This window comes from Mustela nigripes, chromosome 12, assembly GCF_022355385.1.
Source record: "Mustela nigripes isolate SB6536 chromosome 12, MUSNIG.SB6536, whole genome shotgun sequence".
In the NCBI taxonomy this organism is placed as follows: domain Eukaryota; kingdom Metazoa; phylum Chordata; class Mammalia; order Carnivora; family Mustelidae; genus Mustela; species Mustela nigripes.
The window spans coordinates 41,512,699-41,650,433 of NC_081568.1; the positions used below are offsets into that span (position 1 = coordinate 41,512,699).

The 137,735-nt window shown below is 54.4% G+C and overlaps 3 protein-coding genes across 7 annotated transcripts; 1 reads left to right on the forward strand and 2 right to left on the reverse strand.

The window, feature by feature from the left end:
• Positions 1 to 5,510: 5,510 nt before the first annotated feature.
• Positions 5,511 to 23,465, forward strand: SLC6A7 (solute carrier family 6 member 7). 4 transcript variants are annotated; one of them, XM_059417156.1, is made up of 14 exons: positions 5,511 to 5,683; positions 10,803 to 10,986; positions 12,538 to 12,669; positions 12,856 to 13,090; positions 13,600 to 13,738; positions 14,473 to 14,607; positions 15,694 to 15,797; positions 15,935 to 16,059; positions 16,460 to 16,572; positions 16,809 to 16,940; positions 17,429 to 17,528; positions 17,716 to 17,816; positions 18,351 to 18,518; positions 21,659 to 21,767. In XM_059417156.1, the coding sequence occupies exons 1-14, from the start codon at positions 5,651 to 5,653 to the stop codon at positions 21,674 to 21,676; spliced, it is 1,719 nt and encodes a 572-aa protein (XP_059273139.1). In that variant the 5' UTR covers positions 5,511 to 5,650; the 3' UTR covers positions 21,677 to 21,767. The 4 variants fall into 4 exon arrangements, with proteins under 4 accessions (XP_059273139.1, XP_059273135.1, XP_059273136.1 ...); XM_059417152.1 differs by lacking the exon at positions 21,659 to 21,767 and adding an exon at positions 21,780 to 23,465 and having other exon boundaries at positions 5,512 to 5,683; XM_059417153.1 differs by lacking the exon at positions 21,659 to 21,767 and adding an exon at positions 21,780 to 23,465 and having other exon boundaries at positions 5,512 to 5,683; positions 15,974 to 16,059.
• Positions 23,466 to 32,530: 9,065 nt separating this feature from the next.
• On the reverse strand, positions 32,531 to 90,455 carry CAMK2A (calcium/calmodulin dependent protein kinase II alpha). 2 transcript variants are annotated; one of them, XM_059417157.1, is made up of 19 exons: positions 90,227 to 90,455; positions 75,563 to 75,657; positions 68,729 to 68,788; positions 63,536 to 63,590; positions 62,634 to 62,699; positions 62,458 to 62,530; positions 59,287 to 59,389; positions 57,947 to 58,030; positions 57,722 to 57,816; positions 56,580 to 56,702; positions 56,120 to 56,203; positions 54,693 to 54,735; positions 52,222 to 52,262; positions 47,629 to 47,661; positions 46,599 to 46,647; positions 40,239 to 40,314; positions 37,551 to 37,645; positions 33,736 to 33,964; positions 32,531 to 33,455 (listed from the first exon to the last, which is right to left on the reverse strand). In XM_059417157.1, exons 1-19 carry the CDS (start codon positions 90,286 to 90,288, stop codon positions 33,452 to 33,454), a joined length of 1,470 nt encoding a protein of 489 aa, XP_059273140.1. In that variant the 5' UTR covers positions 90,289 to 90,455; the 3' UTR covers positions 32,531 to 33,451. The 2 variants fall into 2 exon arrangements, with proteins under 2 accessions (XP_059273140.1, XP_059273141.1); XM_059417158.1 differs by lacking the exon at positions 47,629 to 47,661.
• A 6,463-nt stretch (positions 90,456 to 96,918) lies between these two features.
• ARSI (arylsulfatase family member I) lies at positions 96,919 to 103,864 on the reverse strand. Its single transcript, XM_059416526.1, has 2 exons — positions 103,018 to 103,864; positions 96,919 to 99,200 (listed from the first exon to the last, which is right to left on the reverse strand). The coding sequence occupies exons 1-2, from the start codon at positions 103,335 to 103,337 to the stop codon at positions 97,793 to 97,795; spliced, it is 1,728 nt and encodes a 575-aa protein (XP_059272509.1). The 5' UTR covers positions 103,338 to 103,864; the 3' UTR covers positions 96,919 to 97,792.
• Positions 103,865 to 137,735: the final 33,871 nt, after the last annotated feature.

Here is a 137,735-nt window from a genome sequence, read left to right on the forward strand (position 1 = left end):
CCTCTGGGTTGCAAAGTCATATGCCCCCACTAGCATTCTCTGTGGGGTCTCTAGACTGGGACAGGCGAGGGGCCGGGGGGAGGGGTCCACCTGCCTAGTTCCTATACCCCTCAGCTGTCCCTTAGGCCCCAGGCCCCAGGCCCCAGGGAGTCCCCGGGGGACTTTTTCTGGACCAAACAGAGCTCACAACTGGGCAAGTTTTGTACATAGAGTGGAACCTCTTGGATGCAGCTTCAAGAATAAATTTTTTCTCTTTTCAAAAAAAAGGTATAAAAATTATTATACCCAGCCTTAAAAAAAAATGCTAAAGAAGTATAAACCATCCTCACCCTCCCCTAATAATTGCATAATCCCCTCCAGTCTCTGTATTTCTCTAGCAAGGTCACCTTTAAAATGTGTTTGAAAGATCCAAACAGGACATTGTTAGAGTAAGTCTATGAGACTACGTAAGATTGTAAGTCCATTTTGTAAGCAGATTCATCAGACGCAATATATCAATTTTTGAATTTTTCAAGCACTTTCAGCTCACATTTTTCTCTCTACAACTGATATTCACTGGGTACCCCTATGGGCCAGGCTTGGCCAAGCATAGGGAATGCACAGTCCTTGCCTCACAGCAGTTCCCAGTCGGAGCTCTGCTCTGGGCATCAAAGGAACAGAGCCTCCAGGGAGCCCAGAGTGGGTTCCCATCTTAGGGCAGAAGGTCTGGAAGGCTTCCCGGAAGAGGTGATATTTGGATTGAGGCCTAAAGATCTAGTAGGTGCTGTCAGGGCAAGAAAAGAGGAATGGTAAAAAAAAGAATATGAACAATAGGAACTTAAAGTATGATGTTTTAAAACTCCTGAGAAAAGCTCTTGTTCTCAAATCCCGTCCAGAGGTAGGCAGAAGTCTGCCACCTGGGGCCTTTTCTCCCTAGAAGGCTCTGGTGCCAGTGACCTGCCCCTCTGTTTACTGTTCTGGGATGTGGCCCAGCCATAAAAAAGTGTGCATAGCCTGCCTGCCCTTTGCTCCTGGGACCCATGACAACAACGCACGAGGTGGATCCAGCCCCACACTAGACCCTGAAAAGCAGCAGGCACGTCCCTCTCTCCTCCTGCTGGTGGCCTGGAGGAGAAGATGGTGGACGTCTAAGGCATGGGAGCAAGGTGGTGCCTGGAAAAGGACTATGGTTCCAAGATCAGAGGAAGAGGGTTGGTGTGACGGTGGTTGACAGTGAGTGGATATACTTTTCTGATCTTCAGAAATATTTGCTGTGTGACCCCGGCTTAACTTCTTCCCCTCTCTGGTCCTCATTTCCCCATCTGTAAAACTAAGGAGTTTGTTTACCAAAAGGAAATATGACTCAGGTCCAGTAAGTTTGAAAAGTCCTGAAGATTCGACCCTTCTGGGGGAGGCCCAGCGGCAGGTTAACACATCAAAGGCTCTGACAAGCCCTACAGCAAAGAAACCCCTTGAATTTTCTTTAATCTGACATTCTCTATGCTTTGCTACCCAGGCACCCCCTACTAGTGCCTGCTAGCACCCCACTGCACTCCACACACTCCACACTCTGGAGTGTGGGGATGCTGTGGCCTGGGGGGACTCGACTGGCAGCAGGCTCCAGTGTCAGATGGCCTGGCCTCCGGTTTACTGCCTCCCAGCTCAGACTTCAGGCAAGTCACTAAGCTTCTCTGAGCCTTGGCCTCCTCATTCATCAAATGGAAATAAAGTCCTTGAGCCTATCTCAGAATTGTGCCTAGGATAGATGCTTTGTTTTAGCCACCCGCTCACGGCCAGTCACATCCCTGGTGTGTGATGCTGGCAGGCCTGCCCAATGTTCAACACCCCCACCTCCCGCCCCCCAGTGCTGAGGGCAGATGGCAGCCTGGGAGGTCTGAGGCAGGACAAGCCTGTCCCTAGCCACAGAAAAACCTCTGTCTGGCTGGAGGTCGGTGGCCAGGCCTGGCAGGCTGGGTCAGCTGTGGCTGCTGCCCACGTGGGAGGTCGGGGGGCCGGGTGGGGCCCACAAGTTGGTTGGTGATCACCTGTCAATGGGTGTCGGAGCTCCAGGAAGATGGAAATTTGATTTCAAATGACTTCTAAGCAGTGTCCTGGCTGCCTTGTGAAGAGTGATTTCCCTATCACTCAAGAGAGTTCCACCAGAGCTTGGGGTGTCATGGCTCAGGAAAGGGACCCTCCGTGTCCCGTCAGACCCTGCAGCCCACTGGAATGCCTGAGAGGTATTCCAGCCTTCCTGCCAGAAACAGCTGCTGTGGCCTCTATCGTGAGTACGGCAATTTAATGCCATCCTCTCCCAGGTGGTGAGCCCTGAGCTGGTGCTGGAGACCGGGGGTCTGGACAAACCTCAGAGATAGCTTGGCCTGGTCATGGCCTCTAGCAAATCAGAAGCAGGCACGATATTTTGCATGCAACTTCCCCTATGGCCCCCTAATCCTGTGCCGAGAGCCATGGTCTGTGGAGGGGCCAGTCCCACTGACTGCCAAGGGATCGCAGTGAGCAGAGCAGAGAGGGCTGCAGCTTAGCTCGAGGGGAGGACTCAGCCCAGCATGAGGAACAGAGGTGGTCTCCTGCCGCCCAGGATATGTGTGTGCATGCGTGTGTAATGTGTTATGATGGGGAGGGGTGAGGCAGGAGGACTGCGGAGCTCCAAGGAAGCTGCCCCAGCTCTGGGTGCACGGGGTACGCAGGCCTCAGCCAGGGCGGCCTTGGAGGGCAATCCCATCTCAGAGCTGCTGCTCCGGAGCCACTTTCTCTGAATCATCCCAGATGGACCAGCAGTCTGATTCCTCATCTCTCGCAGTCGCCGCTCGGTGGTGTAACAAAACACATGCTCGGCAGCGATAAAGTCTGAACATTTTAGCAAATTAAAAATGTTTATTTATATGCATTTAAAAATATCTCCCTATATAATAAAAGGAAGCACATTTTCATCTAACACTTTCCTTAAATCAGCACACATCTCCATTCTGGTTTGATGTGAGACCAGGAGAAACAGAGAGAGAGGTGGGAAGCTGGGGAAGGGAGATAGATTATTTACTGGTTAGGATTCCTAAGTAGTTATACTGCCCAGGAGTACCCAAAGTTGCTCTGGGATAAGGCAGAAGGAATGGCATCAAATGTGCTTGGTACCTGAACTCGTGGCCAGTTGTGTGATCATAAGACTGGGGCTTCAGTGGGCAGGTGGGCTTATGTGGACAATAGCTTCTAGAAGATATTGCAGTTTTGTTTATTTGTTTGCAGAAGACTAGACTTTTCCAACAAGGGCTGTGGTAGAACCTGAGTGGGGTCAGATTCCTAGATGTCAGAAATAACCCCACCTCTGCTTCATGCAGTGATTGTGCAAGGTTTTTTTTTTCTTGCCTTTTCTGGGCCTCAGTTTCCTCATTTGAAAAGTGTGAGCCTGGACCCATTTGCACTCACAGCCCCAGTGACTGCCACTGACGTTCAGGTTCAGTGGTCACCCCATGATGTGTTTGCTTCAAGAAAGTTAAAGGAAAGATTCAGTCCTAGTCCCTCCCAGGACCCCAAGACTGGCTCCCCCAAAGGCTGAATCTGGGGAAAGCAGGTGCAACTGGGAAGGCGCCATAAAGAGGCCAGGCTCCCAGGGTTCTTGAGCAAATGCCTCCCCTCTATTCCCTCTTCCTGGGGTTCTCTGGACCTTCCCATGTGTCTAATGATGAGGTTGTTCAGCAAAGCTGCAGCCTGTCCTGTGACAGAAGTAGTGACAGGTCCTGGGGGAGAGGCAGGAGGTCCTGTCTGGGCCTTCTTGGATTCAGGAGCCATGGGCTTTTGCTCTCTCCCAAGCCCAGAGATGCTGCGTTCCATGTGACCTTGGGTATACAACTTCCCTCCTCTGGGATGGTTTCCTAAGGTGCAGAATGGGGGTGCAGAAACCGTCTTCCCAGGCTGTTGGAAAGAATTATAAATCCGATATTGGATGTAAGCCATCATCCAATGAACACAGTAGGGTTTCCTGAATGCTCCTTCCCTTCACATTCATGCCCAAAGGGCTCCTTCGTCCTGCTTCTGGAGAGCCCCTGGCCTGTCCTTTGAGGCCGGGCTTAAAGCAAGGAGCAGCTGGGTGGGGCCTTGGAAGGAGAGGTGGCTCCAGGACCCAGCCCGGCCCTTTTTCCAAGCCTGTGCTTCAATTTAAGCCCTTCTTGGCTCCTTCCAGGCTCCAGGGGTATGAGAGGCAGCAGGCCCTTATCCTCAACTCTCCCCAAAGGCTTCCCCGTGTGGGTTAATGGCAGGGCAACGCTATGATTTAGTGTCTGAACTGTGACACTTGTGGGTGAAAGGTGCATGATTTATAATAAATATGCTGGGTCCACTAGCATGTACCAGACCAAGGGGTATGAACACCCCAGCTAATAATTTCCCCTCCTAGTCACAGGCTCACACAGACAGACCGTCACAACATTCAGAGAGGTCGGTCAGACATGGCATCGCTGATGTAAATTCATTTTAGAGATGTAAAATTATAATATTCCTGAGATCTTACCGCTGGCAGAGAGGAACCCAGGTGCTCATGATTTAAGTCACAAGCCATCACAACACACAGTGACACGTGCCCTGTCTATTCTTGCCCAAACCTCCTTGCCTCTCTTTCATCCCAGCAAAAGGATAAATGTTGCACACCACCCAAAAGTTCCATGAGGCCTGACTGTCACTGGTGTCACTCACTAGCTCTATGACCTTGAGCGAGGAACTTAACCTCTCTGACTTCAGTTTCCTCATCTGTAAAGTAGGGATGACGCGGTCTCTCTCTCTGGGTCGCTGTGTTGAGACAATAAGACCTAGCCTGGGATCTGGCATAATAAATATTGGGCACTTGGACGACTGACTACATACGGGATTCATGGCCGCCGTTCCTCTGAGGCAGGAGTGGGCAACTCATATTGTCAGCTGAGCCCTACTACGTGCCAAGCCCTGTACTATGTGTTTTCTATGCACAATCTCTCCGGATTCCTCACATCACCGTAAGGGACACAAGATTCTTATCCCCATTTTCCAGATGAAAAGGCAGCTTTCATCTGGAAAAGCGCGGCGAGCTTGAGTCACGTGGGCAAGGTCACACAGCAAAGAAGAGGCGGCACTGGATCGCTGGAACCCAGGACCCGTCCCTTGGTGTCCAGGCACGTGGCCTGCCTCTCATCGCCCAACTAGGGAAAGGGAGGCCCAGAGAGGGCAGGTTACCTGCCCAAGGTCACGCAGGAGACGGTGGCCGAGGCCTCCAGACCTCTGAGGGTTTCCGTCGCAGACCCCCCTCCTCCCGCGATCGGGGCCCCTCCAATCCGCAGCTCTGCGTGCGGGGGCGCGCGCATTCCCCCGGCTGTCCGTCCGTCAGCCAGACTGTCTGGGTGTCTCCGCGGGCACAGCCGTGCACCCCTCCCCAGGCCCGGGCACTGCGCAGGGAGAAGCAGAGCGTTGGCAGCGCCCGGCCCGCGCCCCACGCCCCACGCCCGCAGCCGACAGACGGCAGCGCCTGCGCCCGCGCCCGCGCCCCCCCCCCCCCCGCCCCAGCCGGTGCGCGGGAGCCGCCGGGGCAAAGTCGCGGCGGCCGGCCGGCGGCGCGATCTCGGGCTCCCTCGCTCGCTCTCTGCTCTCAGGGGAAGCCAAGCCGGGAAGCCCCGGCAACCCGCCCTCCAAGATGAAGAAGCTCCAGGGAGCTCACCAGCGCAAGGTAGGGCCGGAAGACCCGGGCGCACACGGGGGCGGGGGCACACCTGAGGGAGGGGTGCAGGGGCCCGCCCCCATTCAGGACGGGGGAGGGTAAGAGAGAGCACCTGGACCGACTCAGGGCTCTGGGGGAGGCCGGGCTGAGCTAGGTGGCAGGGAGGGGCGGGGTCACGGCCTGCAGAGGTGGAGTGGAGGGTGGCGACATGGCCTTCCCCATCTGGGGGTCGGGGTGTTGTGTGATGGGGCTGAGGTTCATTGGGCCAGGTCCTTCGAACAGGTGTCTGCAACCCCAGGAGGCATGAGGTAGGGGTGGCTGGGGCCAGGCGCCTGCCCCTTCCCAGTCCCCCACCCATTTCCCCCAGGGCCTGATTGGGTTTGGGGGTGTTAGAATAACTGAGCGCCAGCCTTGAGGGGGACTAATTTCGGGGGTGGGGGCGGGGAGCCGCTCTGGCCCTCAGCCGCGCGCTCTACACTGAAGCAACCTCCGAGAACCAGCAGGGGGAAAACGCTCTTTCCTGCCCGAGCTTTTGCCCTGCGGGGGCCGCCACCTGCTCCCTCGAACCAGCTTTAGCTTCCCTGCTAAGACCCCGGGCAGCAGGGCTGACTGGAGGCAAAGGCTGGAGGCAAAGGCGGGGAGGAAGGAAACGGGAGACCCAGGGGATATGGGGGTGGGGTGGAAGCTGGCTGGAGAGAGGGGGCCAAATTTGTGTTTCTGGAGCCCCTCCCCACCCTTCCTGTGGGGTTAGACCTCCCAGCCTGTGGAGGAGTGGGGAGGGAGAGTATTGGGTGAAGTTTTCTGGCTTTTGACTCCTAGCCAAGGAGTCAGAACTCCTGGGCACTATTTCTGCAGATACCACTTACCCTGTGACTTTGGGCAAGTCCATTCTCCTTATAAACTGGACTGTCATTTGCCAATCCAGCTCCAGTATCAAGGCACCAAAGCAAGCCCCACTGTCCCTGAATGGGGTTTGGGGGATGTAGTGACCCCACAGGGGCTGGCAGATGTAGATGGGAGAGAGAGCTCACCGGCTGCTGTTATTGACCATCCCCTGCCCCATTCAAGCCTTCTGCCCCTGTGCAGCTGGGCGTGGAGCGGCTAAGTGGGTCTTTTTATTCACTGCCACGAATGACTTCTTGGGGCCATTTGTGGCTCTCTTGGGTCTTTGGGTCCTGCTTGCCATTCATTTCCATTCTCTTACTCTCTCCTCTTTCCACTCTCCCCACAAGAGCTTCTGCTCCTCATTGCCATGGTGCCACAGGGTGTGTAAACAGCCATATTCCGTAAAGCCTTATCTCATGTAAGCCTCCAAAAATTCTAGGGGCTGCGTCTTGTTATCCCCATTTTATAGACAAGGGGAAACAGACATGGGGGATGCAGTTTGCTGCTTTCCTAAAGATGGACCGAGTGACCCAGGGGCCCACAGGGCAGGGGTGGGGCCACCTGGCTTCAGTGTCCTTTCCCTTGGTCTCAAGGTGAAGGGGACAGGGAGGGAGGAAATGCCAGGTATCAGCAAAGGAGCCATGTTGTTCAGAGATGAGCACTGGGCTGAAAGTCAGGGGTGTGGATTCTGGTCTTGCTCTGCCCTTGTTATTTGACCTTGGGCTCATCCCTTCCCCTCCTTGAAACTTAGTTTCCTCTTCTGCACAGCAGTAAAGTTGGACTCCAGATTTCTATTGTTTTTCTCATCCTGAAGAAGGTATGAGAGCCTTGGTTCAGGGCAGGCTAACCTCTCCCAGCACCTGCCACTGCTGGTGACCTACATCTGTTGGTCCCTAAAAGAGGGGATGCAGGTCTGGCAAACTCAGGATTATGTTTCTGCGTGACTCGGGATAGGCGGTGGGGGAATCGGGGGTGGGATCTTCACACCCAGGCGTAAGTGTGAAGCGACTCATTAAGCTTCTTTCCAACCCTGCCCCATTGACTAGGGTGCTTGTCTCCCAGCCAGTCGCATCCTGTCCGTGCTGTCCTTCTGGGATTCATCCCATGGTTGGGGGCTCCAGGTGGTCTTGGGATTGGCTCATCTTTGGAGGACCCAATCCCCTGTGCCTGGAGCAGGATCAGGCTTCCCTCTGATTGGGGGAGGAGGGGGACAGGAGAGCTGGCAGCATCCTGCTCTTGGAACTCTTGTCACCATGGAAACAGAGAGCCTGGACTGCTCTGTGAGCAGAGAAAGGGCAGCAGCTTCTCAGGAGGGATCAGAGGAACCTCATTACTGGGCCCTCCTGCCAGCTGGCCTGAACAGGGCTGGGGGCTCACAGGGCGACCAGCCTGCCACACTACCCCATTTCAGGGGTCAGTGTCAACAGGCTGGTCCTCCATTCCTCCCGGAGCTCACCTGGCAGGGAGTGATTCTAGGGGGCCAGTGCTCACCCCGCTGGGAAGGAGCCTCATAGAAAGTGGCATCAGAGGCTGGGGGTGGGTTTCAGATAGGTCTGGGGGCTGCCGCTACTCTCAGCCCAGGATGTCTGAGATCACGGCAAGCCCAATGACCGCAAGCCCACGTTCATTATCACCAGCATCGCCATCACCCACAATAATGCCAGACTGTCCTTGTTACCACTGCCCCTCTGGCCAATAGCCAGCCTAGGGCAGGATCGTTGCCATGGTCGCCACTGTGACTGAGAGCCAACCCAAGACTATTCCTCCTTTCTGCACCCACAAACTCACTGCCCCGACCCTATCATTGTCCTGAGACACCTCCAGTCCTATGACACCTGCACCCTGCTTTCACTACCTTTATCCCGGCAATGCTCATAGGACAAATTCCCCGCAAAGCCTCCTGCTACCACCCAATCTGTGTATAGACACCTACCTGACTCGTGTCAGGAAGGGCAGTTTTAGGAGAAAAAAATATCTGATCAGTAGACAATCACCAAGTCCCTGTGCTAGGATCTGATCTGGTCTTCATCCACTGCCAAATGTCTTTAGGGGAGTCTCTGGTAAAGCTTTCCTCACAACCATTACAGCCAGAAGATGAACAGATAGACGTACATTTCTCTGAGTAAATCTCAGCATACTAGCTTCTTAAAACCCTTTTCTTAAATAGAATTGCAGAATACTGTCTATTCTAGGCAGTCATCGTGGGTATTGATGCATTAAAGGATCTGACAAGTCCTGCAGCAAAGAAAACTATTTTGCTTTGTGTTAACTTGGAGTTCCCCAAACTTCTTTGACTCCAGATTCCTTTTCTTGGGGCACCTGGGTGGCTCAGTGTGTTAAAGCCTCTGCCTTCGGCTCAGGTCATGATCCCAGGGTCATGGGATCAAGCCCCGTATCAGGCTTTCTGCTCATCAGGGAGCCTGCTTCCTCCTCTCTCTCTCTGCCTGCCTCTCCGCCTACTTGAGACCTCTGTCTGTCAAATAAATAAATAAAATCTTAAAAAAAAAATAGAATCCGTTTCTTTCTTTCTTTTTTTTTTTTTTTTTAAGATTTAATTTACTTACTTAACACACAGAGAGAGAGATCCCAAGTAGGCAGAGAGGCAGGCAGAGAGAGAGGGGGAAGCAGGCTCCCCGCTGAGCAGAGAGCCTGATGTGGGACTCAATCCCAGGACCCTGGGATCATGACCTGAGCTGAAGGCAGAGGCTTTAACTCACTGAGCCACCCAGGTGCCCCAAGAATCCGTTTCTTACACTGAGCACCTATGAACATCATAAGGGATGTATTTTTGGACACCCTGATTTATTCAGTCCCCTCAGTGTAGAGATGGGGAACTGAGGCTCAGAAAACTCTTTTCTCTAGTCACACCGTGAAGGGGCACAGTCCTGGGAAGAGAATTGTAGTCTCTTGACACTTAGTCCAGAGGTATCACTGTTTTCTCATAACCATTCCCCTGCAGAAGCAGGGGGTCCTTTCTCCTCTCTCAGAACCATGACGTTATTAGACAGCTGGCCTTCTTTGCTTCTCCATCCTTCTCTGTTATGGGTATGAATTTCGGAGGCAAGTGGGAAGGGCGTGGCTGTCCTTTCCTTTTGACCCATTCTAGGAGACACTTTGGGGGAATCGCTCTCTGAATTTTAGGTGGTTATCCTGGTATCTTTGGGATTCCTTGCAGACCCTCAGCTTGGGCAGCTCCTGGATGTACCAACGCATCCCCTCAGCCAGCATTTCAAGCAGTTGGAGGAGGCCCTCACTTTTCCAGCCCCAGTCTGGAGGGAGAAGGCCCAGTGGACTTCCCCAGCCTCCCTGAATGGCAGACAGGGATCTTAGGCACAGCTGGCTTCCCTTCCCCTCTGTGCCTGCATCTCTCCCGCAGTGACAAGAAGATTATGACTTTTGTGAGATAGATCCGAACTCAGTAGCCTCTTCCTGCTCATGAACTATATGATTCACAGTCCTCTGTAGGCCTCCTTGAGCCACCAGAGCATAAATCAAATTCCTCCCTCAGGAGAGGCCGTGTTCCCTCCAAGTCCTCTTCTTTCTGTGCTGAGAGCCCCCACTCCTTCCCCTGTCCTCCTGTTATCGCTTCTCCTGAAACCCTCCTGTCTGGCCACCTGCCCTGTAAACATGCTCCGAGCTATCTGCGTGTTTCTCAAAATACAGTGCCTGGAATGGAGTAGCCAAAAGGCCATCACTGGAGGCTGAAGATGCAGGCTTCAAGGCTGGGAAGCTCTGGGCATGAGACCTAGTTCTCCACCCCTCCAACTTGTAAAACCTCGTGTGTGTCATGACTCCTCTCTGAGCCTCAGTGGGCCTCATGATTGAAACAGCACTTAGACAAGTTCTTGGCTCATAGGGTTGTTTTGAGAATGAAGTCAGGTAAAACATTTAATGCACTGAGCATGTAGTAAGAGCTCAAGACAGGGTAAATGTTATGAAGACCATTGTCATCATCATCATCAAATCAAGGACCATCCCTTGATTTGACCTCTGTGTTCACCGAACTAAGATGAAGGTGGTTTTCTTAGCGCCCGAGCCACCTTGCAGGCCTCCTAAGTTTGTAGTGACCAGCCACCCCAAGAAGCTCCTGCAAATATTAGCCCAGGTAAGAGCAGTGGATTTTCTCAACCCATAGAGTATCTCTCATCAGCCCTGTTTGATTTCATCTTCTTATTTTGGGGGTGGAGTGGGCTGTGTCACAGTTCCAACCTGGCCTCACCTCTTTGGTCTCTTTTACCGGTAGCCCATCACCCCAGACCTGCTGATGACCCCCAGTGACCAGGGCGATGTAGACCTGGACGTGGATTTCGCCGCAGACCGGGGCAACTGGACCGGCAAGCTGGACTTCCTGTTGTCCTGCATTGGCTACTGCGTGGGCCTGGGCAATGTCTGGCGTTTCCCCTACCGCGCCTACACCAACGGAGGAGGTAGGGGCCAGGGGGCCTGCTGGAGGGACATCTAGGCTCGTAGGCCAAGGCTTGGGGAGGAGTGAGGTTTTAGCGGCCTTGGCTAGCATCTCCTATGTGGCCTTGAGCAGAATTCACTGAAAGCAGTGAACTGGGGCTGGGAGAAGACAGCTCTCTCTGCCTTGTCTTTTTTCATCACCCAAATATCTCCCCCGAGCCTGGGCATTTCCGGGGCTCTGAGTGATGGGCAGAGAAGTTGCCTCTGCTTCAGGAAGGCAGACTGTACCTGTTTGGCAGCAATCACGTGCTCTCACAGTTGTCCCCACCCCCTCCTCCCCTACCCCCTCTGGGACCTCACCCCAGCAGAACTTCCTGCTTGTGAATCTTCCGTCTGTCCTCCTCTCCTGGTTCCTTCTGTTCAGACTACAAATGCGAAGCCTGTCCCATCTTAAACAAATCCTCTATTGACCCTGCTTCACCATCAAGTCACTGTTCTGGGTCTCGTTAATGAGAGCTGGGGTGAGCACTCACCATCTGCCAGCCCAGGCATTTAACCCTGATGACAACCCTCCTGGGCGGGCATGGTTGTCCTGATGTGACAACCGGGGCTTGGAGAGGCCAGGTTCCTTGTCCAAGGTCACCTGGTGGCCGACCCAACATTCCACCTCCAGGACTACCTTCTCCAGAGCCCGTGTGCTCCTGCCCACCCTTGAAGCCTCCTCCTGTCTCAGCCAGACTCGTGGAAGAGGCACCTATTGGTGGAGTGGCAGAAATCCAAACAGGAGGGGATGGGCGAGGACAAGATGAATTGCCGTGACCGGGAAGTGTGGGACTGGAGCCCGTCTCTGACACTCTAGGAACTCCTTAATGGCCACAGTTCTGTGGGCTCTCCCTTTCCCTGGCTCCTAAATCTGTTTTTCTCCAGCACACCTCCAGGTGCTGACCCCTTTTCTCCTGGGACAATGACTTCATTCCCAGAGCTCTTCTCTCTGGGAGGGGCTATAGAGGGCCACAGGGAAGGTCTCTAACTGGCCTGCCTTGGGACCCAAGCCCCTGAAGGGGTGAGTTTGGGGGGGCAGCTGGCGTGATTGACGGCCCTTCTGAAGCCCTACAGTGGTAGGCAGTCTTCTAAAGGAGCTGGCTGTCAACAGAGGAAGCAAATGGGGAAGGATATTGGGTACTTGGGACCAATGGTGGCAGCTGGAAGCACCCCAGGTGGCCTGGCAGAGAGGACTTGGGGAAGTAGACTGAGACCAAATCCCAAGGACATTCATTTCCTACTGAGGCGTTTGCACCTTCTCTGGCAGGGAGTTCACTCATATATCCCTTCATTCCCTTTGTGTTTGCCCTGAGCCCAGCCCTGCTCAGGGCACCGGGGCTGCAGAGGTGAGTAAATCCCCACCAGCCCCCGAAGCCCTCAGTGATCTGGTGTGAAAAGTCATCCCCATCCGCAGGAGAGGCACTCCCTGGGGTCGCAGGTGTTTGCCATCAGGGAGGGGCGGGGCTTGAGGAGAGGGATCCACGCACCCACCCGCCGGAGACCCTCCCTGACCGCCCTCCCCCTCCGCTTAGGTGCCTTCCTCGTGCCCTACTTCCTCATGCTGGCCATCTGTGGCATCCCTCTCTTCTTCCTTGAGCTCTCTCTGGGCCAGTTCTCCAGCCTGGGACCCCTGGCCGTCTGGAAAATCAGCCCCCTCTTCAAAGGTGAGCCCTCCTAGTCCCCGCAGGGGCCGGGGCCCCGAGGAGGCAGGGAGGCTGACCCCCTCCCATGCCCCCAGCCTCTAGGCAGAGACAGAAGTGAAGCCCAGAGAGGGGCTGGCTGCCGGAGGCCACATGGCCTGGCCTCAGGAAGGCTTCACCTGAGGGCCGCCCCCTGTCCCTCACGTCCAGGTGCCGGTGCGGCCATGCTGCTCATCGTAGGCCTGGTGGCCATCTACTACAACATGATCATCGCCTACGTGCTCTTCTACCTCTTCGCCTCCCTCACCAGCAACCTGCCCTGGGAGCACTGTGGCAACTGGTGGAACACGGACCTCTGCCTCGAGCACAGAGGCTCCAAGGACGGCAACGGGGCCCTGCCCCTCAACCTCACGAGCACCGTCAGCCCCAGCGAGGAGTACTGGAGGTCAGGCCACTGCGGGCCTGCAGCTGGTTGGGAGGGCCCGAGCTGCCGGGGGCAGTGGGGGCAGTGTGGGAGGCGGGGAATGGGTGGCGGGAGGGGCCCCAAGCTGCTGGGGGTGATGGGTGGAGGGGCAAGAATGGGCCAGCATCCCCAGGGGGCTCAGCGTGCACCTGGAAGGCCGAGTCCAGGTGCTGGTGTTAGGTGGGTCCTGGGTTCTAATCCCAGCTCTTTGCTGACCAGCCCTTTGACTTTATACAACGTCCTTGGCTTCTGGGGCTTCGTCTATGAAGTGGGTGTGATCACGGCATTCGGAGGGTTGTTGTGAGGATTAAAGGAAGGAAAGTAGAGAATGTGCCACCAGCCTGTTGGGTAACCCTGCTCAGTAGAGCCTGGCTAATTGTAATCGTGATGGTGATGACACTGGTAAGAGTGACCTTGCTGGACACAGCTTTCCTGCATACCCGTGGAGTATGGCAGGGTGACCTGAGGACCTTCAAATCTTCTCCCCACAGCCGCTACGTCCTCCACATCCAAGGCAGCCAGGGCATTGGAAGTCCTGGGGAGATCCGCTGGAACCTCTGCCTCTGTCTGCTGCTGGCCTGGGTCATCGTGTTCCTCTGTATCCTCAAGGGGGTCAAGTCTTCGGGCAAGGTGAGGAAGTCCTAGAGGCCCGAGGGGCTGGGAGGTGGGAGGTCTTCCTGGGAGGCGGCAGGGCACGGACTGAGTCGGAGAGGATGAACAGACATCAGTAGGGCAGAGGTTGAGGGTAGGGGTGGGGAGTAGGCATCCAAGGCACTGCCTGAAGAAAGATGTGGAGGTAAGGATGGACAGTGGCCAGGCTGGTTCACCAGGCTGGAAACTTTCCAAGGACAGGACCTACCAGTGACTCAGGTTTGTATCCTAACCAAGTGCTTGGCACTTTGAAGAGGCTCCTCATGGTGAATGTTTGGAAGGTGGGTCTGTGAGTCAGGATGGGGAGGGGGCTTTAGGAATGTGCCATGGCAGATAACCACACAGGGAGGGAGGGGTTGCATGGGCAGGGAGCAGGGGTGGGGAACGGAAGGGGGAGACTCTCATCAGCCCCAGGCAAGACCTCCAGGCAAAGGCCCAGGGTGGCCTGGAGAGGGGTGCAGCAGGGCTGGAGGGGGTGGGTGGGCTGGGGACACCTTGGGAAGCAGCGACAGAACTTTAATGAGGGATCCATGTGTGGAGCGAGGGAGGGAGACGGGAAGGGAAAGAGAAGCATTATGGATAATGGCTGTTCTCAGCTCAGCCTCCCCAAATATTGGGGAGGCAAGTGAGGTAAGATGGAGATTTCTAGAAGAGGAGCAAGGTGGAAGGAAGTTCACCCCTGCTTTCCATCCCCATTTACCATGTCGTCTCAGGTGGTGTATTTCACGGCCACGTTCCCCTACCTCATTCTGCTCATGCTGCTGGTCCGAGGAGTCACCCTCCCAGGGGCCTGGAAGGGCATCCAGTTCTATCTCACCCCCCAGTTCCACCACCTGCTGTCTTCCAAGGTGAGGTGCTCGGGGCTGGGGTGCTGAGGGAGGGGTCAGGCCTGAGCCAGGGAGTAGAAGGAGGAGGGCTCCCTGGGGAAAAGAAGGGCAATGGTTAGGAATCCTCCCTGTGGAGGGTCCCCCAGTACCAGACCCTGTGCTTGGTGCTGCACTCAACAGTGTATGTCCTTTTCATTTCTCATTCTTCACTGTCCTACAAAGTAGACATTATTCTGGGGGCCCCAGGTGGCTCAGCTAGAGGAGGTAAGGCTCTTGATCTCAAGGTCATGAGTTTGAACCCCATGTGGGGTGTAGAGATTACTAATATATATATATATATATATATATATTTTTTTTTTTTTTTTAAAGGTAGACATTTTTCTCCCATTTTATAGATGAAGAAACTGAGGCCCGAAAGAGTGATAAGCTTAAGGTCACACAGCTAAGGGGAAGCAGAGTTGGAATTCCAACCCACAGCTCTCTGATTCCAAACCCCAAAGAGGTCATTGGTAATGACAGAAACAGTGGTGCTGACAGTTGACATTTCTTACTTATTAATTGCCGACTGCTTGACCCTGCCCTGGGACTTCACACATATGCAGTCATTAACCCTTACCACAACCCTGTAAGGGAGCTAGTGTTCCTATTCCTGCATTACAGAGGTGGGACCCGAGGCTCAGAGAGGTGATGTGGCTTGCATACAGGCCCAAAATAGGGGAGCTGGAATCAAATCCCGGTCCCTCCAACTCCAGGGAGGAAGTAAAGGGGTTCCATGGGCTTGTTGTCAATATGGATCTACTGGAAATTTACACAAGACACTGCTTCCTTCAGAATTGGACCAAGCATAGCCATCACCTAGATCCTGGATGGGGAAACTGAGGCCCAGAGAGGGAAAGGGACTTACCCGAGTCCCGCCGTGTAAGTGCTGGAACGGGGTTTGCTCCCGGCCCACATCACCTGGAGCCAGGCTCTCCACCACGCCGTCCCTGGACTTGTGGACTAGCTCCCGCCCCACCTCCTCCCTCCTCTTTCCGTGGCCCTCTGGACAGGGCCGTGATGTGCCAGCCCCTTCTCTCTGCTGTCCATCTGCATCCTTCCCTGCTACAGGTATGGATCGAAGCTGCTCTTCAGATCTTCTACTCCCTGGGTGTGGGCTTCGGGGGTCTCCTCACCTTCGCCTCCTATAACACGTTTCACCAGAACATCTACAGGTCAGTGCAGCCTCCCAGACCCCGGGGCTGGGGTGAGGAGGAGAGTGGCCAGTCAGGGCAGGCCCTGTTGTGGGGGCAGGGCCAGCTCACTCTGTTCTGCTCCTGTGTACCTGTACTTCCCCCCGCCCCCCCGGCAGAGACACCTTCATCGTCACTCTGGGCAATGCCATCACCAGCATCCTAGCTGGCTTCGCCATCTTCTCTGTGCTGGGCTACATGTCTCAGGAGCTGGGTGTGCCTGTGGACCAAGTAGCCAAAGCAGGTGGGCAGACAGGCCAGCCTCGGGGTGGGCGGCAGGGGGTGGACAATGATGTGAATCAGTGTCTTGTGCTGGAGGACGAGTCCACGTCTGTGTGTTAGCGGGATTGTTTGTGTGGATGATGGTATACGGAAGTGTATTCAAATGAGGTTTTATATTGTCTTATGTTTCTTCCTGCACTCCTTATCAGTTCATTTATCTTGTCAAGCTGTGTTCATTGAGCACCGACGGCATCCTGGCCGGGGTTTAGGGGTTCAGTGTTGGAAGTATACAGTAGGGTACTTGTCTGGATCTGACTAAATGAGTGTGCCCACGGGGGTGGAAGCGACCATGTGTGTTTGAGTGTGCCTGTGAGGGCCTGCCTTGTGCCCCAGTCTGCTGACTCTTTGTGCGCCTGGCCCAGGCCCTGGCCTGGCCTTTGTCGTCTACCCACAGGCCATGACCATGCTGCCTCTGTCGCCCTTCTGGTCCTTCCTTTTCTTCTTTATGCTCCTGACTCTGGGCTTGGATAGTCAGGTGAGCCTGGTCTGTGCCAGCGGGCACCTTGTGGGGGGTGTGTTCATTTGTGTGTGTGTGTCCATCCACGTGGGATGTGCATCTGTGTATCTGTGTATGTAGCTGTGTGTGTGATGTAGCTCTGTGTGTCTGTGTGACGTGTGTATCTCTGTGTGAGTATGAGTGTCCATGCACATGTGTACAGGTGTGTGGTGGGGGGCCGAATTCTGACCTCCCCCCCTCCTGTCCTCCCCCAGTTTGCCTTCCTGGAGACCATTGTGACAGCTGTGACAGATGAGTTCCCCTACTACCTGCGGCCCAAGAAGGCTGTGTTCTCGGGGCTCATCTGCGTGGCCATGTACCTGATGGGGCTGGTCCTCACCACCGATGTGAGTGCTGCTGTGAGGAGGGAGGGCAGCCCACGGGTGGGGTGGTGCGGGTATGGGCGGAGGGGTGGTGCAAGGCCAGGCAGCTGGGGTGGGGGCAGGTGACTCTGCTCCGGGGCTCCGTGCTGCTGCTTTGGGAGGCCACCCAGGTCCACTCCCCAAGGGCAGCGTGGCCTATGGCCCGGGGTCCTGGCTTCAAAGTACAGAGAAGCCCCAGCTTCCAGCCTGGGTCCTACACTTGCTGGATGACCTCAGGACAAGAGGCTTCACCTTCTCCAGCCTGCGTTCCCACCAATAAAATGGGCTCTACAACTAGGGTTGTTGTGAAGCTCCAGTAAGAGGGCATGTGGGAAGGGCTCAGCGTAGGCAGTGGTCACATGGCCACCGTCTTGCCATCACCACTGGCCCGGCTGCTCCCCGCCTTGAAAAGGGGCTGCACCAGGGAGCAAGACTGGGCTGAGGGAAGCCCAGAGCTGTGACTTGTGTTCTAGGGAGGCATGTACTGGCTGGTGCTTCTGGATGACTACAGCGCCAGCTTCGGGCTCATGGTGGTGGTGATCACCACATGCCTGGCCGTCACTCGGGTGTATGGTGAGAGGCGATGAGGGAGAGGGGGTTGAAGCTCCCCACGGTGGGAGGCTGGGGGTCTGCTCTGGAGCCCCCCCTATACTGGGTCCCAGGTCCCAAGGGCCAGGGTCTCCCATGGGGGCAGCGGGGGTGGAGGAGGAGGGGCTGCTGGTGCTGGTGGGGCCATCCTCCTCCCCCCTCCCCCGCACAGGCATCCAGAGGTTCTGCCGGGACATCCACATGATGCTGGGCTTCAAGCCGGGCCTCTACTTCAGGGCCTGCTGGCTGTTCCTGTCCCCGGCCACGCTCCTGGTAACCGGGGGAGGGGGGGGGGAGGGCTGGGGCCCAGATTTGAGAGGAGGGGCCCCCTCTGGACATTGAGTCCAGCAGGGCTGTCCTGGCCCAGAGTGGACCTCTGTCAGGGCTGACAGGTAGTGGGCACCAGGATGTGGGTCTCCTCCCCTCCGCCTCAATGCCCCCAGCTTTTGGAGCGGTGCTGGGTCTAGCTTCCCATGCAGCTAGCCAAATGAGTGCGGCTTTCCCAGGCCTCAGGGCCTTTCCTCAGGGCCCTTTCGGCTAGGGCGTTAGACTGGTTTGTTGGTGAGTTGGAGGCCAGGCCCAGGCTGTCTTAGAAACTGGATGCTTCCAAGCTGGGCTGTCTCAGGCCTCACAAAGGCCCGGAGGAGGGACCGTCTCAGGTTCTATACAGCTTAGGATGGGGTTCTCTTCAACACCGGGTGGCTCTGGGCTGGGCTGTCCCGGGCCTTCAGGTAGCTCAGATCTGGGCTGCCCTAAGCCCCGGGGCCTGCCCAAAGCCCACCGTGATGCCGGGGCCCCTGCCTGCAGGCCCTGTTGGTGTACAGCATCGTCAAGTACCAACCCTCAGAGTACGGCAGCTACCGGTTCCCAGCCTGGGCGGAGCTGCTGGGCATCCTGATGGGTCTGCTGTCCTGCCTCATGATCCCAGCGGGCATGCTGGTGGCTGTGCTTCGGGAGGAGGGATCGCTCTGGGAGGTAAGTCTGGGCCGCCTTGTCTGCCCCAGGCCCACCTGCTAGGACAGGAAACATCTGCCACAGCACCTTACTGAGGGCCTCACAGGCCTTTCCAGACAGTAGCCTGAGCTCTGAATCCTCTCAGACCTGCTGGGGGTGAGGTAGGCTCAGGTGGCTTAGGGTCCGGCCCCGTGGTCCCTGGTACCACATGGGGTCTCTGATGGGGGGACGTCCCACTGCCCACATGTCATAGGGAGAGGACAAGTGTCCCACTGCAAGTTGGTCAGGGGTCCAGACTGGAACTCTGGTCACCAGCCCAGAGCTTCCTCTGACTCAGGGTCAGAAGGCAGGACTGAGGGACACTAGAGGGTGGGCGGCAAGCCCATGGGTGACCTGGGAATGGGCTGATGGTGGGAACCCTGCCCATGCCAGGCTTTGTGAAGAGATTCAGGAAGTACAGAGAATGCAAGCTGTTTGGGCATGGGGGTCTGCAGGTCTCAGAAGGGGGGAGTGGGTGTGCAGTGATGCCGTGTGACCATGGCAATGTTCTACCCCTCTCTGAGCCTCCCCGCACTCTGTCCTTCTAAGGCTATGGAATGTGGAGCCCCTTTGGTGGGAAGAGGCTGTCACAGTGAGCAGAGCTGAGTGAGCCTGCTAGGGCCTGGAGAGAGCCTTGGGACCCCCATACATACCTCACATATCCCATCAAGTGTATGGTAGAACCAGCTGGTATTGGTTCATGAGAGCTAGTTGTTATATATTCAGGGACGTTGTGAGCTGGTTGTTAACTCATCGATAACTTGACATCGACTTTGGTGGGAATATTTATACCACTGGAACTGGCTACTTATCAAGCCTCCTGCACCCCTCCAACCATTGCTCCCACTTCGCAGACTGTGCCACTGTGTCCTCAGCTGTCCCTCACCCCATTTTCATATCTGCACCTGGAAGGAGGCTCTGACCCCGTTCCCAGCACGAGTGGGTCGTGGCCACAGCGCCCAGACCACAGGGGCAGTCCTGGACCCAGGCCCTGCTCTGGATCCAGCTGCTGGTGGACAGGGAGCAAACTCCCAGCCTTCTTTCAGCGTCGGGGGGCCTCACCTGTGCTGCCAAGGGCAATGTGTCTCCTTGCTTGAGAGCTGAGGTATCTGCAAAGGAAAGGAAGAGAAGGGTGTCGCTCAGGATAGAGGGCTCCAGTCCCCTGGAAATTCATGGTTCCCAAGCCTTGCTACTCTTCCCTCTTGCCTTATCGCCACAGCCACCAACAGCCAGGCCGAGGGCCATGTTGTTGGGTGGGGAGCACTGCAAGAGGAGTCCTTGCCCGGCTCTGGAGGGCTTCCAGCACTGTCACATTAGGAGGAATTCGGGCTCTGCTTTTTGCCAGCTGTGTGACCCTAAGTGAGTTAACGCCCCTCTCTGAACCTTGCTTTTCTCTGTCCTTCAAGTGAGGACAAAGATTCCTCCCCTAAGGGTTGCTCTGAGAAGAAAAGAAGCTTATCCATGTTGTCAGAACTGTGAAGGGCAGGAAAAGCAGAGTATTTTAAAAAGTTTAGGATGGAGTCAGACTGCCCAGGTTCAAATAGCATCACCACTTGTCTCCCGTGTGACCTTGGCCAAGTTGGCTCACCTCGCTGAACTTTGCTTCCAGATAATATCTGTGGGGGTGGAGGGTGAAAGTCCTAATGGCCCTCTCCTGGGGAAACTGAGGACTGAAGAAGCCCACACAACTTAGAGCTGGAGCACGGGGAATGTTTTGTTCCACTTCGGGGATCCTCATGGGAGTGATTCTGCTCTCAGAGGCCATTTGGTAGTGTCTGGAGGCATTTTGCTTGTCATAAAAGGATCGTGTGCACAGGGGATGGTACTGGCTTCCAGTGGGAAGAGAGCAGGGATTCTGTCAAACTCTCCTCAGTGTGCAGAGAGCTCTTACACGGGGTCTCTTCAGCCAAAGTGTTCCGAGTACTCAGGTCGAAAAGCATCAGTCTAGGTTCTAGTGTTCAGCTGGGAACAAATCTAAGTGCTTGTTCTCAAGGAGCTTGAATTTTAATGTGGGAGATAGACAATAAACAAATACATAAAGGTAGTAGTAAGTGCTACATTTAAAAAATAATTAAAAAAAAAACTGAAACAAAAGCAAAGTTTAGGACTAGAGAATGAAGGGAAAATATTTTGGCTAGGGTGGCCAGGAAGACCTTGGTGAGGGGGTGACAGACATCTGACTGAAACCCACAAGGTGATCAATAGATATCTAAGGGGAGAGCATTCCAAGCAGAAGGACAATCAGTGCAAAGGTCCTGGGGCAGGAGGGGATGGCATGTCTGAAGGCAGCAAGGAGGTTGGCAAGACTGGATCAGAGTGGGGGTGGGTGGAGGGAGAGTAGCAGGAGGTGAGGTCAGGGAGGTAGATGGGCAGGTAGGCTGTGGTGGGCAAGTTGGGTCTTATTCCAAGTGCAAAGATAAGCCATAGGCAGGTTTCTGGGCAGGAGGTACGGTGCTCTACAACAGTTCAGTAAGTGTCCCCAGGCTTTGAGTGTGGGGCCAAGCTGAGCCCTGGGCTAAGGGCTCTGCACACATTATCCTCCTTGAATCTACACTCAGTAGGCTCCACTTAATGTTGGTCGCCTATCCTCCTTCAAGGGTCTGGGCCTCTTCTCCGTGCAGGCTAGGCAGAGGACTTTGGGAATGTGGTTTGGGAGGGGAGGAACTCTAGAATGTCCAGACTTAGTCATTATCTTAGTCACCTCTCTCCTTCCATGGAAACTGGGGCTGCAGAGGGAAAGGTCAGACAATCAGAGTCAGGACAAAGCAAGTGGGAAACACTTGGAAGGTCAGTGACACACCCTGCCTCAGTGCTCCTGGCTCCTGGCTCTTCCCCAAAGCTCCCGGCTGTTTAGGACTCAGCATTTAGGGGAAGGGGCCCAGAGTGGGCTCCTGAATTGGCTGGCATGTAATTGTAGCCTGTCCCCAGCGCCCCTGCTAAATGCTCCATCTTGGTGCCTGCTGACGGGGTTCAGAGTGGCAGGAATGGCAGGATCCCCAAGTGACAGAGAAGGAAACCAAGTACCGAAAGCTTAAATCCCATGTCCCCACCCAGCTTGTGAGTAGCCAAGTGGGACTTACTCCCCTGGGGAAGTGCCACTGCCCTTCACCCCCGCCCCCCAGGATTGTCTCCAGGGCTGACACCAGGGACATGGTGAGGTCTTTGCCCGGTGCCCAGCTGCAGGAAGCACTCCACGAGCACCGGCCGCCCACCGTTTTCACCGCTGTCCTTGCTCTACCACAGCGGCTCCAGCAGGCCAGCCGACCGGCCATGGACTGGGGCCCGTCGCTGGAGGAGAACCGGACTGGCATGTACGTGGCCACGCTAGCGGGGAGCCAGTCACCAAAGCCACTGATGGTGCACATGCGCAAATACGGGGGCATCACCAGTTTTGAGAACACGGCCATCGAGGTGGACCGCGAGATCGCCGAAGAGGAGGAGTCTATGATGTGAGACAGGAGGCTGGCGGCCTGGAGGACCTGCCCAGCTGCGGAGGAGTAGCCCTGCCCTGTGGGGTCCTGAGAGGCCTGAGGCCCTGGGCAGTCGCCACAGTGATGCCGGTCCCCAAGGCTAGTCCTTTCTCGTGGCCTCTGCCTCTCCTCTGTCTCCTTTCTCCCCACACGCACACAGACCCACTCTAAGCTCAGTCCTCGTTGTGCAGTTGGATAAACTGAGGCCAGGGAGGTGGGACCTGACCAAGGTCACGTGGTGGAGGGCGCTGGACCCCAGACCTCCTGGCCAACCAGTTCCCTTTCTTATGTGGCAGCTGGCATCATTCTCTCCTCTGTTCAGGGCCCAGACTCCTCTCTTTTCTAGAGGAGCCTGCCCCCCACATACTGCAAACAGCCAGAATCTTGAGCTGGGCCAGGACACTCAGGGTGTGGCAAGGGCCACAAGGCCCCAGGCCTCGAGGGTTAGCAAGTGAAGGGGGACAAAAACCCCTAGGTCAGGTCTCCTGAAAGAGGCGGGGTCTGAGGGCCCTGGAGGATGGGCAAGTTGGGAGGGAGAGAGGAAGAGGAGGGCAGGGTGTGGAGGCCCCCATGGATCCCCTGTGTCCCCCATAGAGCCCAGGGCCGGGCCCGCGGTGTTACCAGGCTATAGCAGGGGCCCGCGGGAAGGACAGAGAGCCAGGGGAGCATGGGACAAGGGGCGGGCCGGGGTTTGCATGATCTGGTTGTGCTTTAGATAGACTAGCTTTCAGGATCGGTGGACAGGGTGGATTAGAGGGGACAGGGTGGAGGTAGGAGGCCTGTGGAGGGCAGCAAGGGGGGCTGGTGGCCTCAGTGGGGGGGGGGGGGGGGGGAAAGGAGGAGGTCCCCACATTTTCCACCTCCCAGAAAAACTAATGTATTTTATTTTGACCCCACGCTTCTGAGAAGGGCCCACAGCTTCCCTCACTGGACTTTATGCCCTCCCATGTCGGGAGCCGTGGGCATTGTTAGGACAGAGCAAACAGGTGGAGAGATGGGCGTGAGGGCCCCTAGCGGGACCTGAGGCCCCTCTGTTCCCTTCTCCCTGTTCTGGTGGCCCTCACTGTCTCCTCCAGCTCCAGGCACTGCTGGGAAACTGACCTTGGCTGTGGGCCACCGAGGCAACCAAGAGACTTGGAGGTGGTCCGCTCACGTGGCTGTCTGTCCTGATGCAGCCCCCTCTGGGCCCAGGCATGAGGGTGGAGGCAGGGAGCCAAGGGCAGCCACCAGCTCAGGCCTGTGGCCAGAGGCCTCAGCGTCTTCAGTCCCAAGCACAAGGGGGGGCTGCCCTGGGATCCCTCCTTCCCTGAGAGACGAGGGTGGAGTGTGAAAGTGTGCCCCAGCGTGACAGGCCACCCTCATGCAGCTGGGCCGGGCTGCGTGCTCTCTTTCTCTCCTGCTGTCCCCTCAACCCACCCATGTCCTATTGGTTTATTGTTAATAAACACCAGTGAGGTCATCCTTCTTACCCCTTCTCCTTACTGCTGAGAACCAGGGGGTGGACAGCGCAGGGGTGTCCAGCTTCCGTTGGACGGACGAGGAAACTGAGGCTCAACTGTTCGCTTTCCTGGCTCTCCCAGCTTCTGACACTTCCTGTCCCGTTTCTCTGTGGCAGTGGGGTTGAGGAAGGGTGGCGAAGACAAGGAAGCCAATTCACCCCCCTTATATGTATGGGCAAACTGAGGCCCAGCGGAGGCAGGCACACCTGGGCAGCTGGCCCTCCCCTCCCCGGCTGCTCTCCGGCCTTACCAGCAGGTGTAGCTGAGGCTGGAAGTCCGGGGGTTGGGAGAAGCCCTGAGTTTCCCAGGCTGGAAGAATTTCCTGGTGCTAACCACCCCCTCCTGGCAGGACCTGGCCACTTTAAAAGAGCCTCAGGGCCTTTCAAATGCGAGGCCCAGGTGTTTGTGAAGGCTTTGATGGGGGGTTGGAGAGGAAGGGCTGCTGCATCTTTTAGATATTAATAAATTTCCCCTAACAAAAGGCCAGGCCCCCTCCTGCCCCTCTTTGTTTGGGGCTCTAGATGGAGGAAGAGCATGGGATTGCTAATTTGCTGTAGGCTCAGGAATGGCCTTCACAATTCAAGGTGCCTCTTCCCACACCCTGGGGGCAGGCTCCTCCAGCCTTGTTCACAGAGCCCCTGGCGCCAGCTCCGTGGTCCCAAAGGGGAGTGTGGGGTGGGGGAGAACCCTCTCCAGGCCCTCCCCGCTCCTTCTAGGACAGGTCCCAGGCCCCAGCCATCGTCCTGTGCAGACTCCTTGCCCAACCTCTTAGCTGCAGCCTGGGGTCCTGGGCATCCAGAATGGGTGATCCTAGAAGTCTGGCCTTCTCTTCAACGATTCCCAGTTGGCCATTGCAGGCCTCTAGGAGGCCAGGGAGCCCACCAGCTTCACCTCCCCACCCCCCCCCCCACTTCCCCTGCCTTGCTGTCTCTGGCTACCCTTGCACTTGCTCACTACCCTGGCCCCCGGGGCCCGAGATTCCTGGTCTGTCCTCCCTGGGCCCCAGCTTCCTATTTGTCCTGCTTTTCCCGTTCCTGCTGCTCCCAGACAGGCTGTCCTGCCACCTCACCCTTCTCCCGCCTCTGCCACCTCCCAATAGCCCCCGCCCCTCCCTTTATTGACCTTTGGTGGCCCTGGCTCAGAGCAATCCCCAGCCAGGCCTGACGGCAGTGGGAGCAGATCAGAGGAACTCATGGCCGCATGGTGGACAGTCCACGGAACACCTCAGCCCTGTTTGGAATAGAACCCTAGCCTGGAATGCTAGAATGGCCTAGCAGGGGACAAGCCCAGTGCCTGCAGAACCAGGCTGAGCGGCCAGGGGAGCAAATTTGTAGGTGTGAGCGGGAGAGCAGGTGGTGACTGGTCCCCAGAGAGGGTGGCCGTGATGAGTCAGTGGTGGGGACCTGGCGCACTAGAGAAGAAAGCCTGCCTCTCTTCCAGGGAGGCCGTCCCCTGCAAGCATGGACCCAGGTTGCCAGATAGCCCAGCTTTTTAAGAGAAGTTGGAAGTTTGGATTTCTGTGAGAAATGTCTCATTTTTCTGGCTCTGCAGAGACTGGGGATTAGCAGGGCTGTGGCCCGTGGTGACAACGTATGGGAGCTGGGGCCAGGCCCGGGGTCCCCACCCCTAATCAGTGTTTTGCTCTCCTTCTCAGCTGATCTCTGTGTCCGTGGCCCCCTGACCTGGGGAGACTCAGGGCGGGTGGAGTGGCAGCGAAGGGCTGGGAGGCAGCATCTGTGCCTGGCTCAGGTATGGAGAGGGTGTCCTGGGGCCCTTCATTCCTCTTCTAGGAATGTTCTAGGACTCACGAGAGATGGTGTGCTCTTGGGGGTCCCTGGGAAGCGCTGAGATGGGGCACTGATCATCCGCAGTCCCTTCTAGCCTATGATCCGTGAGAGCAAACATCTGGGAGGCCGAAGGTGGAAGGGGAGCAGGAGAGGGCAGGGGAGAGGGCCCCACACCATTAGGGTCAGCCATATTCCCAAGGTCAAGTCAGGGTCAACAGCACCAGGGTCACACAGTCACCTGTGTTTGGTTCTCAGTAGGTCCTGCCCCCTGTGTTCCCTCCTGCCACCCCAGCCAAGTTCACCTTTTGTGGTGCCCTGAGCAGGCCCAGGCTTCCTGTTCCAGTGTCTTCCCCATTCATCCATGGGACCCCAAGCCATCCTTTTAGGTCTGTCCTCCACATGCCCTCCATTCCCCATCAGGTATGGGCTCCTGGAGTGTTCAGGGAGCCGGCTCAGCCCTACATTTGGGGAGCTGTGACAGCCCAGAGACAACCCCCTTCATTTCTGTGCAGTTAAGACACTTACAGTGCTCTCCCCAGTCCCCCAGCCCCTGGGACCATGGCAGGGCATCAAGGAGGGGGCTCAGACAGGACTCAGCGACACAGGCCTGGCTTCATTCCCAGCTTTGCCCCTCCCTGGCCGTGTGGCCCTGGGGACCCACAGCGCCTGCTCACAACTTTACCCAACACAGCAGCAACTGAAAGCAGTGTGCTGGTGGCTCTAGCGACAGCCAGCAAAGAGTTAAGACAGCCCCGGGCCCTCTGAATTTCACGTGACCTTGGGTTGCTGAGCCTACGTTTTGCGGTGGACACTCTTCTCCAGACTCATTTTTTGCCGGTGGCTCATGGAAAGTTTGGCTCCTTGAGCTCCAGGCCACTCCCTCTGGGGCCTGAGGCCTTGTTGACGCTGGTCCTGCCCTGGAAGGGCGTCCAGGGCTGCCTGCCCGCCCGTGGATCCTTGGCCAGCACTCCACCCGTCGTCCCCCTCCCCGCCCCCCCTCTGTCTCCGCTTGACTTCCTGCAGCCTGACCTTCTGCCCCAGGACAGGGTAGCAGTCCACCCCCTTTGGCCATACTGAGGCCTCTTCCCAGTGCCCCATCCAGGGTTGCTTTCTATTTGAGGGAAAGAAAGCCTCTGCCCCTGATGTCCATGGCATCTGCGAGCAGCCTCCCTTTGGGAACAAGAGCCAACAGGAGCCAAGGCAAGCTTGGACTCTGCTTGTCAGAGCAGAGCTGGATCTGCTGCTTCACCTCTGACCCCCAGCATCCTCAAATGGAAGATGTGGACAATAGCCTTCCCCCTTTCAGGGAATAAAGTGGGATAATACAGGTGTTCAGTGCATAGTTAAAAAAAAAAAAAAATCAGGGTGCAGTGCAAACCGTGGTAGGTAGAAGCCCTGTAATGGGATGGTTCTCACGAGCCTCCTGTCCCTTGTGCAGATCAAGAAACTGAGGCCCAGCTCCTGCCTCCAACCAGTAAAGGGGGAAGGAGGGCGGGGACGGGTATGCTCAGAGCCAGGGTCAGGCAATGATGGCAGGCAGAGGATGAGCTGCACCTTCCCGTTCCATGGCAGAGTGCCTTGGAGGCGGGGCCTTGGTGTCCCCATCTGTAAAATGGATGGGTTGGAGAGCCACAGAGGGGAACAGTGTCCATTCCTCAAAGCTGGGTTCTGGGATCGCCCACTCTTGCTGGATGGAGTTAATGATTAAGGGCTCTAATGGCTTCTGTGACGGACGGGGAGCTCCTGCCAAGGCCACAGGAGGTGTTGATGAAATGTAGTAGGGCAGCCCTAAAATCCTCCAGGCCCCAAGGCTGGCTTTGACCCTGACTCCACTGACCCAAGGTCAGGGTCTCACAGAGTTTTAGGAATTGGGGTGGCAGGAGGCAGGGGCAGGGGAGGGGCCAATGGTCAATATTGATCTAGCTGCGGCAGGGGAGTGGGTGGGGAAGCGGGAAGCCTGGGGTGGGGCTCGCTGATAACTGGTCTTCCAGCTCCCAGTGTGGCTGTGGGAACTGGGAATGGGGTGCTTGGTGCAGAATTCCCGAACTGACTGCTTACTGAACTACAGCTGCCTGGAGACCAGCCCAGTCTTCCTGCATCCTGTCCCCTGAGGGTAGGGTCTAAACATCTGTATTTTTAGCCTATTCCCTGGGGGATCCTGCAACAGCCAGCACAGTTCCCGTATTTGGGGAACCACAGGTTCAACCCCCTTATTGTAACGTGAAGAATCTGAGGTCCCGAGAGGAAAAGGAACTCACTCAGGGTCACACCGGGAGAAAATGATGGTAATTCTCCTTTTTTCCTTGGGTGAAAGTAGTCAACTTCTAGATCATTCCATCTATCCCCTGGCTGTGGCCCAAAGCCCAGGAAAGGATGGTAAGGCCAGGATGCCCAGAGGAAGGTGGCTTCTGAGACCTTGGTAGGTCCAGATGGAGGAGGGAGGGTAGGGCTTATCCCAGGAGGAAGGACAAGGAGCAGGGGCCATTCCCACAGGTCTGGTCCTGCCCTACCCTGCCCTGTACAAACACTCCCAGCACCTGCTGGGGGATGTTTCCTAAAGGATTTAGGGTCTGGGGAAGGCCATTTCCATTGCTGGGGACCTACCTGTGCCCCAGAAAAGCACATCCACAACAAAGGAAATTTGGGACCCACTCTGACACTCTGGCCTCCCACAGCCTCCTCCCTAGCCTCATCTCTCCCCACCCCTACCTGATCCACTGTTCTGGGCTCTCAGACTTTGCCTTGTCTCCACCCCACCCCCCATTTCACCCTGTTGAGCATGGGCACAAGGCCTCCCCAGCACCTCCAGTCATTGCCATGCTTCTGCTCCTTCCTCTGGCTCTGATAGACCTCGCATCTCCAGGCCCAGCCCCCACCCCAGCCCACCGTGCACTCTGGGTCACCGCGTGGCTCATTCTCTGGGGTGGCCTCTCTGGGGACAGGAGACAGGTCCCACTCATCACTGAGTTTTACTTAGAGCCCAGCTGGTGGCAGCAGACCCCAGCAGGTGTTTGGAGGGGCTAAAATTCTGAAACCCATCCCCCTTCCTCACACCCTGGGCCATCCCAGCCAGGTTCCCTCCCTCTGCCCTACAACGTGGAATGAACAGAAGAGAAACGCAGTGGCCGGTGGATGGGCGAACTGAGGACTGTGCGAGCACACACCAAAGCGTAGGGGTGCGTAGTCGTTGGCGTGAAGGAAGAGTTAGCTCAAGGGAGTCAGTGGGTTTCGTAGTAAATGGGCAGTGGGGAGGTAGGGACTGCGGGCGGTCGCTGGAAGGAATGGAGGGTCAAAGAGAGGAGATTCCTAAGAACCCCAGTCACACTTTGCTGGCTGTTCAGAGACAGGAAGTCAAGCTCTGGGACACTGGAGGCCCTGGAGGGACCCCTGGTTCCGTCTGGCAGGAAGCCTCTTTGCCTCTGAGTCTTATTGTCTTCCTTTTCAGGGTAGGGCTGTTCTGACACAAGAGGTATTGTGAAAGTACTCCGTGAACACTAAGGGGTCATACTCCTGTCAGGTAACAGTAGCGTTTTGGGTGGAGTTGGTACTTTCTGAGAGTCAAAGGTACTTCTTGACGTTCACTGGGAGCTGGAGCCTCAGGGCCCACGGCCTGCCTGTAACCTGTTCCTGCGCTGCCACCTGCTGGTCGGTATCTGCAATAGCAGCACGAGCCCTTGGCCCGCCCTCAGGCCCTTCCTCCCGCCCAAGTAGGGGTCTCTAGTCCGCGGGAAGGCGGAGCTGGGAGAAGTCCGGGCGCTAAGGCGTAGCAAGCATCCCAATTCCAGGCCCCACATCCCTTTGAAACCCACCCTCTGGCCCTTCGCATCCTTGGCCTCTGTTCTCGCTGTGAAGACCGTCCTGTGTGTGCAAAGGGCGCACGCCTCGCGGCCCTTCTGCACACCAGCAGTGGGGATGGACTCTGGAAGTGGCTGGTGCAGGAATCTGGAGTCCCAGACACCCCGAGCATGGTCTAGAGGGGACTGTGGGCTCCAGAAGGCACATCCCCCTGGCGCTGTGGAATCCAGGTAACTTAGGGGGCTGCGTGGCTAAGTGACCAGCTCACCTGCTTTGCCTGGGACTGTCCTGTGTCAGCAAACCAGGATGGGTGGTCACCTCGCCGTGGCCCAAGGGCCAAGACCTCTGCATCCACACGTTGGCTCCACTTGACAGCCTGGACGCAGAGAACCACACTGGCCTCTGCTGTGGCAGGGGCCGCCCCTTGGCCAGTGGAGTCTCTCGTCCTGTCCCTCTCTCCAGCCCCAGGGCCCCTGTCCCAGGCACTCAGTCCAGTGTGTGGGTTTTGAGGGACCTCTCCCCTTACCCCTTTCTCCAAACTAGTCTCCAGGAGTTCTGAGGCCTGGCGGCTTGTCTGTGAGGTTGGGCTGAGGGAGGAGAATAAGTGTGGAGGGACTTCTGGAAAAAACTCTCATTTTACAAGGAATCCAAGGCCTAGAGGAAAAGAGCCTTACCCCCAGGACCCCTTCGAGAGACTTTGCTGCTGGCCAACTGTTTGCGGCAACCCGTGTCCACCTCCCCCTTCTTCTGGATACAGGGCCCCTGGTGTGGCTGAGAGAAAGCCAGCCTCGTCCCTGGTTCTAAGGCCAGACCACAGGGTCCAGGCATAATCCCACTGTAATTGGTTCAGTCTTGAGCATGAGACCCAGTTGGCCCAATCAGAAAGGAGACCTTGGCTTTTATTTTGCAAATAGCGAGATCTGGAACAGGAAACAAACACCCCCCCCCCACCCCAACCCAGTGTGGTTGCTTGGCGGAGACTGAGAGACAGCAAGTGCGCAGAAGTTGGTAGCTATTTATTGCACTGAAAACACCAGTAAAACAGACACCCCTTCTTCCCCCCTCCCACCCAATAGCAGAAGTTTTGAGCAGTGGTCATTCAAGTTCACAGCCACATATTTTTAAAAAAAGAAAAAAAAAATAGAAGAAGAAGAAGAAGAAAGAAAGGAAAGGAAGAACTGAAACAAATCCCCAAACAAATAGTAACAAAGAAACCAGCACGGGGAGTCTGGCAAACACATCCCCCAAAGGGTCTCCCCTTGGGTGACAGGAGGCCAGGATTAGTGCCCAGGGGGCGCACAGTCCTGGGAGAATACTTTCCTATAGAGGTGTTGGCATGCTGGAGCCTAGGTCTGGTCTTGGGTCTGGATTGATTGATTGATTGACTAATTGATTTTGCATCTACAGGATGTTTTAGAGAAGCAGAGTTTCACTGTCTGGTGGGGGTGGGCTCTGGGCCGCTGTGTCTGCCAGCCTCCCCTGCCTGGGCCTCAGGATGGCACCAATGCCCTGTGGTCCACGCTGACTGACTTCCTACCCACCGGAGTGGCCTTCCTCTGGGGGAGCCGTCTCCTCCTGGGGTAGGGACCTGCCTCCATTTCTCTGGCACTTGGAATGGGACACAGTGGATAGGAGGCATGAGGCGTGCCAGCAAATAAGAATCAGGACACTGAGGTCCTCCAGCTCATTTCCCCCTGGTGGAAAAACCCAGGGCCAGAGCAAGAAAAGGACTTGCCCAAGGTCACATAGCAAGTCTGGTAAGACCAGGGAATGGAATCCTAATCCTACTAACCCCCAAAGCATGGCTCTTTGCCCGCAGTCCACTGCTAATGAGCAGTTGACAGGCACCAAAGAGGGGAATGAGGGGCAGGACCGGGAGTGGTAGGCTGGCCAGGCTCAGAACGAAGCAGGAGTCTAGCCAGTGACTAACCCTGTCAGTTCTCACAGGTACATTGGGTTTCACCTCACTGTCCCGTTGGATTCCCCAATCAGTCCTGCAGCATAGGCTGGGCAGGAATATTTAACCCTTTAACTGATGGGGAAACTGAGGCTGAGAAGGGGACCAGACTTGGTCTTGCATCCCCTGTGAAGGCCACACCTTCACGTTGGGCTTGGGGCTTGCTGTGGGAGCTGGCAGCTCACAAGGGAGGCAGGCGGTTTTACTGCTGGGACGCTGGGATCACTGGGCCTTAGTGGGAAGCCCTCTGGACCCGGAGCAGGCTAAGTCCCTACACCCTGGGCCTCGGCAGCAGGGTGTCTGCCAAGGATAGAGGCCAGTGATCAACCAATTTGGAGAGCAGGAAGCCCAGGCAGCCTCTTTCCTGGCCTGCAGCCCCAGTCCAGCCTGCCTCACCTGTCCCTAGGGCAGCAGCTATGGAGAAAAGGACCCAGCAGACATCTCATGATCAGGGAAGACTCAAAAAGTCCCAGATCAAACATCCCCACCAGTCCTCCAGTCAACACCCAGGACTCCCCAGAGGTTCGGGGGAACCAGAGCCTCCTCCAGATCCCCGGGGGGATGTGGCTCTTCCTCCCCTAAAATCCTCCAGAGGGGACAGTATCTCATGCTGGCAGAACACGGCCACACAGAGGCCAAAAAGCACAGAGAGGCGGCAACATAATTCCGAGTTGGACACTGAGAATACAACCTCTTTTTTTTTTTTTTTTTTTTGCCCAAAACATGTAGATTGGTTTTGCTGAATGTTTTTCTTCTTTTCTTTTTTTTTTTTTTTGAACATACTTACTGCATATAAAGTCATGCAAAGAAAACAGTGCAGACAGTAGATCCTAGTGGACGTGCCAAGGCATTCCACATCAGAGTCAATCCCGGGGAAGAGGGAAAGAGAAAAGAAAAGAAAGAGATTCGAACCCATGGCTGCAGGACGAGGTGTGAAGAGGAGAAATTCCAGTGCTCTGCTTGAGCCAGCAGATGAGGAGGGGAGAGGCAATGAAGACACATGCTCGTGAACCCCCAAAGTCTGGGGAGTGCGGGGGGGTGGCACACACGGATGCGGTGGGATGAAATCCTGGGAAGTTGGGAAGCGTCCTAGTAGGAACTTCAGTTTGGGAGGCAAGCAAAAAAAAAAAAAAGATATTTCTGTCCTGACAACCTCCCCCACTCTCTCTGCCCTGATTTGCTGTTTCTTAGCACTAACATCTGGTGTTTCTAGAGTCCTGAAAGGAACCTTGGGACCAAAATGTCAGCGAGGCGCTCCACCCCACCCAGGGCTGAGTCCACCTCGGACCCAGATAACCACAGGTGACAGAGTGAATCTCAGAGATGACATGAAAACAAAAACAAAACAAAGCAAAAAAACAAAACAAAACAAAAACACACAAAAAAAAAAAAAAAGAAGAAGAAGAAGAAGAAGAAAAAAAGACCTAGAACAGAAAAAATCTACCCCTCACCCCTCTTCCCACACCCCTTCCCAACCCGGCCCGACCCTCCTCACAATAATTTGAGAGGTTTAGTTATTACATAAATATCCATGAACGCAAAATCCATTTACGAAACACACAGGAGTTTGGCTATAAAAAGGCATGCGGTCCAAGTAGGAGTGGTACCTAAACGTGCCTTCTTTGCCCCCGAAAAGCAATCAGATTCTCTCCCTCTGGGGGGACGAAGCTGGAATTCTCCGGGACTGGTGGAAGGGTGGAATGGGCGTTACTGTTGGAGGTAAACATCAGCCGAAGGCAGAAGGAAAGAGTGGGGGCACCCTGAGAGGATCGCACTCCACACACACGGAGGGAGAAGGGTCCGCATGGACAGGAGGACGAGCAGGACTGGAGAAGGAGGAGCTAGGGAGGCAGTGTGAGGTGGGGGCTCCTGGCGTCGGCGCCTCTCTCACCCTCTCCCACAGGGGAGGCTGGCTCACGGGGCTGGGGGGACCCTGGAAGGGAGAGACAGGGAGATGGGGGGCGGATGCCACATTCCTCCTGATTCCGCCCCTCCTTCTCAGCAGCTCGGGGGACACACAGCTGGGCATTCTGGCCTACAGCCAAGGTAAGACCAGGCCGACGACAGCCAGGAGGGGGAGCCCTCGGAGCCAGCACCCAGAGGGGAGCCCCCCCCCCCCATACCACCCTCGGGGGCACCCAGTCCTGAGGAGGACCTGCCCTGGCAGGTGACACAGAGCGAAAGGGACAGGGGGTGGCAGGGAGATGTGCCATTTGCTCGGAAGTCGTGATAGCTTTTGTGAGCAGGCAGGATTTTTTTGACGTAGCTCTGACGGTGATGGTGATGGTGGTGGTAGTGAGGTGACGTGATTGGGGGAATTCCAGCAAAATCCGAGTGGGAGAACCAGCAGCCACATTCCATGAACGAAGAGTAAATCTCTGCGGTCCAGGGCCCCCGGCCTGGTCCTTCAGCTGTAAGAAATTGTATGTGTTGGGGGTAATGCAAGTGTTTCTGAGGGCAGCCCCTTCCCCATCCTTAGACGGGGTTGAAGCTGCTTCTGGTGGGTCCCGCTCAGCCCCTCACCCCACCCCGGGAACCTGCAGGTCTGTTCTCCTCCCCGTGGTCTCCAGCCCCCACCCCATGGCCTTCCAGCACCCAAGTTCCCCAACATGGCCCCCTCCAGACTGACACCGTCCCCCCATTCTTTCAGACTGTCCCACATGACAGATGGCAGGAAGGAGGAGCTCTTACTGGGGCAGGACAGAGGGCGCCCCAGATCTGTGGAAGTGGACGATCTGCCATTTGCCATCCCGGCGGTGCCAGACACGGGTCTCCTCCGACTGGGCCGTGCGGGGGATGCCGCCTGCATCCAGGTACTGTGTGATGCGGATGTAGGCGATGCAGGCCGACTCGTCGCCCATCAGATGGATATGGGGGTTCAGGATGGTGGTGTGCACGGGCTTGCTGTTCCGAGACCACACTGGAGGTGGGGATGGGAGGGGGCAGAGGAGATGCAACGGGGGGCCTCCTGCGTCCCTTCCTTCACTTCCCCGTCTCCCAGCGACCCTCTCAGCAGAGGCACCCCCCCGCCTGCCTCATTTCCACAGGAGGGGTTCAGCTAGGAGTCCAGGCAGAACTTCCAGATGGCTAGAGCAGATCCCAGCTTAGAGACAATGAACTTCAGACATGCCAATTCTTTAAACACAGGGGAATGGGATTTTAGATTCACAGGATCTCAGACGCATGGAAGTATAGGGCTATGACTGTAGACTCAGATGAACTTAGACCAGAGTCTCAAAACCAGGTTCCCTACAGAGGCCAGACAAGTACATAAAGGAGGAGGGCGAGCAGGGTATAAGATGCTAAATAGCAAGAGACCCTTTGCCTCTGGGTCAGGGAGTGACCTATAGGGAGCAGTGGAGACTGTGGTGAATAGTACACCTTGTCCCACCTGCAGAGGGCGCCCTGTCCACAGCTTCCCTGGGGGCCCTCTGTGAGAACCTGACCCTTGAACAATGATGGGGAGGGAAGTTAGCCGCACCGCACCCCACCCCCACCCCGCTGCACACTTGAAAATCCACATATAACTTTTGACTTCCCCAAAACTTAACTGCTAACAACCTTCTGTTGACTGGAAGTCTTACCGATAACATCAACTGTCGATTAACCCACATTTTGTATGTTATTTGTATTTTGTGCTATGTTCTTAAAATACAGTAAGCTAGAGGAAAGAAACTGTTATTAAGAAAATCACAAGGAAAAGGAAATGCATTTACAGGGCCGGTCTGGGGAAGATGTGTGTAGAAGTGGACCCACACAGGTCCAACCCGTGTTGTTCAAGCATCAGCTTTAAGGGAACCCACATTGCCACACCTGATTTTTGAGGAGAATCTAGAAATCTGAATTTTTATGTGAAATGCCTCATTTTTATTATTGGCCACTAATTCAAATTTAAAACCTCATGTAGACCACGCGAAGCATATATGTCATTTAGATATGGCCTATGGACCCCTGATCTGCAACCCCTACTCCTGACGTATGGCATTATGGAAACCTGGTTCATATTAAAATTGAGGAATCCTAGGATCTTGGAATTGTGAGGATAGAATTGGTGGTCATGGGGTGAGGTCATGGAGATTTCCACAGTCAAGCAGAAAGGCATAACTCTTGTAATCATGACAGAACTGAGAAAGGTACCTGAAGCCAGCTTTCTCTATGAAGCATGTGAGCCACTATTATTATTACAATTATTATTTATTATTATTATTATTATTAATTATTTTAGTTCTAGGAACTCTCCATATTTTCAGCAAGATAGAAAACAAAAGCATAGAAAGACAATGACCCAGGGAAGGGCTGGACTGGGGTCATGAGGGGCCCAGGCTTCAGAGGAACCCTCATGCCTTCTCTTTGTGTAGCCCAAAGGCAGGTTCAAATCCCACAGAGGACCAGTTTAAAAAATACACTGCCCATCTCCTCTCTTGAAGATGACAATTCAAAAATCTATATTATTCGAAAACCTCCTTCCCCTTCCGCACCCTCTGATTCTGATGCCCAGCCAAGTTTGTGAGCCATTGGTTTCCTAAGAAATGTAAAATGTCTTTTTTTTTTTTTCCCTGAACTGCCAAAAGCATCCCTAATATTATAATCACACTATATCCAGGCTTTGTCTGCGGAACACCAAATCACTGAGTCTTACATATGCAGACTAACAGACTGTGGGCTCTCAGTGAAGGTAGAGCTTTTGCATTATAGGCTTGGGAGTGACCTCAGAAACCAGAGGTCACTCAGTGGCCCTCCTACAAAATGCAAGGAGGCCTCCATAAGCATCCTCGACAACAACCAGGGCTGGAGGCACCCAAGACCATCTAGGTCAATGCCTCCATTAAACACATCTGGAAACTGAGGTCCAGAAAAGCAATCTGACTTGTCTCAAGCTGGGCCACTTCCCGAAAAAAATGCAATAGAACCTAAAAGAAGTCAGTCTCCAGATGGGACTGAATTAGGACAATCTAGAACAATCTCAGAAGAGATGAACAAGCTCAGCATTGTTGAGGGGGCCTCGCTGTTGTTGGCAGGGGCTGGAGTTCTGGGGGACGTTTATAAAAAAGGATCATCCTAATGTGGTATCTCTGAAGAGACCGTGGCCTTCTAACGCCCACCCTTATAGGCAGCATGGGAGAAAGGGCCAGGTCCTCCAGCAGAGAAACACAGGCAGGATGCTGGGACTTGGCCTGGGCCAAGAAGTCACTCTGGGTCTTGCACTCATGGGCCGGCTGGCGTTCAAACCTAGAGTCCAAGGGGCCAGTGTTGTGATGAGGCCCTTGGTGTGGACCCAGGCCAAGAGCTAGTTCAGCCTTCTCTTTGTGTTCCCATCTTGGAGCCTTTAGAGACAGCTCAGCCTGGTTTCTGCTCTGCTCATTGGGGATTGGGGAGTTGACACTGGGAAACCAGCACCTCCAGAAGACAGACCCATATAGAGAGGAGCCAGGGAACTCCAGGGTAATGGAGAAAACTTAGGGTCCAGCCACCCATCTTCACATGAAAATTTAACTTCCCCTGCTATCCTTGGAGCATCAGAGTTTGATTAATCAAGGGAAAAGGTAACTTCCTTCTCAGCTCGTTGAGGGGGCTCTTGGCTCCTCTGGTCTGTAAGGTACAGTCTGATTTAGTGCCCAGCTGAGCCTTGCCCCCCTGATGAAGTTGCACATATTGAAAGAGAATTGAGCAAGGTACCAGCTTTCTCACTGTGCGAACAGTGCTATTTCAAGCGGTGCCCACGTGCTCCAGAAACCATCTTGCATAGCCTTAGGGGTATATGCCTTCCCCTTGGGATACCTTGATATGCCACTCAGGGCCTTCCTGTAGGTCCTGAGCTAGAGGAGTCTACCCTGAACGTGCTTTGGTTCGTCCCTGTCTGACCCCTGGCCAAGGAGAGACATGGACACAGGCAGAAAGCGCCCTAGGTCAGGCCCAGCCTCAGCCCCCTGACAGCCCCTAGTTGCAAAGCTGCCAGGGTCTCTCCTGCAGAGGAGAGGCCCAGGAAGGACAGACATGCGGACAGAGACCTAGACACACAGGCAGGGGCACAGCAGTGTGAGCTCGGGTCCCCTCCTCTTCCCCAGACTGCCCACCCACAGGCATAACAGCCCACCAGCCTGCTTGTGACCAGTTGGAAGAGCTGGGGTGGCCCCAGACATCTAGATGGCTGTGACATGGGTATATGTCCAGGCAGGAAAGCTCTCTCATCTGGAAACTGAGAATAAAGGCCATCCCCATACCCTCCCAGGGGCAGGGGCCGGGGCAGGGACAGGAGAGGGCTGGGAGGGCTTGTCACCCTTGTCCCAGGTCCCCATCCTCAGCCACAGGAGGGATAACTGGCAGTCGGACGGGCCCGGGGTTATGAGAGGGAACCAAGATGGTACCAACCCCTGTCCACACGGGATCTTCCTCTTCGCGGGCTCCTGAGCTGCCCCGGGGGCCCTGCCCGTCACCCTGCTGTGCCATCCGGCAGGACATGGAACGAGAGCAGACAACAGGCACCCCAGAGAGAAGGGATTGCTCACGGTTTTCAAAATAGAATCGATGGAAGTCCAGGCCCTCGACCAGGTTCCCCAGGGCCTCGGGTTCGAAGGCCGTCATCCCAGGGTCACACATCTTCCTAGGGGGAGGAAGTCAGAGAAAAGAGGGCTTGGGGTGGCCTCCTGGGGCCACCTTCTCATTCCAGGGGCCTGGACCGGAGGAGGGCGGGCCTGTGACATTGAAGTGATCCAGCCCGACTCACAGGCTCCGTGCGGTCAGTGCGGGGAGGAACAGGCTTGCCAACTGCACCGTAAGGCACCCACTGCCCACTAGGGGAGCCACATAGACCTGGGAAGCCTGGGTGCAGGTCCAGCTCCTGCCACTCACTGGTTTTAAGACCCCCAGCACCAAGCGAGAGCGCTGCAAGGGGCTGCAAATCGTCGTGGGTAGCCCTCGGGCGCCGGCTGGGGGTCACTCAGCCTGCAGGCTTGTCTCTACATCGCATCTTCCTGCCCAGGGCAGCCAGGCCAATCTGCTCTCCTGTTGGGGTGGGGAGGGCGCAGGGGAGGACTTTTTCCTTCACATGAAAGTGACCTCTGCTCCCAGAGCAGGTTATGTCCCTGGAGGGGGTGCGTTTTGCTTCTTTAAAGGTGCCCCTTTTGCCCTCAGCGTGAGCCTTGGTTTCCTCTTCTGTAATGTGAGGAAAGTAGCCCTCCATGAAGTCATGCCTGGGAGGAAGGCATGTATTTACGGCTCAGAGCTCCCTTCCAGGTCTCAGCCTTCTGGGGAACCCTAACAGTCAGGTTGAGGAAGGAAAAACTGTCTCCCCCACCCCCAGGCCTCTGGGACCTGTGGCACAACACAGACCCCTGTTACAGTGGCAGTGCAGCCGGGGACAGGAAGTACCTCCGGACATGCAAAGATCCCAAGCCGGGGAGGAACAGGAGACAACGGGAGGACAGGTATGGGGCCCGGCATTGTCTGATCTGGGCACTGTGGGAAGTGTAGGCCACTCTAACCTTGTTCTTCCTTGACTGTCCCTGTCCGTGTGACCCCAAACAACTCGCTTCTCGGCTCAGCACCCCAAATTCTCCAAATGGATTAGTGGGGGGTGGGGGCCCAGCTCAAACCATATAAGATACTCAGGACCCTTCAGTTCCAGAAGTCTTCAAGTCTGGGGGTCTGAGCCCTAAGTGTTGGGGAGACTGAGCCCCTCATGGGAGAAGCCCTTCTCCAGGAAGTCTCTGGGGTCTCTGACTCTGAAGTGACTCAGAGACCCCCTGTTCCAACTCCATTACACATCTAGGGACACTGAGGCTCAGTAAGCACGGGTTACTCAGGGCCAGACTCAGGACACCAGTGGCTCCAGAGGTGATGGCACGGGGTCAGAACCTAGGGTAGGCTGCACATGACAGGAGAATGACATCACAGAGGTGGGGGGGGTCCCCAGAAATGGCACTGCAGGGAGGGGTTTGGGGTCCATAGAAACCACCTCTCTTTCTCTCCCTCTCTGGCTGTATCCTTCCAGAGATAGTTTTGGGCTCTTCCCGGGTCTGATTTAGTTATCTTGGGAAGGGCTGCCAGCAGGACCTGTTTAGTGCTATGTTTCTGTACTTTTAGGCTTTACCTGGGTGCACGTGTGCACACATGCCTAGCCACACCCCTTATGCACACAGTCACAAATGTGCACATGTGGACAGGTGCGTGCACACACGCGTCCATGCAGCTTCCGTCCCACACCTGTACCTTCCAGAGTCCTTGTTCCTCCAACAGAAGCAGTGGGTTGCTGGGGCTTTGCCACCTGCTGCTGCTGAAACCTTCCCACAATTAAAATGCACCTGGCCTGCCAAGCCTTTGGGAGACAAACTTAAGGTCCTGGACACCGAGGAAACCAGGAACCAGCTGCCCAAGACCCAGATCCCAGTTAAATTATTCCCACCTCACCCGAACCCAAGGCAGGGTCATTCTACCTTAGGTGGCAGCTTTTATCCACCAAAAATCATATGTGGGGTCTTGTCAGCATCTAGCTGAGAGGTTGAGAGCTCAGCCCAGAATCCTCCCTCTCCCTGGGGTGGGCCGGCTTCTGGGCCCAACCATGCAGGCTCTGGGTGGACACTAGGGGGCGCTCCAGCCCAGCCTTCGCACACAGCCGCCTCTTGAAAGGCTGGTCCAGATGGGTAGGGGACATCTCATACCATCTGTTTCATTTTATGTTATTTTTGGACACTTGGCCTTATTCCCCAGAGGACTTAAGGTTCTGTTTCGAGGTTCGTTTCCTCACCCCTGCTCACTGGAGGACGCACCCTGTGGATTCCTGCCTGCTTCTGCCCACCTGAGGTCAGAGGCCTGAGGAGGTCCAGGCTGAGGAACAGGCCCACACAGCAGGTCTGAGGAGAGGCCCGCCTCCCTCCCCTCCTTCCCCCGCTCATCTCCTGAGGAGGCCCATGCTGTGGTGGGGGAAGCAAAGGAGTTTTGTTGGAGTTCCTTCTGGGGAACAAGAGATGAGGAGGAGGACGTGAGGAGGAGGAGATGAGGGAGGACCGAGATACAGAATATTGTGAACAGAAAGCTTCATTAAAGCAGAAAGTCCAAACGCAAAAAGTTCAGTCTGGTTCATGGCACATGCAGAAGGAGTAAATGAGGACTGGAGACGAGAACCCCCAAAGTTAGCCACTAGCGCCCCCTGAGCCACAATCCAGGCAGGACATGCAGAGTGGACCCAGCCGACTCACGTGTAGGACTCAAAATCTCCATTGCTTATGGCTTCAATCAGCTGCTCTGTCACTTTAATAATCTCCTGTTTCCGCACTGCAAGGCAGGAGGAGACACAGAGAAATGATAGTAATATAACGAAGCACCAGCTACCATTTTCTGAGTCCCTGTCATGTGCCAGACCCTGTGTGGGGACCTGAGGGCCTTGTACAGACGGTCTCGGTTAGCCTCACATTATCCCTGGGAAGCAGGTACCATTACTTCCATTTCACAGAAGCAGGTACCATTACTTCCATTTCACAGAAGCAGAAACTGAGGCCCAGAAAGGTGGAGAAGAGTGGGAAATTTCCCTCAGCTGCAAAGGGCAGAGTCAGCATCCCGGTTGGCAGCCTTGGCCTCAGTGAATCATGCATGGTGGACATTCTGACATTAGGCCTCATGGGAAGCCAGGCTGACTCCAAAATACACTACTCCATCCCCTTGCTTTGCCACCTGAATCAAAACAGTGGTGGTTGTCGCTAGCAGCCAAGAACCAGGGCTCCCCGCCTGGGCCCAAACTGGAGGCTTTAAGGAAGGTCTTAGGGCTTACTGCTCCCTTAGGTCTGGGTGAGCCTTTTGCTCCACGTGGAGCAAAATTCCTGATTCCATGTAGGAATCAGGCATGGAGGGATTCAGAACTTTCTAGGCATCATGAATCCCAATTGCTGAGACCTGGCCTCCGCTGTCCACCCCCAGAACACAACGAATGGCTCTTTCTGGTAGAGGCTTAGGCCATCAGCTTTCTCATGACAAGGGCTCTGTTCTGAGCCCCAGTTTTCCCAGCTGTGAAATGGAAACAGCACCACCTCTCATCCCTTCAGTGCCGAACCCAGACGGGAGTACCAGATAGACTTCACCCTCTTCTCCCAGACACCCCAGGAGGTCAGCAAGGCCAGCACCCCCGATATGATACACGTGGAGTCTGAGCCTCGCAGACGGAGGAATTTGGAGCCCAGTGTCCTGGCTCCCAGCGGGATTGTCCCACCAGAAGCCTGGCATGGTTCCCTGGGGCAGGCTGTCTTCACACGGGCCCATGCTTCACTTCCAACCCAGTCAGCTGGCTGGCCTACGGAGCAGCCTCTGCTGAGCCACGTGGCCGTGTCTCAGTCTGGGACGGAGGGAGGGGAACATCATCTGGAGGCTGAGGCCCTGTCTCTGCCTCTTTCCTCATCACCGCCTTTGCCACCCCACCCCTGATGCCGGGAAGCTCACCTCAGGCCCAGGGGACACAGAATCCTACAACATCCGAGCTGAAAGAAACCTTGGGGACCAGAGCCTCAGCCTCCAGATGATGATGGAAATGGATGACCATTTTTTTTTCAGATGATGGGGGAAATGGAGGCCCAGGAAGGGGCTGACTTGCCCAAGGACATAGAACACCTTGGTGTAGGGCTTGGTTTCCAGCCCAGGGCCTTTTTCCCCGGGCCCCCACGCCCCCCGCCCCATGCTCCCTGCCAAGTTAGGCCCGTATGCTTGTCTATCTCCCAACTTAGATACGTGCTCCGTGGAAGCTAGGCTGTGGCTGCCTTTGTTGCACTGGACGCCCGGGCCTGGAACAGACCTGGGTCCACAGGCGTTACCACCGCACGAACGAGCACACCAGCCTTTGTACTGCTCAGCCTGAAGCATCTGGAAGCCTCACGGCATGACTTCATGTGGCTCTCACTGCCACATCAGAGATGAGCAAAGCACAGGTGAGAGAGGGTGACTGTCTGCTGCAGCGGGCTGACCGCTCCCACCAGAGTCTGCAGCTCCAAAGCCCATCACACTCTCCTCAAGGCAGGGGCCCTGTGCCCAGCATGCCTGTTGGCACATGGTGGGTGTCCCATAGACGTAACAGTCACCATCTTCAATGTCAGTAGCACAGTGAGGGGCTAATTCTTGATCTCCTGGCTCTGCTCAGATTTACCAGGGCTGGGAATGAGCCTGTGTTGGACCGTGAGCTCTGCCGGCTCACACTGGGGGGGCCTCTCCTGGGGTGGGGGCAGAGGAGGCAGGGGTGAGCCAATCAGTGAATGGACAGAAACGGGCCCAGGGCTGCTGTCTTTGCCCTGTGTGCTGGAATCTACCAAGTGGCCAGGTGGTCTCTGTCCCTTGGAGCCCAAAAGCCTGGCCTGCTGCCCAACTTTGCCTTCCTTCATGGAGACTGAGGGCAGGAAGACACCCATCTCTGCCAGGTGACACAGCATTCCACTCCCATGCAGAAGCAGGGTGGTGATCCAGGGAGGTCCACACGCTCCTGGCAAGCCATGGGACCTGGGCCACCTCCTGGCTTTCTCTGCACAGACTTTAAGGCTCCTTCCAGCCTGACATCCCATGAGTCCGTGACATTCCCTAACTCCTGTGGGTTCCATCTCACTGCCACCCCGGAGACGCTAGGAGAGCAGTCAGGGGCCTGGATTCTGGAGTCAGACTCCTTAGGTTTGGAACCCAACTCTGCTGCTTATACTTCCCCGTGCCTCAGTTTTCCCATATGTGTAATGGAGCTTCTCATAGTACTTACCTCACAAGGTGGTTCTGAGAACCGAGTCAAGGATGCATCAGTAGAAATAACAAACACATGTATGCTTCTCATTAAGAACCTCCGAGCCCTTTCTATCAACTCATTTATGTCAATAATGGTGTGCAATATAAAGCATTTAGAGCCGTGCCTGGCAGTCCGTGAATAAGAGCGATGATTGTTATCATCTGGAAATCTCCGAATTGGAAATTCTCCCTGAGGACAGCCTCTGGTCTCTAGCCAGGGCAAGGATGCTTCCCAGCAGCCTGAGACATGATGGTTCTGTTTTTGCTTGAAACTTTGGGGGTTGTAGCCTGCCAGGGGGCCTGACACACTATCAGGCCTCTCTCTCTCTGCACCCAGCTTCTTCTTCTGTTAAGTCAGACCCTCCCCTCTGAAAGCCCCTTGTTATGGTTCTCTTCCCCTTTCTGCCTTCTGGGACCCCAGAGTATGCACCCGCTTCCTCAGACCCTATGCCCTCTCCCCTCTACTAGTCTTCTCTTTCTAAGGCTAAAAGCCTCCAGGATAGGGTTTGTAGGATCTGATTTAAGCTGGCCATCCACTCTTTGGGGTTCTTGAGCTGTTTAAATGCCTCTCTGAGTGTCAGCACACAATCCTCAATGTGGCTTGAATATTGCAGAATATCAGGTCTGGGGTAGCACTCTCTATCCGCTCCTCAAATCTGGACACTATACTTCTATTAACGCATCCAGAGACAATGCCTAACTTGGTGTGCTTCTAGCCACTCAGAACATCAAGTTTAACAACAGTGGAAGTCTAGTGGGCAGAAATCTCCCTAGTAGCTTCATCTCTGGGACAGAAGATCTGAGAGTCTGGTGCTCCCTAGAGCTGGAGAAATTCACTCTGGTTTTGATTCCCTTCCCTGTCCTCAGCAGTCCTGTTCTATGTGAGAGATTCATTCAGCGGCTTCTCAGCAGCAACCTCCGGCATTTCTCATCTGCCAGGTGTTCACCCATGCAGTCTAGGAGTGCTCCTATACAGGTGGGAAAGCTGAGACCCCAGAGAGGTTAAGATACTCTCTGAAGGTCTCACAGCATGCTGAGGCTAAAATGGAATCAGCATTCCTGGCCAGTATTTCCCAGAAGGTCTCTGCCTAGATTCTGAGAGAGCTTTTTGGGTTGGGGAAGAAATTAATTTTTCATGGCACTGACCAGTAGGAGTTAGGGAAGTGGGAAGGAAGCCTGGCAGAGCCCCGTCCACACAGCTCAGAGGGCCAGAGGCCTGTGCATTAAGCCTGAGGTGCCCTGAAATATTAATGTCTCTTTCTTTGCTCAGGGGAAATTGTTCCCTGGAGGATGACATTTCTAATTAACTTTAATGTTAGGTCAGAATCTATCCCACCAGCTGCTATTCTCACTTAGGGAGAAGACTTAACAAATTAACACCAGAAAATGTTTTTTTTTCTGAAACTTTCTCTGAGGCCTGAAGAAGCTAGGGGAGGCACGGGGCTCCTCTTTCCTGCCAAACACAGGGAGAAGCTCTTGGCTGAGCCAGTGTCTCTGCTATCGGACATGGCCTTTTACATGGGGAAAACTGAGGAAGGGAACAGGGCCCCAGTTCTGCCATCGATAACCTGGACTTGCCCTTTTTCTCTGGGCCTGAGATGCTCCTCTGTAACAGGGGTACAGGTGAACTAAAATCTAAGACTCCACAAATTTTCCCATCCTGATCTCTCCAGAGCGGAGTCCAATGACAGCAAGTGTGAGGCCTCAGGATGCCACCCAGAGCCATTACCCTAGGGGGAGAATGTCTTTGATGGGTCACGTTCACATTTATAACACATACAAATTTCACATTTCTTTCCAAATATTTCTAACATATAAATATCTGTCTTAAAATAATCTTTGAGTAAAACTGATGCTCCAAGACAACTCCATGTGGCTTCCTGTCATTCAGCCGTAAGTTCCGGTTTGAAAAAAAGAAATTGAAATTTATTAAACTGTGATCAGTGCCCAAAACTGTGAAACCACTGTATACGCAGCCTCTCATCTCATCCGCACAGCAGTCCTCTGAGATTGTTACCATTATCATCCCCTCTTTACCGAAGGAAAACAGGCTCAGAGAGGTTGAGTAAGTTGTCCAAAGTCACCCAGCAAATGGATTGCCATGAAGAAGCATAGAGCCAGTTCACCTCTATGACCCCTGTCTGCTCTGAGCCCAGCATCACAAGGCCTTAACAGGTCTTTTCAAAATCCCAGTGCCTTTTATCGTTAGAACAGTGAGCCTTAAATGTGGGGACAGTCTTGGAAATGCCATGTCTTGGCTCACCACAGAGTCCACAGGGGCAGGGCTAGGGATGTGGCTGGAAAACCACACCTGAGGGACTTAGAATGCACACCTGACCCCAGTGGGGAGTTTTTCTATAAGATTGTCAGTTTTTAAAAGGTCGTGCCTAGTTCTGTCGTGGAAAACTGATGTGTTCTAGTGTTGGGCTGTGGTGATGGAGTGACTGGCCCCACGGCCCGGTGGGGAATGACTGCACAGGGACACACACAGTGTGGAGCTGACCTTCCGCGGCCCCCGGGCAATGTGTGGAGGGAGTCATGGTGTTCAGTGTGCCAAACTGTCTTAAGAGGCGGACTGTGCAATTGTGCAGAAATATTTGTTACGTAACAAAATGCCCCTTCATTGTGCTCTTCTAGGGGTCGATATCCAAATGGAAAAATGGCTACCCTGGTACGGCTGCCATCTCTCCAGGTCAGTGGTGTTCTTCTAAGTTGCAAAGACTCCCCAGGGGTCTCTGACATGTGCCGAGTGTGAGAACCCCCACCCCGGCTAGTCTCCCTGTTCCATGGGCCAAGGATGGCTGGTGTGGACAGGACGGCAGGACATCGCTAACTCGTCCAAAGATTTGGGGTCCCCTGAGCAGAAGGTGACCCTCAGCCTTCCTCCTCCAACTCCAAGCATGTTTGCCATGCACCCAACCTGTGAGCCACGGCTACCAGGCGTGGAGTCCTGGAGCCACGCTGCCCGGGTTCAAATCCTAATTCCAGCCTTAGGAGCTAGGGCCAATTTACTCAACCTCTGTTTCCCAGGCTGTAGAATGGGCTCGATCACAGTACCTACCTCACAGCTCAGGTAGATAGAAAGCACTTGGACCCGGTCTAGCCCATAGCAAGTACCCTGCAAAGGGTGTCCACGATTCCTGGTAGTGTCCTTATTAGCTTCCCTCTTACTATGCCGGTCACAGTACTTCAGGATTTCGCTTCCCCCTCCATCTGAAGGCTTGTGGGGACTGTCAGCCACTGGGGGTTGGTCTTAGGCAACGCTCCAGTTCAACTGAATTTTCTGAATTTTTGCGTTCCCTTCCCTTCTTCTTTTCGCTTCACGTTCTTAGAATCAACTCATATTTATTATTTATTTTTTTGTTTATTTATTTTTAAAGTAAGCTCTACGCCCCACGTGGGGCTTGAACTCATGACCCCGAAATCAAGAGTCGCACGCTCCACCCGTGGAGCCAGTCAGGTGCCCCCTAAAATCAACTCATTTTTTAAAAAAATTCAAAAAGAAAATGTCTGCCACCATGATACATTTGTGACCTGAATAGGTTAATGTTCTGCCCCCTAAAACATCCTAAACTTAAGCACACCACCCCTGCAGGAAGCAAAGTCCGCCTGTGCCCCTAGCCCGAGTACCTCACGCGGGAAGCAGTGTCCTGCGGTGGCACTGCCCAGTCTGCAGGGGGCGACAGCCAGGGTCTCTGTGGAGGAGCAGGACACAAGCTCGGCCCTGGGGCCCTTGGAGGCCGGGGCTGTCAGGGAAGGGGGCCTGCCGGGAGGCCCCGGGGGGCCCAGACGTTGAAGGCGAGGCCCCCCCCTACCTTTGGTGTCTTCATCCTCGATGGTGGTGTTGGTACTCTCGGAAGATTCCTGCCAAAGAGAACACGGGAGGTGGTGAGCGCCTGCTGGCGAGCAGAAGAGGCTCGGCCCGTCGGGGGCTGCCCCCTGGCTGCCTGATGCGGCGGCCCGGCTTCTGTCAGCCTCACCGGCTCTGCCATCCAGACGCTGCCCTGAAGACCCTGCCAGACTCTTGAGCCTAAGGAGGGGGAGGGCCCAGCTAAGCAGGTGGCAGGTGGCAGGGGGCATGGGTGAAGGGACGGGTGCGAGGAGATCCCTGGCCTTTCTGGAAGGGCTGGGAGGGCTCCCCGGCCCTGTCTGCTTGAGGGAGCCAAGACGGGGTGTGGGAGAGCAGAGAGGCTCATGGTGGCCACAGAATGGGGAAGGGATACACACACCAGCAGGAGAGGAAGAGAGAGAGGAGGGGAGGCCCAGTGTGAGAGAGGCTGGGCTTTTCGAGGGCAGAAAAACCGCACAGCTGGGGGAGACAGCCACGGAATCAGAAGAAGAGGGATGTGGGCCGCCATGCCACCACTGGGACCCCTGGACAGAAGGCAGGGGCTGGTGGCTCCGCTGCCACCGGCGGGCCCTGGGGAGCGTCGAGAAGCTCAAGAAGGGCCTCTCGGGCGCCCACTCCTTTGGCCAAACCAAGCCCCCCCGCGCCGCACCTGGCACAAACCAAGCCCTGAGATGAGTTCCAGAGCAGAGGGCGGGGAGAAGCAAGAAGCCAAGGGCTGGACGTGGGATGGGGTTCAAATCAACCTTCATACCTGAGGAGGTCCTCAGGTCTACGGCCAGGCTGCTGGTCTGGGCCATGGAGTTGGAGGTGTCAACAGAAACACGCAAACAACACGCACACGCAACACACAGACTGTCACACGAGGCACACGTACCAAGCACGCCCTGAGCAGCCTCTCCCCGCCCCGGGTTCCCAGTGCAGCCTGCAGGAGGGAGGCAGGAGCGAGGGTTCGAGGCCCAGCATTTACCGGCGTTTGGGAGACGGCAGACACTCACCATTAACTGAACGCTGGAACTGGACTTTCTTTTCTGGAAAAACAAGGAGAAGAGATGGGACAGGAAAAGACACAGCGTGAAAACGGCAGGGAGCAGAGAAACGGCAGGGAGCAAAGAAACGAACGACAGTAGGGGGGGCGGACTTGGAAGGATGATGGGCCTCACGGTCATCCTCTAAGGTTCCTTGCCGGCGTGGCAGTGGGGCAAGAAGTCAGGGCCATGAGCAAGAGCTGCCCTAGCAGGGCCAGTCCTCTTTCAGCCTGAAGCTCTCGGGGGCTTCATGCACAGCTGCCTGGGGCTCACCATCTGACCAGCAAGCTCCGGCCAAGCCTCCCTTGGACCAGCGCTCCCTCTACATCAAGTTCTGACGGGGTCTTGGATGCCAGTTGCCAGAGGCCTCTGGAAGCCAAAGTTCTTGTAGGACCAAAGGGGCTCAGGTCTGGAGAAGAGGCCCAATGCCTCCTCCTTGCCTCCCCTTGTGTCTCTACTGAAAGAACCCCAGTCCTGGTTTGGTTGGGTGTCAGAGTTCCTTGGGAAACCTGTAGAAAAGAAACATAACCAGGGCCCCTCAAGGAGTTCAATAACTAGGTCTGGGGTGGGGCATCTGCTTTTTAAACAGTATCCCCAGGTGAAGTCAAAGCAGCCCTGGGCATGGACAGTCCTCTAAGTGGCCTTTGAAATCCTGCCTCTGGTCCCAGCTTCCCAGCGACAGGCCTGTTCAGCTCCTTACGCTGACAGAGAAACTGAGGCACGGCCAGACACACAGCTGAGCCCTGCCATCCCACCTCGTCCAGCGTTTGGAGGATTTGCAGCTTCACTCATGTTATTGGCCGTGGAACCAAGGGAGCAGAGAAAGACAGAGGACACGTTGTCTTCTTGTTCTATCACTCTAAGCTAGGAGTCGTAAAGACTGGCATTTGCAGAAGGCTACGGGTCTTACACTGACAGAGAAGGGCGGTGACCTGCCCGAGGTCTCTCAGCTGGGCGGGAGCAGAGCGGAGGCGGGAACCCCCAAGTGCAGGCTTTCCCCTCTGTGCAGGTCTCCAGACACTGCGGTCTGACTGCTCTCTGCCTCGGCTGGTCCTTCACGGACGCCCTTCCTTCTGAGAGGCCTGGAGGCTGTTATCCTTGCTGTAGTGGGGTGTGTGTGTGTGTGTGTGTGTGTGTGTGTGTAGGGAAGGACTTAAGATGTCCTCAGGGTGGGCCTTTGCCCTGGGGGAGGCACTGGCTATTCTCTGAGGATCCTTGGGTCTAATTTTGGGCTTTCTGACTCCAAGATCCAGGAGTGTCTGAGCGCCAGGAGCCCAAGATCCTGAGTTCTCCTTCCAGGGACCCCACAGACGTGGCAGAAGCGGCTCGTTGGGCATCGGCCTGTGTAAGGGGTCACGGCCTCTGCCTCTGCCCCAGCTGGGTGGACAGTGAGACTCCCGCAGCCAGCCCCCACGGTCGGCCTCACTCCTGGCAGGAGCCTGGCCAGGCACAGTGTACGTGGGAGGGGACAGGCCCTCCCAGCTCGCCGTCAGCAGAAACCTGAGGAACACGGGGGCCGGGGTTCCAGGCGGGACACGAGGAGGGAACACAGAGCAGAGACTGCATCAGAGTCGGACATACAGTGACAGGATGGGACATGGGGGAGAGGAGTCACGATGGTACGGATGGGACACCAACAGGGGCAGTGAGTGGGGCTGAGGGGCGGGAGCAGTCGGCTGCTCCTCATGGAAGTAGAGGCTTAGAGGTGGCAGGGGTGGGGGTGGGGGGTCAGCGCTCCTCGGGAACAGAAAGATTCGATTTCCCTGGATCACCAGTGACGATGGTGCTAATAATAACCCCATACCGACCGGGGTCTTTCACCACAAGTAGAGTCACATCTCTCAGAACCACATGTAGAAGCATGGTTCTAGGGTTTGCAAAGATGGTAGAAATAAAGTAGGGTCAAAATTAGCCTCAAAAAGCCCCTACGGGCCCATAAAGTCTAGTATCATCTGCGTTCCGACCAGCCCGTCTTCCCTCTGGCAACCACTGCACCTCCATGACCTCAGTGGTTTCTCCAGGGACGACGTTGTAAGAAGAACGCATACTTCCCCTCAGGGGCCGAGCATGGGTTGGTTAAAGGAGCTCATGGTGTAACTCCCCAAGGCCCACTCTCGTGTGAGCCTCTCGCTGGCCCAGCAAACACCGGCCCCTCCCCCTTGCACAGACAGCAGAACTGGTGACGCAGGTCTCCAAAGGAGGGGACGATGGGGCCCGGCCAACCCGCAGCTTCTTGACTCATAGGGGAGCACATGACTGGACCCCCAGAACAACCTGTTGTAGGCCAGGCTCCCCAAACCCCAGCCGGGTCCCTGGTTACTCTCATCTTCCAGCTGGCTTCCTCTCCTCCAGCCCCCAAAAAGGGCAGGAAGCTGAGCTACAAAGAGACAGTCTGGCCAGGAAGAGCCTTTGGGTGTCTTCTCATCCACACCCAAGCCACCCTGAGAAGTCGCTACAGGAAGGAGTGGCTTTTCCTTCAGCGGTGGCCCCTGGTAAGCCCTGTAGTGACTAGCCGGAGTTCCACCACGCTCTGCGATGTCCTTCCTCAGACAGCCTCTGTCTCCTGGCCTGGCCTGGAGAGGAGCTGGAAGAGAGTTTCGTCCCAAGACCCGGCCTGAGGGAGGTCCTGACCTCACACCCGTGGCTCTGTGTCAGCCCTTTGCCAGGGCCAACCTAAGAGCCAAGCAGCCGGGGTAGCCCTCCATCTGCCCCCGCCTCCTCTGCTGACCCGGACCAGAGCTCACAGGCCCCTGTGGCCTCCGCCCTACATTCCCGACATATGACTTTTCCCAGGGAACTGAGCACCCCCAGTGTCTACACACTATGGCCGAGAGGGCCCCGGCTGCTCCAAACAGGGCCCCCCAAATTGCACATCCCCCCATTACCCTTTCCAATTAGAGGTGGGGAGAGTTTGATTCATGGGTAATGCAAAACTGCAAGTAAGCCAGAACTCAAGTCTGGATTCCGTCATAGCATTTGGGATAAGCAGGTGTTAACTTTATACGTTGGTTTGGCTTTAGATCTGTGTTTCCGAATCCTTCCTTGATCAAACTTTGTTTTCAAGAGAAATCTTATGTCAAAGTCCAATCTAGAAAACATAAAGCACGTACCCCATGCCAGGGCCCCTGCTAAGTCTTCAACACCCATTATCTTCCTTCATCCTCACAAGCAGTCCTGGGAGGTGGGAAACCCTTTTACCCCATTGCCCGGATGAGGAAACACGGGCTCAAGGGAGTCAGATAACCAGCCAAGGCTTCCAACTGCTAAGTTCAACCACTGCGAGGTCCGTTACATGGAGTTCTTCTGGCTCTAGTGGGCGCGAGAAGGCCAGTATCTTCTCTGCTCAGCCACCCCCTTATTATCCTACTCTACCCCATCCGCTGCTAAGGATGCCTCCCCCAAACCTTCCAGCTCCAAGAATTTCAGTTTGAAATCTACTGACGCTGGCTGATAACCAAGTAATTCTGTATTCCTCAAGTACCCAAGAAGAGAAGGAAAAGTGATTGGTAGGGTTTAGTTGCTTTCTTCTTTTCTTTTCCTTTCTCTTCTTTCCCTTTCCTTTCCCTTTTTTGTTTTTAAAGCTTAAATCTTAGAAATCATGGAGTCCACACTCCTCCCACTCCATCCATTGTACCTATAAAGAAACTCAAGCCCCCAGAGGGCTCAAAGCAGCAGGAAGACCCAAATCCTGGCCTCAGCCAGCCAGCCAGCCCAGATCCCTCCCATACGACCCCCAAACCAAAGCCAGTGGCCTGAGACCACAAATACTGCTACAATGAAGCATGAAGCCACCAGCCCACCTGGGTGGCTGTGTTTGGACAGCATCCCACACCTTCCAGCATCCTGGGCACAGCCCAGCCCTGGGGTCCTGGCCAGGCAGGGCTCTGAGCCCAGAAAAAGGCAGGGTCTCAAGAGAGGAGAACCCACAAGGCAAGCCAGTGGCAGGGGAGAAGGGAGCTGCAGAGAGGGAGGGGGGGCCAGGCCCCAGAGAGCAGAGGGAGAAGAGAGAGGAGGGGTTAGCAGGGTGCGGAAGGAAGTAGCTCGGGCATCAGGGGTGCAGACAGGGGTGGGTCAGGGGAGGAGGGGATTCTTGGCACCCAACTGGCAGGCCTTGACAGGGGTGAGTGCCTCTGGGTTCCAAAGCCACGAGGGGTGGCTATCCATCCTCCATGGGCTTTGTGGGTTGGACTGGGGTGCACGCTGGGTCAGGGGCCCATTCCAGCCAGCCCACACTTGGGAAGGAGGAGGTCACCCCTCATGATAGGTCTGTCTCTTCCTCGTACCCTCTCACTTCCCAGTCCTCCCATCCCAGAGAACCACAGAAATCTCCTTCAGACCTGCCCCTTTCCTTGTGCCCGCCCCAACCCCAGGCCACCTGCCTCTCCCGTCGACTTTCGGACCTCCCCCTCCCCCACCGGCCCCCACCCATCCTGGGACCAGCCCGATTGCACGAGTGACCACACCTGCTCAGCAAGGCCTAGGTCTCGCCCCGGCCCTGAAAACTAGGCCCTGTCGGCGGAAAGGCTGCCAGAGGCAGGCCCTGCCGTGCTCCTGGGGGCTTACCTTCACACCATCATTCTTCTTGTTTCCTCCACTCTTCCCTCCTACGGAGGAGAAAAAGTAGAGGGTTACCAACACCAGGCAGGGCACCAAGGCCCACAGGGTGAGGAACAGCAGCATCTGCGGGCAGGCGGACGGCACGGAGCCGGCTCAGCGATCTGAGGGACACCTCCTCCTTCTGCTCGTCCTTCCTCCTTGGGGCTTGGACTGCCAGTGGCCCACGAGGTGGGCCTGGGCTCCCCTGTCCTCAGCAATCTCGAGCATGCCCCTCTGGCCCCATGGGTGGCAGGAGGTGACCGATGCGTCCCAGGCCCCGGGGGTTGCTGTTTCAGCCTGGGGATTCCCTCTGGATCCTGGTCACCACCCGTGCTGGTGGTGGCCAACCCGGAGGCCTGGCTGCCTGGCCAAGGGCTGGCTGCTCCCTCCCCACCCCGGCCCACTCTAATTTTAGGCCCATGCTGCTGCCGAGGTCATGTGTCAGCCTGCCTACTCACTCTGGACAGCTGCGAGCCTTGTTTTGCCGGTGAGAAGAAGCAGATGCCCCACTCTGGGGCCCACCCCTGCCAGAGCGCCCATCCCCTACCGAGGCCTCCCTACCCTCCAGCTCCAGAGCCCCATGCTGGGGCTGGCGGTGTCCATGGTGCCTGGGAAAAGCAGAGCAAGAGCTGCTAAGGGAGGCCCCACCTCTGTCATTCCTCTTTCCCTCCCTCCTTGCCTCCTGGCCAGAGCCCTTGGTGAGGGCTGCAGCCAGGAACTGGCATGAATGCCCGGCCCTGCCCAGCTTGGCTTCCGGCTGCTTCAGACCTCAAACAAATGCCTTACGTTAAAGGAGACAGGAGATCTCTAAAGCGCTTAGCACAGCATGGGACCTGTATACAGTAGGTGCTCAGTAAACGGTAGCCACTGGAAGTCCTTCTCCCGGTGGCCTGGGGATGGCGAGCCTGGGAAGAGGGGCAGCACGGGACACAGACACCCTGTAGCTCAGAGGGCTACATGCTGGCCCAGCCTCCCCGTCCCTCTCACAAGTTCACCTACAACCCCTTCCAGGCAAGTAAATGCAGGGGTGGATGGCTCTGGATCCCAAAGCTGAGAGGAATGACTGTCCATCCTCTGTGAGCTTCCTGGGCTGGGGTGTACAGTGGGACAGGGGGACTAGTCCCCCCTCCAGCTTCAAGAGGGGCCTCTCAGCACCAGCCTGAAACCACAGAACTGGGGGTGGGGGGGTCCCATGAGGTCACATGTTCTGATTTTCTTTTTTTTTTTTTTCCGATTTTCAAGAAAAGACAGAAATATGGGGTTTTCTGTGAAATCTCCTAATTTTTAATTGCTGGAACTCTTCAAAAACTCCACCGTTTTAAAACACCACTGGTCCCGCAGGGCCATCAAGAGATGGGAACTGACCCATGGGCACCATTTTGTGAGCTCTGGACTCGAGTTTCCAAGGGGTGCTTCAGAGGTTAAAAAAAGACTCTGACTGTCCAGCGGCTCGTCTTTCAGTTTAAGGAAGTGCAGGACCCTAGTCTGGGGAGACAGTGGGAAGGCGATTCAGTGCGGCGGGGCCAGCCCGCATTGGAAGTTCCCGAGTTTTCCCACCTCTGGGTCTTCGTCCAGCTGGTTAAATGGGCATGTGGACCCTCCGCAAAGTCAGAACCAGAACTTGCCCGAGCCGACCCCTTGCTGTGGAGCCGGCCACGTGTCCTGCCTGGCCCATCAGAGGGCCCCTCGGGTGAGCTTTGCTATATCTGCTCAGTGGCCCCGTCAGCTGTCCTATCTCCCCAGAGAGAAGCCTCTGGCAGGCACTGGCCTGGGCGCTCTCCAGTGTGCCAAGGGGAGCTTCTTGCTAAGCCCTGACACTAATCCCTTCCTTTTCTCTGTGGGGCTCCGGGCTGTGGCCTGCGGGTCGCTGGGTACTCCCTGCCTTAACCAGCCGGCTGCGGCCCAGCCGGAAGGCTGCTACCCAGGCTCTCTGGTGGCCCATCTTGATTAAGGGCACTTGCTCTGAGGTGGTTCAAAGCTGAAGAAAAGCAGGCCCTGCCTCTCTCTGCCTAGCCATGGGCCCCCACTGCATGGTCACCAAGGCCACCTGAGCAAAAGCTTGGGGACTGCTTAGCACGGGCTCCGTACTGGGAAATGGGAAAATTGTTACTCCCTGGGACTGCTTCTGTCCTGCCTGAACCAACACCCCAATATTCAGGAGGAACCCCTCGGGCTGGCCCAACCTGAGAACCCCAGCCCTGCTGCGAGGTTAGGGAGCCAGACTCAACCTCTAACCCTTCCTTGTAGGCCTTTGGCTTGCTGACCAATCGGCTTCAGCCCTTTCTGGGTGCAGACGACCTGAACCCCCAGTCTTAGTGTCCTCTGTAGCCCTCAGTCTCCCCAGGCCCCTGGCCTGAGGCCCCATAGATATCGACAGGGCAATGCTCCCAACAGACCTGTGCAGGATATATTCGGGACTTCGAGGTCCCACCACCTACCAGAGAAGTTCCTGGTGGCCAGCATGGTGGTGAGGATGGCTCCCTGCAAAGATAAGGAGCGGGGGAGGGGACAGGAGGTTGGAGGTGAGGGGGGAGAGAGGAGAGAGAAATGGGACGAGCGGGGGAGGGGAGGCAGGTGCTGCCTTCAGACACAGAGCCAGAGCCTTCTGTCCTGCCCTTCCCTTTGCCCTCACCCCACAGCCCGGAGACCATCTCTGCCTCCCTGGGGAAGCCGGAGCGAGCTGGGCATTAGCTGGCACAGCTCCTAGAACAGGGCCATCCCTGCAGAAGATATTAATAGGTTCCGCTGTCCTGGCCAGAGGTGGTGGAAGGGCTCAGAGACACCTGTTGGTGGGGACTCCTAAAGGCCAAAGACGATAACCCCTGCCCTCCTGGGCCCCCTTCACCCTCCGTCATGGTGCTCAGTACCTTGTTTCATCACTAGTTCATCTTTCCCGGGGCTCCCTGCTCACAGCCTGGGGGACATAGAGAAACACTCCTGTCCCAATGAAGGGCCTAGGGGATGGCCCTCCTGCTTCTGATGCTATCTGTTTTGGACACTCTCCGAGTCTGACTGCCCATGATTTTAAGACATTTTGAGATTTCCTCTGTGACCACTCCCACTGGGGGGTGGGGTGGGACTTAGTTCTTCTGGCGTCATGCTGGCCACCACCCGCCTGGCCCAAGCCCCCTTCTTGGGCCATCACATCAGGCCTGGGAACAGCTGGTGAGGAGTTTCCGAAGGCGCTAGGCCCTCGGCATCTGTCACTCAGCGTTCTGATGGCTTCTCTGTTCCAGCAGGCTGGGGACTCCTCAGTTACTCTTCCTACCTGTTCATGGAGTCCCTGGTGAGGTCCAGGCCAGGAGCTATCACAGGTTAAGAGCACACGCCACTTGCTCACAAGGCTGGCAGCTCCTGGCCCGCCTGGGTCCCACTGTGGCTTCCTCTGGGCTGTGACCCCTGTCCGCGTCTCTTGGCTTGTCCTCTCCAGTGTTCTGCACCAGGGTCTCTCACCCACCCTGGTCTCCTACCCAGTTCCATCTCAGCCCCCAGACCCTCTCGCCAGCCACGCTGAAACTCTTACAGTCTCCCTACAGGCTCAAGCTCATGCTTCCAGACTTTGGCACGCGCTTTCTCTCTGTCTGGAACGTCCGTCCGCTCTGACTACATGACTAACACCTGCTCATCCTTTGTGGTGTCCGCTCATAAGCCACCTGCCCAGCAGGGCTTCTTGGGAGGCTTCCCTGATCTTTCCAGACCTAGTTCATGGCCCTGCTATGGTCACCCCCAGCCCAGACAGTAGGTGCTCAGGACATGTTTGTTGACTCAGTGAAGGAAAGAACTTGTGAGTGAATCTCTTGGCCTCTGCGGAGACCCAACCGAGCTACTCCATGTCCGGGGGCTATGGAGGGCAAGGACGTGTTACCTTCAGTTTTCTCCTGGCGTTGAACTTCTTCAGGCAGTCCACGGTCTCCTGTCTGTGCATGCAGGAGGCCACAGTGGACCGATGCTGGAGGAAGTGGGGAAAGGTCTGTGAGTGGGAGGCAGGCCTGCCCAAAGCCCCTTCAGTGGGATGTCTTACAGAGAGGTGCTTGGTATTTGGGGAGCACAAATCTTTGTTCTAGAGGACGTTGTAAACGCCGCAGGTGCTTAGCAGCCCTGGTACCCGATATCCCTGCCAGAAGCACCCACCATTGTGATGCCGACACAGAACGCCTCCCACTTCCACTTCCCCTGAGAGCCACAGCATGGCAGCATTTCTGGGTGAAGCCCCCTTGACCCTCTGCTGGGCCTGAGGGGCCGGGGACAGGGTGAGAACCCCATGGGGGTCTGCACCCTGATGCCAGGAGGGGCTCCCAGAAAGGACCCTGCAGGTGAGGGCTCACCGAGATCCAGGGGTGCTTGAGGGCCTCGGCGGCCGTGATGCGTTTGGATGGGTTGATGGTCAACATCTTATTGATTAGATCCTTGGCTTCCGGGGTGACCGTGTCCCATTCTGGTGACGGGAACTGGAAGGGGCAGAGGGGCCAGGTTTGCCCAGCCTACCCCAGGCCACCCCTGCGATCCCCCAGCCCCTGACTGGCAGGGGAGCAGGCAGGGGTCCTACTGCCCATCCACTGGGCATCCACAACCAGGAGTCGCTGGGATCCTCCATGCAGGGACCCTCTCTGGAACCCAAGGAGGGGCAGGATCCTTGGTCCCCTGGATAAATCAGAGCTGGGGCCAGAGGGAAAGAAGGCCTTCCTTTGTTCTTCTGAGGCTGTGCCTTATCTGGGGAGCAGGAGGCCAGTGGTTATGGGCCAGACTTCAGAATCGGAAGGCTGGGTCTAAGTCCTGGTTCTGTCTCCTGGGCCATGTGACTTTAGACAAGACTTTGGGTGACCTTCCAGCTGCCCCTAGAGATGCTGTGAAGATTAACTATGATATAAAACGCATACTACAGGGCTTGATAGAATCAGCCTCATTGAAAAGCAGTATAGCTTGGTCATTAGAAACATGGATGCTAGAGCCAAATTGCCTGGGTTCAAATCCCAGCTCTACCATTTCTTAGCTATGTGGTAAGGGCAGTTATTTAACTTCTCTGTGCCTCAGCTTCCCTATCTGTAAAATGGACATAATAATCGTACCTATGTCATAGATGGGTATGTGGATGAGCTCTAATAATCTATAAAGCATTAAGAAAAGTGTCGTGTTAGCTAATATTATTATTCGTGTGTGCATTTGTGAGAGGGAGGGAGGGTGAGAGTCTGGCTTCTGGGACCTACTCTCCACCTCTTAACCCAATTCGGTGCTACTCCTGCCCTCCAGGGCCCCAGGCTAAGTGCCATCACGCTGAGGCCCAACCATGAGGCTGGGGCCACCCAGCCTGCAAGCTCCACCCCCCTGCAACTAGGGAGTGGCAGAGGGCCTAAGTAGGTTGGGAGGGCGGACAGGAGGCAGCTTAGATCTCTGACCTCACTGGGTGCTGGCTTTCACTGGAAGGGACTCAGGGCATGGCAGGGAGCCTGGAGAGAGGAGGGACACTCACATCATAGGCACCAGCTTTGATCTGCTGGTAGAGGCGGTGCTGGTCCTCATCCCAGAATGGAGGATACCCAACAAGCAGGATGTAGAGGATAACCCCTGGGGAGAGGACCAGGAGAAACCTCACTGCGTGTGAAGAGAAGTGATGAAGATGGGAGGGATAGGGAAGGAGAGGGCCCCCTGAGGGCCAGGAGCCCAGGGGGATGAGAGGGCTTTGGGATGGACTCACCACAGGCCCACAGGTCCACAGGCTTGCCATACGGGTCCTTCCGCAGCACTTCTGGGGAGAGGTATCCCGGCGTTCCTGCAAACCCTGCTCCGCGGACACACAGACAAGCAGACGCACACATAGAGGTTGGCATGTAAGAGGGATGAGGTTGCCCTGGAGAGAACGGACACACTCCCCATCCCAAGAGTGGCTCGAGGACAGAAAGTTCTTGCCCAGCAAGGCAGCAAAACCTCTAGACCAGGGTGGACAGGTGCATAGGGTACCTGTTGCCCCCCCCGCTCCCCACTCCAAAGCCTATGGCAGAAGTCATCAGTCAGTCCTTCCCATGGGGTCCTGCTCAGCGTCATACACTGCTAACAGCCTTCCTGCAGCCATTACCAAGTGCTGGTGGCATTCTAGGCAAAATGTCCTTGCCACGTCAGCCGAAGGCTGAGCTGAACCCTCGCTCACTCCCCACCCTTCTAGGAGCTGGTTCTGTGCTAGCAGGAGGCCGGTTCCTAACTCTGGTTTTGCCCTAAGTCCCCTGGTGGGTCTCTTTTCCTTCGAGGCCTTAGTTCCCTCATCTGCCAAATGAGAGATTAGGGATTCCTCCCTCTACTACCAACCAGCAGTGTCAGAAGGATCGTTTGAAATAAACAGACATCCAAAGTACTTGAACAAGGAATCATAAGAACAGTTACTATTTATTGAGTGTGTGTGCTCATGCCTGGTCTCACTTACTCTTCACACAGCCCTAAGGTCTATGCTATCATCACCCCCATTTTACAGATGAGGAAACAAAGGCTCAGCAAGGTGAAATGATTCGCCGAAGATCACACACCTCCTAAGTGGCAGAGTCGGAACTTGAACCCGGAGCTCTGTCTCTTAATCACTGATCAGTAGTGCCCCCAGCTAGCTGAAAGGACTCAATTATGCCAAAACCTCAGAGTCTGCTGAGTCATCTGAGTTTCAATCCTGGCTCTGTCCCTTTTAGTCTCCCGTGAACTCTTTCAAGTTTCTTAGCCTCCGTTCCTCGTTTGTAAAATCAAGATAATTAGCTCTGGCACCCAGGCCATTAGGGGAACCCACGGAAGCCCCCAGCCAGCCATGGTGGTGCGTGTGCATGCGGAGAGGCCATGTACTGTTTTAAGGATAACCGTGTCCCTGAACCTGACCCCTGTGGAGATAAGATGGGCAACACCCACTGACCAGAGGCTGTGCAGTGGGACCTCTGCTCCGGGAGCTCTGGCTGATTCCCCAGCCATCTCTTACCTGCCCCTGCTTGGGCCTGGGATTCCTAGGGGCCAATGTGTCAACACAAGCCTGGCCCCCACCCCCCCGCCCCCCCCGTCCCCCCTCACCGAACCATGCCTGCTGCTCCCCTTCCACTTCTATGGCCAGGCCGAAGTCTGCCAGCTTCACCGCGGCACCCTTGAGCTTGGAGGCCAGCAACAGATTCTCCGGCTTCCCAGGACCAGAGAGAAGAGTGAAATGAGGGAAGAAAGAACCAGAGGACAGTGAGCCGATTCCAAACCTCATGTCCCGTGGCCTGAGCCCACAGGAGAAGTAGCTAGACAATCTAGAGGCGCCTTGCCCCCACCTTCAATCCCAGCCACAGAACCCTGAGCTCCAGCCTCCAGTGAGGGGACTACCCTAGGGTAAGACCTCTGTCTTCAGCAACAGGAAGACCCTTTCTCCACCACCCACCCCCTCCTTTGCCTCTCCTCAAGGTTTGGGGCTAAGGCTGACATGGGGTCAGGGAGTTGGGGGGGCAGCTACCATCACAATAAGGAAAAAGGAGTGACATTTATTGTGCCCCTACTATGTGCCAGCCACCAGGCTAAGTGTTTGCATATATCATCTCACTTGTCACCTCAACAACCTTTGGGGTGGGCATTATTATTCCCTTTTTCCACAGCAGCCTTCCTATGTTCTCTGAAACAATCACACTTGGTCCCACCTCAGGGCCTTTGCACTTCCTGTTCTCCCTGTCTGATTTGCTCCTTCTCTGAGCTTCACAAAGCTGGTGTCTTCTCTTCATCTGCTCTCACCTTTATGTTGTCCCTCCATGGCTATCGAAAGGAGGACCCCCCAGGTATCTTCAGTCTTAGCAACTTGTCGTTACCGTCACAGATACCACAATTTGTAATCCCCCACCATCTGTCTCTGTGCTTGTTCATTATCTGTCACCTCTACAGACAGTGAGTTCCCTGTCTGTCTGTCTACCACTCTATCACCGACACCCAAGGCAGAGAGCAGCACATAGTGGGTACTTCATACATATTTGTCATATGTATAAAGATGAGGAAACCAAGGCTCAGAGAAGTTAAGTGGCGTGACCCAGGTCACACAGCTGATAAAGCACAGAATCAGAATTGAGGCAAAGTCTGGCTCGAGAGCCACGTTCTCAAACACGTCGAACTGAGAGACGTGGGCCCTTGTACATGCCACCTGGCCTCTGGGGCCCCGAGACTGCTATCTTCCACTGGGAGTAAAGAACAGGAAATGTCCCCCGCCCCCACAGGCCAGAGAGGGGCTGAAATGAATTCTGCAGTCAGGTAGCCCTGGCCTCTGACCCAGCTCCCCCACTTCTGTGCTATGGAACTTAGACAAACCATTTGACTTCTTGTAGCTTTGGTCTCCTCTCAGAAAAATGGACAGAGCCCACGTCATGGGCTGGTGTACAGATTAGTCGTGATAATCCGCGCAGAGCCCTTGGCAGTGGCCCACGGCACATGCGCGGTGAGCATTAGCACTCAGAATCGCTGCTGGAGCTGGGGTGGGGGCCTGGGCTCCACGTCCCTGGAGACAGCCGGTTTCCCCTGACTCCCTTCCCCACTGGGACTTCTGACGGGGTCCCACCTCTGACCTTTTGCTGCCCAAAGCTAGGTGGGACCTAAACAAATATAGCTCCATCTGCCCCTCATGAAGCCCTCTTTTATCCTTTGGGGACTGCGCGCCCAATGTGTCCTGGGTCTTGGTAGCCGTCCTGCCCTGATTTGATGAATATGCCACTAATTAATCTATCCAGAGTGGCCTAAATTTGTGCTCCTTCTCCTCCTTTCTCCTCCCATGCAGGGGCTGTTGCTATAATAGGAACAGGCCCTCTGGGAGAATGGCCCTGCCGTCTGGCCAGGACCCTCCTGGACTGCACACTTGCCTGTGGGTCCAGACTGAGCCCCATGGAGCTCCACTGTGAGAGTCGGGGGTGGGTAGGGCTTCTGGGCAGAACGCTGGATCCCAGAGAGGGGCCCAGGCCTGGTGGAGGACACCCAGGGAGAGTGTCCAGAGAGGGGGTCCAGGCTGAGGAGGACCTGGGGGGTCCTGTTCTGGGTGGAGATGGGGGAGAACAGCCTGCACAAGAGGGAGGAGGTACCATGAAGCCACCCACGGACCTCAGGCCTGAGCTGGAGGCCTGATCTGGGTGGCCCCCAAGGGCAGCACCAGGGCTCACAGGCCAGAGTAGGAAAGATGAAAGGAGACTTTCTCAGTGGTTCGAGGGGGCTGCCTCTCAAGAAGTGAGTTCAGAAGGGCACCTGGGTGGCTCAGTGGGGTAAGCCTCTGCCTTCAGCTCAGGTCATGATCCCAGGGTCCTGGGATTGAACCCCATATCGGGCTCTCTGCTCAGCGGCTTCCCCTCCTCTCTCTCTGCCTGCTGCTCTGCCTACTTGTGATTTCTCTCTGTCAAATAAATAAATAAAATCTTAAAAAAAAAAAAAAAAAGAGAAGAAGAAGTGAGTTCAGAGTCACTGAAGGCCAAACAGCAGAGGTTCACAGGCCCCTAGAAGGGACCATTGCAGGAGCAGGAGCTGCGATGAGTGACTTTTTGGCCCCGACCCCCGCAGGCCCAGCGGCTGGGGTCAGAAGGCCAGGGCTCCATCCTATCTCAGGCACAACTGAACGGCAGAGTTTTGGGCAAGTCCCTTAGACTCTGTAGGCCTCTGTTTGCTGCTCTGAAAATCGCAGGAACTTGAGGCTCAGCAGAGGGGAGCGAGGAATCTGTGCCGACCAGGCAAGGCTATGAGGCTACTGCCAACCCTAGATTGCACATCTTCCCAGGCCTTTCTTCTCCTTCAGTGGGAAGAGGAAGGACCCTGGGGGCCCCAAGTCCTGTGCTTCTTCTGCCTGTACCTGCCAGGGATCCAGAAACAAGAACTACGGTGTCCCTGCGCACTGGGTACTGTGCTGTCTCCTTTGACAGAACAAGCAACCCCCAGCAGAGGTTGCCATGGCAACCCCACCACAAGGCAGCTGAGGCCCTGTGGCTGGAGAGTGGCCTGGCTGGGACCTGGACCCCACCAGAGCCAGACTGGGGCGACCTTACAACAGCTTACCTGGTCTGGCCCAGAGCACGTGGGCCCGGGCATCAGGAGACTGGATCCGAAGCTTGGCTACTCCTCCCTGCACCCCATTTCCTCATCGGAATCATGGGGTAGGTATTCCCCAGCCCAGCCCAACTCAGGGCAATTGAAGGGATTCTGATGACCCCCCTGGCTTCATAGGGGAGCTGCCCCCTTGGGTGCGTCACTCACCTTCAGGTCCCGGTGCACCACACCCATCTGATGGCAGTGGAGAACGGCCTCCAGGATCTGCTGGATACAGTGACTGGGGAGAGAGAGGACAGAGTCCCCCTGTGAAAGTGGACATCCCCTGGGGAGCTGGGAAGCAGGTGGGGGAGACGCCCTGCCCCCAGGCACCTGGTGCTCACCTTGCATCGGCCTCACTGTAATACTCCCGGGCCACGATGTCCTCAAACAGTTCCCCACCGGTAACCCTGGGGAGACAGGCACAGAGTCACCCTCCCACGAAGGCCCCCGCGGTTGCCTCTTCTGGAAGAGTCTCTGGGAAGCTAAGGGCGTGACCCAGGGACCTCAGAATCTCAGTCCAAAGGGAGGAGTCCCTGGGGCCCTGGGGTGCCTCCCGCTGCAGCCCTTTTCCTGGCTCCTATCCCACCCTTCCGTGGACTGCCCTCCCCTCCCCCACTTGCCCTTCTTTCCCGCTGGGTCCACGCTGGAGTTAGGTCAGGGGGTGGGACACTCAGAGGGGATCACTCAGGTTCATCAGGAAGCCCAGGGGCTGGGGTTTTTGTTGTTGTTGTTGTTGTTTGTTTCATAAACTTTAGTTTTTAGAGTAATGTGAGGCACACAGCAAAACTGAGCAGAAGGCCCAGAGAGCTCTCCTGTACCCACATATGCAGAGCCTTCCCCATGATTAACTGTTTTCAGCAGATGGGGCCAGTGTCTTCGCTGAGTTTCTCTGCCAACCCAAGAACCTATCATTTCATTATTGTTTGTCATTTGATTGAGTGGCTTTCAAAACTTGAGAATTACTCCAGAAAGAAACTTTATATTGCCACTAGACATGGGAAGCCAGCACCGCTGGCCACAAATAGAAACAAAGCAGTAAGACGGCAGAAGTAACAAGTGTGCGTTGGCGTTTCAGGATGACCCACCCGCTGTGTCTGGGTGGCAGGCCTATCACTTCCGTCTCAAAAGGGAATTCTGCCCAGCCTGGCAGCATTTGGGACTCAGGCCAAGGGACCCACCTAGGTCTTCCCTGCTCAGACTGCCCCTCGAGCCCCTGCACGACCCGGGGTGGGCCCAGACTCACAGGTCGAAGATCAGGTAATGGTGTCCCTCCTCGGAGATGCTGTCGTGGAGCCGGACTGTGGGAGGGGCCCAAGCAGCCAGTTAACCCGGAAGCACTGCTTCCACCTCCTCCCGCCCTCTCACCTCACCCCTCCAATGGCCAACATACCAACTTCTCAGTCACTGAGCACAAGCTAGGTAACAGGTGCCTTGACAAATGCCAGTGAGAGATGGTGACTGACCTCGGGCATCGTCAAAAGAGGCCCAGGTTTAAAGATGAAAGACCCTTCCCAGCTTTGGTCAAAGTCTGTTCTCTTCCTTCCTCCAACCCTTAGCTTCCTGGCTGAATAGTCTGGCATCAGGGAAATGGCTCAGATCTCTGCCACTTGCTCACTCTGTGACCCTACGCAAGTTGCTACACCATTCTGAGCCTCTCTTTTCTTGCCTGAACAATGAGAATGAAACTCCTGGACCTGCAGCCTTGTTGTGAGAACTCCATGAGGCACACAGGCGGTGTTCACCCAGGGCCAACCCTGGGGAAGATCCACGCTGGGCAACCAGATGTGAGATAAGAGAGCTGGTCTTGGTGGGAGGACGAGGGTCCCTGAGGTAGGCCTGCTGAGAAACTGTCATCTCTTCATACCTCACTTACCAAGAACAGGGGCAAGACTCCCAGGAGCCCAGATCTCCCAAAATTACCCCCTGAGATTCTGGAAGGAAGGACCGAGGCCCAGAGCTGACTCAGGGGCTGTACCCTGCTAGCCAACTGCATTTTCTCCCAGGACAGATTCACATCCTTTCCCTGAGCCACAGCCTAGAAACGTCCACAGAGCGGGGTACATGCTCAGAGAATCAGGATACGTCGCCCAACGGAAGATCACACAGCTGTTAAGATAATACGGTAGTTACGTTTCCCCTGGTTCCGAATCATCTCTGAATTATGTTGTTTGGCAAAAAAGCAAAGTGCAAAACAGTGTGTATGGTACTTAAAAAGATGTATTTAGGCCTGTTTGTGGCATAAGTGTCTTTGGAAGGATACAAAAAAGCGGGCATTGTGGGACCTTGGGGAGGGGAATCGGGAGGGCAGGAGTGGTGGGTGGGGTGAGATTCTCTGCTTTATCTGCGAGCCCTAGTGCCATCCGAATTCTGGCCATATGTGCGTGTTTCTGACTCAGTATCGAGTCCCCCCAATGGCTTATGGCTCTCTTATCTGCACATAAAGTTTGGAGAAGCCGGTGTCAAATACATCAGAGTAGGCATCTACTATGGGGGCAGGGGAGAAGGTGGCTAGAGATGGAGGAGAACAGGAACACAAATATTTTTAAAGATTTATTTATTTAAGCAATCTCTGCACGGAATGCAGGGCTAGAACTCACAGCCCTGAGACCCAGAGTCATACTCCACCAGGACTGAACCGACCAGGCACCTTGGGAGCACAACACGTATAGAAACATCTGAGAAGGTACAGACATCATGTATCATATGAAAACATGTATCATACAGTATAACCTCTAAGTCCCAAGGCTGTAGAATATACTTTAAAAATTGTCTTCTCAAAAAAAAAATTGTCTTCTCATTGATCTACCATAAACTTGCATTATTAGTGTAGCCAGATAAAGTTAAAAACAAAAACAAAAACAAAGCCCTTTCTGGGTGCCTGGGTGCCTCAGTTGGTTAAGCACCTGCTTTTGGCTCCGGTCATGATCCCAGGGTCCTGGGATCTAGTCCCACATCATGCTCCCTGCTTAACAGGGAGCTTGCTTCTCCCTCTCCCTCTACCCCTGCCCCCTGCCTGTGATCTCTCTCTCTCAAATAAATAAATAAATCTTTATAAAAAAGGAAAAGAATGCTGCCCATCTAAGCAGCCAGCAAGGGGAGCACAGGCTGGATTCCAGCCGCCACCTGCATAAGGGCACTGGGGTAGGCTTTCGTCCCTGAGAGGGAGCACCAGCACAGCTCAGAACCCAGGAGACAGGACACATAAAACCTCCACTCCCCTCAGGGAAGGCTGCCCTGAGAAAGAACAGTCCAAAGCCAAAGAGGAAAAGGAAGATTCAAGCGCCACCATGGGGTATGAAAGGGTCTCACCACGTGGTAGAGATTGACATGTCTGTGGTCACTGAGCTATGTTGCCAGCTTTTGACTTTTTAAAATATTTCCATAGATCCAACAAATCTGTAACCTAGTTTTCATTTATATAGCTGGACTCACGAATTTCTGACATTCTTTTCATATTTCCAACAGGGATGGTTTTTTTTCTTGGAAATTGAAGGGCAGTGCTTGCTATCCTAGCCTCTGCCCTCCGACGCACACTTCCTGGTGTCCCCTTGGGAGGTTTGATGGAATGGTGAGAATCTGGGCTCTGGAGTCATTCTTGCTGGGCTCACCTCCCAGCTCTGCTTCCTGTAAGCTGTGTAACTTTGGGCAAATTAGGTAACCTCTCTGAGCTTCCTTTCTTACCCATAGTGCTAACACCACTGGCCTGCTGCAGGGGGATAATTGATGATGCTTGTAAAGCCCTCAACTCAGGGCCCGGCACCAGGAGAACTTGACAAATGAGGACGCTGTCGTCTACCTCACCGACCAGTTCACTCCTCTTGCCTACCCCCAAATCCCCTGCTAAACTCTCAGGGTGTCCCCTGCTCCCTGGGGTGGCCTCAGGGTGGGCCCCATCAGCAGGTGGTGATGGTACAGCGTGGGGCATTGTTCCTGTCCCATGTGCGCAGCACAGCTGGACCCCCTGTGCTGAGCCAGGGCCTCCCTGATCTGGTCCCCCCCAGGGCTGGGCACCAGTCCCACGTGGACTACAGCGTGGCTAGAGTCACCCAGCAGGCTGACTAGGGCTCAGTCCAGCTCCTCCAGCCACAGGCTTGCCTCTGGGGTTCTGCAGCCACAGCTGCACCTGTCTTCACTTCTTCTGGGAGATTATAGTCTACTTAGAAGTGAGATGCTTGGAGGCTCATGAAGCAGGGCCTTTGCAGCCCTGAGATAGTTTCGGGGTTCTTCCCCAAATCCTCCTGATCCAGGGCTCAGCTCTGCTCTCCACGTCTCTGTGCATTAGCTACCCCTATCCCAATGCCATCCTCACTCCTGCCACCCATCCTTAGCCTTGACACGTGGTGGGGTCCTGGATACCCTTGCCGTCAGGTGAAGGAAGGAAGGAAGGAAGGAAGGTAGGTAGAAGGGAGAAGGAGGGGGAGGGAAGGGGAGGGGAGGGGAGGAAGGAAGGAGAAAAGGCCTCAGTGATGATGATGATGATGATGATGGTGAGGCACCATTTCTAAGACTTTGCCACAGGCCAGCCTTGTGCTAAGTGCTTTCCTTGCAATTTCTCATTTTACCTGCCCAGCAATTGTAAAAGACAGCTTCTGTGCTTGCCCTCACGAACCTGTGCGCCCCAACACCTAGCGAGCAGCAGAGCTGGGATTGGACCCCAGGAGCAAACCGCATTCTCTTAACCAGCACGTTAAACACAGCGCCCTGATCTGGTGACCAAACATTGTGATGGCTCGGGAGAGTGAGAATTGCACGGAGGTTACCGTTTCGGGAGAGCTTGTCTTGTGCGAAGGTATAGACTGAGGACAAGGGGGAGCAGCCCCTACCTCGGGACTGTCATGGGGCTATGCTTTAATTAATCATCATAATTCTACAAGGCGGGTATCATTGCCATTTCCCAGATGAGAAAACCGAGCTTCAGAGTGGTTCAGCAATGGGTCCAGGGTCACACAGCCATTAAACTGCAAACCCAGGATTGGAGCTGCAGACTGTCAGCCCCAGAGCCCATAGGGTACTGCTCCCCATATACAGTGGGGAGGGGAGAGGGGAGGCTGCAAGGGAGGAGGAGGCAGGGTTGACCTGAGCCAGTTGTAGTGTGCAGCAACACACACACACACATACACATACACACACACACACACACACACACTCCCCACCTCCTTCCCCTGGTGCTGATCGCTTTTCTAAGAACCATGGGACTTTGGAGTCAGAGCTCCCTCTCAACCCCTCCATCATACTGCTGGGCAGCTGGAGGCCCTGAGCAGGGCAGGAGCTGCCTGAGGCCACACAGTGAGTCTGTCAGCCGGTGGTCAGGGATCGGGGTACAAGCAGGCCTGCCCCCCACCAGCCATCTTGCTGGCCCTCCTCTCATTCTGGTCCTGGAGCCTCTGGCTGCTGTTTGCGCAGTTCTGCTCCCCTTCCTTGGGCACGGGGAAGGGGAGGTGCCTTTGGGGTATAAATAGCAGACTGAGACGCTTCTCTCTGACAGGAGGGTTAACCCTTGGGGCTCTGGGTACTGAGCTATGCTTCCTTACCAAGGCCAAAGGCACGGTGGCTGCCCGAGTGGGAATATTCCTTAGAGAGCACCTAGGCCTTGTTCCTCAAAGTGTGGTCTGACGCAGCAGCCTTGGCATTGCCTTGGAGCGTGCCAGAAATGCAGAATCCCGGGCCCCACCCAAAGCCACTGAACCAGAATCCACCTTTAAAGAGGAAGCCCACGTGATGCAGAGGGTGTCTCCTTGCGGAGATGGGGGAAATGGCTCAGAGAGGGCAGGGCTCCCACCCAAGGTCACACAGCCATTCCCTGACAGGACTACATCTAGAATCTGCTCTTCCTCCCCTCCCCATTCCCCTGGCCACGCCACCCCAACTCAGAACACTGATGGGCAGGGATGCAGAACTCCAGTCCTGCATGGGGGAGGAGGGGAGGTCAGGCCGTGAAGTGTGGTCTAGGCCCAGCCTCTCCCCTGCAGTCTGTGCTCAGTCTGCCCCTGGGGCAAGACCTTGGAGCTTGCCTCTGGGGGGCAGGCAGGCTGCTGGTCTAGGTAGGTGGGCAGGCCACAGTGCCAGGCTGACTCAGCTTGGGGTAGGTTTGGGGAGTGGGCTGTTATGGTCAAGGCCACGCCTGGCCTATTTTTGTCTCTCTCCCGGAGCTTTGGAGCTTCGGGAGTTTTCCTGAAACAGCTTTTCTGAAGGAGGCTGCCGGCAGCGTGGGCAAGGAGGGAGGGCCCCTTCTTCACCTTCCCCCCAACCAAGCTGGTCTCTGAGAAACGTGGAGACCATTAAAGGCACCCCCTTTCCCATCCCTACTGCCACCATCCCCAGAGAAGAGAAAAGCTGCCCTCCCTGCCCAGAAGACCCACTGGCTTGGCCGGGGGTGGGGGGGGGGCACGGGGCCAGGCTCCACCCATCCCCCTCACACACACCCTCACCAGCTCACCGATGTTGGGGTGCTTCAGCAGGCGGCAGATGCGGGCTTCGCGTTCCAGCTTCTGATGATCTGAAACACAGATGCCCAGCTGAGTCCCAGGTGAGGGAGGAAACCTCACCTACTCTGTCTCGGCCTCTTATGGTCTGCGCCCCCAAGGCAGCCCCTGCCCCCCTCCACCTGGATAAGCTTGCCTTTCTGGCAGAGCCTCTGGTTTCTCCAGGAAGGTGGTGGGAAGCAGCAGAGTAAGGGTGGTAGGGGGCGGGGTTGCAGGGTCTTGGAAGTCCCTTCCTCTCTCTGGGCCTTTGTTTCTGGGGTTCTCAAATGAGGTGCATGTCCAAGTCCCATCTGCAAAGCCTGGAACACCTCCTACCCCACCCCAGGTAGGCTCCTGCTACCCCGTCTCCAGGCTTGCCCCTCGCAGGGCACTCCAGCCCTACTAAATGGCATTTCCCCAGAGCCCCCCTGCTTAGTCCTTGCACTCAGGCTTGGGGGCTTTCACCCATGTGGTTCTCTCAGCTTGGAACTTTTCCCTCTCAACCTCCCACTGTCCTTCACTGGCCATCACTCCTTCATGCCCACCTGTCCTTCAATATGCCCTCTCCTGGCAGCCTGTCCTACCAGAAGAGGAGGGGGCCCCTCCACTGTGTTCCCAGGGCCTCAGGACAGCACATCTCACTTTGGCTCACGGGGACCTTTACCCTTAAGGGCAAGTGCTTGGTCTCTGTTGTACCTCTGGCATCTACTCAAATGCCCAGCACATAGTAGATGCTCAAGAAGTCATTGAATTATAGAATAAACCATGGACTGATCAACCTTCTGGTGGGGGGGTGTTTCTGTGCAGCAGAAGAGCTATATTAATTCACAGAGGCTGCCTCCCTTCCAGGGGACTCTGGGCCAGGGACACCCCAGAGAATCTGCAGGGTAGAGCCCATATGTGGCAGCCTCTGTGCTTTACCACCTGGAGCTCTCACACCTGCTCTCCAGGATTTCTGTCCAGACCCCCAGGGAGAGAGGACTTGTTCAGAATCTGTCCCGTGGTCTCCCACCCTGGGGCTCCCGGGAACAATCCTACCCGTGACTCTCTTCAGTCCTCCCAAGGACCCTACTCTGTGGGCATCACTGTCCCCATTTTAGGCACTTCTTAATCTCCTTTCTGGTGCTTTTTTCACAATTCCATAGTTAATGCCTTAATTTAAAGAACCAGAACACAAAGGGAACCAGTAGAATATTTACTACGCGCCAGGTACCGTGCAGAGCACCTCAAGCCCATCTCAAGTCCTCACAACAACCCTTCGAGGGAGGTGCCTTCACGCTCCGACCTTACAGAGGAGGAAACAGAGGTTCCTAGAAACGAAGTACCGGGCTCACAGCCACACGTGATCCGTGGTGATCAGTGGAGCCACACATTGTACCCAGGCAGTCAGACTCCAGGCGTGTGCTTTACTGTGCTGTAGCACTCTCTGCACCCTGACTCATCGCCCCCACCTCCACCAGCCCCCAATTTCTGAATGGAAAATTGGGGCGCATAGGAGGGACCCCACGCAGACACGCAGAGGCAGAGCCCGGATTCGAACTCCAGTCTCTGGCCCCTTCAGAGCACGCAGCCCCCAAGGAAGGCAGTAAGGACAGAGAAAGTCCCAGCCCTTGTCCCCAGGCAGGCAGCTCCCCTTTCCCTTGTCCCTTCATTAGAGCAACCCCTGCCCTCCCTCCATGGGCTGCACAGATCAAGAGCAATACTGAAATGTGGATTTTTCATCAGCAAAGCAATTAAGTCCACGCCTGTCTCCGTGGAGCGTAAGCTCAACTCCCCAGCTGGAGGTGGACTATGGACTAGGAGAAGGGAGGCTGCCTACACTGGGGGAGGCAACCTCCCCCTGGTCCCCCCTCCCTCCCGCTGCCCCCCCACCCAGCTTCTTTCCCCAGCCTCCAGGATGGTAGGAGACCGATTCTGCACAAAGGAGGGGCCTCTCCCTTCTGAGCTGCTGAGGGCCCTCAGCGGACTGCGGACAGCTGGACACCCCCCACCACCAGCCCTACAACCCTCTCCCCCACCCCACCCATCCCCAGCAGAACTGGAAACCAGGCCAGTCAAGTGGGGCCTATCAGAGGGGGCTGGGGGCTATAGGTTCAGGGAACAAGGTTGGTCCAGCCTGTACATTCAGGGGCTGAGGGACCCAAGCACAGAATTCTGATGTTTCACCCCCACATCATGTTACCGAGGAGCGGCACTGAAAGGACACACAGGTCACACAGCCTCACACTTGGGCCTGATAGCCAGCCCTCATTACCAGAAATGCCAGGAGCTGTTTTTATAAACCTGGCAATCATCTCGTGCATTGTCCAATTACGCCACATTGCCACTCTCTGGGCTTTTAGCATGAATTTGTTGAATTTATGTAAACATATATATTATTCACCAGTTTTTGTATCTCTGACATGTTTCTATTTTCTAACATTCGTTAAAGGAAGTAGGGACTGCGTTTCTTTTGACCTCTGAGGCCTTGCCCCGTTCTGTAGGTAAGGAAACTGAGGCCCAGTGATAAGGAGCAGTCCCTTTATCAAAGTCACTCAATAAGGTGGTCAAGCCTCTTTAGAACCCACAGCTCTGAGGAACCACTCCTGGATGCTCTCCGCACTCCAGCCAATAGTCTTTGGTAGCCAAGGACCTCTTATTAAAATATGAATTAGATTCTATCTCTCCCTGGCTTCAAACTCTCCAGCAACCCTTCAGACTCCCCATTGTACTTGCAACCCCAACTCCTCACCATGGCCAGGCAGACCCCGCTGATCCTCCCTCATCTTGGCCTTGGAGCTTCAGCCACAGTGACCACCTTTCTGGCCTCAGGCACACCAAGCCCCTTCCCACCTCAGGACCTTTGCACTTGCTGGACCTTTTGCCTAGGATGCTTTTCCCCTGGGTCTTCTCATGGCTGCCTCCTTCTCCTCAGGCTGGTCCAGCACAATATCACCTCTTCAAAGAGCTCCCCTGGCTGCCTTTTCTGAGGGTCCCTCCTGCCCCATCACTTCCCCACTACCCGGTCTCATTTTCTTTATAACTTGTTGTTACCTAAAATTACCTCACTTGTTTCTATGTTTAATGTTTTTTACAGTCTTCCTCCCTAGAGAACAGGTGCAATGAAAGCAAAACCTTGTCTGTCAGTCACAGCCATGCCCCAGGGCCCAGAGCCACTAAGCAGCGTGTCCAAGGAGATGGCAGAACTGGGATTTCAACCCATGTTCAAAATTACTGTACCGTATTGCCTCCCATTCTCATAATTAATTAATTGACAAATCAATCTATTCAGCTAGATAGATAACAGCCTCCCAATGGTGAAATTCCCAAGGGACTCCTCCAGCCCAAGTACCTGGAAGGATTGTCCCTAATGCTCACCATGATACCTTGTGAACCTTCCTCCTCCCTCCCTAGGGGTAGGCCTCCAGGGTGTTGGGGCTAAGGGGCCCTGCCCTGCCCAAGAACTTGGCAGGCAAGGGTAAGTGAAAGTAAGGTTCAAGGTGAAGCTCCTGGGGCCAGATAGTGCCAGCAGGGCAGAGCATTAGGAGAAGTACAATCAGGCAGCCTGGAAGGCTCTACCTGCAGAGTGAGGTGGGGGAGGGGGCGCTCCACCGGGCAGGTGGGACTCTGACCAGAGGAACAGAAACCAGGGGTGAAAAAATAGACCTCCAAGTCTTGGAAGAGGAAATGCTCCCACCCTCTAGAGGGCCTCAACTGGGTTTCTGCTCCTGGGAGGTTGGAAGAATAATCCCAAGGGCCAAGATTGCCAGGCAGGGGTGGGGAGTAAGCTGAGGAAGATGAGAAGGATCTGTCTTTGGATCCTTAGAGCATGAACCTGAAGCTGAGAGGCAGCATGAATGAGCTCGTGCCACGCTTCTCGCCCAGTGTCCTGGGACTGGGTGCCCGGGAGCCAAGGAGGTGATCTCTCAGCGCTCAAGTGGCCAATGGTTACTATGGAGGTCTCTGTACCCCTGCCAGTCACTCCTGGCTGCACCAGCCACATCCATGTGCCCAGCATCCCCTAAAATATTAATGAGTTTCTTCTCTGCACTGGCTAAGGCTGTGGCTGGGAAGCCTACGGAGCCCCCTGACAGGGGGTTATCATTGAGCGAGCGAGCTATGGTCGCTGCGGACGGGGTTTTTTCATTGTAGGAGCTTGGGCCTCACCTACTGACTCCAGCCCTCCAGGATGGAACTAAGGCAGCCACTTTTTTTGAAGGCTCCTGAGGGGATCTGGCAGGGCCTGAGACAGGCAAAATTTTCACTTTCCATTCCATGTCCTTAAGACTTCTTGAAATTGTTTACACTACAAGCATTTTATCTAAAAGGGTATTTTTAAAATACATATGAAAAAATAATCTCCTGGGTTGGGGAGCCACTCAACAGAACAAGAGGCTGACTGGGGTGGGGAAGGGGAAGCCGCAGCTCCCTGGGGTGAAGGGAGGGACGGACACTCCGGGTGGGCCGGGCCCCCCTGCAGAGAGCTGCCAAAGTCCCCAGGGGCGACAGCAGGGGAAGCTTAGGGTATGTTGCCAAATCTTCAGCATCAAACTTCTCCCCTCCCCAGGCACCATAAGTGGCAAACAAAGGAACCTGCTAGAAGCAGCTCTATTCCTCCTCTCCCGCTGGGGAGAGAAGCCTTGCAGTTGGCAGACTTCTCTGAGATGGTTCCCCTGAGAACCTCCCCTCTCGCACCCTCCACACTCAGCTAGGCCTGGGCTGCCTTCCTGTAAGGATATCAAAGTCCCAACAAATGGCCAAAGACAGGGGACTTGCTGATTTCCCCTTGGCGCTGCCCAGAGTCCCCACTGCCCAAGGAATGCTTAGTCACCTTCCAGAAAAGGGACAGTGCCCCTTCCACTGCCTCCCATACACATCTGTCTCTTCCTGTCAGAGCGTGTGTGTGTGTGTGTGTGTGTGTGTGTGTGTGAGAGAGAGAGAGAGAGAGAGAGAGACTGAGAACCAGGAGGCAGGGAGAGGTGTCGCTCTGAGAATACTGTGAAGTGGCTTTAGAGGTCCAGTGCCCAGGGAGGACCTTGAACCCTGACCCTCCCTCATTTTGTAGTAACATCAACCAGTCGCCCCAAGCCATGGCACTAATCTTGCCCCCACCCCGCCCCCGCCCTGTATCTCAGGGATTGGGACATCTCCTTTGATCACAAGAGACCCAAAGCACACAAAGGGCGCCAGATTGCCACTCACACCACAGGAAGCCAGGCAGGTCCCAGCATCTGGACGTGAGGCCACGCTCCCACAGCCGCCCTACACACCCTGGCTCCCTGCCCCTGGCTCCAGCTCCAGACTTTCCACCGGTATCGTCCGTCCACACCAGCTTCCATGCCGAATGTGTGCCATCTCGGCCCCCGACCCTCAGAGAACCACCCTCCACACATCCAGCCTCTTCTCCCCACAGGACACTGGCTGCCCACGGGGGAGTTCAGTAACTAGGAGAAAGTGCTGGGCTCCCAGCAGCACTGAGCCAGAGAGATGAAAGACGGCAATGCGCGGTCCAACATGGGGCCTGCTGGGAGGCCTGCGGGGGGCCGTGTGAACATCCTGTACCAGACTCTGTGAACCTTACACCTGCTGGGCACCAGCCACCACACAGATGCATTCTGCCAGATCAACACCTGGCCATGACGCCAGCTCCTCGCATGACGTCTCCCGCGCTGCACCTGTACCCGCCGCACCCGGCAGGACACCCTCCACCTCCAAGGGTCCCCAAGGCAGCTTAGACACCATTCAGAGAAGGCACTAGAGTTTTGAAGATAACTTTCCCCAACACACTGACCGTGGATGTTACCATTACTGCTCTAACCACACGCTAAGGGCAAGAAGCCAGGCTCCTGGGCAGGCTTTCCAAGTTCCAATATCCACATGGACCACCAATGTAACTTGCTAAAATGCAGATCCTGATTTCTTAAGCCTGGAAACAAGAATGTTCATTTCTAGCAATCTCCTGGTAATGCTGACACTGCTGGTCTAGGACCACTTCTAAACCAGAATTACCTGGGGATTTTTTTTTTTTTTTTTCAAATCCTGGTCACACCCCATATGGATGAAGTCACAACCCCTTGGTGGGGAGGAAAGCATCAAGAGTTCTTAAAGCTCTCTAGGGGTTCCAGGGTGAGGACAGGTTGGGAGCCCCTGTTCTAGGGACTAGTTAGGGATGAGAGGGTGGACCAGTGTGGTTGAAGCAGGATGCCCCTAGAGTTCACTGGATACCGGGAGAGCGCTAGGATGTGCTGGCTGCTGTCCTAGGTACTGGGTATAGCAGGGAATGAGAGCCGTCCCCACCCGCTGGAGCTTATAGCCAAGATGCATGTTAAGTAAGGGACCAAGCCAGCAAATGGGACTGGGGGAAAGCCATAAAGAAGGTAAACAGTAATAACCGATATAAGATGGGGGAGACGGCCTCAGATGTAGGGGTCTGGGAATTCTCTCAAAGGGTGTGACATTGAGTTGAAACCTGAATGTTGAAAGAGGGTCAGCCTTGTAAGGAGCCAGATAAGGGAATGGTGGGTGCACAGGTCTGGAGATGAGAAAAGAAGCAAGTGGCAGAAGGGCAGGAAAAGGAAGTCCCGCCTGGCACCTTAGCCTTCACCCTGGGTAGGAGGCAGAGAGCCTGGCCTGTCGGAGAGGCTGTGTCCTCTTGTCTAGATCTCATGAGGAAGGAAAATGGAGGGGTCTGTTCTCATAATACCCACAGGAAGAAGAATCTCCCTCTGCAGCATCACCCAGGGGGTCACACCCAGGTCCTGCTTTTAACCCAAAGCATGGAGGGGAGAAGAGCCCCAGAGGGGCAAGCAAGGCATGGATCTGCCACCTACCTCTGGCCGAGAGCTTCTTGGTGTTGATGATCTTAGCAGCATACTCCTGGCCAGCCAGCACCTTCACGCACCTGCGCACCACTGAGAACGCTCCCCTAGGAGGACAGAGAAGGTGAAGGAGGGAAGGAAGGGCCCAAGGCATGCTTCGTTAGGACGTGCCAAGGTTCACGCACCTGTACCTCGTTGGCTAGGGAGACCCCCTGCAGGGCTGCTCAGCTCACAGGGGTGAGTAGCCTGACTCAGGGACAGGGCAGGGCTGGCGACCCAGGAGAACGCCCGCCTGCAGGTTATGAGACCTTAGCCTTGTGAAGGATGAGCCTTCCAGAAGTGTAAGAACTTGGGTCCACCAGGTTGTAAAACATTAGAATCATGTAGGGTCAGAATCACAGAATCTTACCTCCGAAAGATTTTAGTTTTCAGGCTTTTGAGTAGGGAACACATCAACATGACTCAAAGTTCAAAAGATAAAAAAAATGTAGGTAGTAAGAAGGCTCCCTCCCACCCCTGTACAGCAGTCTCCGAGGTCCCGACTCCAGGGACAGCCAGTGTTCCATTCCTTGAGCATCTTTTCGCAAATACTCTCCACCACATAAAGGGCTTTGGACCCCGCATGCTGTTCTGCATCCTTCTTTTTTCAGGAAATATTTCAGAGACACTCCTTCCATACTGGAACATACAGAGCTCCTCATTATTTCATCAAATGGCTGTCCTATAATTCATCTAGCCAGTCCTCTACCAATGGGCAATTAGGTTAGTTCAATCCATAGTTCCATGCATATTACAAACATCCCTACAATGACTAACCTTCTACATGTGCCTTAGAATTATGTTTCCCACATGTGCAGGTGTCTGTGGACCCACTTCGAGAACTGGTATTACTTGGTCAAAGGGTAGGTGTTATTAGTGATTGTCGTAGATGATAGGAGATTATCCATTTTAGAGATCATAACGACTTACTTTCCCCGGTCTGCAAGGGGACCATTTTCCTCCACCCTTGTCCCAGTGTGTTATCAAACTTTCTTATCTTTGCTAGTGAGACAGGTGGGAAACAGCCGCTGGGTTTGATTTGTAATCCTCATATCACCAGCGGTAGGGAAACACTTAGAGCGAGGGCTGTGTCTGTGCTTTGCATGGGGACACTGATTATGTGGAAGGTGGCCCGTTTCCCAAATTGTTCAATATTTTGATAAAAGCCTGCAGTCTGGATATTTATGTGAAATTTCCCAATTTTTAAATACTGGTCCCTTATTCTAAAAAAAAAAAAAATGTAAACATAGTATCTGGAAAAACAAACCTAGTGTAAGGAGGGTCAGGTGGTGCATCTAGGAACGACCTCATCCCCCCTACCATGAAGGTCATCTAGTGCAATTCTGTCGTGTTACAGAGGAGGCCCCTAAATAGCCAGACCGTGATGGTTGTCACCGCCATTAGTTCCCTAACCACAGACTAATGGCAAGAAGCAGGTCTATAGGCAGGTTTCCTCAATTTTAATGTGTATATGAGTCACCAAGGTGTCTTATTAAAATGCAGGTGCTGATTCCGGACGTCAGCAGTGGAGCTGAAGACTCTGAGCCCTAGCGTAGCTCGGTCAAGATGGCTCATATAGTTAGCGGTAGGGCCAGGTCTAGAACTCGGGTATTTGCATACACACTGGCCCCTCCCCCCCCGCCACCATCCCCATCTCCCCCGCCCCCCTCCGCCCAAGGGAGCCTGCCACTCCCAGCTTCCTGATCTGGCCACCCTTCATCACATCCTCCAGACTTTGATGCCCTATCCTCCGCACAAGGGCGTGTCCAAGCCCAGGAAGCCTGCCATCTCGGCACACACCCTGGGCATAGCGTCTCTGGTTTCATGTCTGAGCCTCATGAATGGAGTGAATGGAAAACTGGAGAGGGATAAGGAAGAAAGAGCCAGCAGATGAGCATGAGACCAGGAAATGTGACCTTGTAAGAAAGCACTGGAAAGCACCAAACTATGCACTTACACTAGAATTCCTCAGCAAGTGGTTCGTCTCATGTAACAGTGGACCCTCCCTGGGGTGGGGGGGGGTGCGCCCTTGCTGTCCTTCCCCACAATCCCCTGCTCCTCCCACCCCAGGACAGCAGCAAGATCTGAGTTTCCTTCTCTGGGAAGCCTCCAAGTTAAGGACGCCCTCATCTGTGTTCCCAGAGCGCTCCGCCCCTCCCCATCTAGCCCAAGTTCACAGTTGCTCTGTTGTTTGTCCTGTTTGTCCCTCCCACCTGATGGTAAATTCCTGACAGACAGGACTGTAACTTTCTTTCCCACGTCCCCTGCCCTAGTATCCCGTGTCTTCTACACACAGGGCCTCCATAAATGTTACTTTGCAGAAATAAGAAGTGGATTGAATTCACAGTGAGAGAGACTGACCGAGGCAGGGGAATGGACATTATGTCAGGGTGTTAGGAACAGGAACAGGCATCGGAAGAAGGTAGGGCACGACTGGTCTCTCAAAGGTGCCCACCCTACCCAGACAGGGGGATGGACCCAAAGACCTTCAGGTCCCTGCCCAGCTGGAGATCACAATCCCCAAAGGCCCCAGGTGAGAATGTTAAAAGTGGCCTCATCCGGGAAAGGTTGGAGAGCTCCAGGGAGAGCAGGGGCACAGGCAGAGAACTCCTGAGTGCAGGGGCTGGGTCCTGCCTCACTCACCAGCATCTAGCTGGTGTTTGGTCCAGAGCTTTCAAATAATGTGGGCTGGAGGGATGGAGGGGAGGAGTAGGGGGAGGAAGGCAAGGAAGGCAGGATGGATAGAATTTCTCCACTAAAGAAACAAATTCTAAGTGAAAAGTACAAAACGAAATGAAAAATTCTGTTCCAAGCAAAGACCTTAGACCCATGCTTATCAAACTGACTGCTTTGAAATCCCCTGGGGATATTTTAAAAACACATATACCAAGGCCCTATCCAGACTTAACCAAACCAGAGCTTCTAGGTGGGGGCACAAGGAATCTGTATTTTCATTTAACATTTGGTCCAGGGGATTGTCTCCTGCTTGCCCTCTGGGGGTGTCCTGCTAGAGGCTCTGACGCCGGCACTGATGGGGACTGTCACATACAACTCTCTGCAGGGGAGCTTGGCAGCCCCATGAACCTAGGCTCTGCCCTAGGAGCTGAGGACCTAAGAGCTGCATCTGTAAGACAAGAGAAGGTACATTTGCTAAACTTCCTTCTCAGAACACAGTGCCAAGCTTTTGTGTAAATCCCAGCTTCTAACTAGGGGTCCTTTTTTTTTTTTTTTTAAGATTTTATTTATTTTCTTGAGAGAGAGCAAGAGAGAGAGAGAGCACAGAGGAAGAGGGAGAAGCAGACTCTGCTAAGTAGGGAGCCTGGCGTGGGATTTGATCCCAGGACCCCAAGATCATGACCTGAGCTGAAGGCAGCTGCTTAACCAACGGAGCCACCCAGGCGCCCCTAACTGGGCGTCCTAACTAGGTTCTAGTTAGGGGAACTGACATGGGGAGGGCAGCCACAGGGCCCGTGTACCCACAGAAGGACATCCTGTGCCTCTGAGAATAGGTATGTGCATTTTTTTCTGGGGCAAGGATGCATAGCTTTTAGCAGCTGTTCAGAGGGAGGAGCTTATCAAAACCAGTTCAGAGCTACTGATGCAGAGGGTACCAGCCTCTCACACACCCAGACGGTATCTTCCTTTTAAATGCACGTGCACCACTAAGCTCCTTCTAGACCATAGCAGAACTGTGGAGGTGACATTAGGATCCCCATTTAACAGATGGGGAAACTGAGGCCTCGAGTGAACAGGCATATTCCTAGTGCATCTGTGAAGAGGATCCAGGTCACCTGCACTTACTCTTCTGACTCCACCAAAGGCAGGAAATTGTGACCCTCTAGAGCAGGGGCTCTGGGCTCACAAAGCTGTGAGCCCAGACTTATCCTCAACAGGATATTGAACTAGGCACTTCACCCCGACCTATGCAGCCTCGGGTCTCCATCTACCCTGCTCACCACGGTGCTGGGGGGCCAAGAGACAAGGGGCAGAGGAGAATCTGCAGCAGAAATGAGACTAACCTCCTCTCTGGTATCTTTTGCTTTAAAAAGGCCTATTTCTGCATTCCCGTCCTGCATGAGCAAGTGGCCACAGCCCAGCAGCCTTGACAAACAACAAAAAAGCCAGCCCAGTCCTCCCACGGCCCTGAGGCCCTGAGGCCCTGAGCGGAGCAGGTGGGCAGCAGGGGGCGGGGCAGGAACTTGGAAAGGGCGCAGGGCAGGGAGGGGAGGAGGCCAAGGTGGGGAGCTCAGGGTGGAAGGCTGGGACCGGGGGTCCTGAGAGGAAGGGACGAGGCCTGCGTGTGAGAACCCAGTGTGAGCGTCCACAGATGGTCCCAGGAGGGTCCGTGAAGGTGTTCTTGGGTGACAAGGGGTCCAGGGGGCCTGTCTGCCCACAGCTGTGGGCGGCCAGCCTGGGCAATGCCCTGTGTGTGAGATTCCATGGGGCTCTGGGTGTGACAAAGCGCACGTGTCTCACCCTGGGTATGAAATATACATCCACATCAGCAAGCACAGAACGTGGGCCGGGAAGCATGTGTGTGTGAGACAGACAGACACAGGAGGGACAGGATCTCAGCTCTCAGCCCCGCTGGGAGGTCCTGGACAGGGGCCTGCCCCAACACGGGCCTCACTTTCTTTCATCTGCCACATGGGGGTTTGGGTGGGAATGAGCCCTTTCCATCTGTAATATTCTCTACCAGAATATCCTGTGACGGTGAAAATATTCCGTGTTGTCCAATGTGACAGCCGCTAGCTTCATATGGTTATAGAGAACTTGAAAGCTGGCTAGTAGGAATGAAGAACTGAATTGTTAATTTTATTTCATTTGAGCAGATGTATGTGGCTAGTGACTACCATGTTGAAGAGGGAAGTTCTATGGGGATAAGAACAGGGATTCCTGAGCCGGGCCAACCAGAGTTCAAATCACGGGGTAGCCACTTACCTGCAAGCTACTTAACCTCCGAAAGTCTGTTTCCTCCCCTGCAAAATGTACATGAGAACAGTACTGGTCCTGTGCAGTTGTTCCAAGGATTCAGTGAGATACAATAAGGTATGTGATGGGTTTAGCACAGCCCCTGGAGTCTAGTAAATGCCCGAGAAACGCCTTTTATAGGCATCATTATCTATGAAGTGATGAGAACAGCTGGCATCATCAGAAACAAAATGGACCTTGTTTGCCAAGCTCGGGGAAGAGGAAATCCAGGAGAGGAGGTTGCGGAGGCCACGGTGAGGAGGGAAAGGGGCTGCAACCCAGGGTAGAGCACCCTGCCCCATGGGTGTGGACACAAGCAGGCAGGGAGGCCCCGCCCTGCCCTCCAACAGACAGATGGAGAGGGCGCTCTGAGAGTGGGTCCAGCAAGGCTAAGAACATAGGGAATGTGCTAATGGGCCGTGAAAAGCAAGATTCACACTGGGAAATTGCTTTCTGGCTGCCTGGCAGGCTCAGTGTCCTGGGAGTTGCTGGCTGTCAGCCCACAGGGGGCTCACCACTCTTGCTGGCCTAAAACAGCCCAAAGTGCTGACGTGGAAGCCAGGTGAGCCTGGGAACAATCGACAGGGAGTTGAAAGAGCTGGGTCCTCACCCAGCGTGGCTACCAGCTTGTTTACCCTCTGGGCCTCAGTTTCCCCATTTGCAAGATAGGGATGAGGACCCTCAGCCACACTTCTTCCTGGGACATTTGTGAGAAGTCTCTCCTACACAGGGTTGGGAAGAGGTTCCTACTACCCAAGACTGCTTCCTGCCAATTTCCTCTAAAGTAAATGGCCCCACCTTTACTCTGAGCTGCCCAGAGCCCAGCGCAGGCCCCTGGGTCTCAGCAGGCAGAAGACTGTTTATGGGGGCCTTTTGGAGATAACTCCCCTCCACACCGGACCCTTGAATTGTCAGGGGTCCTGATAATTACTGGGTCTTCTCTTCATTGGCTGCTTCCTCAAACGCACACATGTCTCCCTTATTCTGGAAAAATCATCATCCTGCTCCCCCAAAGTTTTTAAATTAAAAACCACGAACCTTTCTCTCGACCCAACAGCTTGGGCCACTTCCTTCCTCCTTCTTTGCTGCCAAACTTCCAGAACAAGTGTCCGACATCCGCTGCCTCCTCTTTCCACCTCCCACACTTCATGAACCCACCACAATCTGGTGCCCACCCCCGGGCTCCCTGGAAGGAAGCTGTGCCAGGCCCGCCCACCCAATGCCCCCCCAAGCCCCTGCAGCCCCAATGGACCTGATCCACTTTGCCTGCCCCACACCAGGCGACATCTGGCCTCACTGACCTCAGGCTTGGAGGCCCAGCTTCCCTTTCATTTCTAGGTGGCTGCACTCTCTCTGGCACCCCGCCTCTTCTCCCCCAAGATCACTACCCTCTGTTCTCTCTCCTCTGCCCTCTTATCACTTCCTTCCATCTCCTCCACCTGGGCTTTAGCTGGGAATCCCTGGGGAGGCCCTGGGTGGTCATGAACACCCTTATATTGTCAATAAAATGGTTCTGTGTCTGTGCATTATTCTGTTCATCAACTTCACAAAGCTTTCTGTGATCCCACCACCCGTGCAAATGGCACAAGCCACGGACTGCCATACAAAATTGAAACCTGCATCTCTACAACCCCTCCTCTTTCCAGAATTCCAGTCCAGAGTTTCTAGCCACTCATCATCTTGTCTGGATGCTACGTGACAGGCAGCTCATAACCAAAATCTGATCTCCCGAGGAAAGTCTCCCCACTCTCAGTTAAGACACCTAAGCATTCTCCCTCTCTGAGATGAGCTGGGGTGATTCCAGAAACTTCCCAGTTAAATGCAGGCAGACCTGTTATCTATGAGAGGATTAGTATCCTGAACCCCTTGGTGGTCAGTAGCTCACAGCCCAGGTTAGCTGATCTGATCACTCAGCAGAGAGCAAGGCCTAGGGGTGTGGAAGCCAGAGTAGATGGAGGCAAAATGTTGGGGGAAGGGACAGAGCTGGGGCCGGCCACCAGAGCAGCTCCACCAAGGGGCCAGGATGTGGGCCACATGTGGCTGCAAGAGGAGCTGCCGTGACCAGTGATATCTTCCCATTGAGGTCCACCCTTTCCCCATTTCACAGATGAGGAAACTGAGGCCAAGGCCTTGAACCCAGGACTCCCAACTCATCGTCCATTGCTCTCTCCAATACCCCTCCTCTCAGATCAGAGGGGCCCCTCACCTGGGGTCTGTGGGCTTTAGGGCAGAGGGATCTGCGGGAATGATACACACATTCTGTTGGTTGTCATGAGTGTGCATTTTTCTAGGAAAAGTGCCTGTGGGTCAGATGAGATTCTCTGAGGAGTCCTAGATTTCCTGAAAAGTTAAAAAGCTGGGATTAGGTTTGCTGAGAAACAGAAGGGATACTCTGTTTCCAAAACACCTACCTTTGAGAGCTTTAAGCAAATCCCTTCACCTTTCTGGGCCTCAGTTTGCCTATTTGTGAAATCAGCTGTGGGTCAATTCTAAACCCACTCTCCCTTAGTTATTTCTTTTCAAGCGGTGATGCCCTTTTAAAATAACAAACAAAACACAGCTATTCAGGTCCCCAAATGGCAAACAGATCAGAGGAGAGAGGGCCTGTGGGGGCTGGAGACCCCATTTGTTTGGTTTTTCTCTCTCTCCTCCCCAGCTCACCATAGCAGCTCTGCCCAGAACTCCACAAAAGACAGCATTTTACAGCCAGAAAATTCTAGGACCTTATTACTGAAGCCACACATCTCCCTCCTCCCATCCCAGGCTGCAGCCACCCACGGCCAGGCTCCAGAAGATGCGGCAGGGACTCGGTGTCTTTGAGCTGTCCCCTACCCCACAGACCTACCCCATGCCAACCCAGCAGAAGTCTCGTGGGGGACACAGAAGGCCTGGGAACCGGAAGATTCTGTTTGCTGAGGGGAACATTGAACCAACAGAAGTCCCAACATATTTCTTGTTTTGGCTGTGCATGGGTTTTCTTGAATGGGTTACAAAAAGGGAACTTGAAAAATATTCTCAGACCTTGGAGATAGGACCAGAGCAGACAGAGCAGGGGGCGATGCGGAAGGTCTGCTTTCTTCCCAGGCTACATGAACCTGCACACCCTGAAGGCTTCCAGAGGTTCAGAGAGAGAGGCTCCAAGGGCTAAGGGGGCCAAGCGCCAGACTGGAAAGAGGTTGGAGTGCCCTACTTTTGTATGTCTTTGGCTTGTGTGACTTTGCGCAGGACCCTGGCCCTCTCTGGGCCTGAGTTCTCGATCCGAAGGACAAAGGAGCACTCCCCATTCCGAGTGAACCTGAGGATATTCTGGCCCCTAAACCATCTCCCACTGCATGCTTGTGCCATCTCACCAGCGAAGGCAGGAGGAAGATGGAGGCAAGGGGTGGGGAGGGCTGTGAGTGTGTGCCTGTCTGGGGCCACAGTGTTCCCTGCCTCCTGAGGCCGTGTCCATCTGGGGGCCTGGAGTTGGGGCGTGGTGGTGGGAGACGAGCGGGTCTCATAATTCAGAAGTCCTGCCTATGCTGAGCTGAGCTCCACCTCTGTGTTCCTCTCCACTTTGGCTCTGCACAGGAGAGGACACCAGCTGAGAGGGGACGGGAGGGGAGAGGGGGAAGGAGAGGAGAGGAGAGGACATGCTCCCTCAAGCCCTCTCAGAGGGGTCCTTTCTTCCTGCTCAAGTCCTCCGGCTCCTCAGCTTTCCCTCCCTTGGCTTGGCTTCCAGAACTGCCCCACCCTGCCAGGCTCCCTCTTTAAGATCATCTAGGAAAGGCTTTTACAATTTTCTCTGGGCCCTAAGCACCCAAAAGTCGGGGGCAGACTGAGCAGGCCTAAGAAGAGCAGAATCCCCAACCTCCCTGGGGCTAAATAACACACCTCAGAGCCTTTGCCTGTGCTGTTCCCACTTTGAAGCACACTCTTCCATCTTCTTCCTTCTGACTAACTCTGATTCAACCTCCAGCTCCCCAGTGTCACCTCCTCGGGGGAGCTTTCCCTGATACCTTCCCCATCCCAACTAGCTGTGTCTGTGCATCTCATAGCTCTGTGTTTGTGCTCGTAGTCCTTACCTAGTTGCATTTAAGTAATAACTTCTGGGGGCGCCTGGGTGACCTAGTCGGTTAAGCATCCGACCCTTCCTCCCAGCTCATGCCCACTTTCCACTAGGCTGTGAGCCTCAAGGGGCAGGGACCGCATAAGCCTTGCCTATGGGACATCCTGGGCTAGGCTCAGGGCTGTGCTCAGGAAACACTTGTTGCATGGATCCAAGAGGCACAGACATGTTCCTCCTTTTATGTGATCCCCAAGGCCCTCTACTTTCTCCAGCACAGACATCTTGGGAGCAGTAATATCCTGGAAAGCCTGGGCTAGGCCTCAGCTGGTGGGGACCTACTCTGGGGTCTGCGCTGGCCTGGCCTGGGGCGGGGAAGGGGCAGGCTTCCTACTGTGCCCCAGAGAAGCTCCAAAGAGAAAGCAATACAGGCAGCCTGCGTGCAGAAGAAGGTGGACTCTGGCACAGGGAGAGGCGTACAAATGGGGGAGGGCAGGGTTGGGGAGCAGGTCCTGTGCTGGTCCCACCCTGAGGGACACTCAGAAGCCCAGTCAGCATCATCTTGCTCTCCCTGCGCTGGGAGGGACACTCGTGCCGGACTCTCTGTCGGAACCCGCGCATGCGCAACAAGGAAGCAGGCTTTGGGCTCCGAGGCTCGCCTTCCCCACACAGGGAAGGCCGGGGTCCCAGACTGCAGGGGTGCTGGCAGCGGTGTCACTGTGTGCTTGTGTGGGGAGGCGGGCGGGCAGGAGGGAGGCTCGGTGGAGTGTCAGTGTGTCTCGGGCTGTGTGGGGGCGGCTGTGTGGGGGCGGAGGGCTGCGGCACGCACCAGAACATGTGCGTGCGTGCCTGCCTCTCGGGTGGCTTGGAGGGGGAGGAAGGAAAGTCTGTCCCCTTCCCTGGTCCTGCACCCTCCACCTTGAGGACCTCCCTGCCCCTCACCCCTAACCCAGCATCCCATCCTTGGTCTTCGGTCCCTGCACAGGATCTGGTCCCCTACTTTGACTTTAGCATAGCCTCTTCCTATGGCCTGGGGCTATTTCTCTCTGGGTGTTGGTTCCACCATCTAGGCTATAAATAGACAGTGTATGGGTCCTCCCAGTTTGATGTTCTGGGAGTCGGAAATTTCCCAAGTGTGCCTTCCACAGAGGGAAGCTAAAGAGGGTAGCACCTCTACTGGGGCATTTCAGCATCTGCAGAGTTATTCTGATCCCATTTCACAGATGGTAAAGCTGGGGTTCACAAAGGACAGGGGATCCACACGGGGTGGTCCAGTAACTCCGAGGCAGAGTCATGACTGGAAAATAAGCCTCAGCTCAGAATTCTCTTGCCCAGAAGCGGCGGCCCCTCTGCCCTAACAGTGTTCCTTGGACGCAACAGCAAGAGGGGTCCCTCTCATGAACTGCCCCCCCAAATGCCGGACGCTTGCACACTGGGCCTCCCCCTCCTCAAGCTTCAGCTGTTCCTCTGTCTGACGGTGCAGAAGCCCTCTGCCTTCCTCAGAGCTAATGGATGGAGAGCTGCCTCACTGACCCCAGAGCTCTGTGAATGTGAGAGGCTATTAGAAGCAAAATGAAAGCACACCCCCATCTTTGGGGGTTCTCTCTCCCCAGCATTACCCTACAGAGCCTCCTGATAGCTCAGCCAGGGAAGGAGGGGTTGCTTGGTGGATGTTAGAGCTTGTCTCCCGTGAGGCAACCACAGCATCCGGGTTCCTGGTACCTCAGTGTGGGAAGCAGCCTCTGGGCCCCAGGTCCCCCCGCCCAGGCCCAGTTCCTGACACACACCATTCGGGTAAAAGGGGCAGAAAGCTCCAGAACCAGCTCTTGCCCGTCCCTCTGCCCACCTGGCTTGCCCCTCCCCCAGCCCAACACTGCCCTCCAGTCGATTTCATATCCCAGTTTCTAGAGAAGAGCAGGCTGCCCTCTATCTGGTCTCCCTCCCTCGCTCTCCTTCTCTCAAGTAAAACCTCCTTCTGGACCACTCCATGATTACACAGGCTGCAGAGCAATTCTCTGCCTCCCTCACCTCTCCTGGAAGTGGGATCCAAAGCCCAGAGAATGTCAAAAGGCTGGAGGAGGCATCCTCCTTCTCTGCCTCCTAGAACCAGATCCCTTCCTCCCACATCCTGGGTTCTGCCCGGAGCTCTGGCTCGGCTGCCCAGACCCGCTCTGACCACGAAGCTGCCATTACCACAGCTGGCTTCCCAACAAGCTCTGGTGCTCCTATGGGCTTTTATTTCTTGTATCTTCTGGGAGGAAGAAGGGTGGGGGTCAGGGAGGAGTGAGTGAACCAGTCTCTGGATTCCACCTTAACCTTCTAGGGGACCTGGAATCAAGATCCTACTTATGTGCACCCTATGCAGAGTGGGACCTTTGTCCAGGAGCACCGAGGGGCCTCAGAAGCCACTGCCGAGGGCCCTTGGGACTCAGGATCACTCCCCACCCAGCTGGCTGCCCATCAGGTGGGAAAGCAGCAGCTATTCTTACATCCATAGCCAGCCCTGCCTTGGACTCCTAGAAGGCCTGCAGTCACAAGCCAGGGCTCACTGAGTGGGATGCCACGAAGCCCTCCAGACACGTGCCCTCCTCTCCAGCCAGGCAGCTCCTCTCCAGCCAGGCAGCTCAGGGCCCTGCAGAAGGACCTCCAGTGCCTTCCCTGCTCCCTTGCAGGACTGTGCCAGCTGCCTTGGCAAGTCGCCCTGCCAGTGATCTGAAGTGGGCTCCTGGAATGGGGACTCAGCTTCTGGGGGCTGACCACAGGGTCCAGGCCGCCGGGGATTGTGGGTCCACAGTGGAAGGCTGGGCCCTGCAGACATCTTCTTGGCTTCTCCCCACAGAAGGGGAGCTGGGTCAGGCCCTTCCCCCAAGCTGGGCCAAGTCCAGACAAAAGGTAAACCTGTGGCAGTCCCCAGCCTTGGGCTTCAGCCTGCCTCGCCTTGGACAACAGTGATCCCGACAGTAGTCCCTGCTGAAGGCCCACTGTGTGTCAGGCTTGTCATTAGGTCTTCACGCGTGCCATCTTACTGCATCCTCACAGCAAATGCTTTTATCTCCAGACTACAGGGGGAAAAGAGTGCGTCATGTGGCCAGTGTCACAGAGCTATGGGTGATGAGCTCCAGGGCCTGGGTCATGGTCTGGGCACTGCCCCTACCTGCCCCACTGGGTGCCTGGCTTGCAGACCACAAGTCCCAGCTGCTCCCTGAGGTACCCTGGCTTTTTTAACCCCTGCATCAGAGGCGGGAAGCCTCACTCCCTCCCATTACAAGCATCCTTCAGCCCAGGCCCATCCCCAGTCTTCCTAAGGTCCTGCAAGCTCCTGACATTGTCCGCAACATTTTGTAGATCTGTGTGTTTCTCCGGAGAATGTAGACTTGGGCTTTCATCAGATTCCTGGAGGAATACGCGACCTAAAAAAGGTTAGGAGCCCTTATGGTTCCGAAAGGAAGAGGTCTGAAATCAATCCATCACGGACTAGCCGTACCTGCCACCCTCGCTTTGCCTGCCATGGCTACACCAGGACTCCCTGTCCTCTGGAATTCTGCCCCTGCCCCGGTCCTGGCAGGCAGTGGGGTCGAGAAGACTCGCAAAGGCTCTCTGCACCAAGTCGCCCCCTCTCCCCTCCACCAAGCATCCGGTCTTCATGATATCCATCTCCTCTTGGGGCAAAACATCACTTTATTTTCACTTGAAGGGCCTGAGTCACATCTCAACTCCATTTCCCTGTACTATGTGACGCAGCCCTCCCAGCACCGAGCCTCGGCCATTCCCTGAAAGGCAGCTCCCAGCTAATGGGGGAACCCTGGCGTTCCGGGAGGGGGGAGCACGGGAACCCCGCCAGGCAGGGGCTCTGCGCCCTACAGCAGACAATATCAGACCTCCAGAGAATCTCGTGCCTACAGCCCGCCCCTGCCCCCAGCACAGAAACACACTCAGAAGCACAGTGAGTCTGCAGGCAAGAATGACTACATGCCTGCACGTGGGTGTGTACCTGTACAAGGGACCTGGTATGTACCTGGGAGTGCCAGGATAGCCTGGTATGTGAGTGTGAGAGGGTGTGTGTGTGTGGTGTGTGTGTGTGTGTGCAGGCAGCCTACTTGTACACAGCCACAGGCCCACCTCCCACACATATGCAGACACCAGCATGAGCTCACACATGCCTTCAACACCCACACTCCCACCCGAGCCTTTGGCCCAGGCCTCACACACACGCATATAAACCTTCCCATGTGTATGCCCCCCCCATCCCCACACAAATGTGCATGTCCGGACCTCCAAGGGATACCACTCTGCCCAAGTCCCATACACACATCCTTACACAGACACATATTTGCACAGACCCAGGCCTCAAACACGTCTCCGGCTGACGTGCACGCAGCTCTGACCTGCCACACGTGTGCACACACAGTGACGCACGTTCACGCCCGCACCCCCGTGCGAACCGGTCCACGGTACCCCATGGGCCCCTTGCACGCTGTCACAGTTGCAGGCCCTCCACATGTGGTTCATGCCAGCACCTCCTGCCGGTGCACCCGTGTGAACATTTGCATACACTCTTGGAGCACATACGTGTACCCCAGAGTCAGTCCTTATACAGCACACATCAAAAGACACACTGGTATGTGCCCTTCTGGACTGCACACTGGCGCAGATTTGCTCCCGGCGCCCCTTTCCCCAGCACTCCTGCTGCCCTGGCCAAGACCACCCCGGGCAGGGGAGCTGCTTTGCCCAAGGGGCGAAGTCTGCTTCCAAGCTGTACCCTTCCCCTGAGCCATCCCTGGGGCCTCCCTGGACCGATCTGGGAGAGTCTAGGATGCTTTTCTGACACTCCACGACCCCAAGAGGCTCTCCTCTCCCCCATCCTCACACCTTTCTCTCCACACCAGTCATCAGGGGGCATAAAATGAGCTCTGGGGCCGGACAACACTGCCAAGGAACCGGAGCTGGTATACCACTTAGCCCCTGAAATGGTAGTGCTCCCCCCAACTTGCCCGAGTGCCCCTCCCTGCCTCTCCACACCCCGGGAGCCCCACAGGCCCTTAGTTATTCACCCCTGCTATACTGATGCCCTCCCTCTAAGAGGAGCTGGGAGGAGGGAGGGAAGGAGGGAGGGAGGGGATGTGTTTTCACAGAGAAGTTGGCCACTCTGCACAGTTGCTGGTGGTGCCTGAAGTCAGGAGGGTCTACCTGGGAGATGGCGAACTCTCTCCCATCAGAGGTGTCCAAGTTGAGGCCAGATGAACACCTCCCGAGAAAGTCAGCAGGGGGTTCTGGCCCCGGATTTAGCTGCCTGGGAAGATCCTTTTTTAACCCTGAGTGTCTAGAAATCTGTGTGTGCCCAGTAGTGTGCACTCGGGTGCGTGTGTCTGTGTGTGTATGCTTGTGTGCGTGCGTGCATACTGGCGTGCACCACTAGCCCTTCACCCCTACACACACACTCAGCTGGTTGGCCTTGGCACCTCTTTGCACCCGTGAACATGCCTACACCCAGCTCTGGGCAAATGTCCCCTCAAACATGCAGACTTCCTCCCTGTGCGTGCACAGGAAGCATGCAGGTGCACACTCCCGGCCCGTGACGCTGACCCCCTGCACCCTCCAGAACTCTCTGAGGTGCAACTCACTTTCCCAGTTCCTCGAAGAGCTGGTACTCTTCCGTGAAGCGGGTGCAGGTGATGGTGGCCATCCTGGCGCTGGGTGGGCAGGCGAGGCTTGGGGCTGGAGGACCAGGACTGGGGCTCTGCTGCTCTGCTCCTGGAACTAAGGGCCACTCGCCTGCCTGTGCTGCCGAGTGAGAGCCGAGAACCAGCTTGACTGACGAGCCCCGGGCTTCTGAGCAGGGCACTGTGGCTGCTCACAGCCTCGCGAGCCTTCGTCAGCATCCAGGTCCCCATGGCAACCACCTCCGAAACGCCCTGTTCCCGTTGCCCGGGTAACTGCCTCCCCAACACCTGCCTGCCTTCCACTGCAAAACCTGCTCCCGGACGCCCTGGCCCTAGCCGCACACAATGCTGCAGGCCTGTGTGGGCCCAGGGGCGGGTGGACCCGGCACCCCCACGGTGGTGGACTGACCAAGGAGCCTGGGGAGGGGGAGAAGAACAAACTTAATCCACAAGTGATCGTCTCTCTCCCCACCTCCCCCACCTCCAACTGTGGGTCCCTTGTAGCAGACAGGATGGGATTAAGTGGGGCAAAAAGGCAGTTGCCATGGTAACGTCCAGTGGGTGCCACATTCTGGGATGGTCCCCAGGAAAGACAGGATGCAGTTACCCTGGCAACTTCATCTCCTCTGGAGAGACAGGTATTGCCCCGTTGCCCTGGCAACAGCCGGGTTCCAAGGTTTACAGGAAGCGATGGCTAATTCATTGGGATCTCTCTCCCAGTGGATCACTGTAGTCTGTAACTGTCTCTCTGCTCCCCTCTGTATTTTGTTTTTTGCCTCTGTCTCTGTCTTCCTTATTGTGTTCTCGTTCTCTGCCACCTTGTCCATCCCACTGGTGCTCTAGCTTGAGGGACAAGTGCAGAGGAGACATTGGGATTCTGGAGGGAACGGCCCTGCCGGCCCGCTCACCCCCACCCCTCTCCTCCATTCCATGCCCCCAGAGGGACCATGGAGATCTGGTCTCCTGGGGCTCATGTCCCAGTTTCTGCTTGTGCTTCAAGTCAAGGTGAAAGAGGCGGAGGCGGCAGTGCGGAGGGAAACATGGCCTGGCATGGAGGGGAGTGGCCATGGGCCTGCCCTGAAATCCTCATTCTCTCTTTCTCATTCCCCTTTTTCCCTGCCAAGTTCAACTCTTCAGGGCAGCAGCCAGATCCATGGCCCCAAGATCTCACTCAAGCCTGGGGGTGGGGGAGGTGTGGTTTGGAAGGAAAATGGTTGGAGTTTAAGGATCTGAGTTCAACTCCAGTTCTGCGGTTTGTGAGCTGTGTGACCCTGGGAAAGTCACTGCCCCTCTCTGATCCTCCGGCGTCCTTTTCTGCAAAACAGAACAAAGTTGCCACTGCAGAGGAAGGCTGTGAAGAGGGAGTGGGTTAAGGGCTGTGGAAGCCTTTGGGAAGTATGTAAACATGAGGCCTCTTTTTAGTTTCTGGAAGAGGAAAAGGAAGGTCTAAAGCGGGACCATGACCACCCCCATCACTCTCGCTTGGACTCAGAATTTCACACCCACCTCCTCCACTCAAGCTCATTTCACAGCCCACCAGGCTGAGGTCTCATGCCAGCATTTGCCCACAAGGAGCCCAGGTGAGATAAAAGGGTCCAAGATCCCAACCTTCGGAGCTGCTAACCCACCCCTCTGAACCTTCCAATTGCCTTACTGGTCACCTCACTTGCTGAACATATTGTCCACTTCTTGGTAATCCCCAACCCTAGCGGGTCCCTGACTCACTACCTTGGGGCCTGGGGCCCCTGGAGACGTCTGGCTACCCTCTCCCACAATTCTGCCCCTCTCCCTGGGCATCAGGGGTGGGAGAGAATGATGGGATTGGCTCTCCAACTCAGGACGTAGCCACTTCTTCCCAGGAGAGAAACAGGAGGGAGGCCGAGGGGAGGGAGAGGAGGCGAGCTAGGGAGGAGGGGTAATGGCTTAGCCACTAATTGCACCATTACCACCTTCAGAAAAAGGAAAAACCACTCCGTTTTGTTTCTGCGCACAATATGCTTCCTGCTCCTGCCGCCAACGTTGCAATTCAGAGGCAGAGAAGAGAGGCCTTTGCTCGGGGCCGCACAGCTGGTGGGAGCGGGCTGGGCATGGAAAGCTGAGGCTGCCAGGGGTGAGAGGCAGATGCAGGGGAAGTGGGGGAAGGGCCGCACGGCCACCATCCCGCCCAGACCCTCTAGCCCTTCCTGGGAGAGGCATCCATTCATGAAGGTGTTGCAACAGACCTTAGTGACCTCTGAGGCCACCTCGGTCACTGTCCAGGGGAGAGGAGAGGGGCTCCACCATTTATAGGCTGTGGGATTTTAGATGAGTTGCCTAACTTCTCTGTGCCTCAGTTTCCTCATCTGCAATATTCCCTATCTCCCGGGCTGTTTAAGGAGGAAGGAGATGAGCAGATGAGCATAGCCGCTGACACTCTGTAAATGCTCAGAGATGGGAAATTATTACTATTAAGAGACTCAGAAAGAAACCTTCTCTCCTCACTCTGCTCTGTCTGAATCGTGGAAGCACGTATCATGTCTTTGCTCCTAGCACTTTGCAGTCCCACTGGAGTTGAGTTCCTGGTTTGAGCATCACCTGGCCCCAGCCAGGTCCAAGCAATGCCTGTAGGACAAAGGACAGGGGCTGGGATGAGAGGGCTCAGAGACCTCTCAGCTCACTTAATGAGGCTTTAGAAGTTAATACATTAAACAAATGGCAAACGGGTCCCTGTGGCTATATGAATGGGAGTCTGAAGTTCCAGACAAAGGAGGTGAAAGTTCTGCTCAGCTGGGAGCTGGCCTGACCATCCAGTTCCTGGGCTCGGGGCCCCAGCCCCAGCCCCCCACTGGTGAAGAGAAGCAGGTAGAATGCAGAACACCTGTCTGGAGGTCTTGCCCTCAGGTCACTGGAAGATCTAGGGGGACAAGAGGGTCAGAGGCTCATGGCCAGCTCCCTCCCTGTTTCTGACAGCAACCATGGAGGTGACCTGTGTGACTTCAGAGAGCAAGGGCGACCTAGCCCTGCACCACTCCATCCCGCCCCCCACCCCTCTTGGTCACCCTTTCCTACCTCTGTCTTCTTTTTCACTCCTCTTCCTCCTCTCCTTTCTCTTTCCCACCTTTACCCCACTTTCCTCCTTCCCCAAAGTGCTTTCTTCTCAATCCTCCCTATCCTTCCAGTGCCTTCCCCCGCCCCTTTATTTCTCCCTCTCTCCCTCCTGCCTCCTCTTGTCCTCCCCAGCCCAGACCCCGTGCAGGAAGGTGGGACACGGCACGACACGCAGGACCTGGTGCCAGAGAGATGGCTGGAGAGGAGGGAGAAGACCCAAAGGTCTCCTTGGCAACTCTCTCTTATGCACACACCCGCTTGGAATCTTGGAGAGCTTAGCTCAGGGTATGGGCACTGCCTTGGACGGGCCCTCCCGCCCCATCCTGGATTTGACTGTTGCCCCCCACGACAGCTAATTCACTGCCTCCCCTGTGCCCACAAGCCTGGCAGCTCTGCCTGGTGGTGGCGGGCAGTAAGGAGCCAGGCCTGCCTCTGGGATGTGGAGAGAATGAGCCGATTGCATGGCGGGGGACCGTTCCTGCCAGGGCCATGGCAGGCATGCGAGCCAGCACGTGTGTGCCCATCTGCAACACGCCTGTGGTACTCGAGAGCTGGCCTGCCCGCCACAGGCTGGTGGCTGGGGGCGGGAGCCCCAGAGGTCGCTGAGCACAGCCCCAGCATGCTAAGAGAGGGAACGGGAACACAAGCTATACCCCATGTCGATGGGATGGAAAAGAAAAGAACTAGGGCCAGGGCCAAGTTCCTGGGCCATGGCAGCGGTGGGGGGTACAGGGGGAATCAGAGCTTGGGAAGCATTGTGCCAGCCCACTCACATCCCACCTTGCACAGCCCACATGTACACACTCGCACACACACACCCAAGTGCCTCAGGGTCCTACAGGGTCTGGGCAGGGTACCACAGAGAACATGCCATCGGAAGGGTCCCCACGAGGCCTGTCCCACTAAGGGCAGTGAGCGTGGGGGGCAGAATCGGTGGAAAGTGGGCCAAGGGAGAAATGATCCTGCAGGGGGTCTGTCTAGGTGGAGGGCCATTTGGTTCATGAATGGCAGCAAGTAAAGCCAGGCTTACACTTGGGAGAGAAGTCGGGGGGCAGGGGCCAGCACTGTCCCCTGCAGGGTCCCCCGTAGGAGGCACTGCTTGCAGAGCAGAGGGAAGCAGGGAGCCAGGGGACAGAGGGCCATGGCAGTTAGAAGACACAGCCTGCAGTTAGAGGACTCAAGTTCAAGTCCGACTGTTGGTTAGGAATACTTATGGCAGGTCTTTTTCCCACTGGGGCCTCCATTTCCTCCTAAGAAATATGGGGACAAGATGTTCCCTCGCTGACTCCAAAAATATGAAAAATAGTTATTTCTGTTTAGAGCCAGGCCCAGTGCTAAGCATACTGTACAATTTATGCCTCACAACACATATCTGTGGGATGGGTTCGGTCACCGCCTATTTTGCAGAGATGCGACAGGACTTGCCCGTGTAGGGTCTGGGTGACTTTTGCACCTCCGTCCTATGTTCTTTGGCCTGCATGAGGACTGGAGGGGCCCTGACAGAGCCCAGATGGAGACCAAGGCCCAGAGACAGGAAATGGCCCTCCCTCAGTAGCAGAAGTCAGGACCAGAGTCAGGACATAATCCAGAATTCCGGACTCCTGGAACAGTGCTCCTTCCCTTACCCTGCTCTGCCTACTCCCTTCCTGCTGCTGCCGGGCTGCTTGCCTGAGGCCCAGGGTAGCTAGTCGGTACCAAGTGAGAGGAAGAAACACTGCCAAGGTCCAGGGTGGATCTCAGAGCCCTGCTGTCTAGCCATGTCCGGGGCTCCCTCCTGGTTCCTAGGGGACTGGTCACGTCTGCTCAAGACTCCACAGGCAGGGCCTAGCTAGGATAGGGCCATCCCTGGCTCTAACCTGGCTTGCTGGGAGATGTGCTGCCATCTGATCCAGCCAAGGGGGAAACCGAGGGTCTGTCTGGCATCTCTAGGGGAAACTGAGGGTCTGTCTGGCATCTCTAGGCTCCATTCTCTCAGATCAGTGACCCAAGGGGCCAGAGCTGCCTCTGGTCCACCCTTCCACCCACTCCTCCCTACCATAGGTGTATGAGCATCTGTTCAGCAGTAGCAGTCAGGGGCCTGATGCAGAGTCCAGAGCCAGGTGCTCTGCCTGGAGGAGAATCTCAGGGGCCAAAAGCCACACTGTCCACTGGACAAAACAGAAACCACGACAAGGAGGCTGAGCCTTTCCTCCCAAGGCCCTAATCCTGGAGGCTCCTTATCCCAGTCCCTTCCACCCATCTCGGCCCTGGGTAGGCAGGCTTGGGGACAGCCGGACTGTGGACCAGGTTGCAGGCTGAAGCTTCAGTGGGGCTCCTGGGCTGTCTGCTGGGTTCTGGGTTATGCAGGACTCTGGGCCAGGCCAGCTCTAGGCTGGGTTTGAGATGCTGCAGAGCTTCCTCCCCGGGGCAGCCTCAAGGCCCAGCTGGACTCTGTTGAAGGCCAGGTTAGCCACAGGGGGTAGGCTGTGGTGTCCAGGGAGGTGCAGAAAGGGTTTTTTATGGTCCTGCTCTCATGGCCCCAACGGATGGAGGCCCAGGAAAAGAAGCAGGGCTGCAGCTCAAAGTTAGGCCACCTAAGGGTAGTCTTAGGAGAGGCCTCCAGCGAACTGGTGGGAGCCGGGAGCTGCAGGAGAGCCCTGGAGCCACACCATTCTGGAAGGGCACAGCCCTACAGCTGGGGAAGCACCCAGTGGAGCTGGTGTGTCCTGGAGAACGGGCAGACTCTGACCAACCCATCTGTGGGATATGCTGGGCCCAGGACACCATCCCAGTGGACGACTTCTTCAGTCTCCCTCCTGAGCAGGCAGAAGCGCTGGCGGTGGCCGGAACCCAGAGGCCTCAGCCAGTCCCGGCCCCTGTGCTCTGTCCTGCACAGCGTAGGCATCAACCTCCTAGAGACAGAGAAAGATCCCGCTGGGGGCAGAGGAAGGGGCCCAGGCTATGGTCCGTCACCTCGGCCCTGCAGCCCCAGGCTAGACGCTCGCTGCTGGGCTCAGCTAGCTCTGCAGAGGGGATGCACTCTGGAACCCGTCCCCAAACCCCCTCCACTGCACCGCACCCAGCCCACCCCGCCCCGCCCGTCCTGCTCATCCACAAGCTGACGAGTCCTAACAGGCCTCCTTTGCCAGTGACAAAAATAACTATTTTCAAAATTCACAGCAGGGCTTTCGCCTACACACGCTGCACCGACTGGAACCTGAAGGGAGATATGCAGAACGCAATGTGCGGATAGAGGCACGCTCTGCAGCAAGCAGGCTCTGAGCCCCCTAGGCCCCTCTTCCCGCCACTCAGCCCATGCTCCCCAGCACACACGTACAGGGGTCCCTGGAACGACCAAGTCGGAAGAGCTCTTAAATCATCCATTGTACACAGGGGGACACTGAGGCCCAGAGAGGCTCTGGGATTTGCCAGAGGTCGCCCGGTGGGCCTGTGGCAAGGCTGGGCCAAAACTCGTACATTCTGCTTCCCCACCAGCCTGTCTACCTCCTCTCCCACAGACTCGGTCAGTGGTGAGCTTCTACTTGCCCTCAGGAAGCACACACCCACACCGGTGCTCACAGACAGCCCTGCGGCCTTGGCGTCCATGTGACTGCATTTTAATCAAGTTCATGGGCTCCTCCACAACCATTACCTTGGCCAGTATATCTCTATAGCCCTTTGAGGTAGGCGGAGCTAGGGCTAACAACCCCATTTGCAGATGGGGAAATCAAGGCCCAAAGGGGAAGGGTTGGGTCCAAGGTCAAAGCAGCACCCAGTGTCCTGATTGTTAGTTCGGAGCTCTTTTCACAGCTGTTCCCATCACCCTTGATCCTGCTGTAGCTAACAGCCCAGTCTGTCCTCTGGGTGCTAGGGGCCAGAAGGAGAGCTTTCTCCCATAGCTCCCAGCACTTGTCTGGCCTCGAGATTGGCCCAAACCATGGGAGGACCAGGAAAGTCAGCCGCTATCCCTCCACTTCCGCCCTCAGCACTCTGGCCCGACCACCATGCCTCAGCGAGGGTCCAGGCCTAGAGACGCCTCCATGTGGCCCCTCACCCAAGCAGTATCCCAGAGGTGCAGGCTTCAAGGGCAAGGTCATCGAAGAGCTGGGAGGTGGCAAGGTCAACGGGAACTCCATCATGGCCCCAGGCGCCAGGTTCACTCCACGGAGCCACCAAGTCATTACAGCTCTTTCACCTAGTAAGACACGGAGGCCCTGAGAGCTCACGCAGGCCACTTGAGGTCACAGAGCAAGTCAATGGAGAGGTGGGACTGGAATCCAGGCAACCGTGTCTAGTTTATTCTCCCCCAGGCCAAGCTCCCCACCCTTCAATGGAGGAACTCTCTGCTCCCCATTTCCCTACAGGTGGGAATTTGACCTCAGGCCCCTTGGTGGGGAGGGGCAGGGCCAGGCCTGATTGGGTAAGTACATCTAGGGGGACAGAGATCATGACGTCCCCCCATCAGATCCGCTGGGACATCAGCCTGGTGTTGAGTTTACGAAAAAAGGATCGAAGCTTGCAAATCTTGCATTTTTTCTTGCGGCGCCCTCGGGAGAAGCTTCGAGCCCTGCCTTCCTCTTCCTCCTCTTCCTCTTCTTCCTCATCACTGGCCCAGGGCCCCCAAGCACCCCCATTAAAGTCGGGATGGGCCCGCGGATTCTCAGCTGGGTAGCGCACAGGGATGGCTGTGCGGTTATAGTCCACCAGACGGGCCAGAAGGGCACGGACCACATCGGGCCGTTGGCCAGCCAGGTCCTCCCGTTCGTAGGGGTCAGCGCTGATGTTGAAGAGCCACACCGCCTGGCGGGCACTGGCCATGCGCTCGAGGTTCCACCAGCTGCCGGGAAAGGCGGCCAGCATCTGCGGTGGGATCCAATCCCCATAGCCAGGGTCCCCTGTGAGCAGCTTCCACTCACCCACGCGGATGGCAGCCTGCACAGCTGTGTTCCAGATGCCAAAGCCAGCCTCCAGGGAGCCATGCCGGGCATGGTTGTAGAGGGGGTCGATATTGTGCAGGATCTCTGTGCGCGGCGAGGCCCGGCCCTCACTGATGGTGGGCCACACATCATAGCCATCTAGCCCATCCGCCGCCGAGGCAGTGCCACCTGCCAGACCCACCAGGGTCGGGTACCAGTCAGTGATGTGCACCAGCGCCCGGCTTGTCCGGCGCTTTCGCTTGAGCAGGGGGCTGTGGACGAAGCCGAGGCCACGCACACCCCCTTCCCAGTAAGTGCCCTTGCGTCCTCGCAGCGGCCAGTTGCTACCCCCGGAGAAGGTCTGGCCGCCGTTGTCGCTAGAGAAGATGATGACGCTGTTGTTGTAGAAACCGTAGCGCTTGAGGGCCCCGGTGATGTTGCGCACGGCCTCATCCATGCAGGTTACCATGGCCGCATACTTGCGCCGGGCCACATTGCCCATGCCGCGGTAGCGGTACAGGTACTCGCGAGGGGACTGCAAGGGCGTGTGCACGGCCTGGAAGGCCACGTAGAGGAAGAGGGGCCGCCGGGGGCTGTGGCTAGCGAGGATGTGGCTGACCCGCTGGGCGTAGAGCATGGTGGAGTACTGGCCGCTGAGCCCCCAGGCCACGCTCTCGCCCTCGTGCAGGTCAAAGCCACACACCCCGGGCCCATCACAGTTGTCGTAGGTGTAGTAGTCCACGTTGCCGGTGAGCGAGCCCAGGAAGGTGTCGAAGCCCCGGCGGGTGGGCAGGCACTCCTTCCGGTAGAAGCCCAGGTGCCACTTGCCCACCATGTGGGTGGAGTAGCCTGCCTCCTGCAGCTTCTGGGGCAGCGTCACCTGGTCCAGGGGCAGGCAGTTAGGCTGCCGAGGGCGGATGATGGAGTGTTGAAGTCCGGTGTGGATCTGGTACCTGGTGGGAAGAGGACGGCGTATGGAAGGCACAAGGAAGCTACAAACCACCACTCCAGTGCCCTCCCTGAGGGGGGCTCTGCTCCCAGCACTTCCAGCAAATGCACAGTAATAGGCATGCAAAAAGCACTCCAAATGCGTTGTCTCAACAGAATCCTCAAAATCCTCAAAATCAATAGAAGCTGATTATTTATTGTTTGACAGATGAGGAGCCTGAAGCTTGGAATGGTTCAACCACTCATCCAGGATCACGCAGCCAGGAAGGTGGGGGAGTTAAGAGTCGAACCCAGGTTAATCATGACAAAAAAAAATAATAATAACTAATACCAAGTCCTCTCTCTGTGCTCGGCATTGTGCTAAGCCCCTTATACTAAGCATCTCACCAACTCCCCACTAACCTAGGGAGTGTATGCGTGTCATTATTATTCCCATTTTCCAAATAAGGAAACTGAGGCTCAGTAAGTTAAGTCATTTGCCAAGTGATTCAAACAATTAGTAACTGGAGTGGGGATCTAAATCCCAGGGGCCTTCAGAGACTTCAGAATTCCTAAGTTCTTTCAAAGAATGAGTCACTTTTGTTTCTGGGTTAACATTTAGTACACATGATCATCATCCTATGTGGCCATTGGGTTCTGCTTAGTTGTACGTGCTCGTGGGTCCAGTGGTATGTAATGGGGCTGTCCTTTACTCAACTTTGTATTCCCGGCATTCAGGTGATGTTTAAACAATCCTCAATTACGTCTGGAAGGAAAGAAGGAAGGAAGGAAGGCAGGCAGGCACTCAGGATTTTAGAGGCAGAAGGGATCGAAGTCAATTTCTAGTGTATTTATTCTGTCTTTAAAAACACAGGTCCAGGGCGCCTGGGTGGCTCAGTGGGTTAAGCTGCTGCCTTCGGCTCAGGTCATGATCTCAGGGTCCTGGGATCGAGTCCCGCATCAGGCTCTCTGCTCCGCAGGGAGCCTGCTTCCTCCTCTCTCTCTCTCTGCCTGCCTCTCTGCCTACTTGTGATCTCTCTCTGTCGAATAAATAAATAAAATCTTTAAAAATAAAAAAATAAAAAACACAGGTCCAGGAGCACCTGGGTGGCTCAGTTGGTTAAGCGTCTGACTTTCACTCAGGTCATGATCTCAGGACCCAGGGATGGAGCGAGGAGTGGAGCCTTGCATCAGGCTCCACACTCAGCAGGGGGTCTGCTAGTCCCTCTCCTTCTCCCTCCGGCCCTCGCCAGTTCGTGCGCTCTCTCTCTCTCTCATAAATAAATAAAATCTTAAAAAAAAAAAAAAAAAGACAAACAAACAAACAGAAACCCCATATCCAGAGGAGGGGAAGGGCCTTGCTCAAGGTCACTCAGGGGTCAGGGGCAAAACCAGGACTTGAACATAAGTCCAAGCAGAGTCCAAACCCAGACTTGTCTCCAGCAAACTCAGCTGCCACGTCTCTTCCCCCATGGTGGCCTCAGTGAGCTCACATAGACGGGTGAGCTGGGTAGGATGGCAGGTCTCTGAAAACCCTCCAGTTCCCAAATTTTATGAGACCAGTTCTCACGTGCCTGCCTATACATTCATGTGGCCCCTGGATCTGGGTCACTCACCCAAGCTGACGCTCTGAGGCAGGAGCAAATGGGTTAGCAGAATCCTGCATTCCTCATCTATTCATTCAAATCCCTTCTGCGGTCAAGGTCCCCATGTGATCTGCTTGTGGTGTCCAGCCTTTACTCAGGTCTTAAAAGCCCAGAGTAAATAAGAAGGCTAGAACTTCACAAGAGTCTTAGAATCCCACAGCTTTTTCTCACCCCAGAGGAATCCTAGTTAAGCCAAGACCTGAGAACCTGACTCCTTTAACCCAGGCCTGGGGCGGCGGAGGGGGGGGGGGCTCTCCTATTTTTGGTTTCCTTAACTTAGAGCTCTCATCCTTAGTATCACTAGCTACTGTTGCCATTTTTATATTTGTCTCTACACCACATATATTATTTCACTTAAACTTCATTAAAAGCTACAGGGAAGACTATTACTATCCCCATTCCACAGCTAATGAAACTAAGGCTCTCAAAAGTACAGCACGGGCCCAACTGCAGACGGCTAGCCAGCAGGGGCTCCGAGCTTGGAACCCAGGTCTACACAGCTTGTGCTCAAATCCTCTCGGTGATGCTGGCTCTGCAGCCCCCAATCAAGCTAATGAATGATTCCATTTAATATGGGAAGTACCCCAGGGCCAAGCGGTGGTGGGGCCTCATCACAGGGCTGGGTACCTCGGAGGACCTGTTTGTAAAGTGGGCGGACCAGCTATGGGTCACCGAAGCCCGGCTGCAAGGGGGTAACATGAGAAACACTGACTCTCTCCAGCATTGCAGAGCACGACTGGATGCCTTAACAAACACTAATGAGAGTCGTCAGCATCAGTCAGATGGAGCCAGCTGCAGGGGGCGGAGGGCAGACGCTGCCCAGCCACGCTCAGCTAACTTCCCAGATCAGGGGGTTGGAACCCAGCCCTGCCGGCTGCTCATTCCCCTGCTTCAACCGAAAGTCACCTCTCGAGAGAGAAATGCTAGCTTGTGCACAATTCTTGGAGATGCAGGTTCTTTTTCCCCTGCTGGAGGTTAGTCCACATTTGGCCCTCGCCAACACTACTGACGCCCCAACCCATAATACATACACCAGCCCCTCTTCCACACTTCCCCGTTCTATCTCCCTCCCTCTCTGTTCCTGGAGCTGAATGCTGCGCTGGGAGCGGAGGAAGAAAAGGGACCTATTCGACTCCCAGCTCTGGGACCCCTGCCAACCACCTGGCCGCTCAGCCCCCTCTCCCACCGACCCCGAAGTTGGGCAGAGGCATGAGTTGGCCCCCCCATCCCCGACTCCATGCCTCAGTTTCTCCCACCCAGGGAAACAGGGAGAGCAAGGCTCTGGTTCCTGAGATCACACTAATGGCTTTTGGGGAGAACTTTGGAGAAGGCATGACTTGGACCCTATCCAAGGAGGATTAGCTTCAGTCTTGCCAAAGGATTTTCTCCTAAGTGGCCAGAGTTTGCCTTCCACACCCCCACCTCCTGTTACCCTGCTCTTTTAATCCTGTAATCCAGCCGCCTTGCCTGTGGACAACTCCTTACGGAGAAAGCAGCACGTCTCCTGGGGGCTCCCAGCCAACTTAGGAGGATTTCGCAGATGAAAAAACAGAGGTTTGGAGAAGTGAAGGAACTAGTCACAGGTCAAAGCATCCTGTGTGTGTCTTTCTGCCCCCGCTACACGTTCCTTGGTTTCCTTTCCATGCAGCCCTCGGTTTGGGAACCCTGATCCCTCCGGTGACCTAGAAGCTGCCATTTATTATAGCCAAGCAGGATACATACAATTCATCTCATCCTCGCCTTCTTCAGGATAAACACTGCCCTCCACTCTGTTTACGGACAGAGAAGGAAGCAGAAGCTTAGAGAAGCTGAATGATTTGCTCATGGTCTCCGGGTCTGTAATTAGAAGCAGGGTTAAAACCTAAGCGTCAGAGACTGCTGTGTGCCTCTCACAAAGGGATGCCCAGGTGTCTCCTTCGCATGGTGTACAGTGTGTGTCCTAGAACATCAGAAGGAGGAGACCTCAAAGATGATCCCATCCATTCAGTGTACAGTTGGAGAAACTGAGGCCCAGAGAGGGCAAAGGACTTAACTAATGATCACACAAGGCAACTGGAGATAGAATTGGCAGAGTCCTGGTTTCCCAGGTCCCAGAGGGGTTGGGGGTAGGGGGGCTTCTGGGAATGCAGAGGAAATCGACAGGCGGGATTTATTTGGGGCACATGGGGCCAGTCCCAGCAGCCTGGGGCATACCTACCTGCCAGTGAGAAGTTGGCTCCGCGAAGGCGTGCAGATGGGCTGAATATAATAATTCTCCAGCTTGACACCCTCAGCTGCCAGCCGGTCCAGTGTAGGGGTCTCGATATCGGAGCCGTGGTAGCCCACGTCGTGGTAGCCCTGGTCGTCGGTGAGGATGAAGATGATATGGGGAGGCTGGGGTGGAGCGGCCGTAGGCTGCTCCACCCCGGCCTCCCCAGGCCCGTCAGCCACCAGACTCGGCTTGGCCCAGTCCCAGGACAGGTAGCCGAAGCTGAGCAGGCTGACCAGCGAGAAGCCAGTGAGGGCGTGCATCGCCATGCCGGCCCGCGCGTCCCGGCGCACAGGGTTCCCGGGGCCTCACCGCCTCGCGCGCCCAGGGCGCACGGCCCGCACAACGGCCGGCTGGCCCGCCTGGACGCTGCGAGATCGTTCAGCGGCCCCGGGGGCAGCCCAGAAGTTGGATCAGGACCGGAGGGGGGACCTGCGCGGCCGCAGCGGGGCGCTCTGGGGAGGTCAGGCCCGCGCAGAGCTGCCTCCCGCCGCCCGCGCGCCCGCCCTGCACCGCCCTCGCTCCCTCTTTCCCAGCTCAGCCGGGCCAGCCTGAGACGCGGCGTGGCTGCTTCCAAAAAGTGCTCTCCACCATCCTCTGACTCTCCCCTTCCTATTAGCCCTCGATTTCTCCCGCCTCCTAATTTCTCTCGCCTCTGCTTTCCTTTCCTCCTCCTCCCGACCCTCCAGCCCCCGGCCCTGCCTCTCGCCCCGCCCGAGTCCTGAGAACAGTCGGGCTCCCCGCAGGGAGGCGGGCAGGACCCCAGCGGGGAAGGGGAGGGAGGCACGGGTTGGGCGGGCCTGGGGACGGGAGGGGACACCGCGGGAGAGAATGCGAAAAAGTTGTAACATCTGCCGGGGCAGAACCCCAGGTGGAGGGGCGGGACGGGGAGCAGCGGCTCCGCCCCCCGGGCGGGAAGCCCAGGCCCGGTCGGCCCTCTGGCTCCCTGGCTCCGGCCCCCTCCCGGCCGTCCCGGGCGGAGAACAGGAGGGAGAGGGGCTGCTTGGAATTCAGTGGAACAGCTCCGGAATGGCCCGGTCAGACATTCCAAGATCTTGGAACCTTAGCACCCCTGTGTGCCAGCCCTGGAGGGGTCGCGCATAGTTTTCTATTCCAACCCGTTCGTTCTACAGTTGGAGAAACTGAAGCCCTGAGATAGGTAGAAACTGGTGTAAGTCACAGGGCATGTTAGTAACTTCTTCGCCGGGGGCTCGGTGGCTGCTAGAGTGGCAGTAGAGACCGCAGTGGAGAACAGGGACGCCTTTAGCAAGCGCCTGAGGCTGGAAATCAGGAAACAAGGTTCTTGACTTTGCCAGCTTCCCTCTCCCCATCCCGACCCCTCCCCCTCTTCATTCTGCCCTTCGGGGATAGAACGCCAGCGCTAAAATCCAGAGGGCTGGGGCTGTTGAATACATCTTGTATCCACAGGATCCAGAAGTTAATCAGCACGTGTTGCATGAATGAATGGATGAGCGGGCCTCCCGCAGGAGTGCAGGCCAACTCTCACCCAAGGAAATCTCCCCAGCAGAGAAGGCAAGCTGGAGGACTTCTATGCCAGGCAGGTATCATAAAGGGGTAAAGCAGGAGGATGGCTGTGTTGCCAGAGGGAAGGCAGGGGCTCCGGAGAGCCAAAGACAAGCCAAAGACCTCAGACTTGTGTCCTGCTGACCCTTGCCATGCAAGAATGTGGGCCAGTGTTTCCAGATCTTCTGATTTTCCAAGAACACCCAAATCCGGATTATTATGAGAAATATCCCAACTGTTAAGTGCTAGCAACTAATGTAAAGCAAATTTAAGCACTGCAAAGGCCAACTCAAACCTGAGGAATATGTTAGGCCGTCAGGTGCCTTTTGCCACTTCCGTTCTGCTTTATTGTTTTCCAAAGTTGTCCTAGGCTGCATTTTTAAATGGGAGAACTGAATTAAACAAAAGCAGTTAGGCTCCCTTACCACCAGCACTTCAGATGTTGGCTATGCTGAGCTCCAGGAGGGGAGCTGGTAAAGCTGTATTTTCCAATCTTATGTGGCCAAGGACTGTCCTTTCCACAGGGCTTCTAGAAGGGCCAGTGTCTGGGGAATTGAGGGGAACGAAGAGTGCCCAGGTGTGTCTTCTCTGCTAGCATCTTTCCCCTGCCAGTATGCTGTCATAATCTCTTCCCTCTTCCTTAAAACCACTGTGTGTGGGGAAAGAAACCAGACCTCTGGAATAGCAGCCGGAGTGAACCCACATTTTTTTGAAATGAGGGCTGCATGGAGCCGGCAGCTCCTGTTTTACTCAAAGCCCCATAGTGAGGGTGACCAGATTTATCAGAAGGGAAAACTGAGCCTGTTGTTCTGGCCAAAAAAACGTTGAGGACAGACAGGAAAAATACAGCCTCCTGAGGGGAAATGCTGCTAAAACGGTGTTTCTGGAGGCTTCAGCCTGAAGGCTGTGCTGGAGGTCAAAGTGGGACAAGTCACGAGGGTCAGACGGACTTGGGTTTTGAAGTCTTCGCATTGTCCCAGACCTCGGTCAGGAGGAGTAGAAGTGGCCCAGGGAGAATGGCAAGGGAGGTGGGTTGGGGAGGGATGTAGCCTGGAAGGAAAGAGGCCTGGGGACATGGGGAGGGGAGATCACAGGCTGCAGATCTCGGGGTGGGGAGGGGATGGGGTGTCAAAGGTACAATACAAGCTGAATTTCTAAGAATTCAAGAAGGTGGGCTCTGACATCAAACTGCCTGTGTTCAAATCCTCCCTTTTATTTGGGATCAGGCCCTAGGGCAGATTATTTGGCCTCCCTCAGCCTCAATTTTTTCTTCTATAAAATGGGATCATAATATAAATGAGACACAGTACAGTGTTCAGGAAAGTGCTCAGCCCAGAGTAAGTACTCCGTGAAGGTGAATGATTATGATGGTTGTTCTCTGCGGTTCAGGAAGAGAAGACTAAGTCCTGTGGTTGAATGTTACCGGGAGGCAGATTTCAGGCCAATTTAAGGGATTACTTTTGTAGGAAATCTGGCGGTTTTCTTAATAAAAGGATGGCAGTGATGGGTGAATCAGCACATGGAGAGGAGTAGGTGGGACTCTGGGGCCCAGCTCATGTTCCCCAGCATTCTTATTTAAGGGCCCCTTGGTACTCCCCCAAACCCATGGTGGTCTCAGGGGACATCTTTCCCCTCTAACGTTCTAGGCAAATGGACACTGGCCAGCAACTCTGAATGCCATTACACAGCCGGACCAGGCTGGAACACTTAGGCCGGACATTTCCAAAGGCTTAAGGATGCCGGGGCGGGGGGAGGGGGGCAGGGAATAAGCAAGGACTAACGTGAATCAAGTCGTATCAGTGTTAAGACGTGACTCACTCATCTTCCCTTTATGTTCCCTACAGGATGCCTACCTGCCTTCTTCCCTGAGACAATGTCCATCAGCCCTGTTGCCACCCAGATGGATTCAAGAACTCGAAAATGTCTCAAGTTCAGGCCCAAAATAAGTCTCAGAGAAACAGAAGTTCCCTCTTGAGCCAAGCTAGCCTTTGCAGTTTCTGTCTCAGGACCTACCTGTTTCCGAGGTGAATGACAGCAGAAACATCCATCCTCTACAGAGTGGGGAGATCTACCCCCTCCTTCACACAGGTGCACACTTCCCCATCACCCACAAAGAGCAGCTGCATTAAAACAGGACCAGAAACCTAACACCTGCTCACAGAACGCAGATCAGACAAGGTGGGGGTATAGCGCTGTTACTTCCCGCTGGACTTCAAAAAGCTCTGAGCTCCGTGTTACTAGCACAAGGCAAAAGGGGCAAAAAGTGCCCATCTGCCCAGGAGGGATAGAGATTCTGAACTGAAATGGGGAGCAAAACTGAAGGACTTTGAAAGTTCTTTCCAACTTGAAAATGTTATGATTTGGATTATTTACCCATAGAAAACTGTTTGGGATGCAGAGATCTAAAAGTGAAAAAGTGGGTGGGTCCGTTTTGTGGCTTTGTCTTTCATTGCTGTGTGTGTGGTGTAGGTGTAGGTGTGTGTGTATGTTTGGCCATTTTTGAGCTAAAATTAACTCAGTACAGATAATATTTTCTTCTGACTTAATTGACCTTGGCAAAGATCTTTTGCACAGATTATGCATGCTCTTGTCCTCTGGAGGTCAATTTGTGTAAACTGGGCCCAGTCAAGGACTGGAAAGATAACACAGAAGTCGTCTGGACAGTCAAAAATGTCTTAGAGTTCAATTCCTTAATTCAGAGTAGAGCTCTTCAGCCTTTCCCCAGTCCAGGCCTACTGACTCTTGCTTTGTATGCAAGTTACAAGGCTAACGACTGTGTTTCCAATCTGAGAATATTGGAGAAAGTTCAGAGGGAATAAAGTAGACGGTGGCTCGAGGCACTTGCCTGTTTTGTAGTAATACAGATTCACAGTGAAAGTGTCAGGAAGAAACAAAAGAATAAACATAAAATCAGACCAGTGAATTTCCCCAAAGCCGGGGAGGTTAGGGCCATTTGGTGTCCAAGCAAAGAGCTATGTCCACGGGCACCACCAAATCATGGCCATGCCACAGAAGGGAATGTGGGGTCACCCTTCGGCACTTAAATTCTGTTCAAGATCCTCTTTTTAAGAAAGCTGGAGAAAGGGGCACCTGGGTGGCTCAATGGGTTAAAGCCTCTGCCTTCGGCTCAGGTCATGATCCCAGGGTCCTCGGATCCAGCCTGGCATCAGCATCGATGGCATCAGCATCAGGCTCTCTGCTCAGCAGGGAGCCTGCTTCCCCGCCCCCTCTCTCTCTGCCTACTTGTGATCTCTGTCAGTCAAATAAACAAAATCTTTAAAAGAAAGAAAGAAAGCTGGAGAAGGCATCCGCGATGTTTTAAGGTTTCTATCAAAACTGGTTACTTTGAGTGGTTCCTGCTGTAAGCCCAGCTTCAGCTTCAGCTGGAGAGCACCTTCCCCAAAGATTCAGGCTCAGGCAGGAGGATGCAGCTCTGCCCAGGTGCCGGAGGTCGGGCTCCCCAGCAGCAGGCCGGGCTCAACGGCCTCCTGCCTCTCCTCAGAGCCGTTGGAGGCCAGTATTCCATTCCTCGCACTTAAGCCCTGCAAGCTCCTGGGGCTTGAGAGGGCGTGGGGCGTGTGGGATGTGGCACTCAGCACACTGAGTGGGAGCCCAGAATTCGGCTCCTGGCATCCTTTCCAACAATCAGGCCGTCTCCTCCTAATGAGCAGTTTCTCTATTTGCAAAATGCCTCCCCGAGAGAAAATTCCACAGGTTTCTTTCGCCCTCCAGTCTAGTGGCCACAGGTTCTCACTTTAACTCCCACGCTTGACTGGTGCCTCGTTAGTTACAATGAATGAACGATCCTAGGTGAGGTCAGAGGTGTTTTAGGAAGCCGTGCTGGGTGCAGCCCACAGACGACTGACCGCCCAGAGAAGCCACTCTCTCCGGGGGGTAGGGGTGGGGGCAGGCTGAGGGGCATCCAAGACCCAGTCCTTGCTGGATATTATTTGGACAAAATGGTTCTAGGAGGAAGAGCATTTTCCCTCTTGATGGTGGTACACCTCCTTCTGCATTTCTGAGCAGGGAGACACACTCCCGACCCTTGCTTCCGGTCCTCTTGGTGGTCTCACCGAGTCCCCCTTGTTTTAGCATCAGGATCCCCGTATCAGACTTCTGAACCGCGAGTGCCAAGAGCCAGGGCACCCTGGTCCCTTGCCTTTAACCCTTCACGGGGCCCCAGTCCTGGGCATTTCAATGGCTTCTTTCTCTGGCACTCAATGAAACATTCTTCCAAGCAGGTTATTGAAAGCAGAGCTCCGGGTCCACAATGGGCGCTCTGTGCTCATAGCCGCTGCCCAATCTGTTTGCCCAGCTCTACTGCGGCCTTGCCTCTCCGCACACTCCCCACCCTCCACCCACCCGACCCCGGCCCCACCTCGAGGCCAGCTCAAAGGGAGGCCGTATGAAAGGACTTGTTCTCCACCTTCTCAGAAGTTCCCGCCTGGCCTCTGCCAGCCTCAGGAGGAATTAGCCCAGCGGGACCCAGGCTTGCCTCCAGCCCGTCCATCCGGGGCTCTGCCCACTTTGATGTCCAGAAGTTTCCGTCCTCCCTGGTCAGCTGGCTTCTCTTTCACACGCTCACACCAGGTGGGACTTTCAGAGAAAGAGGTGAAGTCCCAGAGGGTGAGACTGAAAGTGAGGGGCCCTGAGATCCAGATAAGTGGAGGGGCTCGCAAAAGTGAGGCTGCCCGGCTGCCCACTAGCGTCCCCCCACCCCAGGTTCAGGGAAGGAAAGAGTGCCCGGTTGAGACCCCGGGAGCCAATGGCTGTGTTCCAGCCCAGCTCTGCCATTGGCTAGCTGTGTGACTTAGCTACCTGAGTCGACCTCTCGGTGCCTCGGTTTTCTTGTTTGTAAAACAGGAATAATTATAGTAGCTACCTCATAAGGTTGTTTTAAGGCTTACAGCAGACAAGGCATGAGCCTCTCTGAGCATGAAGACTGGTACGTTATAAGCTCTCATGAAAAGATAGCTGTTGTTATTATTGTTACTATATTTAAATTCTATTGTTATAATACTTGGAGTTTATTCCTACAAGTCCATAGCCTCAGGGACAAAAATCTGCATTCCCTTGATCAAGCCCTTTTTCTCTTCCAGAATTTTCCATGGCAAGCTATGCACAGTCTGTAGTAATAATGCTATAATAGCCTGCATTTCGTGAACACCCACTATGTACCACATTCCATGCGTGATGACATCATCTCACCGAATTCTCATGGACACAGGTAAAATTATTACCATCACCTGCATCTTCCAGATAGAGAAACTGAGAAGCAGAGAAGGAGGAAGTAATTTGCCCAACCTCACACAGCTAGGAAGTGTCAGAGCAGGATTTGAACACAGGTCTGGGATCCAAGGGCTGTTGTACTGAATGTGCCACTATTCCCTCTCCTGTTAGAGACCCTCCAGCCTCTCACTGGGGTCTTCGCTTCCGGTTCCCCCAGTGCCCTTGGTGCTTGGACCCCAGCTCTCTCAGTGCACTGGAATCCCCCGGCACTCTCCAGGGGTCCTGAGAGGCAGCCTCATATGCTGGCATCTAGGATAGAGCTCCACCACTTGGCCCCCAGTGTCTCTTGGCCCTGATCCCTGCCTTTTGCATCCCCTCCCCGAGGTCCCAGTGCCTGCTCCAGTAGCTTGGGATATCCCCCGAAGTCCTTTGAGGCAGAGGCTTCCCCTGGCTGCCTGACTTCTCAGAAACAGATATCACCTGTCACCTCTGTCTCCCTGTGAAACAAGAGCCTGTCTCCCAGGGCAGCTGTATTGCAGGGCTTTTCTTCTAAGGGACAGTGCAGCCCAGCCCCGGCTGCCTCCTGGCCCTGGCTAGACAGCTCCAAGCCAGGGATGCTCACTAATGACGGGGAAGAGGCTTGCCTCGGTTTCCATGGGAACGGCTGCGCTGCTCCGCTTAGTCAATCACTCTATGAATCTCCTGCTGGTCTGAGAGTTATTTTGCATAGACATGCTTCACTCTTACCCAGGAACTCTGCACTGGCTCTTCAGATCCTTCCAGATAGCTTATAAAGTTCATTTTCTCTTTCCTTCCTTGGTCGAAGTTCCTTTATCTTGAAAGCTCAGCTCAAATCCCACCTCTTCTAAGAGATCTTTCCAGGTCCCCTCCTCTCACCCCTCCCCAGGTGGAGTCAATCTCCTGCACCCCGCGCTCCCCTGGGGCATGTTTATGGCTCTCTTAGATCACAGTCTGCCTGTTTCACAGTTATTTATGTGTCTCCCTCTGAGCCCCCGGTGAGTGATCAGCCCATAGTAGGTGCTAAACAAACATTTGTTTGAATTTATTTGAGTTTCCCTTTCAGGGTTTTAAAAAATTACTATTATTAACAGTACAGACCCTTACTAATAATCCCTAAGCTTGTAAAATTATTTACAGTTTATATATAGCTTCGTGCTCGAGGGCTTTAAACTTTAAACCCCAGCTCCTCCTTTGCGAGCTCTGTGACAACGTACAAGCCCAGTGACTGTTCTCAGCTTGCTTCTCGTCCATAAAATGGATCGTTGTAAATATTAAAATAAACGTGTAAAGAGTTTACTTAGCACAGGGCCAGATGCTCGCGATGCCTCAGTGAAATGTTAGTCATTATTCTAACCACAGTCTCATTCGGACCCCACCAGAGCTCTAGGATGAGAAGAAGGGCAGGGTTTTTGTCAATGTTGTTCTTGTTGCCCAGGACACGCGAGAAGGCTGAGGCTCAGAGACAGGAAGGTTGGTCTAAATGTTCAGACCTCTGCCGAGTGCTACGGTGGGTGCCCGTTGTCAGCCGTGGAGCCCTCTCCCCTTTCCTGGTGCTGGAAGCTGCATTTCCCTGTGCAGAGCCACTCCTTCCTCCTGGTGGGTCCACTCCGAGGCAGGCGTGGCTAATCAGAGCATCAGATGTCCCTGGCCACAGTGATTAGTGCAGGGACAGGCGAGGGGACCCAGCTCAAAGGGAGTCCAATGAGACTCACTTCTGAGGTTTTGTTTGCATTTCTGAGAACAAGATTGTCTCTTTGCTGCTGGACTGGAAGCCTAACTCTAGGCTGACTCTAGGGGCCAACTCTAACAGAGAGGAAGGCCAAGTGCAGAGGTGAAGACAGATTCATCATATTGTCAGTTGAGCCGAGGAATTCCGAACAAACAACTCTCTACGGACTTTGGCAATGGGAATGGCTACAGACCTTCTATCTTGCGCCAGGTTGCATTGGTGTCTGTCACCTACAACTGAACAAGTACCAGCTATTGCAAATATCCTGTCTCCTCCACACTGAGGTCAGGGGTCTCTCCATTGCGTTCGTTCACACGACAAACACTGAACACTTGCTATGTGCCATCTACTACTTCCCAGGGCTGAGACTGCAGGGATGGGCAAGACTAACCACCCAGCCCTTGGGGTGAGCTAATGGTCCACTGTCATCCCACTTGACATAGGAAGAGACTGAGACTCAGAGAGGGGGACATCGCCAAAGTACGTGTCCTTCAAATGAGTCAGGGTACCATGGTTCAGAATGAGGCTGGCCAGGAGCTGGGACAGGCAGCTGGGACTGGCCAGTCACTGTCAGGAAGGTATGGTTGGGGCAATTCATGAGTTTCTGCTTATCCTAGGTCAAAGCAGGAAGGTTCTGGACCCAAGCAAGAAGTGGGACACAGAGGCTGAGACTCTAGACCCCCAGCTCTAGCACTCCCGACAGGGGATGTTTTCCTGGGAACAGTGTGGTCTGTTTTGGGGGTCTGATTTGGGGGATTTGGCTCCCATGCTCCAGGCTGAGTGGATAGCCTCTCCTCCTGGGCTAGAACTTGATTACTAAAGGCTCTCCAGCCTCGGGATTATCCCAAGAGGAGATTTCTTCTCCTGGGATCTCTCACTACACTTCTCAAAGTGAAAGGCCCACTTTCCAGCCCAAGCTGAGACACGTTTTTCTCCTCCATCTGATGACTCAGCCCCTGGGAGAGACCAGTCTCTCCAGGGCTGGGCCCCTTGGGGAGGCTGTGATGTCTAGAAGTTGGATGTGCTCTCAGCTTGCTTTGTTTGTCTCTGCCTCATCTGGATCTAGAGTCTGACATATAATAGATGAGTGCGTTTTTCTCGAATGAATGTTTGTGGGTTTTGGTGTGCTTGTTTACTTGTGGGGGGTTTTCCGAAGGAGAGAGTATGCCCATCCCGAGGCAAGCTGACTGTGAAGCTAGTATGGTTTAAGCATGCAGACCCTTCCCCAGCACTGGCCCCTCTCTAAGCCCTGGGAGGGGACCCAGCCATGGTCATGTGCTTCTATAAGACTTACACAAGGCATTTGAACTGCAATCAGTTGAGATCACTCACTTTTTCCATGCTGCCCTCCTTACTGTCAGGTCTTCCTTTTGTCCAGTGCCTTGAGAGTAGCTGTGGAATTTGGGGGATCTGGCTAAGAAGAAGTGGAGTTGGTGATACCTTTAGTTTGCATCTGGCAGCCGTCTAGGTTTTGCATATAGTTCAGTCAGCTGTTTCAGGATAAGAATGTCCTGAAGGACCCCTTGCTGTCTCCCGAGCCCACTCACCTGGCATAAAGACACAGAGATGAAGGCTCCGAGCTACATGGCGCCATGAACCTGTCCTCCAGGATCTGGCAAAAGAATTGTGTGTGCTGGACAGGAGGGCTTGTTTGAAATCTAGGAAGCTGGAAGCGAGGCTATAGACAGTTCTTCCGATGATCAGGCCTCTACGATTGTAAGCAGATAAGCCTTCCCTTCTTTATTTGTGGCTTATGGTTGAACTTCATCCCTCTGAAAAGATCTGTTGTTGTCCTCATTGCCGGTACCTCAGAATGAGACCTTAGTTGGAAACAGGGTCTTCTTGGAGGTAGTCAAATTAAAACAAGACCCCTAGAAGGGGCCTTAATCTGATATAATTGTGGTGACCTTATAAAACGGGGGAGGTTTGGACACAGAGATGGACAGACAGAGAAACCCCAGGTAGAGATGAAGGCAGAAATCAGGGTGATGCTTCTACAAGGCCAAGAACACCGAAGACTACCAGCAAACCCCTAGAAGCCATGAGAGGGGCCTGGACCAGATTCTTTCTCACAGCCCCCGGAAGGAACCGATACTGCCAACACTTTGATCGCAGACCTCTAGCCTCTAGAACTGGGAGACAATACATTGCTGTGGTTTAAGCCCCACAGCATGGAACTTGGTTAAGGAAGTCCAAGTAAATAAATCCACATGGGGAACAGAAGTCATCAGAAGACCTGTGTGTGTGTGTCCCAAACCTGGGGCAACACCACACACGGTGAGAACAACCATGTGTGAAGTCCCATGTTTCGTGCATTCCAACTAACACAAATCAAAAGGAAAAATCCAGTTAATCCTGCAAGAAGGAGGAGCCGATTATCTTTCCATTTTCTTTCCAGGAGCATACCTTAGATGACACCGGTGCTCTGCCCCCCACCCTCCAAGAACTACACGGCTCCCACCATCTGGAGCTTTCTCTCATTGTCTGCAGCTAGGACTTCCCTACCTCCACCACAAGGGCCTCCTCCCATTACCTGTGTGTGCTCTCCCACATCATATTTAGAAAACAACCGGCTGGACTCTGCTTCTATGGGCCCAGATCTCAAATTGAAGATTCTAGAGGTTTGAGGGGTAGAGTGACCTGAACCCTGTCCCCCAAACCACCCTTCCTCGTCAGTTTCCATTCCTTCCCCCAGCCCAGAAAACCAAATCAGAGTTCTTTCCTCTCAGACCCTGAAGGAACATTGCCTTCATGTTTGGCCCCAGGCGAACATTCTCAATTACCCTGGAAAGGCCATCTAAACATTGGCGATTCTGCTGGGTTTTTCTTTCCACCTTTTCCTCCTCCTTCCCCTGGCCTGGCCTCCAGCCTCTCTTCCATATTCCGTGCCCCACAGTGTCCTCAGGGGAACTCAGCCCTCCCTCTTCCTCTGCAACCCACCTCCCACCCACACTTACCACCAGCCTCCTTTCTCTTATCAGATGACTGGCCACTCGGGTTGTTTTTCTTAGGCGTCTGTCTGAGGCTCTTGGCTAAGGATGTGGGCAGAAGCAGAGGGAAACTACAGGGTGGTTCGTCTGTAGCAGCCAGGTAGGGATTCAGGGGCTCACCATGCGGAGGGTTCTAGAACAACCTCGAGTACAACTTGACTCATCAAGATTCTGGACTTGGCACTGAGAAAAGGGGATTGATCAGGACCCTTGGAGAGAGAGAAACCCATCTTGCCTGCTTAATGCAAGAAAGGGGAGTTTTTTGACTGATGGAGCCATGAGGAAGAAGAAGGAGGGGGTGCCTGGGTGACTCAGTGGGTTAAAGCCTCTGCCTTCAGCTCATGACCTGAGGGACCCAGCCCAGGGTCCTGGGATCGAGCCCTGCATCGGGCTCTCTGCTCAGCAGGGAGCCTACTTCCCTTCCTCTCTCTGCCTGCCTCTCTGCCTACTTGTGGTATCTGTCCGTCAAATAAATAAATAAAATCTTAAAAAAGAAGAAGAAGAAGAATGGGGCTTCTGCGGGGACTTACATTATCCCATTTTTTCACCTTTGCCCCCTCTGTAGCTGTCACTTTTATTTTTCCAGGCTCACCAGGAAAACACTCACAGACCCTTCCTTGGCCCAAGTTATAAAGTCCCAGAGAGCTCACACATTACTGGTGGGAATATTCAGAATGGTGCGGCCACTGTGAAAAACAAAAGTCAACGTGGAATTACCTTAAGACCCAGCAATTTCATACCTAACTGTATGCCCCCCAAAATTGAAAATAAGGACTCAAACATGTACTTGTACACAAATATTCATACAGCGCTATTCATGATAGCCAGAAGGTGGAAACAACTCAAACATCTTTCAGTGGATGAATGGGTAAACAACTTTTGGTAAACACATGCCATAGAATATCACTCAGCCATAAAAAGGAATGGACTACTGAGACATGCTCAGTGTGAATGAGCCTCAAAACCAATATGCCAAGGGAAAGACGCCAGATGCCAAAGGTCGTGAATTGTCTGATTCCATCTGTGGGAAATAGCTAGAAAAGGACAATCCATAGAATGCAATTTGGTGGTTGTCAGAGGAATTGGAAAAAGGAAATGTGGAGCTTAATTGCTGTTGGGTTTCTTCTGGAGGTGATGAAAAGGTTTCTGAAGGAAGAGGGGGTGGTTGTCCAATGTTGAATTGCTCCCTCACCTTTAGAAAGTTAATTTAAGGTCATACTCATTTCACGACCATAAAATGTAAAAGCCCCTGAGAGCAGCTCTAGTTGGCCTAGCTTGGATCACCGGCCCACCCTCCAGTCAACAGGGATTAGGGGTGGGATCTACAAAGACAGGGCAGCTCGCCTTGGAGTCACATGGTTGCAGTTGGGGGAAGTTCCTTTCCTGAAGAGGTGGGAAACAGAGCCCTCTTCTGAGACAATGAAACCTTAGTTTCATAAAAGAATCACCAAACAGCAGGGCTAAAAGAAAATCTGGAACTACACCATCTGTTTGGTGGCTACTAGTTAAATATGGCCATTTATTTATCTTTTAGTATTTTATTTATTCATTTGAGAGAGAAAGAGAGAGAGACAGAGGATGAGCAGAGGAAGAGGCAAAGGGAGAGGAGAGGGAGAAGCAGACTCCCCACTGAGCCGGGATTCCACATCCCAGGACCCTGGGATCGTCACCTGAGCAGAAGGCAGACACTTAACCGACTGAGCCACCCAGGCACCCCACGTATGGCCACGTAGACTTAAATTAATTTGGTTTCTAAATGGCATCAGCACCTTTCAACAGCTAGTGGCTACCATATTGGACAACAGAGATACATAGAACTTTTCCATTATTGTAGAAAGTTCTATTGGACAACACTAATTTAGGGATCATGAGTCCAAGCTCTTCATTTTTCAGGTGCGGGAAATGAGACCTAGAGGAGAGGACTTACATCAATGCACACAATATTTTAGGGCCATAGCCAGAACCAACACTCGGGCTTCTTGAGTCCTACTCCAATGACGGGCTTTCCCTACAGGGGCACCCGCTGCAGGTGCCGTCTCTCCTCAGGGGGCTCTCAGTTTCATGGGAGAGAAGACACACCCACAAGAAATGACTGGGCAGCCTGTTTGATTCCATTCACTGATCGTCTTGAGAGGCTCTGGGGGGCCAGGCACCCAGTCACGCCGGGAAATCAGTGCACGCCACAGAGAGGATGATTGGCAAAAGACCACACAAACATAGGGGAAGGGGAGATGAAGTTCTTAATTGGAATGAAGCTCTAATGTCTTTCTGTTTATAAAAGCAACATGCTTGTTGCATACAACTTAGAAAGCCTCGAAAAATATTAAGGAAAAATAAGTATCACCACAATCTTCATGACTCAGAGATTGTCATGGTTAACATTTTTATATATATCCTTCTAGGCCTTTTTTTCTCTCTGCATTTCCAATTATAGACACATATATATGGATCAAAATGCATTTTATACACTTTATTCTGTCTCCTGCTTTTTTCTGCTTAATATATTTTGTACAGTTTTTTGTGTAATCAAATGTAGATTCATGTCATCACTTTAACATCTGGGAGAGTTGGATTTTGAATAGGAGGTTCTGCAGGGCTCCTTGATAAAGCAGCATTTGACCAGGCCCCTGAAGGATCAGGAGACAGACAGTGGCCACGGTGTCCTCAGCAGAGGGGATGATGTGGATGAAAGTCAAGTCAGTGTCAGTCCACTGTGCCCGCCGAGCTGGCCATCGATGGATGAGGTCATTGAGGCCCAGAGGCAGCAAGTGGTTCTACCTAGTTCACATGTGAGTTTGTGTTCAGGGTGAGACTTGAGCCGAGGACCCCAACCCTTCCTCCAGGGCATCAGTCCCCTCAAAGTCCAGCCCAGAGTCTCCCCCACCATGGGGCACTCAAGGCCCTGTACCTCCTGGTTCTTGTTCCCTTTCATTGTCTTAGTGGCAGATGACATCCCATCATGGATCATTCTGGGCCTCAGCTTTAGGCACCAACAGGGAAATCGAGGCCCACGGAGGAAAGGGCTGTCTGGGTCACCAAGCTCAAGGATGACGACTGCTCTCCTGGAGAGAGCTCTCTCGCGTGTCAGGCCACGAGCAGGGGCCTGGCCTCCATTCCCACCCAGGAACCCTCTCCTCCCCTCCCAAGGGCTGTGCCTGCACCACGCTGAGTCACAGTCGGCCTGGCTGCCGTGAGTCAGCAGCATTCTTGGGGGCTGACAGCGCCGTGCTGTATCTGCAGGCCCTGCCTTGTGCCTCGGTGAGCCTGGCACCTTCTCCAGAGAGGCGAGACGCGACAGAGTCAGCCAGATGAGTGGCCTCGGGTCACGGCCTGACAGCCTGGGAGCTGACCTGTAGGGGCCTCAGGGATTCAGATGACTCAGAGAATCCCCAACTGCCTCTGTGCTGCCCAGGAGCTGGACGCTGACCCTACATGCTCTCTCCGTAGGAACCCCGGGTGGAAGGCCTCAGCCACTGTCCTGGCCGGGAGAGGCTGTGGGGGGTGCAGTGAGAAGATTCCCTGATCTCCTCTCTGCCTCAATTCGGGCAAGTCACTCTCCACCACCGTGTGTAGGGGAGATGTTAAGAGCACAGGCGTGGCCATGAGACAAGCTTGGTTCAGGATTGGAGCCCCAACTTGGCCTCCTACCACTCGTGAACTTGGCCGGTTCCTTAACCCTACAAGGGAGCAACAGGAAGAAGCGAGACGATGTATGTGCGGTACTTGGCACTTGGCACAGGGCAGGACACAGAGAGGACACTCAAGAATTGGGAGCGATCGTTAAGGTCGTAAATACTGTCCGGGGTCTTTTCTGGCTTTCTCCTTGTGTGCACTCACCCATTCACTCCTTCATTCATTTAACCAGTATTTAATGACCGCCTCCAGGTGGGGACAGAGCTGGGAACAGGGCTTTCCAGGGAGCGGAGGTCACCCGCTAGCTGACATTCATGGTAAAGGCCACAGCTGAGCCAAGAAAACACAGATGTCGACAGTCACGGTCCCTGCATCTTAGAACTTAACATTCTAGCGGGGAGAAGAGAGACCGCTCAAAATTAAATGGATAATTAGAAAGACAATTGCAGCTGTACACTTGAGGGTGGCTGGGACAGGGGGCCCACGTAGATGGGGTGGCCAGGTGGCATCTCTGGGGAGGGTGATGTTTGTGTAGAGACGTGAGGGCGGACCCGTGAGAAGAAACCAGCCTTGTGAGGAGGTAGGAGGAAGGCCTCCAGGCCAGGGTGAGAGTTAGGCTGAGGACGGGTGCCAGGAGACAGTCTGTTGGGGAAGGCACGTCAAGGAGGGGCGCGGTGCTGCTCTGAGAAGGGGAGTGGCTCGAGATGAGGACAAGGAGTGTCACGGCCTTCCAAGCCATGTGAAAACATGTTCATTTTCTCCAAAACACGATTCCATGCTTCTGGAGGCCAGGGTTCCCTAGAGGGCAGGACACCCCAATGCCTGAATCAGGACTAAAGCTGGCAAGAGGCTGGCCATTTTTCCCAAGGGGGCAGCCTCAGTTCTGTCCCCACTGCTGTACCTCTGAGGCTTCCCAGCTCCAGCAGGGCCCGTGGAGGTGAGCCTCTCCTGGAACAGAGACACCACGGCAAAGCCACCTGGAGGCTATTTCTGGCGGGGGGCCGAGCACTCCAGCTGCAATCCCGGAGCAAATCTGCCTTGATAGTTGGTCCTGAGGAATGCAGAGTCCACATCTACCCTAGACACAAGGAGCCTTTTCTTGCCCAGGCCCCTGGGGTGAGGGTTTCCAGGGATGGAGGTCACCCGACCTCTGCTGTTCACGGTGAAGACCTGGGCTGAGCAGAGAAAACACAGCTGTCAGCCAGAGGCCCAGCAGGTGTTGGCCTGCAAGGAAGGACCTGGACAGGGGAGGGGAGGTGGCTGCCAGGCTCGCTGGGTCCTTCCTCACCTCCCAAAGTTCAGTCACACCGATGACCTGTATCTTCCTTGCCTATTCTAAGTAAGGTTGACAGCCTGCCCTACCATAGATCATCTCCTGAACCCACTTCAGAGACAGGGAAACTGAGGCCAGGGAGGGGAAGGGCCACCCAGCTAGATAACACCCAAACATTGAGAACTTGTCAGGGGTCAGGAGTGTGGTAACAGCTCGACCAACATTTCACAATAATCCTAGGATGCAGCCATTCACGATACCACCATTTTCCAGATGGGGAAACTGAGGCTTGGAGAGGTTCACTTATAGGCCCAAGGTCAAGGAACTACTAAGAGGAAAAAAATCTAGATTTGAACTCAGGCCTTCTGTGTGACTCTAAAGCTCATGCTAATTTTTTTTGTTGTGTTTTATTTACACAAATTAATTTTGTTCTCAAATTAATTTTGTTACTCCTACTACTAATGAAAAACCCGTCTTGGGCAAAGGCAAAAATAAATGCAACAAAAATCAAATAATGTCAGTAAATTCTAACTAAAGTCTAAAAAAACTGTTGCTGTTCAAAGACCTGAACCTGAAAGGTGCTCTCAGTGGATGAGAGAGATGAATGCATGTCAGAAAGGGGCCAGTGATAGGCTAGTACCCAAGGGAGGTTCCTCCTTGAAAGAACCTCAAAGCTAAATGGGGTTGAAAGGAGACCAGCTCTTCACCACATGCTTCCTTGTCATTCAGGACAGCTTAGCTACGTGGTTCTCCTGCGTGCTGTCCACCAAGAATTTCTGGGTTTATGCCTCCGGGGCATGAGGAAAGAGATGCCGCCCTGTCCCTTTGTGGTGAGATGGGACCACATGACCACAGCTGTTTCCAGAATGTACCATATTATGCGTTGGGACTTTGCACTGCTGTGCCCTCCAAAGCTCTCTTCTCCTGAGTGAGGGTCCCAGAGAGAAGGAGCCATAGTGGGTATGCAGCAGGAGTAAGAACTAAGCCCTGATGTTAAGAGCCATCAAGAGTTTTGGGTGCTCACTCACTGCTGCGGCATCTAAGTGTTCTGACTAACGTGGCAAACCACACGGAATCATGCTGAAGATCCTGCCCCCCTTTGAAGAGCCCACAGCCTTATCCCCTGTGCTGTGTGGACACTGGCCAAGTCCAAGCCTTCGTGCTCCCGTAGAAGCCATGTCTTCTTCCCTGAGATCACTCTCTTGGAGGACCAACCATCTCCCCAAAATGCCCTTGACTTGCCCCCTCCTGGGGCTTTGCTTATGCATTTCTCTCTAGCAGCAATGATCTTCACCTCCATACTGGCCAAAGCCAACATCGTGGTAAATACCTATTGCCTAGGTTTGGATCTGCACTCTGCTTATTACCAACTGTGTGATCCTAGGTTAGTCACTTTGCCTCTCTGGAACGGACTCATAGGAGTATTCAAGTACTCAAATGGAGACTGAGATAGGGCTCCACTCCTCACAAAACCCCTGGGAGGGTTCAGTGGGTTACCATCAGTAAAGCAATAGAACAGTGTCTGGCACATAGTGAGAAGTTGATAAGCATTAAATTATCAGTGTGATCCTTGCTTCCTGAAATCCTGCCTTGGCCTTGCTCCTGGCCTGTGCATTGAAGACCGGGGACCCTTCCCCTGATTCTGAGGGTCACTTTGCATACTGGCTGGAAAGATTGGAGACCAAGCATATTCCTTTGCCCATGCTCCCATAACAAAGTACCATAAACTGGGTGGATTAAAACAACAGAAAGGGATTTTCTCATACTTCTGGAGATTAGATGTCTAAAATAAGGTGTTGGCAGGGCCATGCTCCCTCTGACATGCTGGATTGAATTTTCCTCGCCTCTTCCTAGCTTCTGATAGCGACTGTCCACCCTCGGTGTTCCTTGGCATGCAGACACAGGTGTCTGATCTCTGCCTCTCTCATGCTGTGTGGTCTTTTCCTTGCGGGTCTGCCATATTGGATTATGAGTTCATCTGTAAGGCTTGATCTCCAAGTAAGGTCATGTTCACAGGTACTGGTGTTGGGACTTTTGGGAGGAACACAATTCAACCCATAATACTAGGAGTCAGAAAGCCTTTGGCTTCTGGTTTTTGCTGGCAGGTGGAAGGGGGCATAGAAATGGAGGGAGAAGGTGAATGGGAGCTCTGATCCAGGTACCAGGACTCCTGGACTCTGCCAGCAGCTTCCAGGGTGACCTCAGACATTCCCCTTTCCTAGGCCTTATCATTCTTTATGGTAAGATGAGGAAAAGCGTGCCCCACCCCTAACCAGATTCTCATGAGATCCAAATAGGGCAGGGAACAGGAAGGGGCTTTGCAGCTTGGAAACCCATACACAAATGAGAAGACTTGCCCCTTAGCCTTTGACTTCCCTCTCAGCCTCTCACCTGAGCTGGGCAGCATTACCAAAATTGTGGGTTTTCCACCAACCCTGCTAATTAGACATGCATGAGGCTGGGCCCTCAGCCCCCCACCCGCTCCATTCCCAGGGTTTCTCATGAACTCATTCTTTCTCCTGTTCCTTAGTTCAGTTCCTTGGCTCTGAAAGTCTGTTTCCTCCCCTCTACAGTGGGGAGAAGGTTGCCACCACATATGGTTGTTGCAAGAATTAAATTTAGAGGCAATGCAGTTAAGTCAGCACGGTGCCTGACGCATGGTAAACTTGAATCAGCGCTCATTAATATTGATTTGATTATCACCATAAGGAAATAGCCCCCACAACATACAGACACACAGTGCATTGCAACCATTGTGTCCCCCTCTTAGCTCTTGGGCCTTTGTTCCTGCCTTCATCCCCTAGCCTTAGATCCTTAGTGCTCCATTAGACTCCAGAAAGGATGGGTCTGGTTTGTTGGGAGATCCCACTGGTTCTGCTCACGGTGTGGCTTGGGAATGGCCCCTGTCTTTCGGGTCCTTAGTCTCCTCCTCTGTACAATGAGGGTGTTCACCTGAGCAGTCTCTGGCAGGCCCCAGCACCTTTCTTGCTGTATGGTTCTAGCCCGCAGGGGCCTTTTAGAGCAATTTAGGCCCCGGATCTTGATGGGCTGAGCAAAGACACAATGGCTGGAGCTCAGACAAAGGCCAGGACTCCTGGTTCTGCTTCTTGCCCTGCTACTAACATGCCTGGGCAGTTCCTTTCCTTCTTTGTGGTTCTTCTCTCCATCACTAAGGAGGCTGGCCAGGACCAAAGCCCTTCCGGTCTGCTTGTCTATAGTTCAACAACCAGCCCTCTTTTGAAACAAGTCAAGGTTGTCTTCACCACCTGGCCTGAACGTCTACTGTGCCCTCCTCCAGAAGGCATGTCCCCCATGTCCTCCCCACCCCCACTCTGTCTGCATGGTGCTCCCCTTCACCTCAGTCTGCTTGTTAGCATTCGGCAAAGCCTGCCTTTTCCAGCCTATCGGAAACCACAGGCAGACACACAGCCCTGAGACTGCTTCTCCCTAAAACATTTATTACCGGAAATCATACTACACACTTATTTGTAGCTTACTTTTCCCCAGGCTCCCACACTAGAATATAAGCCCTCTAATCTCAGGGACCTTGTCTGTCTTTTTCAGCACAGCACTCTAGTGCCCAAGATAGGTCTGGGCACATAGTAGGTGCTTGATTTGCTGTGGAAAGAAGAGAGGGAGGAGAGAAGGAGAGAGGCAAGGAAGGAAAAAGGAAATGCTACCTCCGTCCGTGAATTCAGCCAAGATCACCTAAAATGCCTTTTCATTTTCCACCATTGCTGTTGCTAAGCGATATCTTTTTGTATTTATCTGTTCAACCAATATTTATTGCCAGCTGGCTCTGGCTCTGGCCCAGGCGTGGAGCCGAGCCCAGGGGATAGGGAGGCCATCTCCTCTGGGTCTTATATCCTCCAAGGAAGAGATAATTTAACATTTTACCCAAACAGTAAACCAGGCTTGTAATCAGTACAGTGAAGGAGAGCAGGACACCATGCGACCCTGGAACAGGTCACAGGCTGGGGGGGGGGGGAGGAATTAGGGAAGGCTTCTCCGAGGAAGTGACAAGGGACCTGAGTGGTCAATGAGGGGATGGGGAGAGGAGACTGGCTCCCTGGTGTGGACTGTGGCAGCCCCAGGGTCTGGCCTGCTTTCCTAAGAAACTTGCTCCTTAGCTAACCAGCTGGACACCCTCCTCCAGTCAACCCAGGGCCTCTCCCTGCACCCTTAGATGACAGATCCTTGCTCTCTGCCTTGCGGTGGGCTCGGCTGCCTGACCTCTCCATGGGCGCTCCCTCGCTGGTCCCTTTAACACTGGCCAGGGTTGGGGGGGCAGGCCCTGGATGGACTCCCCGACCTCTGCCCTGCCACAGCACGCAGCGGCCACCCTCTCTCCCCTGCCTCTGCGGCAATGGCTCTCTGATTGCCCTCCGCCTGTGGCCGGGGCACCACCCCACGCTTCTCTACCAAGTCAGGACCTAGCTGACCCTAGGTGGTGTTGGAGGCCATCCAGGGAGGCCGCTGTCAGGCAGGCTCTATTTAACAGCAACGGCAACCACAACAATAATAGTAACAACAACAACAATCGTTAAGAACAACCACAGCAGTAACAGGAGCAAGAACAGCAGGCATACAGTGCCTCCCTCTGACACTTGTCTCAGTAGGTGGTCAAGCAGGGGCTCTGCGACAGGGGCGCGACACTGAAGCCTTCTGTAACTGGCTGAAGAGCCCATCCTTTCCACACCCCCACGGCCGGGCTTTCTGGGGCCAGTGACTGAGCCAAGGGCCTTCTCCTAATTCAGGGAATCCAGCTGTGCTCTGTCACGAGGAAGTGGGATAGTGTTGGGTGGTGTTGGGATAGCGTGGGATAGCGTTGGGAGTCAGAATCATGGACATTTAATGTATTTATTTAAGAGAGAACATGAGAAGGGGGAGGAGCAGAGGGAGAAGCTGACTCCCCGCTAGCAGGGACTCCGATGTGGGGACTCCATCCTGAGACTCCAGGATCATAACCTGAGCCAAAGGCAGTCACTTGACCAACTGAGCCACCCAGAAGCCCCAGAATTGTGGATCTTTTCAATGTTGGGCAGAACCCTGGAGAAGGGAATCAGAGGACCATGCTGCCCTCTGGACATTGCCATAAATTATAGTAATTACAACAGCTACCGTTTATTTAGTACTTACCATCCAGTGCCTGGTGCTGTTGTACACAATCACACATGCGGTCTGATCTCACAAAGCTGTTATCCCCACTTCGCAGATGAGTAAACCGAGGCAGGGAAAGTTACAGCGTCACAGCTGCTGAGCAACTGTGCTGCGGTAGAAGCCAGTAGGCTCCCGAGTCAAGCTCTTAAGCTCAACTGATAAAGCATCTCCGAGTCACTGACGTGGTCCCTGCACACAGACTCGCTCGGGCTCACCCCTGCCCCCACGAGGAACACACAAAGGCAAGGGACCCGTCATCCCAGCCCACATACTCTCCCGGCCCTTGTCCTCCAGACCAGCGGCCGTGTTCACGGTGATGGGTCTGGATGCCTTTTAGAAGAAAAATACAATTTTCTTTTCCACTCAACAAGCCCATGTTTCTCTCCCCTACCTCCAGCCCCAATGTTTATTTCAGCCAGGAAATGGCCTTTGAAGTCCTCACTTCTTGAAAGCTGAACGGGAAGGGAGGCACTACAAACATTTCGAAGCATGTCCACATTTTGGTGGGAATGTGGAATTTTTTTAAGGATTAATAACACTTTTTGGAATCCACCGACCCTGCTGTTATTTTCAAGAAGAAAAAAAAATAACCCCTTGAAAATCACCGCTGTTGGGGTCTGGGGGGAGAAGCCTGAGAGCCCAGGGAGCTGTGCCAAGGACCTTCGTAAGCAGAACCAGGCAGAGACCGATGGGGAAGAGCTCCAAGTGGGCTCCGAGGGAGAGATTTCATAGACCGTGGCAAGGTGAGAGGAAGAACAGCCGAGCTCCTAAAGCTCCATTCACTCAGTTTAACTCAGGGGTTATGCCCTTCCTGGTTTGCTTGATGTCAAAAAGTACTCTCTTTAAGGAAATCGTCACTATGATCAACGATAGCCTTCTTTCAAGTGTCTTTGGCAAAAGAAAATAGTTGCCAATCCTGTTTTGGTCTCCTGATTTTTAATTTTTTTTTTTTTTTTTTTTTTTGGAATGTGTCTGGTTTTATGAGATCTCAGGTCTGAGAGTGTAGTTGGGGAGGAGGAAAGAGCTGGACCCAAGTTCTCTTTTTATTTTTCTTTTTTTTTTTCAAGTTTTTTTTTTTTCTTTTTAAAATTTGTTTGCCAGAGAAAGAGAGAGAGTGTGCACGAGCAAAAGCAGGAGGAGCAGTAGGCAGAGGGAGAAGCCGACTCTCGAATGAGCAGGGAGCCTGATACGGGACTCAATCCCCAGACCCTGAAGATCATGACCCGAGTCGAAGGCAGACGCTTAACCCACTGAGCCACCCAAGCATCCCAGGACCCAAGTTATCTTAATCCAAAGTGGAAACTGGTCTCCTAAGACTCCAGCAACGTGCCAAAGAGGTTCAGGGAAGGTTTCTCCAGACACAGATCCTAGGAAAGGCTTCTTGGAGGAGGGGGCGCTGAATTAGTCCAGGAAGGGCAGGGACCACTGCTCCTCCTCCCCGCCCACCACACAGGGCCAACCAAGGTTGAACTCCAGCGAGAGGGAAGGAAATGAGCAAAGCCACAGAGGAAGAAGCAGAACGTGGCCTTAGGGGACACTTGTTTGCCCACAAGCTGATCTCACAGACTTCTCACAACAGGCTGGCAGGGTACCCCATTTATCACCTGGCTGCCAGGCTAGGAAACAAAGTCATGGGCAGCGAAACACAACAAGCAGAGACGGAGATATGTTCTCACCTCAGCCACGCAGCATGCCTGCTACTTAATTTGCAAGCCCAGCGCAGAGCAAAAACATGGGGCCGTGAGTTCAAACATTATTAAGAATTTTAAAACAGTGACTACAGGACATTCATCCAAGCACAGGGCCCTCCTAAGTGCAAGGCCCAGTGTGACTGCATAGGTCACACACCCAGGACAAGAGCCTGGCCACCTGGCCCAGAGGTCTAGCTCTTTCTATGCTGCTGTTTTCCAGTAGACGGGAAAGTTATGTTAAACAGACCCCAAATCAACAACACACCACATTGTTCCTCCATGGCTATGTTTGGGGGGTTAAGACAATAGGTGGATTTTTTCCTACTTTTCTATATAACTAACTTTTAATACAGGAGGAATTATGGAGTTTTCTGGTCATTTTCTGAGCTTCTTTTTCAGGATCACTTGGGTCTCCTTTGTCTGTCCTTCTCTCTGACTCTAAACCCCTACCCACCCCCTGTCAGAGCCCCAGCCTGGCCCTGGCCTATGGCTAACTGTTAGGACCAGAGTAGGCTGTGATAATCCAGAGCACATGGACCTACAGAGAGACCACAGCCTGGAGAGTAACTAGGTCTACTTCCTGCTCTGCCATGAATATACTGTGTGGCCTTAGGTAAGTCCTTTACCCTCTCTGGGCCTGATGTTATGGTAGGGCCCTTTCATAGAGAGCTCAATTATTGCGGTGGACCAGGAGGCAACCCCACCCACCAAGATACTTTCTAAATGTCCTCCTTTTCCACTAAGAGCACAGAGGGAGTGAGTCGGGACAGCCTGGGGAAGAGGCAGCGCCATGGGCAGAATGCTGAGCCTTCCATCAGGAATTCTAAGTTGGAGATTCTCTAGGTGGGTACTATCTGCACCTATTAGTACCTCTGTCTTCTCTGTTCCAAACTCTCCGTGGCTTCTAACTGCCCCCAGAATAAACCCTAAACACCTTAGCATGGCTCTACATGAGCTGTCTTACCGGCCTCACCTGCTCCCATCTCTGCCTCTTGCTCACACTCCTGTCCTGATAGCCTCTTGCCTTCCCCCCAAGTTCATTCACCATCAGGACCTTTGCACTGGCTGTTCCCTCTGCCTAGAACTCTCTTCCTCTGACCTTTACATGGCTGCTTCCTTTTTGCATTTGGAGCCCCAGCAACATTGTTACTCCTCAGAGAGGTTTCCCTGGCCCTCAGAACCATCCTGTGAGCTCATGTCTGCATCTCCACAGTCTTCTCCATCACCAGAACATTTCCTGCTTGTGTGTTTTGTTGTCTGTGTGTGTCTCCACTTCCCCTCCCTGTGGCCATCAGCAATCATACGAGCCAGACCTTCTGTCTGGTTCCCTACTGTGGGGCTCAATGCTTAAAGGTTCAGTAAATATTTGATGAAAGGGTTGATGGAGGATCTTCCATCCATTGATTCACCTATCAATGCAATGGGAGTGTAAGTATTACTCAGCTCTGGTCATAGATGACTTTTCAAATATAGCACAGTTTAGGAATCCCCTCCCTGAGAAAACACAGACACACAACATTTTTTTAAAATACTTTATTTATTTATTTATTTGACAGAAAGAGGCAACGAGAGAGGGAACATAGCAGGGGGAGTGGGAGAGGGAGAACCAGGCTCCCCACTGAGCAGGGCATCCGATGCAGGGCTCGATCCCAGGACATTAAGATCATGACCTGAAGGCAGACGCTTAACCACTGAGCCACCCAGGCGCCCCACACATTTTTATTTTAAGATTTATTTATTTACTGGGGTGGGGTGGGATGGGGGACGGAGTGGCAGAGGGAGAGAGAGAATGCCCAAGCAGACTCCCCGCTGAAGACAGAGCCTGACATAGAGCTCTATCCCAGAACCCTAAGATCATGACCTGAGCCGAAATCAAAAGTTGTCTCTTCAACCAACTGAGCCACCCAAGTGCCCCAGAGATGCAACATTTTACATCAACTTTGGAGAGGGTATCCCCAGCCCCTTTGAAGCCTACACCTGACTCCCTGATCTTGCTCTGAGGTTTTCAGATTTGGGAACAGAAAACAATGAGATGGAGGGGCTGTTCCTTTGGTTGCAAAAGGTGCTCAGGATTTGGCCTTCCCCTTTCATGAAATTCGCATTTCCTCATTTGGTGGTGAAGGTGCCCCTCGGGGCCCCCTCTCACTCCTGCACCTAATTCCGCAGACCCCTTGAAGTCTGGGTCCGTCCTTCTTGCTCCTTGGTAGGCCACCCTGGATCCTCCTGGCCCTGTCCCCTCCTCTTCCTGCTGCTGGGATCTTAAGATAGCAAACTCAGGCCCCCTGGAGACATGGTCTCCCTTAACACCAACATAGTCCCCATCTATAAAAGCTTTCAACTTCATAAACTTGTAACTGCAGAAATCTGTCCAAACATTCCGGGGCGGTTGTAACTATTGGTGTTGGCTCGCAGGACTGAGCCGAGCTGCCAGGGCTTTAATGAGGAAATACTTAACAGTCCCAGCTCAGGGTAACGGCCAGGGAGGGTGGGGAGCCCGCAGATGGGCGCCAAGGAGCCATGAGCTGGCCTCTGGGGCACCGTGGATAAGACATGCCAGGCAGCGTTTTCTCAGAAAAAAGTGAAATTGACTTAATCCTGTTACCCTTTGTGGGTGTGGGCGGAAGAGGCCGAAATGGGTCAGGACAGCTGTCAAGGGCAAGAGCTTAACCAGGGCTGAACTTTGGAGTTGAGAGCCATGTAGCCAGACAGATGAGAAAGGTGCTTTCTCCCTCCCAGGCTCAGCGTGCTGGCTTTTCCATGATTAATGTGGAGAGAATGGTTTACACGCTTTGGAGGGCCGGCTGCGAGGAGAAGTGGTCCTTTTTTTCCCTCCTCCTCAGGCGCCTGTCTGGAGGGTGGTGGGCTGGGAAGGGTCAGCCGTGTTGGTGAGGTCTGCGGTGGGGTTGCCTGGAACTTGAGCGGGAATCCACATCACTGAACACCTGGGCCCCCCCCACCCGCCACTGGCTCCCTCGCGGGGGTGGGGGGGGGGTGGGAGGCTGCTGCCCCAGCCAGGCAACTAACTACATAGAAGCCCTTGGTATTTCCCCTCCCACAAGCCACATGAAACAGTTCTCAGGGGAGAGGGAAAGAACACACTTGAGAAGTGGGTGTGAAAATTTGAGCCTGGTAGATGAAGTACCATCCCTGAAAAGGGGGCAACTGGGTGACCTTGGAGACTAGTCTGAAGGAGTCCCCTTTGGTCTGATCACCGGGAGAAAGGGCACCCTGGCTGTGTGGCAGGAGGAAACGGCTGCCTACTGCAGCCCTGGTAGAGGTCCCTTCCCTCTACACAGTGCCCTCAGGGCCTTTGCACCTGTGCCTGGTGGGCAATTCTAGAAGTTGATACCCAGAGGAACCAAGTCAGAATAGCATACCCAACTACCCAACTGGCCCAGCCTGTTGCCATAGCTTGGGGCTTCAGTTCCCCAAGGTAGTTGACGCTGGGCTGCAGAGAGCCTATACATTCCAGATATATGGAGAAATGAAGGTCACTGTGGTAGGAGCTGAGGGATAAGATCTTTCCCAAGAGTGTGATGGATTTCTTCTCCATTCATCATATCAGTAACTCTTAAGACCTTGCCTTGCCTAAGGTCCTGTGCTCCACTGAGATTGTCGTAGAGCTCTCCTGGATGGAGCCCTATTCTCTTCCCAGATAAGACCCCGGGAATTATGGTCGAAGCCCTGGGGGTCAGGAAGAGCATTGCTTAGGTTTCTGACTAAGGAAGGGAAAAGAACCTGAGGCCCTAGAAAAAAGCTGAGTTGGAATTATAAAATGGATTTTCCCTTGGTGGTCATCTGGCACCAGGCTGAATTTGCAGGTGGGACCTCTCCAGCTCAGAGAAGGGAGAGGACTAAATGTGCCTCAGACTCACTCCACCACATCACAGGGCTGCATGATTCCCTCTACCCTGGACTGCTGAACCTGGACTCCCCTTTCCTTCCTTGGCTCCCATCTCTGGAGAGGGCCCGGCAGGCCATGCCCGTGCAGATGCTCCCGCAGCTCCCAGCAGAGGCTGGATTTGGGCAGGAGGAGCCTCAAGGACCTTATCAAAGCCGGTGGGGTGGGGGTGGGGGACTCATGGGCAGGAAAACAAGAGATGTAGGGACAGAAGTCAAGAAAACTGATTTCATTCCTAGTTCTCTACTAGAAAGCTTGTGACTTTGAGGAGGCGCTCTTTCAAATATCCCTAATATTTGAAGAGCCCATTATGTTTGACAAAGCTCTTTCACATAAGTTACTTCATTCTACCCTGAATTCTCTTGGGACTTCAGTTTCCTCCCAGCAAAATGAGGGATTGGACTTTCAAGGCGTTCTCTCCCCACCATGCTAATATTTTGTGAGAGACTATGTTTTCTGGTATCTGATATATTTTATTATTTGTTTTAGGATTTAAGATGCTAGGAGTCTGCATTCTGGCATTCTAGAATTTTCAGCTTCTGCAATTCAATGGCCTTTGGTTCTGAGAATATATGACTTTTTTGTTCCATGACTGCATATGTCAATGTTGCCCAAGTTTCTATTGTACCCACATCACCTTCACCACCTAGGCGATGTCTGCATACCACCTGTATTAGTATTCATTTAGTATTTTTCTTTAAATAGACTCTTTTTAACTTAAATAAATGTCTTTAAAATGGAAACTTTATATCACTATGGCAAATGGAAAACCAGTCTCACCTGCCATAAATAGGACCTAAAAGTAAAAATAAATACAATAAAAACAATGTTATTAAATTCTAACTAGATACTGTTGCCTGCCAAAGGCTCAGAGCCCAAGGCCTGCTCTTAAAAAAAACTTTTTTCTTTTAGCACACACGCTTGCGCGCACGCACACGCACACACACACACACACTAGCAAGGCTTGGAGAGGTATTAAAGACATGTTAGCATCAAATTAAAACAGTATAGTGAGGAGGACTGAAAATATCACTGAACTTTTCATCTCCTTCTCCTTAAGTGTTGGTATGTTGGTGCTGTTCCTGGATACCACCTACGTTCATTGCCAAGGGTGTCCCTTCACCATGCAAATCACCTCGCTCTCTTATACATAGGTAAAGGAACCTAGAATTCTTGCCTCCCGGGCCACACAGATTCTCCAGGGACAGTTGTCCACACTTTGTCCAGTTGGTTTCTTCTCATCCGAGGTTTGAGCTAGGTCTTCTTTGCCTTATTGTAAAACCAGGCTCTGGGATTCAGGCCTGGGCCTTCTCTCTACTTGTCTCCCTCTGGCTACAAAGAAGCTAGAATTACCATCGAAGCCTCCTACCTGGAGACTGTTGGGGACAGTGGCTCCAGAGACACCAGCAAGACTCAAAGCCCATCTGGCAACAGTTGGGCCTATGGTGATGCCTTCGTCTGCAGGACAGAAAGAGCAGACACAGCCCAGGCCATGCTTCACCCCCAGGGTTAGGGAGAGTGGGGCTGTAAAAAGAATCTGGGGAGGCTCAGCACACCCCTGCAGGTTCAAGGCTGTGCTCGCCCTCTTTGGGGCTGGCTACAGAGCTAGGGTGGCATCGGGATGCACTGACCCGTAGGCAGGAGGACCCAAGTCCTAATCCCCCCTGCCACTGCTGGTCTAATGTGGGACCCTGAGCAAATCTCATTTTGTCTGCACAGCTACTTTCTCCCTGTGTGATTGGGTTGGATTCCCCTGGCTGTGACTAGCACATCTGATTACTTACCGGGTCACACTCTATCTTAAGCATGTGTTCACATTCAAGTAAATGGCTGCCGCTATTACCGTTCAAACAGTCATAATTATTATTTGAGCCTCATGATTCTTCAGGGAAGGCTAGGGTGGGCAGTAATTTTCTCATCGACAGGGTCAATAATCTCAACGTTTTGGTACACAAAAACACTTCATAAATTTGATAATAATTCTGTTTCCCTCCTGCCAGCCCCCCCCCCCCCCCCCCCCACCCCCCCCCCCACCCCTACCCCCCCCCCCGTGCCGAAGAGCGGTATCAGTCCCTAGACTGAAGTCCGTTTCTGGAGCTGGCCACATGACAACTTCTCCGTGGTAGTGACCTTGACCCCGCATCCAAGGCAGCCTCTGTCTATCTGACTCCAGAGCAATTTAGGAAAAGCCAGAGCCATCTCACTCCCTGTTCCCTTCACCCTATGTGCATTCTCACCGCTTGGCCTCTGTCCTTGCTCTTGTCCTTCACCGGGATGCTCCTCTCTCTGCCTGGTTTGATCCACCCCTCAGGACCAGCCTCTGAGACCCAGCTGATGGTCCTATGTGGACCCCTGGTTCTCTTCTTACTTTGGGTAAGTCCCATGGCTGCTTCAGGCCTTAGTTTCCATAGGAAGTAAAGCACTGAACCTCGTGTCCTCCAAGTTCCTTCCAGTCCTTGCATTGGGAATGGCAGATGCTCTAGGGCCCAGTGCAAGAAGGATGTGATCCCAGCTACTTGGACTCCCTTTACTCATTGAATACCTGTCTGACTTGCAGTCAGGAGAGTGGGGACACTGGGCTCTATGGCGTGGGATGGTTAGAGCCATCAGGCAACCATATGATGACAGGCAACCAGAGGACAGGGCTGGGCCTGAGTTTCCTGACCCTCTCATTTTTAGCCCAGCATCATGCTCAGCAGCAGTGGATGCGTGCATGTTTGAAAAGTGGTATGGTGGGGCTCCTGGGTGGCTCAGTGGGTTAAGCCTCTGCCTTTGGCTCAGGTCATGGTCTCAGGGTCCTGGGATGGAGCCCCGTATTGGGCTCTCTGCTCAGCAAGGAGTCTGCTTCGCCCCCCTCTCTCTCTGCCTGCCTCCCTATTTGTGACCTCTCTCTCTCTCTCTCTGTCAAATAAATAAATAAACAAATATCTTAAAAAAAAAGAAAAGAAAAGAAAAGCAGAAAAGCAGTATGGTAATTGTTATTAGTAAAAACTGAGATTGGAATCTGATGCAATCAAGCTAGCTCTCCTTAACCTTAAGCTTCAGAAAGAGAAGCCCTCTGACCACCCCACCCCTTCCACTTGTGCTTTCCTCCAGTCTCAAATACATGCATCAGCCCACTCTAGGGGTTGGGGTAGGGGGAAAGAATAAGATCCCATCAGCTGATTTTAACTAACTAGAGAAAACTTCACAAGTACAGGCATCTTTATCCCACCAATATTCATTCATTTATTTCAAAAACATTTCTTGAGAACATCTGTGCTGCTACAGAGAGGGTAGGGGACATAGGCATGGGATCTGGTTCCTAACCCCAGCTCAGACTGGGTACTTTGTGTGTAACCTTAGTCACTTTGTTCTTTGTAGCCTACTCTCCTCATCTGTCAAGGGGGGGAGTTGGACCTGGTAATATGGAAGGATTCTTTCCTTTTTTATTATCTGTAATCGAGCTGCAGATCTCTCTGCAGGGGAGGAGTAGAGATTTCCTTAAAGATCTGGGAAGCTGTCTGTACCTCAAGCATTATCTGTAAACTAAATACATGAAATTATCACTCATCTCCTATCACGTGTGACGGAGTGGGATGGCTAATGCATTTCGCAAAAGGGACTCAAACTTCGAAAGGTAGCCCCTCCCCCCAGAAATAGCACTGGCTCAGTCCCAACTCGGATGGAGCTTGCAGTTTTGCAAAGAAAACAGAATCCAAGCAACTTGACTACAGGGTAAGAAACAGACGTAGGTCCTGAACATTCAGACGTGGATGAGACAAGTGAACTTTGAGGGGTCTCACCCCTCTGAGAATCTGAGAAAAGTACTATCTGTCCCTGGTCAGGAGGCCCTTGTGCCCCAGATTTCATGTACAATTAACCTGGTCTCCCGGTTCATCTCACAGATTTCAGATTAAGATCTCTTGATTTAGGGGCACCTGGGTGGCTCAGTGAGTTAAGCCGCTGCCTTAGGCTCAGGTCATGATCTCAGGGTCCTGGGATCAAGCCCCGCATAGGGCTCTCTGCTCAGCGGGGAGCCTGCTTCCTCCTCTCTCTCTGCCTGCCTCTCTGCCTACTTGTGATCTCTCTCTCTGTCAAATAAATAAAATAAATAAAATCTTTAAAAAAAAAAAAGATCTCTTGATTTAGATAAACTCATAAACAGAAGTTAGGCAAGTCCGGAGCAAATGCCTAACTTGAATTCTTGAACAAAAGCACCACCTAAGTTATTCAGAGAGGCTAGGGACACACAAGGTCTGTGGCCCCAAGACCTGGGGGCATAGGGTGCTGATCAGGGAGAAAAGAGGGGATGGGGAAACTTGGGTAAAATAAACCATGAGGCAGTCTCTTTGTTCCTTTTGCTAGACAAAGCAATTCTTGAACCTGTTTTAAAAGACCGAACTCACAAGCTTTGCATAAACAAGCCGAGCCTCTTAAATCATTGGGGAATTGTTTACGAATATAATTATTGGATTACATTATCTGTTCATAATAAACAGAGACTGGGCTGAGAACTCCCCTGTCTCTGTGATTGGGTGGAGAAGGGCAGGGGATGGGGAAGAGCCCCTGTTGGGATGAGACCCCATCCAAAATGATCCTGCTCACAAGCAAGACCCCCAGCTAGAAAACTCTGCCTCTATTCTCATGAACATGTTCCCGGGGGTGCTAGAAACCTGACGGACAAGCAGGATTTTAAAGTGAAATAGGCTTTTGATCCTTCACTGGTAATTTTGAAAATCACAGCCACAGCCGCCAGCACTAACAATTACACCCAGCAGTCTCGTGGCAAAGGACAAAGGACCCAACAGCCAAGTGCAGTTTGATTGAGGCTGCCTGGCAGCCGAGGGCCCAGAACCCCTGAGTGAGGGTGGGGGTGGACTGGCTGGGGTGGTGGGAGGAAGTTGGGGCCACTGAAAACAGGCTTCTTGCATTTTGATGTACATCTGAACTGCTGAAGCCTCTTATTACAATGCAGGTTCCGATCCAATAGGTCTGGGCTGCCCCTGGCAATCTGCCGTTCCAGCAAGCTCCCAGATAATGCTGTTGACACTGGTTCTCAGACCCTACTTTGGTGGTGAGCCTCATGGTCATGGCCACGGCAGCAGAGCGTGGCTAAGCTCATGCACTTTGAAGTCAGATAGAACTGGGTTCAAATCCTGACTTGCCCATCCCACTAGCTAGCTAACCTCAGCTTCTTAGCCTCCTTGAGACTCAGCTCCTTACATGTAAAATGTGAATTAGAGGCAGGATTATTTGCTCATTCTACAAAGAAGTATATAGCGTCGACTCTGTGTCAGGCTTGTGGAAGGCCCCAGGGAAGCAGTGGTGAGCCAGTGCAGGCCCGGTGCCTGACAAGCCCAGAGATAATGGATGTGGAGTCATCAGCCCAGTGCCTGGTACATGGTAAGAACGCAACAAATGTTATCTATTTTTATTAGGAGGGGGAGGAGTTTCATCCATTTTAAGCACCCAGGGGGAAGAACTCTCCTGTTACATGCTGACGGCTTAGAGGATTTGGGATTCATTCTGCAAACCAGGGGGCCCGGATACGCAGATATGCCCAGGGTACGCAGTCCTTCTCCTTGAGGAGCTCCTGTTCTTAGCGGGAAAATGGCTCTGTGGCCTCTGTGGCCCCAGAATGCTGCCCGGCTCTCAGCAGCGGCACACGTCAACGTGATTTCTGTCTGTTCACACGTTTGGTCCTGGCCACCAGCCTCGGCTCACTTCTCCAAGCTGGCACTGTGCCTGGCTGGACTGTCCCAGCCCAACTTCACTTTTCTTACTCCGCCTCCCATCTATGTACCTTTCCCTTACCCCCTTTGACTTGAAAAATGCCGTCCCTGCGCGCACACACACACACAAACCCCCGCCCGCCCGACCTCAGGAAAGATTGCTACACTGCCAGCCAGACAGCCTGGAGACCTCCCACTCCGAGCTGGGCACCACCCTGAGGGGCCTCCCTCCCCTCCTGACCATGGGGCCCTACCAGTCAATCAATCCAGACACTGAGCAAACAATGATGTTGTGGCTCGATGCAGGGGAAAAAGTCAGAAAGACTTGGCCTGCTCTCCAAATCGACATACCATCCTCAAGCAAAGACCTAGCTGGTCCGGGATGGGCTTAATTCAGAGGCTGGAGTTCTCAGAAGGAAGAATGACAGCCTGCTTCCGGGTGGGCTTGGCCTGGACGCCTGGGTCTGGGCCTCCCTGTGCCTTTTTCCTGGTACAGGCTTTGCTGCAGTGGGGTCCTGAGTCAAGGCTAGAGAGAAAGCACGGATGTCGGGGGGTGTATTTCAAGGAACAGCTAACGACTGGAGACCCATAGGAAGCCCCAACCTTCAAGTGAACGGCAAGTGACAGGGGCTTCTTATGAAACCATCATGGACAGTGCTAGTCCTTGGGAACATGAGGATCAGGGCTGAGCCCCTCTCCTCAGGGAGCTTACAGTCTAGCAAAGAAAGCTGAAGTATTGGCCTTCCAGTTCAGGGCAGTGGGCGCAGGTGGGCTCGGACGTCAGCAGCCCTTTCCCTGAGTCAGGACCTCAGTGGAGACCCACAAGAGAAGGAAAGCCAGGCAGGGAAGATGAAGGGCAAGAGTGTTCCAAGATAGACAAACAGCTGCCGTGAAGACTAGATCCAGAGGGCTGGTCTGTACGGTCAGAGCGGCAAGTGTGAAAATGGGCATGGTGAGGAACAAGGCCAAGGGCAGGACAGTGAAGGCTGACGTCTCTAAGGGACTTGGGGGCTCTTCTGAGGGCAGTGGAGGGTTCTACGGTACAATGCAGCGGTACAGTGAATGATTAGTCCCCTTTTCTGGATGGGGAAACTGAGGCACTGAGGAGCCGTAGGTAACCAGTCTGAGGTCACACCACCACAAAGTGGCAGGGCCAGGATTCGGTCCCAGCAGCCTGAGGCCGAAGCTTACACTCTCCAGCACGTTGTTAAGTACACACACAGACACTAATATACATAACTTGAAATTAAAAAAAAAAAGCTGAACCCCGGGCACTGGGCTCAGCCAGGGGCCGTACAGGCAAACTCTATTTAAACCCATTTAACAAGGAGCCTCTTAATGATCTCATTAGCCCGGACAGGGCCCTTAGGAAACTTGAGGCAAGGCCTTGCTTTAAATGGGGCCCCTTTGAAGTGGCCACCACCTGAAGCAGCCACCTGAGAGGGCGGGAACAAAGCCAGCCTGTGAGCCCCGCACCCACTTGGGCGGGCGCCATGGGGCTGCTAGCGCGGTAAGACCCGGCCTCGGTGTGGCCCAGGGCGCCCGCCGGGTTTCCATTAGCTCCATCCCAGCCACCCTCTCCACAGGTGTGTACGGATGGGTGATTTCGCTGGCCACAAATGAGTTCATGCACCATGATGGCGGCAGCCAGGAGCCTGTGGCCTTCCTTAGGCCTCACCCTCTCAGGATTGGACTTGGGTCTCCCTCAAGCCCTGGTCTGGCTCTTGACCCTGCGTGGGTTCTCCCTGACCCCAGACTTAACCTCCACCCTCTCTGTTCCCCATTTCCTTTCATCAGTCCTC

Excerpts from the sequence above, each read along its gene's own strand:
- SLC6A7 (XM_059417152.1), top strand. The coding sequence starts at position 5,651 with ATGAAGAAGCTCCAGGGAGCTCACCAGCGCAAG. Across the intron at positions 15,798-15,934 it reads TTTCACCAGAACATCTACAG|AGACACCTTCATCGTCACTC; the intron begins GTCAGTGCAGCC and ends CCCCCCCGGCAG. Across the intron at positions 18,519-21,779 it reads AGGAGGGATCGCTCTGGGAG|CGGCTCCAGCAGGCCAGCCG; the intron begins GTAAGTCTGGGC and ends GCTCTACCACAG.
- CAMK2A (XM_059417157.1), bottom strand. The coding sequence starts at position 90,288 with ATGGCCACCATCACCTGCACCCGCTTCACGGAAGAGTACCAGCTCTTC. Across the intron at positions 56,204-56,579 it reads TCAAGCACCCCTGGATCTCG|CATCGGTCCACTGTGGCCTC; the intron begins GTGAGCCCTCAC and ends CACTTCCTCCAG. Across the intron at positions 47,662-52,221 it reads AGAAGAATGATGGTGTGAAG|AAAAGAAAGTCCAGTTCCAG; the intron begins GTAAGCCCCCAG and ends TTGTTTTTCCAG.
- ARSI (XM_059416526.1), bottom strand. The coding sequence starts at position 103,337 with ATGGCGATGCACGCCCTCACTGGCTTCTCGCTGGTCAGCCTGCTCAGC. Across the intron at positions 99,201-103,017 it reads AGCCAACTTCTCACTGGCAG|GTACCAGATCCACACCGGAC; the intron begins GTAGGTATGCCC and ends TCTTCCCACCAG.